Source organism: Bactrocera oleae, chromosome 6 (assembly GCF_042242935.1).
Source record: "Bactrocera oleae isolate idBacOlea1 chromosome 6, idBacOlea1, whole genome shotgun sequence".
Classification (NCBI taxonomy): domain Eukaryota; kingdom Metazoa; phylum Arthropoda; class Insecta; order Diptera; family Tephritidae; genus Bactrocera; species Bactrocera oleae.
In genome coordinates, this window is record NC_091540.1 from 10,564,966 (window position 1) to 10,709,144 (window position 144,179).

Below are 144,179 nucleotides of genomic sequence, written 5' to 3' on the forward strand. Positions count from 1 at the left end.
GATGAAGTATAACAGTTTTTCGTCTCGTCCGTTTTTCGTTACCGAATGGCTGGGTAAAAAATTCAATTAATTTCGTGCTTAAAGCTAGATGGGTAGTATAGAGCTTTTTGAAGATTTTTATACCGTTGATAGGGCTTCTTATTTTTAAGCATTGAATCCAAGTTTTATGCTGTCTATTCCTAGAATTTGTTTCTCAGCCAGCCATTGAAGCGCTTCCTTTGTGCTCACATATATTCGATGCAATATTATTTGATCCAAAATTTATTTTTCACGCTCTACTAATTTTTACTTTGGTAAATATTAAACAATTTTGTGAAAATACATTTATTTTCAAAATAATTGCGTGGCAATCGCAAAGCAAAACAGGTGCAAATAAATTAGAAAATCGCATTTACACCGTTAGCACCACACAAACCGCTTGCTTTCCCAGCACTGGTGGACAGAGACCCCGAGCACCCTGAATCAGTGCAACCGCATCGGCGGGCCAGCAAAATTTATAGTCGTTGCCATTCGACTGAGGCAGACATTGCTTTAGAAACAAACATGCCAGCTGTCTTTATTAAGTGTTGTGTGCGTACAAGAAACATTGTACAATATATAAGTAGGTGTACTTGAAACCAGGTATGAGCGCCATTAACAGACACCACTGGTTTTTCACGCGTGCAAATTTTCGCGCCATTTGCGAAATTCGCACGCATACAAGCGAGCTGTCTCAACAATTGCGCGCTACACCAAGGCAATATTTTGGTGAGACGTATAGGGAATGCGCCTAAAAGCATACAATGGCAGTAAGAAAAGTGCGTTGCACCCATTAGAACTGCCAACGACAGCTGAAATTAAACTGCACGCTCACGCTGGCACTCGAAACGCTAGCGCTTGTGGCAAAGCAAGTTTTGCAACGCCCACACCAACTAAATACCAGAGCACTAAGCCCTAGCCAAAGAAGAAACGGTGCAATCGCTAGCCCAAGCAACTGCTGGGGTCGCCGGCTGGCTGAAGTGTTGCACGTAGCAAATATTTTCCAAATTACTTAACAACTGACTACACTATGCACAACTTTGCTGCTGGAGTGCAGGTGGCAGGCGTTGGGCCCACACATTTTTTGTGCTCCGCTGTCTTCCTTTGAATTATTCGCCAGCTGTTGGGCGCTTCGGTGTCGGCTGCGTCTGGGTACGCATAATGGTGTGGCATTTGTACGCGTCGCTATTTTGATTGTTTGCAACGTTTTTGCATTTCGCACACAAGTGCGACGCGGCTGAGTGGGGTAAGTGCGAAAAACAGCAAAAACCACTTAAGAAATTTTGTACGCAATCATTTGCTCACTTCATCCGATTGTCTAGTTAGTGAAATGAAAATTATATAAATCAACGCTACGGCTTTAATAAACTAGAAAAGATGCTCTTGCGTTGAATGTGGAAACTTTACGGCAGTAAAATGTAATATTCTAAAACGCTCAGAGGAGCTCGACAATGCGAATGGAGTTTTTCAGTCATTTCGAAGTGTCATTCTAGTAAGAGTTCCAGAGCGCCGTCCCAATAGCTTTGTATATAGTACGAACCGAAGGTAGCATAAAAAATTCCATTAGTCGATCATGGTCTCTTATGCGGATAAAAAGGTTCAGGCCAACGTTTGAGTTTCAATCTAATAAGAAATCCAGAACGCCATTTCAATGGCACTGGATCTAATTCGAACCCAAGATGACATACAATTTTTGTCAGTCAATCTGAGTTTCTTATACGGATGAAAAGAAGCAGGCCAGCGATTCGATTCCATTCTAGTATGAAATCCAGAACGCCGTTTCAATGGCACTGGAGCCAGTATGAACTCAAGGTTACGTAAAAATTTCCGTCAGTCGATCGGAGTTTTTTAAACGTATGAAAATGGCCTACGTTTCGGAACCGCTTGAAACACAGCACGTTAATAGCGTAGCCTTGACTAAGTTCGTTTGACAAAGATTTCAGTCTAACTCAGAATAAAATTTAATTAAAAATTACGGTGGAATATGTCACACTTACTTACTACTTTCCGCTCCAAGGACTAGCTACACCGGATTCAGCTGAAAGCGTTGAATTTACTGATGTGAATTAGATTGGCAGATACGTACTAGGAATACTCTGCTTTAAATCGATTGAGGCGGAGACAATAACATGATCGCCTAATGGATATATGCTTAAGACGAGATCACATAAATTTCGTCGCCTAAAATCAAGCTTTCTGCAACTATCATCTACAGCTTGAACTCAAACATTATTCTTGGCAACTGTAGCGTTTTTATTGCACAAGTTTCTTCTTTGCAATGACTTGACGAAACATGCTTAATTTGCTTCCCGAACTCACGCCACCTCGTTAGCATTGTTCTCTTTATTATTCTGACATTTGCATGCGCAGCAATGACAACAATTTTACAACTATAGAAAACAACAATAATAATAGCAATAAAAACTGTTACACGCTAAACAAATTTGGTAACATAAATAATACTGTTTTTGATTATGCTGCCGGCAAGGCGCGCTAGTTGAAAGCGACAGCAAATATTTAAGGGTTGGAGGCACTTCGAAAAAAGAAGAAAGCAATATATAAAAAGACACGTATATTCACTACTATATGCACAATCAGACACATGCTTGTTGCCTTCGAAAATTTTCTAAAGCCAAATAGGCGAAGCGGCAATCACCCCATATCAACGCCAGCGCGTAGTTTCTTTTTTCAGCAGTTTTCCTACACTAATTTATTTCCTTACGAACAAAAATATATTACCCGCGCATACATGCACACATTGTAGTACGTTGCCACACGGCGGCATGTTCCATATCACCGCCCCTTTTATGATGCGTGCAAGAATGAATTTATTTTATTATTGCCGCGAATAAAATTTAAATTAAAATTTACGCTTACGCGCGAACTTGGCCGTCGACAACACCTTGCAACACTGCCGTCTCCACACCCTGCCACCTTGCTGTTGCCACTGCGACAAGCTTTTTCCTTGCCTTTGCACAAACGCCAGTCGGCCCGCCTCACAGCCTAACTACCTGCCTCGCTAACCACTTCTGCCGCACGGCTTAGTTGGCGCAGAGCAAATGAAATGATATAAATTATCCATGTGTGTGCGCACCGCAATACATTTAATTTATATCGAGTGTGAGAACGCGGTGGTAACGCTTATTCGGCAGCCGACAGTCGACAGTCGGTAGTCCACCAGGTGGGTAAATTTAAACGCGATTTGTTACGGTTAGCAGGCTCGCAATGACGCTCTGCCATCAATGGCGCAATGTATGGGCGGCAACAACAATTGCCACTGCTTTAAAAGAGCAACAACAAACAAGTTGTACAAAGAGAAAATTAGTTTTTCACCTCTTACAATGACGCCTTGGCTGTTATTATGTTGGCTGTGCGCTTTTCTTTCCTTAATTGTCTATAAATTCGTGTTGTTATTTGGTTTTCATTTGCGCAGAAGACGCTTGCTTGTGTAGACACCTCTGACGCAAGCAGCTGAAGCAGCTGAACGGTTGAAATTTGCTATTTTCGTCTAATTTATTTGATTGTAAGTGAGTTGTTTTATTTATGCGGCTCTGGCAAGCAGGCGCTGCTTAGAATTTAACGAAAGTATAGAGGCGTATCTAAACTCGTATAAGTGAGGTGAAGAGTTTAGTCAGTTTTAGCAAATTTTTAGCGTGAAAACACAGAAACAGAAATTGAAATTACTTCAGCTTTAGTAGCAGTGTTTTAAGCTCTACTCCACTCTATGAATTATACAATTGCAAGTGCAAACAGCAGCGTATTCTACGCAGCTTCAAATTCACATTACGGCAATTTTCTTACAGCCTAAACTTCCTATCGGCATTTGTTTTCGCAGCAACTGAACTTAGTGCTGCTGCACTAGGCACTATAGGCTTTCTTTAATAAACTTTCTTCACTAATGCTCAATACTTTAGAAAATCTATAACTTTCTACTTTCTTTTTATCTTCTTGGATCTCAGTGATCAGTAATGAGTGGCTGAAACTCTTTAGAGACAGCTAATTTTAAAACTTCAGTATAAGAAAACTAACAGTCGAATTATTATAATTGTAGTGGCTTTCCAGCGGGTGTTGGAAAAAGAGATCAGTTCATAGTTTCTATTTTTCCTCTCGGTGTCCAGTGTTTTCTCTTCAAATTTCTCTAAATGCATTGCATCAGTGATAATCTTCTGATCAATTTTATATTTTTTCTTGTTACTCCTCTCTGAAGCAAAAGGTTTCACAAGCTTCCGACAGCTCACACGATTGAGAGTTGTGCGAGGCTTTTCCGTGTTTTGTTTGCTTTATTCCGTTGCTTCTAGACAGTGTTGGTGATTGCTGTTTAAGAGAATACATAAATGAACCACTAGTTAAAAGGACTTGTGAATGGTTTTCAACAATAAATAATTCATATTACAAGCGTTTTGTCCTGCTATTTTAATAGCATACCAGAAATGGACGCCAGTTCCCTCTTATTCGCTGACGTGCATGTTCAACCACCTTTTGCCCGACTTATATTCTCGACAGATACGAATGAGAACGTTGTACTCTATAAATAAGCAACTCTCAAAACCAAGATAGAGAACTCTAAGTAAAAGCGCTGAGGTTTGTGTCTTGGCTAGAAAAATCAGCTGACTGAAAACTGAAAACTAAACTTGAAGATCAAGTTAGAGAACTCTAATTAAAAAAGCTTTATGTCTTGGTTAGAAGTATAGAAAAATTAGCTGACTAAAAACTAAAGGCTGTTTGAAGGCCTGGAGAACCCTAAGTAAAAATGCTGAGGTTTGTCTCTTGGCCAGAAAAAATAGAAAAATCAGCTGACTGAAAACTAAAAACTAAAACTACTCTGTAGTTGAAGTCCATACTAAATTTTCGGTATATTCTTTATATGATATAGAAAAGCAATATCTAACACTTTTTCTTTAGTGATGATTCCGGAATTAAAATTTTTTGTGAACAGCCTCTTATGGAGAGGAAGTATGTTAAACCTATATATATATATATGTATCAACTAACCTGAACTAGTGTAGTACGAAACAGATGTTGCAATATCGATAGAAATTCAAATATTTAAAGAAGCTATATTATTACTGAGGCAAAAATTGCTTTAGTGCTCTAGATCTAAAGAACTCGCTCGTTTTGCTATAAGTTGTCTTGGAACTATTGGCTATCAATGTGAAGAAGATACACGGAATCATTTGTACACTCCACACTATATCTATCTCCGCTAAACTGATATATCTTCTTTTCTTTTTCACTTACTCTCTCATGCTCTCCTACTTCTTATCACTATTTGTCATCAAACATTTTCTTTATCAGAATACCTCAATCTTTGCAACTTTTTGCCTAATTTGCTTCACGTTATTAAATCTAAATTAGTCGTAATTAGCTTAAATTTAAGTAATATTGATGAAAAACATAAACTTTAAGATTGCAGTCAATAACCGATAGGCTTTAAACGAAAAATACTCAACAACTCTCCATAAAACCAATTAAGTTTTTATGACTTGCAGTCACACCTAAAGATTTCGCCTTTGCAATTTGTAGAAAATTAAACCTTTCAAGTAATTGACAATTTTACCCTAGATGCTTATCAGTCGAAAATACTTGAAGTGCAACTAGCAGCAGCAAAGCCAAAATGCAATGGCCGGCAATGTCCGTCTGTTCGTCCGTCCACCGCACTACACAACACTATAAGTATATGGGGCAAGCATTTTCAGCCAAGCGTAACCAAGCCAAACGCCGGCCACACGCCGCTTCTGCCATGCCAACCATATAGGGCTGCCAAAGATTTCATGATGCATAATATCCCCCAGAAAATCCCACTGACAATTTTAAATTAAAATGACCAAAAATTGACCAAAAATTGCCAAAAACAAGTGACGTGGCTTATGGCCAAAGTAAAGCAGCAAAACACCAGGAAAATTGTGGCACTCTGTACTAACAGCATAGCAGCAAAGTGCCCGAGGGGAACAGCAATTGCCAATGCAACGGGGGAATGCGTATGAAAAGCATGTACGGCATGTATCTGTCAACGGACAAATGCCTGTTAATATAGCTACATACGTATATGTGCACGTGTATGTGTATATATGTGACATGCGTGCAATTTGCAACGACAACTGCGTCTGTGTGTGCGCAAACACTGTACTTGCAACTGCACTGGACACCGACAAGCAAAATACATACAAATCTGCCAATACATTTGCTGCAATTGCTGCCTTTACTGCCACTTGTCATTGCTGCAACGTCAGCAATTGGCAACAAAATCTAAATAAACATTGTCAAAAACGCCCACACACACAGCTAAACATTTCCATACGCTTAGGCGCACACCGGCTGCCACACTACACACACGCAAGGTAAGCACGAACAAGAGGCAATTTGGTGGCAGCAACTTATGCATGTGCTGGTTGAATAGCTGCCTTTTGCTGCTGCCGTCGCAGACGCCCATTTTACACGACGCATTGGGAATTGAATGTCAATGCAACTGCAGTTATGCAAGAAAAACAGCACAACGACAATACAAAGTGGAGTAAAAGACAACAACAACAACACTAGTCGCTTGGTATACAATAGCAACAGTGATGGCAGCAACAGTGGGGCAGCCATGAAACTTGTCAACTTTGCAGCTAACTGTAAAATTTGCATTGAGGTGAAGGGTAAATTAAGTTAGCGGTGAAATGGGTGCGCATGTGGGTGTGTGCGTATGAGTGTGTAGGACAGTCAAGTGGTTTAGTTGCACGGCGAAAAATCATGCTTGCAAAGCGTTATATACGCGAAGAAGCAATGAGGCAAGAGCGCATAAATATCAAGTCTCAGTTTCTCGAAAAATTAGGTAAACAGCTTTCACTTTAGTCAGGTCTTCATCTCCGTAGTCAATCTGATTCTTCTAGCCAAGAGAATGCCTGCACTAATCTTGCTTTTTTTTTTGAAAATCGTATCCCTTCTCAGTCTGATGAAAGTCCAAGTTAACTTGGCCACCAAAATGGAAGCAAATAGATTAAAGCACACTTGGTCGATTGCTCAAGTGCTACAACGCAAGATGTCAATGGAGATCCAACTCGTTCCCATTCGCATGTGAGCGCGGTAACGGTGCTCGCCTTGCTAGCTCATCGGCTTTGCAGTTCTTAGTGATTCCACTACGATCGAGCACCCAAACGAGTCTAATGATGAAATAGCTAGATGCTATTACTAGTGAGAACAGACATTTTTTGATTAGCTTTGAGCGCACAGTCAGCGAGAACAGTGCTAGTATTGTCGCTCTGCTCTCCTTCTCCAGCGACTCCTTCACAACCACATATCCCTCGTCGGTATGTGAGCAGAGAAAATGATGACTCGAGTAGTCTCTCCGACGCAGTGAGGACGTTGATCTTGGAACCACTATAAATACTAACAACTATGTTTATCCAGGAAATCAAGATAGAATAGGTGTATAACGCTTTTGAAGATTAAAAATTAAAATAGACTCTTTCGAAGCTTCGAAGAAAGAAAAGAAAGGTGTATAACGCTTTTGAAGATTAAAAATTAAAATGGATTCTTTCGAAGCTTCGAAGAGAGTTTCCTTTGATGAATTTTGAATTAAGAGCTCTTCGAATATCTGTGAGAAAAGTCTTGCCAAAATATTAAAGGTCTACTAATGAAATCACCAAAGCTCAGAAGTCTTACAACCAAAAGCTGAGAACTGCAAAATATAGAAACAAGTGCGACACTCCTGCTTTCAATTTTCAAACCAACAATTTCACAGTGTATTATCATGAAGCACCAATCTACCTTATTCCAGTCATTCCCTTAGGCAAATCACACTTGCCTTATACACCTCAGCTACAGCCTCAACTCGGCATGTAGCGCCACAGCTCCTATATCCAACGTCGATTCGTTGTCAGCGTCGACAATGTCGCCGGGGACTTTTGTCATTTACTTCATGAATATATGCATGCACTTACAAATCATGCATCTATATATATTTACATATACATATGTAGGTATGTTTATCCATGTGTGCTTGTGTTGAAAAGCATAACAAGCCAAGCGTTGTTCACCTTTACTGATTTTAGTTCAAGAGCGCCTAGAAGTCATTTGTGGCTGGTGTTTTGCGGGCGCGCAACTATACCAGCTTAGTTTTATGAAAAATACCAAACACACATACACACATGCATATATATGCAACAACAATAATGCCAGCATGTAAAAAGTGGCAGTTCGGTTGGACAATTTAGTATGACATTTTGTTATGAAAATAAAGGACGTAGGATCAGCGCTGCAAAGGCGGTCGCTACACACACACACACACATACAGAGCTATTTATGTACATGTCGCTACATGCATGTGTAGCTTTACTGGCTTAATGGAAGCTTCATCCTTTGCCAGCTTCACTTTATACTTTTATATTTTTTTCTCTCTTACAATGCTGAGGATGTGCTTGAAAATGTCTGCAGGACATAATTTTAATACACTTACATGATGTCGGTTTGTCGTTTGCCGTTTCATTTCTCATGTCAAGCCACTATAGTATATACAGACATTCTCACTATGTGGCATCACACTAGCTCAGCTCAGACTACGCTTTTATTGCAAATTAGTACGAAAGCAAAATAGTTTATTAAATGCTGCAATTTTGTTCTGTTGAAATTGCGCTTAGTTTGGTTTTGTTGACAGTTGTTGTTGTTGTTTTGCTCAGTGTATTTAAAACCTTGCAGTTACTACCTTGAAATTAGTATGCTGTAGTTAATAGTAAATGTTTTGAAATTAAAATTGAAGGTTTTCATTTAAATGGGTTGTTTGAGTTAGTTAGGTACTGCTTTAAGCTTTGTGAGAGGAAATGGTGTTCTGGCAGGTAGCTGAAGCATAGTTGTGATCTATATAGGCTAGTTTAACCCACGAAGCGATTACAGTTTACAGCTTCCAATCTTAATCGACAAACCTAATTAGTTTATCAACCCAATTTATATTTGAGAATGAGTTATGAAAATTTCGTTAATATTATATTTTTTAAAACAATTTCATCTCTTTAAAAGTCAAAAATGAGTCTAAAAATTACTACAAAGCCGACTCGTCTGCTATGAGTTACACTTAAACTTCCAACTACCAACTTTTCGTTGAAATTTTCGCGCTTTTGTAAATTTATCCTCTCGTGTAAGTGAACATTAACCATATGAGAAGTGTTTAACTTAGAGATATCAACGAACAAAATAAATCTTGACACCTAAAAGTATGTTATGCTGTTTTACAAATAAGTTTGGCCGACTGTTTCAAAGCTTTCACAGTAAATAATACTTCCAGCCTCTGGCTACTCGCATATCAATTTATTTTAAAGTTGCGGTTAGAATGTTTTTTGAAGAAACTACGTCTAATGCAGATTCAATGCATAAAAGTGATAGGTTCTAATACGTGGCTTGGAAGTAAATTGTTTTACAGTTTGGTTTTCTCTAATACTCTATAACAACAATACTAACAAATAAGCAAAACGTTAGCCTCGTCGGCAATGAAGCATGTATAATACCCTTTACAGGTGCATTTCTTGTAGCATAAAAGTGTATAAAACATCTTTATCTTGATTTTTATCGGTCAGTTAGTATGCCAGCTACATGCTATAGTGGTTCAATCTGAATTATTTGTTTGAAGATTTTACCGTTGCTTTGAAATATAAGGCATGCAAAATTTCGTGAAGACAACTCATCAAACAAAAAAGTTTTCCATACAACGATCAGTTTGTATGGCAGTTATATCCCCGGAGATCCGACAAAAGAGCCGTTTTTTGGATAGAAAAGGACGTCTGCAAAATTTCAAAACGATATCTCAAAAACTGACTGAGGCTAGACTGAGATTAGTTCGCATATAGATAGGCGGTCATGGCTAAATCGATTCAGCTCTGATAATTTTTAAATATATTCTATAGATTCTCTGACATTGCCTGCTGACTGTCACCAACTTCGTGAAAAACTTTATGGACTCCGTTCAGAGTATAAAAATACTTTATCCTATCCAAACCTTGCGAAATTTGCCTTTAATATTACGTTGCAACCTTTGCACGCTTCGCGTTCTTACAGCTTGCGGAGGAAAATAAAGACGCGCTCAAAACAATATAATATATATAAAAAAATTATTAAAAAGAACAAAGCGTTCAAAGGCAAACCGTTTAAGATTTTCGCACATTGACAATGCAGCTGACAGCAGCTGGCTACTGTCAGTCGTTGCACACCTTCCGGCCTGCTGCTGCGTCTCTTCCTTCCTTTCTTCTTTATATACAGCTTACTTCTCTCCTCTCAGCCCGTTTAGCTTGTGAGAGTGTGCCTCTGTTTAAATGCAAAGTTGAATTTTTATTATTTGTTTGCTGAAAATATTTACTTTCCTCTTTCGTGTTGCACTTTGTCAACTTTGCAGCCCTCGTCACTTAAAAACAAAAGCAGTTATTATTGAGAAACGGGCGCAACTACTTTCGTTTTGCTTTTAAATTAATGTTTTTTGCCTATCCGTCAACTGTTTTTTTCCCCAATCTGACACTTTACCTTTTTAATTCAAATTTTTGCTGCGTCAGCTGCATGCACTTCATCAAGGTTCCCATACTTGTGTGATTTTTAAAAACCCTCCACTTGAAATTTAGCAGAGGTTGCAACATATGGCGATTTGTGTTGTACTATACCCACTTGCTTGCTCAGCTCAGCTGAATACTCATCAGCTCATATAAAAAATATTATTTGTCAGGGGTTGCAATTTATGCCACAAAGTGATGGGTGAGATAATTTTTATACTCTTGCAACATGTTGCAACAGAGTATTATGCTTTTGTTCACCTATGGGATCATTGACAAGCCCACAAAACGCCATTAATCAGAAACCTATTAAGTGCTATAACTAAGCTCCAAATGATAGACAAAATTATAATATAATATAAAAACCGGCGTCTTGTCGTTTGTCAAATCTTGTCAAAATCAGAATTTGCGGACCCCAGTTCTAATTGCGAACTTTTTAACGAAAATATCGTTCAAACTGTGAGATTTGTTATTGAAACTCGGAAGAGTTGCAAAAGTTTGAAATTTTCGGTTACATCCGAACTTATCGCTTCCTTACTTGTTTAGTATAAGGAATATTTACAAGCTGTTACTTTAAGTTGGTTAAAACGGAGATTATTTTTTGAGTAATCGTGTTTTATATTATATTAGTCGCTGAGTTTTGAACCAACGAAATTTGTGTTGATGGTCATGAGCCCGAGTGCGCTTGACCATGGCAGCCAGATCTTGAAAAAGCGCATTTTCTTGCAGAGGAAGTTCGCTGATTCGAAATACTGTATAATTTACTGTATAATTTATTTGTGTTTTTTATTTAATAAATTGGTTGAGAACTACAAAGGAATTTATATATGTGAATGAAAAGATATTCTGAACGCGTTTTTCTGTATGAAGATTGAAGCATTGGAAACGATGCTCTGATATCTTTACTGAGGAATACTTTTTTCTGAGTACTAAATCTAGTAAATATAACGGAAATTTAGAGGAGATGACTCTGGACCACCGAAATACACTTAAAACGATCCGAAGTTAGACAGTCGCATATTTGTCGGCCATGATTTCAGTGAATCATATGCTTAGTTTCCATTCTCAAGAACCTCAATCTCTATTTAGAAACACACAAATTGATGAGCAGTATCTTGACTTACTGAAAACTCCGCATGTTTCGTAGACCTATGCAGTTAGGTATATTATATTAAATAAAATTTTAGTATTTAATATCAAAAGACCTCGCATGTCTAGCTAATTTCCAAGCCGCAACGTTAACGCATACACCTCCGTGCTGTGGCAACATGCAGCAGCCACTGTCTATATGTGCCCCAAATGGCTAAATGACGGCGAGTACCACTTCAAAACTCATAATGAATAGAAAATTTAATTTTGTTGCATGATTGTGGGTTGTGTGGCAGTATATATTTAGCGCCTGCCTGCCGCCAAGCAACAACAGCATCCGCAGCAGCAGCAACAAGCACCTTATGCATACTTTATGCAACACAAGGCAAGCAGATTGCAACCAAAAATGCGCAGAAAAAAAACAAAAAATTGCAGCAATGGCTGCGCTGCGGCAGAAGCAAAGATAATGGCTAGAAAATGGCGAAAGGTCGCACGGCTACAGCCGCATGCAACATTTGTATATTCTGTTTTCAACTTATTTTTTCCTATTTGCTGGCCATAGCGGTTATTTTTGTTGCATTGTTGCTGTACTGATTGCATTTATAGTATATTGCATGTGGCAAGTGTGGCAAAGCTAAATACGTTGTGCAACAAATCGACACAACACAAATGCATAGCACGGTTAGTGCAACACCTGCTGCCAGCGCTCGCGTTCTACAGCAACCAGCTTCGTTTGCAAGCTCATCTCATCTGCTTGTTGCGAAATTTACAAACACACACAAAGAGATTAGCCCGTTGCTTATTTGTTTTCTTTTTCACTTTCATTCGTGCGCCAAATGTTGCAAGTTACCGGCGCTTGCTTTTTATTGCCAACACCTCGTAAAAATGCAGTCAGCTGCAGCAGTGGCGAAGACAGCAACTATCTCTTAAATATGCAAACACACACACACATTTATATAATTTTTGTTTCATCCTTACTGCTTTTATAAATATTGCTCTCGTTTTTCTGCCGTTTGCACACACACATACACAAACATAACGGTATTATTCTATTATTTTCCTTAATCATACAAATGCTTTTATTGTTGTTGTTTAGTAGAATGTGCTTTAGCTGTTGCATTTTTTATTTGTGTTAATAACTAAGATCGTTTTCAAACGAGAGAGCGAGTCTCGTTCACACACAAATCAGGGGAGTTATTGCCAATTTCCAGGCAGTTGTGTGGCTTTGAGCGACGAGCCAATGTCTCAGCATTTAATATTACACTACTGTAGCGAAGGTTTAATTCCACTCTTGGAGCTAGAGAGTTAAATACGACTTCTTCAAAATTTCAATTTGAGGTTAGAATCGTTTTGAATAAGCGCAAGTACTCATTTTCACATAAAACCCACAAATTTTGCAATAATATTGCTTTATTTACCGTTGTGAGTCTATAAATATCTAACCGTTAGACCTTCGTATAAACAACTTCACTCCTTTTTCTCCTATTTTCATTCTGGCATTTTAGTCAGATTTCTTGATTTTATACTACAACTAAAAGAAAAATATTTCGTTTCGGTTCCGAAGCTTCTACGTTGAACCAAATATCTTAAGGATATTATGAGAAGGGTTTTGCACCAAAGAGGTGGCATTTAGAAACTGTTGCTGGGTTAGTATGTGCGCACTCCACGACTTCTCCCAGTGTATATATGATTATTAAGTGCCGTAAAGTATTATTTTTAGGGGGTATTCTAGTCTAGAGATGTGAATTTTAGGTAATTTTTAAAGAGTCGCAAAAAAAAACAATCAATTTTTTTACTATCGACTTTTTTATCAGTTATTTATTAATATAAGAAGTGTGCAAAAAAAATTTGAAAAAAAACAGTTAAAAATGTAAAAAACTGGCAACTGATGATATGAAGGTTTTCAAAAAATTGGCACTTGAATTTGACATTTGACAAAATGGCGACTGTTTGCAAAAAAAAAAATAAATATCTTTTACCATTTTTTTTATTTTCTCGTATTTTTTAAAAAAATATTAAAAATTGATTCTCTAAAAATTTCAAGTAAATCGGTTCAGTAGAACTCGATAAAGCGCGCGTATCGTATTAAAAACTCTGGTCTGGGGAGAAACGCATTTAAAGTTTTGCGTTAAGTCTTTTGTTCGTTCTTTTAGACACAGCCGAACCAGTTTGGCGGCCGTGTCAGTAAAATGTCTTTATCTCCTAAAATAATTTAAATTATCAAAAATCTTCTCGTAGACATATTCTTAAATAGTTAAACTTTGAAAATATTAAAAAAATATTTTTTTGAAATTCTACACTAGAAACCCCCGCTTAAGGTCTCCTTGAACTAAAAAGCTTGTTGGCACATGGTTCTCGATACTGTTTTTGCAGAAAACACACGTCTCACCGCAATTGCATTTGGTTTACAATAAGAAATTATAGAACTGTAATTAAATACCAATAGAACTTTGTTAACCGCTACTAATGCAACAAATTAGGTTTCTTATCGACAGTTTTTCTCCAAACATCGCTTTCTACATCCGCCCGTCTTGACTTCCTTTAACATTCCAATACTCTATTCCGCGTGCTTCTTTTTTTCCGCTGTCCAGCTGTATAGCGTTTAATTAATTTCCATCTTTACATCCGTTTTGGGCCAAGCAACGTGTAATGAAATTGAAAATTTCTGCTGGAATTCGCTGTCTCTGCTGTGCTATGCAGTTACCATACTACACAAAAACCTGCTCGCGGCATGTCTTTACCAACCCCAACGACAGCCTCACAGTTTTTTACGCTTTTCAACTATTATGCTTTGATTATTTACAACCGTAGTGCAAATGAGGAGAAACCAAATCGAGAAGTTGGAAAAAATGTAAATATTTCTTAAAAGTTTAGGTAAAAGTGGAAATGTGTAGGGCGTAGGGCGTAGGTGTCGCGGAATTTTTATCCTTTCGCATCCTGTCGTCACGTTTGCGCGCCACTCTACAACATAGTTGCATGCCTTGGCAGCTTGAAATGCTTTTTTTCCGATTTTTTTTTCTTGGCGTTGTTGTGCCGCAGGCCATGCATTTCTTAAAGGATACTCAGTCAGCCTTAATGGTGTGGCTGGTTTGCAAGGCGTTAAAGAGGGGGCGACGTGTTGTAACTTTGCTTTACTTTCCTTTCAATTACTACGTGAGAATTTTCTCATTAGCGAAATTTAATGAAATGTTTGTTTGTCGCCAATGACGCTTTGCTTCTTCCAAATGACATATCCGGTTTGCTAACGCAGCGCTTTCTTTTGCCTTACGTATGCAAGTTTTTGTTGTTTCTTCAACTATTTTTTACCAATGAATTAGCGTGAAATAATAGAAAGTGAAAAATAGAAATTTGTTGAGAGGAAATCACGAGGTTGCCTGCATAATGAGGAGCAGAATTGCAATGGCTTCGAATAGGGGTATACAGGCGAGCACTTCGAAATAATGCAGACCCAAATTTTTAGTTCTTTGGTTTTGTCTGAAGTTTTTGTAAGACTGCTAAGCATTAGCATAAAATTAGATGATCATTTGTTGCGGATAATAAGAGCCCGGAAAAAAAAATTTCGAAAAAAATACCTTGTTAATTTGAAACTACTTTACGAAGCATCCTTAAGCATTCATGACAACTAATTTTGAGCTCATCTATAAAATAAGAACAGAAAAAGTTTCAGAAGTAATTGCAGATCCTACTTTTATAAATTTTGTTAACTTTTCGAAGCGTCAGCATGATTTCGAGAATACCTAAGTTTAAGAGATGTGGCCTGAGATATTTTTATAGTTAAACTTCCAACTAGTTAAGATATGTGACCTGAGATATGGGACACTTATTTTTATAGTTAAACCTCATTCTTCCTTCGCTTCTTATAAAAAGTAGAACTGCATACCATTTTACGCCAACTTTCACATCATGAGACCACCTTTCACCTTTCTAAACTTATTTGAGCGGTAATTTTTTAGGATTCCTTTAAAGAAACTTTTTCAATTAACGCCGACCTTAATATCAATAATTGTGCCCACGACTATCTTAATATCTATCACTTTATTTATTACTGTTCTATCACTAATTTCTGTACAATTGCATATCTAACTCTTTTTATCTCTAAACGAATCTATATCTTTACCATTACTTCGATATTCTCTTTAAAACTGATTAACTTCCAGACCTCTGTCTCTTCCTTCAACTAAAACTCTCTTTCTTTGAAATTTAAGTTAAAGAGCAACTAGATCACTCTCTCTCTCCCTCCTCGGTAATTTAAGATTACATTGCTGCCGGGAAAATATTTAACGAAATTTTATTGACTCTTTTCCTTAAACTAAATCCCTCTATTTCTCACTATGAAATTTAATATTTAATTACAAACGAGAAAATATTTTCCAAAACTCATTTCGTCTCCCTTTCTCCAACTAGATCTCTCCCTTTCTGAAATTCTTATTGCCGCTCTGCCTTCAACTAGATCTCTCTCTCACTCTATGAAATTTAATATTAAATTACAAACAAAAAAATATTTTCCGAAATTCATTTTGTCTCTTCCTCCAACTATATATCTCTCTCTCCCTCTCTGAAATTTAAGGTTCAATTCTCACCAAAAAAATATTTTCCAAAAATATTTTTAGCTTCAATCAATATGAAGAGCCATGCAACCCTGTATTTTCTCATCTTTCGCACGAATCGTCGCACACAATTCCTTTGATTTTGTCATCCCGCTCTGTTTCTGCCCCTCTTACGCTCCTAAACATCCACAGCTGCTTGCAGCATACACTTGAGTGGGCACTAAACTAATGGAAGGCGGCCGGAAGGACATTATTGAAATTCATGCACGTTTTGCATATGAAATTAAAGTCAGTACCGAGCAAAAGTGCGGTGCAATCGACAATGCGCGACAACTAGCGCCAGAATATAAATGCTAAATAGGCAAAGAATGAGTGCGAATGCCAATGAAAAGGCGTGTGTGCAGCATGCCGCCGACGCAGCACACAGAAAGATATGCTATGTGGGAGACTGGTTTGGGAAAAAATGTACTACTTTTTTGGTGTAAAATTCGACTTACACTCTGTAAGACACAGCGCGGTAGCTTGTTTCGCCTGGCCAACTGCCCTCTGCCGTAATAAATACGCATGAACAGTCATTTGCTTGCGCTCTGCTTGCCAAAAGATATGCACGAATCCTGTCAAATATACCCTAAAAGTATAAATCATTTGCAGATGGCGTTATATTATGATTTCTAAGCGGGTAACCTTTAACCTGTCACAGCACGCACTCACTACTTAGCACTTTCCGTCTCTCTCTCTGTCTCTTACACACACTTGTCTAGTGTCGACAGTTCCTGTAGTGGCGCTTAAATGAGAGTATCTTGCATATGAATATTCGCTTGGCGTAAAGACAAAAAAATATGCCGAAAAAAAACGTCGAGTGTTCGCAATAAATATTTAGCAACTCGCACTCTTATAATGCGCCATTCACACTCACACCAATTTGTATATTAATATTTATTCATACGCGCTTAGTGGTTGTTGTTTTTATTGCAGATGTCACCGGGCTTGTTACTTCTTGTACTGTAGCCCCTTTGCTGTACTGCTGTAAATTTTTTGTTGTCATTTTTTTTTGTGCTGGCAATATGTGTGACCCCCTCAGCCACGTTCTAGAACTAGGTACACGAGGGCGTATACGTAACACGGTTTTTGTTTTTTTGCCGCTTCAGCCCTTACATAGTTGACAGCTCACAATACGCTTGACGTGGCACATACGCTTGTGGCATGCCCCCAAAATCTAGCTATGTGGCACAATTTGTTGTCGTTGTTGTTGCTGCTTCGCCCAACTCGCCTGCTGTGCTTACGTTACAGAAATTCTAGACTTCTTGTAAAGTGGATCGCCAGCCTGTCAACATTGGCGTTTGCTTGTCAGCGCACCGCTGCTCACGAGGTTGGTCGCTCAAACAGCAAAAGCAACAACGACAACAAGTAGCGCGGTGATCCACCCATCAGCGCTCGTTATACGACATCTCTTATACTTTCCGCTTGCTGCACACTTTTTACTTCACTGTATGTCTGTGTTTGTCTAAGCGAGCTCGCAGTATCCTCACTGTGTTTACCTTTCATGTGTCCTCCCGCACAAACAACAAATTTATGTATGAAGTGCTTAGGTCTCCGCCTACGCTTTTTGACGCTTCAAATATTTCAAACTAAATCTTCCGTATACTCCGAAATGCATTGTTGCGCAATGTTCAGCATGTGGAAACTTAAAAAAGCACTTTGGATTAGCGTGTATATTTCTTATTTTTGTTAGCTGCAAATTACGGAGATTTACAAGTTTATTCTCCATTAGCTCATATATAATATCTAATATAAGCGTTTCTCTTTTAATTTGTAGATACTATTGAATTCAAGGAACTGAAAGCTAAGCCTTCATTGCCTTCGGTATAGTTACGAACAAATGTTAAACTTAGTTGTGGCGTGTTTCATAATTTTTGAGAGCGGCATGAGTGATCGTACAAATATTTTGAATTTTGAGGTAACTAAAAATTAAAAAAAAAAATCTTGGGAAATATTTGATTTCATGAGAGATGCTGTAACCATACCACAGTGATATATTAGACTTCTATATGCACTGTCTTTAAGAAGCCCTGCACTACGCATTGAAGGTAGAGGGGAACTTTTCTATACACAGATCGAAGGTTAAGCTGCTACTGTGAAGATATTCCACTATATCCATAGCTGCCATACAAACTGGCCGATCAAACACAAGTTTTTTTATAGAAAACTTTCATCCAGTGATTGTTGCGCTATCTCCGAAGAAATTTTTCGGAATGAACAACTATAGCATATTGCTGCCATACAAACTGACCGATGAAAATATGGATATTTTTTTACCCTTTTATGCTATAAGCAATATACCTGTTAAGAATGTTATAGCTTCAGTACCGTTGAGACTCATGATTTTTATTGTAAATTGCACAATTTTTTATAAAAAAATATTCTCAAAAATAATATATTTTCATTACTTTATACTGCTTTAACTAAAACACACCCCGCCGCAGTAGATTCGCGACGCTAGCTTCTCAAAGTGCTCGCCTCTTAGCGCATATGAAATTTGTACGCATACAAATGGCAGACAGTGTGAGTGATGGCGTAAAATATCAAATGTAAAAGATAAATTTACAAGCGTAACAAGAAATATATATATATAGCTCATATGGAAATCACAAAGCACAAACACAATATGCTGCAAACATATTAGCAAATCTGCGATGCAAAGAAGCATAAATAAAAATCCTGCCGCCAAAAAACAAAAAAAAAAGGTATATATATATAATGCTTTATAACAAAAAATATGCGCCACTGACAAATGTGTAACAATATTTAGTAGCAGATTCGCTTTGCATGCCGCGCGCCGCTTACGGACACCCACACAGCAGTGCTCCCCACGGTAGTGGCACATATCTATTGCACTTCTGCCACAATTACTACAAACACAAGCACGCACACACATACCTACATGCATTGCTGAGCGCCCACTTAGCGGCTTTTACCGATTTCAAATGTATTTTGTATGTTTTTTTTTCACCTCACTTTTGTGTCAATTGTCATAGCGATTTTGTTGTTGTTGCCATTGCGCGTATGTGACAACGTTGATCATAAATAATTCATTTGTTAATCTCTGATAAAGTGCCAAGGCATGTACGTGACGCTAAAATCCGCTCACACATACACTCAAACATATATTTAAATAGTATATTGATGTATGTAGAATTATTTGCGGCGGTGTGTTGGTGTGCGTGTGCGGCTAATATGCAAAAATAGCATATAAGCAGGAAATCTCTGAAGCGAGCAGTCGAATTTCTGCCATCTAATATATTTTTTGATATTTACACACATACATATATTTGTTGTTAGTGTTTGGCGAAAGCAGTTCGGTGTGGTTGAATATTCCTTTGCGATTTGTATGTGTGTGTGTGATCCTTGTGTGCTGTAATTTTGTGCTGCATATATTTAAAAAAAAAATCATGCAAAAATATTCCAGCATCTTTCCTAATAGTCCAACTGCTGACTGCCAGTTGAGTTTTTCACGCAAGGAGATCGTTTGAAAACGCTGAACCAGTTTTCTTCCTAAGCTTTTTCAGATTTAATATGTTATTCTATGAGAGTGTTCTATGATATACTGCCTAAGCCAAGCCATTTAAGCCATAATTTAAGAAAATAGTATATATATAAATATAGTATATAAGTAATATTGCTCGGGTATATCGGCATTAAAATATTATGGTCTTAGTAATAGAGATCGAGAATATTTCGAAAATGGTATGTCGACATAAAAATATTATGATCTTACCCTAGCACCGTTAAGTGTTGATTAGAGAGTAATATAGATCTAGAATATTGCGCAACTCAGCACCCTACGCAGCTAACAAGTTACTTTAAGTCAGGAGCATTTTCTTGATTTCATTTTCAGAAAAACCATTTTGAAAAATGAGAACAAAGAACTTTGACGCTAAACCTTGGAGATACGCTAGCGCGCTAAATTCATATGTATCCATCGATGAAACCTGAGTTTAAATTTGCTACAAAGTCGAAAGATTTTTTATGCCGACTTATAGTTTAAATTTAGCTTGCCTTCCATATTTGCTTCAACAAATTTCTCTGTAACCTTCGCTTTATATCCTTCATTAGTTATGCTCTTCGTCTGTGCTTTTATTTTAATCCGTTTTGTTGTTGTATGTTAAAGCCTTATTCCGGCGAGGATAATTTGCAGACTTTATCATACGGCTTAAGTGGACATCAACGCTGTCATCAGAATGAAAAAGCACTTGACAAATCACAACAACACAAAAAACAGCGACTAGAAAGCCGGCAAACGGCGACAGCTGATCCAAGCAACGGCTGGCAATCATATCCTTAACATTTATGATGGACATAGAAAAAGAAAAGTGCATATATTCATATTATATGGTATAAGCAGACATATATATGAATATAACGCGGCTGAGTTAAAAGGCACAGCGTTTCAGTAATGCGTTATTAACGAAAACAACAACAAAATTTGCTTCAGCGCAAGTGTTTGTGTTGAAAAAGGCTGACAAAATCTGTCGCGTAATTTTATTTAAGCAGTCGTAGTATTAAAACCCTTTCAACAACACTAATCCATTTGAGGGTGACCAAGCCTTGCCAGCCAAATGGATGCAGCACAACGCGCGTTCGCATATTTCATACAAATCCAATTTAGAAGCTAAGCCTATATTTTGGGTTTATTGATTTCACTCTTACTCGCTTAAATAAGCACAAGTTGTGGCCGGGTCTGTGACGCACAGGCGTACGCGCAGCTCAGTCAGTGGGGCGCTTACGTCGGCGACAAAGCTGTGGCATGCCTTTGGGAATACCAAGCGGTTGCCGACTATACTCTAATATATAGCGGTTTGTGATTTCCGTGCCTTTGACAATTTCTAGTAGTTACTTTTTTGGTCAGCTTGAGTCGAAAGGCTGTTCAAAAATGCGCCAAATGGTGAAATTCGGTTGTGGCAAATCGTTTACTGCCTCAGTTAGTTCGTGCGCCATGAAATGCTATGGATTCGTAATATGAAAATTTAATAATCATTTTTGCAAAGCCTTACTTACGCTTATGCGCAACAACAACGCATGCGAATGTATGCAGAAAACGGCGAAAGAGACGAAGTGAAAGCGAAACGAGTGACATTGTGGAACTTCCCCCGCGCGCTGTGTGCAGGAAGCACTTTATGCACACATATTTTTCTCACTCTATTCAGGGACTGGCTGCCTTTTTGTTTCGCTTTAAATGGCTTTCCATGTGTATGAGTAGGTATGTTTATGTGCATGTTTGTAGGTGAGCATGTCATCATTGCTATCGGATTTATTTTGAATATTTAATAAAAAGAATTTAAGCGGCTTCATAGTCATGGGAATGACTGACTCGATGCGCTTGCAATAAATATAAATTGGCAATACGGTGAGCTCTGGTAATTTCTAAAAAGACCACATAATCGGAAATCTATATGAAACGAATTAAAATCCACCCTCAACCACCTGTGAAACGCAATTCAATTTGTGGTTGTGCGTGAGCGCTTTTTGTACACTTTCAAGTCATCTATAATACTATAACTTATACAATAGTGGAGTTGTATATATATAAACATTTTCAAGCTTGTTGCGCTCACACACTCGAACATTTGTAGAAACACATATATACTCTCCACTTCATCGCTTCCTATGCCACAACTTTTTTTTGCTTGAAGTCGCTTTCTGTCTGCATCATCCGCTTACTTACCCTCACCTTTGTCATGCACACATGCACCGAGGCTAAGCGCCCTTGGAAATGTTTGCATTAAGAAAGGTTCTTAATCGCCTCTTAGTGCAATATTATAACTGCAAATTTTTTGCGCTCGTCCTTCTAGGCTGCTTTGCATGCGTTTATAGCAAAAATTTTATGCCAGAAATATTGTAGGGATTAAAACTTAATTAAAATCAAACGTCTGTTGGCTGGGAAGGGTTCGGAAAACTGCTAACGGTGACATTTAAGAATTTTGCTGGCCTCTTCGGCTTTTCTACTTGCTGACTCTGGCGTATGTAGCTTTTAAGTCTTTATAATTTTAAAACATATAAATTTTTATTTTGAACTTTTTTTCGCGCAAACTTAAAAGCGACATTTTTATTTAAGTTTCTTTAATTGTTAAAAAAAACTGTGAATGCAGACGAAATGAACTAAGCTAGAGCTGCTGGTGAGCATAAAGTTAAATTTTGAAGGTTCAAATGCAACTCTGCTATAATTATTTAGAGCTACATACTTAATTATACTGCAGATCAAGCACTTAAGCTAACTCTAAGCGTGTATTGGAAATGCAGAATCTTATTTGAGCATCGGGAGACCGAATTTAAATTTATTCATTGTTTTTTTTTTTTACATAGTGTTAGCATACTTTCAGGCGAATATCTCAACAGGCTTATATTTTATTGTGCCTACCTTAGCGTGCTTTTTATATTTGGTAGACATAGTGTCAACTTTGGTCGAATATATCGACGTCAAACAAATTTTCCAATTTGATTTTAAACCTTTTACTAAAATATTTAAACCATTTTCGCTTATTTCTTTTGCCTGTCTTAAATTTGTAACAGGTTAAATTGAGTTTGCTACGAAGTTTTCAATAACCAGAAGAAAACTGCGGAGACTCTATAAAATATATATATAAAAAATAAGCATGAGTTGAGCCCATTTAGCCATATTCATCTCTCTGTCCGTCTGTCTATCTGTATATACGCGAACTAGTCCCTCAGTTTTGGAGATATCATTCTGAAATTTTGCACACAACTTTTTCTCTCCAAGCTGCTGCTTATTTGTGGTAACCGCCAATATCGCAACACTGTAGCATATAGCTGCCATACAAACTATATAATCGGAATCAAGTGCTTATATGCAAAACTTTTAAGTTTGAAGACATATTTTCACGAAATTTGGGAAGACTTATTGTCTAACGCAATCATGCAATTTTCGAAAAAATTGTACAGATCGCATCACTATACCACATAGCTGCCATACAAGCTGAACGATCGGAGTCAAGTGCTTGTATGGAAAACTTTTTCATTTAACGAGATATCTTCAAGAAATTTAGCATGCATTGTTGTCTAAAGCAAAGATGCAATCTCCGAATAAATTGTTTAGATCTTGTCACTATAGCATGTAGCTGCCATACAAGCTGCGCGTTCAGAATCAAGTTTGGGAATATTTTGTACTTTTATAACATTTTTCCTTGTTTATTATAAAAAATGTACTTGTGAAGGGTATAGCTTTATTGCAGCGGAAGTCAATCCTTTTGCTTGTACTTGTACATATTATATATTAATTTATTTTCTTTATTAAATAATTTGATTAACATTTTAATACCGTCCACTTCCGGTGTTGCTTTAATTGTAAAATCTTTATTTTTTAAGCTGTTCATAGTTTGTTTAATATTTTCGTTTTTTTTTTGTGGCTAGCAACTACGCTTTCATTTCCACACGCTTTGCGTTCACTCGCTCATTTTAATTGGACAGCTACTTGCCTCAATTTAAATTTATTCGAGTGTCGCTATATGTCGCTGTGTATGTGTATGCATTTATACATATATACAATATACAATATGTATATATTTTTTCTGCGTGATATTGCTATTTTCCGCCTCAGCTCACTTTTACATACACATTGCGGTGGCAAGTTTGTTTTTGTGCGAAAATTGCATTGAAAAGTTCGTGTACATTTATTTAATTTACTTTGCTTTAAACTTTACGAGTGCCGTAAATATAAAAAAAAAAAAATTTTAAATACAACGACAAGAAACGCAAAAATAAAGTAAATAAATGAATGAAAAATAATGCAATACACAAACAACACACAAAGTGCTCAAGCGTTCGCACGGCAGCCATTCGCCTGAAGGGGAAGTCAAGTGCGGCGCGTTGTACGTGCATTCATGCGCCATTCAGTAGTACAGTTAGCTTTTATGCCGGCCGCCATTTTTACGCCACATTCACCGCAAAATTCACAATATCATCAGCGTCGCGCCTAAAAGCAACCGTTGGCGTTATGCAACCGGTACTCTCACACATGTGTGTGTGTGTGTTAGCGCGTTAATTTGATTCTGCGTGTAGTGGCCAACGCTTTGTGCCTGTATGCGTCGCACAGTGGCGGCATTTTCGAGCGCATACGCCACATACTTAGCTTATAGCAGTCTTTTGAACTTGCCGCAGTTTGCGCAGCGCAGCGCGGCTAAGAGTAATGCAATAATAAATATTTGCATCCGCAAAATGCATGCATCCACTGCTTTAATTGGCCATCAGTGTGATGCGCCTTAGCGCAGTTTAATACAAAAAGGAAAACATTTTTGCTGAATTTTATTTTCTTTGTCGTTAAGCTTTTTAGTTTGCGCTGCTGCTGAGTATTCCACGCATTTTACCTTTTGTTTTTGTATGTATTGTATATTGTTATATAGTATGCAAACTCTTGCCTGCTAGTTTATTCAATTATTCGTCATAATAGGTCAATCTGCTCGCAGCGTGGTCTCGATAAAAATTTTGTTCAACCCCGTAGCAGCCGGTCCACAGCAAACATACATATACAGTAGCGGCCGCACACATTGCAATAAATTTTAAAATATATTGAATAATTCGATTTGCAGCCTGCCCCAAAAGCCTTTTTACACCCTAATTGCATTGCGGTTAAAACAAACACAAAACTAACGAGCAAGAATTGTGGGGAGTAATTAAAAAAATATTAAAATTATATAAAATTTTAAAAAAGCGTGCATGACATAGAAATACAAGTATATTATCACTAAATACTTATTGCTGTAATCTTGCTACTGAGTTTTTTCATTCTTCATTCGGCGGCCAGAAGACACACAATGGTTTTCGTCCACCTTTATCAGTTAGAATTTTCAGTCCTATCAGCCCAATGGGGATCACGTAATCAAAGTGTTGCCATTTTTCGTCGCTGCTCGATGCTTTTTTGAAATACGTCGCGCTCAAAACCAGCAAGTCTCCGTAACTCACTTTCATATTATATATATTTAACAACCATGTGACGAACACCGAATAGTTTAAAATAAGTTTTCATGGTTCAACATTTTCGTTCAACTTTTTTCGTGTCTAAAGCTCTAGAGAGTACATACGGCTCTCTCTCGTAGAGTTCGAAACCGTTCCGTTCATCTTTATCTGCTCTTAGATCGCAAAGAAGGAAAGTATGTTCAACCATTATAGTTTCGCTCAACTTTTTTCTGGCTTCCAGATGCAGCAGCTACACTTACCAACCGAAACTTTAGGTTTGGCCTCCTTAAACTTTAATATATTCCAGTTTCTAAACTCCATAGAAAACGCAGAGACTTAAACAATGTGTCGACTTTACAAAGCAATTACTCGTAATTTTTCTGATCTTCAAATACTATCTACTTCAAATAATAGTAACTTTTTTTTCCAAGATTTATAAATCCAAAGCATAACCTTGCTTGTGCGGTACGAAATTTCTGTCAGGCATCTTTATAACTGTAATCTGACGCAATTCAGCATAGTCAGCACAACTGTCAACTATACTGCTGCTCCGTTGAATGAACATCTCTTTCTTTGTGTTTTTTCGGCTGTTTTGCTGTCGACTTGACCCGTCTGGTTTGTGCCCTTTTGACTTTCGGCCGCTTAATGAAGCTGCTGACGTGTGCAAAGCGTCGCGTACGCGTCGGTGACTGTCACAGACCCGACTGGTTTATTTCGTTTAAATTTATTTCTCCTGTTTTTGGTTTTATGTGCAAAAACTTATTTCGTTTTTGAACTTCTAAAATTTCCCATCAATGACTAAAGTACTGCTTTGTAGTGTATACGTAATTATTTCAACCTTTTCAACGCTCATATTTTCTTTTTCGAATTCAACTCGGCTTTCAGCTACTCCTTAATGTTTCGTACTTGTTTTTTTTTTTTCTAAATTTGTCATTCGCATGCGCGCACTTAATTAATTAAATTAATGGACCGATATGCAACTTGTTGTAGGCTTTCAAAGCGACATTTTTTTGTAATTAATTTGGATACTGCGGCCTTCAAAATTTCACTTTTACTAATAGGTTTGTGTTTACGCGTCATTTGAGTAGCTTCAAAATAGAGTTTTCGTCAGTTTTTTGTTGTATAAAATTCAAAAAAAAATTAAGTGGCAGGTAGTTGGGATATACCAGAGTTTGAATGAGAAAAATTGAGAAAGAGGGACAATAAACAGAAAGATACGGAAACAATTAGAGATAGCAGTTGAGACAAAGAGAAAGATAGAAATTGAAAAAGGAATAGAGATGAATATAGAGATAAAGATAGAGATAGAGATAGCGATAGCAAAAGAAATAGAGATATATGTAGATATTGAAATGGACATAGAGTAGAGATAGAGCTAGAGAAGATATCTAAATAGAGGTAGAAATAAATATAGATATCGACATAAAAAGAGAGAGAGAGAAAGAAAAATAGAGCTAGGGAAGGCATATAGGCATTGAGTTAGGGATAAAAATACGAAAAGAATAAATGATGATACCGATACTTAATTAAATTATATGAGTTTGTGTCGATAACCCAAAAACAACAATTTTTCAAAAGTGTTTGAATCCATAATGTCAAAATCAGGCATTTGGCTTTGTATTGTTTTGTCTTTATGATTCGAAAATAAATTTTTCAAAGAGCTCAAACAATTTTCTTTGAATGATAAATTGATACGAATAATTTTTAAATCACACAAAATCATCAAAATGTAATAAATAATATTATGAATAAAACAAAAAACAGCTGATTTTGACATTTTGGATTAAAAAGCTTTTACGTAAGAGGAAGCACGCGTCGTAACGACACAACCTTATAAAATTTAAGCATGATACCGATAGAGATGGAATTGAATAGAAACGAAAATAGGCATAGAGTTAGATATAAGACAGCGAGAGAGAGGTGGAAGTGAGAGAGATTGAAACATAGATAGAAATCTTAAGAAAGATAAAAATGGAACTACATAAATGACTAGCTAACAAATTATATAAATACCAAAGAAAGACTCTTAATCAACAAAGCTCGGCCACGGCATAAAAAAGTACGCTTGATTTGTCGCACAAATGACAAAAAAGCACAATACCTACGAGAGAGAGAGAGAAGAAGAAGAAATACAACACACCAGTGAAAGTCAAAATCGCCGACTAGTTGGCGAAAGGCATAACGCATAATCATCATTTTTAACGATGTTGTCCTTCAGGACATGCACGTTTCGCACAGGCGAACGAGCCGTGAAAAGGACGTTAACGAACAATGCGAAACGATAAAAATGCAACAACAAGAAATACCAACAAAACCGACGACCAAAACAACAGCGCGTCATGTAATCAACAATCGCTCGTTGTTTTAGTTGTTGTATGGCATATTATTTTGTTGTTATGCGAATGTGAGCAGAGAAGGTGGCTCATCTCTATTTAGCTACGTAGCAGTAAATGCCAGCCAAGTGTGGCAAATGTGTGCGCAGGCCGTTGATGCTATCATGTGCCGTGCTCCAGCGGCACACTGTTGTTGTTGTCATTTTGGCTTTGACTTTGGCGTTGGCTTTATCGTCATTGTCATTTGTGCGAATGAATGAATGACTGAATGACAGCAATTATCGTAGTCAACGGAGCTGAAAACGTTGCAACCAGCAGTCGGAGCAATGGCCAACTGCTGCCACCAGCAACAAAAACGACAGCAAACAAAAATAGATGGAGCGGAAGATGCGTCGAAGGCAGAGCGCAAGCATTTAAAGGGCAAGAGAGGGTATAAGTCGCACAGCGCAACGCCATTAACGCACAGAAATTTACACCGATAAATGCCGTTATACACACATACTCATGCGCACACACAGACACACACATGCGACACATTCCCATATGTACTGCTGTACACTAAAACACACCGGCGCGCCAGTAAAGCTCATGAACAATGGCCGACCATTCATGACTGGGAACGACTGGCCGCTTGGCGCACTGATAACTCGTCATTTTTCGTCATTCGCATAGCCGGCATCGGCTGTCGTAACGGTCTGTTGGGGCACCAGCAGGATATTAAACGCAGATGCGTATACGGATTTGCATGCCGAAAAAGTGAGAAAGAAAATATCGAGCATTTAAGCGAAAAGGACTCAAAAAGCACGACAACAAAAACACTGAGTGGCGTTTAAACCAGCCGAGGGCATCAGTGTCCGCAGTGTATGGTCATAGTGCTACTGAGCACACATAGTCTGGCCACTCGCGCAGTTCCGATAGTTCGAAAAGTGCTGGAAAAAAAACTTGGAATTAGTAAAGTGGCATTGCAGAATCCCTATGCCTTAAATCGTTGCGTGCTTGTGCGTTTGAGCTGGCAATCACCAGGCTCATAATGATTAGAGCTAGCTCTCTTAGCTATAGAAGTTGCAAAAGGTCGGCATTCGGAGGGAGTAGTGCCATGCGGGGTAACCAGAGAGTCTACAAGACAGTGTGGGTTGTCAGAAAACTGTTTTTTTTGCTTTGCACTTCGGTAGACTAAAAGAATAATGGAAGAGAAATCGGTCAAATGAGAGTATCGCAACTCATGAGCGCCTAAATACAAGTGTAAATAGACCGCTGTTACGTAGTGGCCTAGACCCACTTACGCTACAAGGCACGTATTTATCTAAATATTACCTGACTTCAACAGTTTGAAATTTCTTAACCACTCAACCATAACTCGCGCCCTACCATCAATTATCAATGGCACTTACTCACCACAAAATAATTTTCTTTGCTTTTTTTTATTTTCTTACATTTCACTTTTATTTGGTTATCTGCTCGGTTGATAGCCACTCCATATCAATCAAAATGCTATCACAGTCACATAACGAAAGCAATTGTGCACAGCAACGGCGTCAATATTTTCTTACCAATTTCCAATGAAATTTACCCACACGGCAAAGCAATAATTCAGCAGCTAAAAAGTGCTATGAAAATCTAGAAATTCGGCATTGAACGTTTTGCATTGAGTGGGCAAAGCGTAGAAATGCGGCAAAGAGTGGAAGCAGCAGCAAATTGGCAAGTGCTAAAAGCTGAAAAATCGCCTTGCTATATAAGCAATGGAAATATAAAATAGAAAAAAAAAACATTATTTGCAAAATCCAAATGAAGGTTCACAGTCATCATCTAACCGCAATTAACAATCAAAAGCAAACAGGCAAACATTTAGCGCAAATCCCCAAATGTATGCTACAGTTTTATGCGTTTTTGATATGAGTGTATATAGCTGGCATTGGTTAGAGCTAAAACCTCTGTTAGGTTATGCACAGAAGAGTTGAAGAGTGAGTGAGCGGTGTGTGCACAGCAAATGGAAAGTTGAAGTGGCGCTGGCATAAAATGGAAGCAATTGCAGTCTCTGTGGGCAACTCCCAAGTGTGTGCTGTGCTCTGTTATGAATGATTGAATGACGGCCAACGAATATTTGGTTAAGGGAAATGTGCGAGTTTGTGGCATTCGAAACAGAAGGCCATTCAAATGCAGTATCGGTATTATATAATTTCTCTTGATGTTCGTTACCCAATGAAGCTAAGAGTAAAAGCCGAATTGCATTAATTTATATGAAGCAGAAATAAGTTTAGTGTTGGATTTATTTTTGGTATTTAAAAAAGAAAATAATTGTAATAAAAAAATTATATTTGGAATGCTAAATCTTTGCAGTCTAGAGACTTGTTATGTATTTCCTTGTATGGTAAAGTCCAAGAATATTTCTAATAAAATTGTTATTTTCACATATAACCGCATGGCTTTTGAGGCATCATATTTATTTTAGATAAGAAAAAAAGCAAATCGCCTAGTTAATCAGAATTTATGTAGATGTTCAACATTTATAAAACTAGCCACAAGCACTCTGTAAATCGCGCCATGATTTCCAACAAACGCTGTTGCTCTTTTGGATATTGCAACAGCTCAGCGCGTGCTTTTTTCTTTTACGCATCTCTACTCTTTGGACTGGCCGTTTTTGGCAGTGAAATATTTAATATTGTCTTCTTCACAGTCTCTTCTCAATTTGGTTCGCTATCTATCGATAATTTGTGACTCTAGTAAATTTGTGTATGTCTTGTAGTGAATAAGCGATGATCAACCATAAAAGTTTATGCTCTTGATGCCAATTGTGATACCCCAACGATGCTAGTATCGACTCAATTTTCATATTTGTTTTCACTCAGACGTGTTCTCAGTGCTAATTTTTGCCGCATGATACTTGAAGCCGAAACTATAAACGAGTATTTTTAATGTAGTGAAGACTTGAGCTGCGATCAGGTAGAAATGGAGAAAAAATGTTTAGCATAAAATAACTATAAGTAAATAAATCATTAGATTTTTAGGTTTACATGCGCTCTCTGTCCCATAACTCAGCTCACGCAAGTAAACTTATTTGTGAGAGCCTGCTTTCAGGCGTGGAATCTCATTTTTGTTAAATGGTACTGTTGGAAAAAAATCAGATAAGGTTTTAGTAAACTCTCAAAGAATGCAGCATCCTCTAATAGCACGGCAGATAAAACCTACTTTTTTTAGAATTATGAAGTTGTCACCGATGAGGTGGGGCGAATTTAACGCATATTTGGTTTATGGTTTATTTCTAAATACACAAGCATTTAAGTTATTCACTTACAAAGAATTATAATATATTTCACTTACCGCAGTGTGTCCTTCCACCTTCCTGGCTGGCTGATCGATGACAAAGCTCGAATATGATTTGCCAGAACTTATATGCACAAATATTGTCATTTACCGTGCAGATCAGCACAGGAGGATAGGGGAACTGCACACTGCAGTTTACAAACAACAACCATGTAGATAACTTAACATATGTAGTTTGTGCTTACCTGTTTATGCGAAGGGAGAATGGCAAACATATAAATCGCACAAACAAGGAAACAGAAACTGTATAGCGGGAAATGTATGTATGTAAATGGAATGCGAGACAATTCAAGAGCATATAAAGAAATTGGAATTGAAACATACAACTGTAAAATAAACATAGAAATTAAATATTATATTAGGGTGGGTCTGAATCTACAACATCCCCGCCCCCGTGAATCAACCTGATTCACCACCATCAACGTCCAGAACAGCAAGCTTTGAGACTGCGCGTCGTTTCACACCTCTGGAAGTTCGTATGTCTGCTCGTCGCACCTCTCCATCAAGCCCAGGGTACACTCGCTCTATCTTCCCTCGGCACCATTCTCGTCGTGGAACATTAGGGTCGCATATGAACACCAAGTCCCCTGCTTTCATTGGCTTCGTTCGTTGGCACCATTTTACTCGGCGAGTCAATGTAGGAAGATATTCAGTAATCCACCTGTTCCAAAAATGATCCCTCAATTGACGAGCGATGCGCCACTGCTTGCGTGATACAGAAGTTTTTTCCAAGTCGGTGTCTACTATCGGAGTGTGTGCTACATTTGCGGCTCCCAGAATGAAATCATTAGGAGTTATCGGCTGCTCCTGGTCCGCGGTGATGGGCAAATGCGTTAGTGGCCGAGAATTAACGATGTTCTCAGCTTCAATAAGAAAACTATTCAGGGTATGCTCCCTTGGTGCAACTTCTTTCAAAGTGTGACATAAAACTCGCTTGACACACTGTACCATTCTCTCCCATGCACCACCTTCCGATGGATTAAATGGTGAATTAAATACCCACTGGATATTTTTCTGTGATAATTCACTTTGTAGACGTACGCAGTCGAACACTTCTTTGAATCGCTTGGCTTCTCGGTCAGCACCAACGAAATTCTTTCCATTGTCCGACCTAATCCTTAAGGGCGTACCTCGTCGGTTCACAAAATTACGTATAGCAATGATACAAGAGTCGGTACTCAAGTCATGAGCCAGTTCTAGGTGCACAGCTCGCACAGTAAGGCACGTAAATAGTGCCACCCATCTCTTCTCAGTGCTGCGTCGAACAGTGACAGTTAGTGGCCCAAAGTAATCGAGTCCTGTGTAGCTAAACGGTCTCACATAGGGAGTGAGTCTGTCCACAGGAAGCAGTCCCATCTTTGGAGCTACCGGGGCAGCTTTATTTAAACGGCATACACCACAACTGGCAATCACATTACGCAACAAACTTCTTAGTCGCGGCACCCAATAATTGCGACGGATATCTCCAATGGTAGCTTCTAAGTTCTGGTGGTTCATGAGGCTGTGATGATGTAACACTAACAGCCTTGTAAATGCATGATTTGGCGGAAGAATAATAGGACGCCGCGCGCTAATTGGTAGCCAGCTAGCTGCGTCGATGCGTCCCTGCACTCGGAGGACACCTTCCTCGTCTATGTATGGCGAAAGTTGTAATAACGGGCTGTTGGTGGAAATTTCCTGACCGTTTTCGATGGACTGGGTTTCTGTTGTATACACTTCACGTTGTACAAGGCGGCATAAGAGGCGTTTGGCATTCTCTACTTCTTTAGCGGTTAAACCATAGCATTGGTCTAGCTGTCCGCGGCGGCGACAATTGTTGATAAAGCGTAAAATCCAGGCAACAGCTCTTACCAATCTTTTAAATGAAGAGAAATTATTAAAGTTCAAAAAATTACGACTCACGATGACTAAAGCAAATTTAGACTGTAGTTCTTCATCATGTTCATCATTTCCAACGGTTATGACATCTTCAGAGGGCCAAACTTGCTCATCCTGCTGTAGGAATGGGGGACCACGTGACCAACGCGTCACTGGACTAAAATTGATGCAATCATTTATACGAGTAGCTTCGTCGGCTACGTTGAGCTTTGTGGGCAGCCATCTCCAATTGGAAACGTTTGTAGTGGCCAATATCTCTGCTATTCTATGCTGTACGAAAGGCTTGTAACGACGGTGCTCACTTCGAATCCATTTGATAACCGTTTTGGAGTCACTCCACAGAATGCAGTCTGTGATGTCAAGAGAGTGTTCGTCGCGGATGCACTGCATGAGACGAGTGCCTAAAACAGCTGTCTGAAGTTCAAGCCGTGGCACGGTAAGAGTTTTCATTGGCGCGCATTTTGACTTAGAAGAAACGAGTGTAACATCAATTTTACCCGATGAAGTTTGCGATCGAAGATAGGCAACAGCAGCGAAGGCATCTTCACTAGCGTCGACAAATACGTGGAGCTGAAGTATTTGAGGTATACCATTTCCAAAATAAAAACGAGGTATGGCGTATTTCACAACCTCTGGTAGTTGTTTACGCCACTTCTCCCAGACAGCGTTAATGTCGTTTGGCAACGGGTCGTTCCACTGGATGTCGTGTTTCCATAACTCACGCATAAGTAGTTTGGCGCCAATGACGAAGTTGCTCAGAAATCCTAGAGGGTCGAAAATCGACATAACAATGCTTAGGAGTTCTCTTTTAGTAGGACGTCTTTCTCCATTTACCACTGCTTCACCAACGTTATGGAATTTAAAACCGAAACAATCTGACGATGACTGCCAAAACAAACCAAGTACCCGCTCTCCAACGAAACCTTCTTTATTATCAATTGGACGTGAGACATCAGTACCGTTGAGCGCGTCAACTACTTTCGATGCATTGGATATAAAATTTCGAAGCTCAAACCCAGCATCCATATGAATCGCTCGGACCTCTTGGGATATAGAAATCGCCTCCTCTTCCGAGCAGAAGCTATCAACAAAGTCATCGACATAGTGGTGGTCCAAAATCGCCTTAACCGCACGGGCAGTGGTTCTGCGATCATCTTGGTGCTCCAATGCGTTTACTTTTTTCACATAATCTGCGGCACATGGTGAACAGGCAGCACCAAACGTCATCACGCACATTTCGTAAACGTCCGGGGGTTGAGAGACGTCCCCACCACGCCAGAGAAACCGCTGTGCGCATCTATCGTCTTTTCGTATACGAACTTGGTGGAACATCTCCTTGATGTCTCCACATACGGCGATCGCGCCTTCACGAAAGTGGAATAATATCGACGGCAAAGGCCGATATTCTTGTGGACCCTTCAGGAGCTGTGAATTAAGGGAGATTCCACTTACCTCAGCAGCGGCGTCAAATACCATGCGTAGCTTTCCGGGTTTGTTTGGATTGGCTACGGCAAAGTGCGGCAAATACCAAGTCTTAGGAGTAGATATAGCTGCTTCTGCTGGTGACAATTTACGGGCATATTTCTTTCTGACGTAGGCGTTCATGATGTTCTTGTATTGAGTGGCGAAAATCGCATCTCGACGCATTCTTTGCTCTACGCTGACTAGACGTTTCAACGCCATGTTGTAGCTGTCAGGTAACCTTACGTTGTCAGTTCTCCATATGAGACCTGTTTCAAATCGTCCATCAACGCGGCATGTGGCGGACTTCAGGATAGCTCTGGCCCGAATGTCCACTTCACTCTCTATAGGGGGTGCGGCTCTGACACCGAAATTCTCGGTCTTGAAGAAGTCAGCTACCATATTGTGGAGAGACTGATCAGCTTGGCGGTTCATAAACAAACACGATGCTGTAGATGGTAACGTAGTTGAAGTTGGGCCAAACACCACCCAACCCAATTCCGTATTGGCAATAAATGGACCATGCGGGTTTACCTTCATAGTTGTCGATGGCAATCCCAAATGGCAATGATCAAGACCAATCAAGAGTCTGGGCCTGACCTGGGTATAAGATTGTACTGGAAGCCGGCTTATATGTTTAAAGTTGTGATCCAAATCGTCCTTGCTTAAACTCTGTAGAGGAAGCTGCAAGTTTGATACAGCATACACATTGCGGAGTTTATGTTGTTTCTGCATACCGGCACCACTAATAAGCAAGTCTACCACAAACGTTGACTCCTGCGCGGCATGTCCTCCAAACCACTGAACATTCAAATGCTGCTCACATCCACGCATTCCCAAGTCTCGAACAAGAGCACTGTCTATCATTGTGATAGATGAACCTTCGTCCAGGAGTGCGTAAGTGTCCACACGCCTTTGGTTTCCGTATAGGGTGACCGGCAAAATACGGAACAGGAGCTTACTATCAGTGGAACTGCAACTTAAGACTGCTGGCCCAGCATCTTTTGATGGTGGCTGGCTGTCGAGTGTATGCTGCGTTGATGTAGGCCTACGATTTGCTTCGGTATACGCAGGAGAGAAAGGCGTGGTTGATTGACTTGACGAATTTGTAGTATTCCCCACGGCTTCATGTAGGAGCTTATGATGAACTCTCCGGCAACCTTCAATTGAACATAACTTGCGACGTTGACAATTTCGTGTATTATGACCCAAATTGAGACAAGCAAAACACAAGCGATGTCGTTTCGCCTCTATCCATCTGTTTGGCACTGAATATTCTAGAAAACGCGCACACTCTGCTGGCTTATGATGCCCTTGACAAATTGGACATCTCACTGATCGTTGCTGCTGTACTGTGTGCAGAACCGGGCGGTACTTCCATTCCTTGGACGAACTATCAACACAAACCGTACAAATTATATTGGCTAATTTCGATAACCACTCACTGAAATGTTTCACTGTTGCATATGGCTGTATAAGCGCTGCGAAACTTGCCCATTCAACGCGTTTGCTCATAGGCAATTTTGATACAAGTTCGTCGAGTAATGTAGGGTTTGACAAATGTAATTCACCACCATGTGCAGATTGCAAAAAGACACAGATGTTACATACATTTGTTGCAAATGGTATGATTTTCGACATTGCATTCTCTGAAATAGGTGCGATTTCCTTTACGTGGGCCAGTTGGCTACGGATCAACTGCTCCGGGCGCCCAAATCTAAATTTCAACAACTCAATTATATTTCCGACATTGTTCGGGTGGATCAGCAGTGACTTGACTGCTTCACGCGCGTAACCCTTCAGGCTCTTCAATAACCGTTGGTTATTTTCGTAGTTGCTGTACCTATAAATCGCGGTTGACTATGTAGGGTTTGACAAATGTAATTCACCACCATGTGCAGATTGCAAAAAGACACAGATGTTACATACATTTGTTGCAAATGGTATGATTTTCGACATTGCATTCTCTGAAATAGGTGCGATTTCCTTTACGTGGGCCAGTTGGCTACGGATCAACTGCTCCGGGCGCCCAAATCTAAATTTCAACAACTCAATTATATTTCCGACATTGTTCGGGTGGATCAGCAGTGACTTGACTGCTTCACGCGCGTAACCCTTCAGGCTCTTCAATAACCGTTGGTTATTTTCGTAGTTGCTGTACCTATAAATCGCGGTTGACTCGATGAAAGCCGTATAAAATATTGACCAATCTTCCGGCTGTCCAGAAAAGTCTGGCAAATCCTGCAATTTCCTGGGCAAACTCGATGACTGAGCGGTAGTAGAACTTATATTGGCGAATGTAGGCATTGTCGTTGAATTAGACTGGATCGAAGGTGTATCCATTCCCAAATGAGTTGTACTGTACATGTGGTTTGTAGCAGCTGTACCTATTCCAAAGTTTGGCGGAGTGTAACGGGAATCGGTAGGCTGCGACAACGGTACTGTACAGTTCACTATAGCCGGCGAATGTTGTTCCGTTAATTGAACGGTTCCCAATTGTACTGTTGTCCTCGATGTTTGCGATAATGGAACCTCGGCGGCAATATTGTTGTTGGATGTATCCAAATTAGACGCTTCACCACGCGATTGGTGCTCCCTAATATCACACAAACTACTCTCTAGCATGGCAATGCGTTTCTGTAGAGCGGCAATAAGATTTTCCTGACGTGCGAAGGCAGCTGATGATCCTCGAGTGATGGCCCCGGTGGCTGTAGGAGCGGCTGGTAAATCACTGGATACATTGGCGGCGGATGTATTACTACCCTGGCTGGGTTTTGATGATGATCTAGTGGTGGCTCCGGTGGCTGTAGGAGCGGCTGGTAAATCAGTGGCTATGTTGGCGGTGGCTGATGCACTGTTACCCTGGCTAGGTTTTGACGATGCTGCAGATGATGTAGGAGCACTGCCATCCATGCCTGGCGAACTGGTTGTAGTCTGGCGGCGGGGTGACTTACGCATCGAAAATTAATTTCACAACCCAAACACGCAAACGTTTGGTCATGCGAAATAAAGAATTTGTCACCGATGAGGTGGGGCGAATTTAACGCATATTTGGTTTATGGTTTATTTCTAAATACACAAGCATTTAAGTTATTCACTTACAAAGAATTATAATATATTTCACTTACCGCAGTGTGTCCTTCCACCTTCCTGGCTGGCTGATCGATGACAAAGCTCGAATATGATTTGCCAGAACTTATATGCACAAATATTGTCATTTACCGTGCAGATCAGCACAGGAGAATAGGGGAACTGCACACTGCAGTTTACAAACAACAACCATGTAGATAACTTAACATATGTAGTTTGTGCTTACCTGTTTATGCGAAGGGAGAATGGCAAACATATAAATCGCACAAACAAGGAAACAGAAACTGTATAGCGGGAAATGTATGTATGTAAATGGAATGCGAGACAATTCAAGAGCATATAAAGAAATTGGAATTGAAACATACAACTGTAAAATAAACATAGAAATTAAATATTATATTAGGGTGGGTCTGAATCTACAACAGAAGTCAACGGTAGCTTTTAAAATATTTACGATATTCAACTTGTTTTTTCAGCGCTCATTTGCAAGCGAAAAACTTTATTTATCACCAATTTCGATATAATTACTGACTGCTTTTTATCAGTGGCATATATTAAATTTTTATATGAACCTCCTGCGAATTCCGTTCACATTTGATAAATGAATGAAATCACAATGTTAGGCCATATGAAGAAGGCACTGCCTTAAATTTACAGTTTTAACTATTTAAAAAAAAGTATGTTGCATTAAATTGTTGCAAATATATTGCATTATATTCATAGTTACTTTAAATTCAACTGGCGCACAGTGGCTGGCTCACCTAAAAATATACTAAAATATATATTTTCAATTCTATATGCTCGTATGTGCAATCGTTTGTGTGCAGCCGCGCAACATGCAACGCTTCGTTGGTTGCCTATTAAAGTGGCCACACTTCATCATCATTGCGTTGTTAATGCACCGCTGAATCGGCTGCAGCCGCCACTGCACAAACCAGCGTGCATGTGTGCTTTTGTGTGCATGTGCGTGTGTGCAACATGTGGTATTAACGTGCAGTCGGTCATCAACTACATTCAAAATGACCTGGCGATTTGACTTCGTGTACTTTGACATCACTTCTACAGCTGCGTAACCTCCATCACTACACGCGCGCAACTAAGCGTGTGTATGTGTTTGTATTAGTGTGTGCGCCAGCGTATTTGTCGCTCAGCATTTTGCTCGCTTTTTTCACTTCGCATTGCCGTCATGTGCCGACGCACCCGCTCTACACTCTATGCGGGCAGAGCGTCGCGCTAATTGTTAATGAGATGTCGCGCGCATTACTGCGCCTGAAAATATGCACCGTTCACACATGCAAATGTGTCGTTGGTTGCTCTATTTTGCGGTTACCAGACCAAGCTACCGACTCACCAACCGACCGACCCCACGTTGCAAGCGTTAATACGTTTGTTTTTTTTTGCGTTTCAGCGGTATTTTTGTTTTTGCTTATTGTTTGTTGTTGTTGCTGGCGCTGGCGCTGCCACCGCTGCTATATGGTCGGCTGGCTGCGCTCATTAAAATACATGAACGAAATATTTTTGGTTTGCCTTTGAAATGTCATTTTGAATTTCAGCATGGCTGCATGTTCCAAACTCAACTACACACACATACACTAGCGCATAATCAAAAGCACACATGCAAACATATAATTTTTCGAAATGCATATGTTTTTATCGATTCAACTGCATTTACGTATCAAAGTTGTATGCTCGGCATTTTTGGCGTTAATTTTAAATTAAACGTGTTAAATGCTACATGTGTTTTCAATGCTTTTCCGTTTTTTTTTTAATTGAGTATGTGTGCGTGTGTCGATGCTTCTGCGCTCGGCAAATTGGTTAGACAATTGGTTCAGTTGAAAAATATTTCTTACTCACTTTTTATTAGTAAAGTGATTTTGACAGCGAAACTCGAAAACACTCGAACGAGATGGGATCTTTTATGAAAAATCGTACCCGGTTTTTGTAAGTCGCAATTTTTAATACAGCTCAAAGGCAGTTTCACTCATCTATATTTTATGAAAATAATTCGTTTGTAAATTTAGTTGGTCCGTTCCGCAGCGAATAACTACTTATTACTTATAGCTTTTAAAGTAAAAGCTTAAAAGTAGTCTCCTAACCGTTCTTGTATGGCATGAGAGAAGAGTTCCCTGCTTTTAAACGAAGTGGTTGGTAGGTTGCTCTTTGCTTACCCCAACGGACATAGCTATCTATGGTGGCACTTACAAGCTTATTACCCCGTGATATAAAATTCGTTGTCCTTGTCTTGAAGATGAAGAGAAAGCTGAAGACGTTTTAAGCAACTGTTTAATATCAGTTAAATAAACACGTCACAGATTTTTATAAGCTTTATACTCAACTCCTTTCCAATATATGTAATATAGTCCCAATATGACTTGATGTAAAAACGTGTACATAATCCAGAAAGAATGCTTATACCAAATATCAAATATATAATAGATATTACCAACCCTTGTAGTTAAAAACACAGGGCATTGTCTCATATATGAGAGTCTTGCATCAGAAAAACTATTTAAAACTGTTCTCCATGTGGCATTTAGTTGCGCTCGGAGGATCTTACCGAAATTCAACTTTAAAAAAAATTAATTATGTATTGATTCCCAAGCTGTTACTTATCGACATGACCAAAGGTTCTAAACAAATCTAAAATAAATATATTTAAAGCTATGCGATTATTAAGCGCAGCAATATCTTACATTTTGACTATTTTCTCGACTGCGTTGGCCGAAAAATGTTTATATTGCGATTTCTACAACAATAATCTATGCTATGAAGGACACTAAGCACCGCAGGCAGAAGAGAGAAACTCCATACGTTAATATACTTAGAAAATAAACCACCAATAACTAAGCAACCTAAACAACTGCATCTTAGAAGGCACTGACTCAAACAAGCAAAATTCGGAGAGTAGTCTTCCAGTCCATAGGGAGTCAAGTAGTCAAATTTCTACAACTATGAATTCACTATACACACAGCAGTCGTTTATTCATTTTACAATCAACTCACAAACTCACCATATGGCACCTCACCGCAGCGCAGTGCACCTTCTGCATGCAAATCACTAAAGAACAAGCACAGCCAGTTCCCTAATCGTTAACTAACCACCAGTCGGTTTTCATTCAACTTAATGGCTTGAAAGAGAGAAATCAACTAGCAAGCATCAAAAGGTGTTGGAAGAAAGAACGACAGCTGTACTGCTTGCAGCAACAACAACAATGTTAATGGCCGACAATAAAGCAAAATAACGGTACAACCGTCCATAAACATGCAGTGCCAAAAATAAAATCGAATCGGAATGTGTGTGGAATTCGGCATGCAAGCACCTCCATCTTCCAGCAAATTGAGCGAAAGCTTAGCTGTGAAAGTAGTGATTTGGCTGAAAGTTCAATTGGTGAAGCGTTGAGGCACGCAGATTAGTGAAGTCTAGGCTAGTGATTGGTCAAGCGAAAGATTAATCACCCCTTCGTTTACCCTTAGCAAGTTCAACAGATCCTGAGTTAATAATCTTCTGTTTACCTTAATCAAGGACAACAACTCTACCGGATTTCAATGACGCTTTTGTGTACCTTTAGCAGGGACAGTAACCCTGAGGTCAATGATCTTTACTGCAGTCAATGATCCCTTTGTTTACCTTTAGAAGAGACCAAAATTTTGAGGTCAACAACCTTTGGTGAGATCAATGACCTTTTTTTTTACCATGTAGCGAAGACAAAACACCGTAGTATAATCAATGAACCTTAAAATTATTGACTTCGCTAGAGATGGACGAATTTTTGTTTTGGATCTTCTAGAAAAGCGCTAAAGTTTAGCTAAATAGTAGACCTAAGCAAGGCAACATGAAGATTTTCTAAAACAACGGCAACGCTGGTATAAATAAATTCGAAAAAATTTTTCGGAATTTTCCGAATAGTTACCGTGTCAGTTCTCAGGCGTTTGTGTTTGCTTAGAGCAAAATATTCATGAATTCTCAACCGGTTTATTATTATTTTTTTAATATACTACCCAAATACGCTCACTACAAATTGAAACAAAAATTAGGTAGGCACAAGTGAATTAGAATTATTCAAACTCGATATTCCATTGCAGTCATATAAATTTTCTAGCGTTCTCAATTTTCATTTGCCTGTGAACTAAATAAATTTTGGTACATTTGCCACGAAATAACTTCATTAGCGCATTTAGGAATGCTTCAAAGGACACAACCATTAATCCATTAAATTCATATGTGTATGTATGGTGTATCAAATCACTTTAGCACATTTCTATTTATGAACGTGTACATATGTATGTGGGCGCAACACACTCAACCACTTATGAATTTTTAAGTATGTAAATGGCTATGCGCGCCGCATACAAGCAAATCTACGGAAGTTTATAATAGACGCTCCCGAAAAAGCTACGAAGTGCATGGAGCGCATGAAGTGAGTTGAAAAAGTGAAATGCCATAAATTTTAAGTGAATGCAAAATTTATGTTTTGCCAATTTCCAGCTGTCTGTGTGGGCGCGGCTACGGCCAATGGCGGCTTGTAGCGGCTGTTGGATCTTCCGTCTGCCATAATAGAGGCTAATAACTCACACAAGTGCACGCCAAACGACCGACTGTAAAACATATGCGCAAAATACACACACATATGGAGTTGCAGCTTGCAAAAAATACAACAACAACAGCGCGTAGCAAGTAGCAGCGCCAAATGCAATTTCCTAATTTCTCGCTTGGGATGTAGCGCCTGTAACAATATCGCACCCACCTCATGCGCCACGCTGGTCCGCCTCCACCTAGCGCCTTCTAAGCACCATTCACTATACTACAGCTGAAAGCGGCGCTGCTGTGTGGCCGCGAGTATTGCAATTTGCCACATTGCCGCATTGCTGCTAGGAGCCTTCGTGTACGCTACCTCCTCGCGAATCCCTAAAACGGTCAGCAAGTTGACCAAAAATCATTGCCAAAAGCAAGTCGTTTGTTTATGCGGCTCTAACTCCCAGCCGCTTGCCTCGCTTGCACTTCAACTGATTGCGCAGACAATTTGCAACAACGCAAACGATACACATTGCAACAAAATGTACGAAAACTTGCCGCATCGGAACCGCAGCAATACGCTGGCTATATGTTGGCCGGCAGCGACTAACGAGTAGCGCCAGCAGCAGTAACGAAAACAACAAGAAATGGTATGATGGCAAAAAGCCGCCGACTTTTCAATATTAATGACCAGCATTTGGCAACAAGGCTAGCAACAAGCAACAACATAACGATATCGCACTGCAATCCGAAAGAGAATTAGAATCTGAAATGAAACAGGGCCACGGTCAAAACGTTAACGGCCACCAGTCGCTCGTGCTGTTGCAATTGCATATATATCTGTATTTATATTGATATTCTGCAGTGCAGCTAACGATACAGTAGCGCGGGTGTGCAATGCGGCAATTGCGGAATTTATGTGCGGTAATAGCGACTACTTCCTGCGCCTGCAGCGCCATTGCACTTCCAGCGCGTTGCCTTCTCTCACTGCCATTCACGCCGTTTGGCGCTTCCTCGAGAGCTCACTTCCGTGTTACTGTGCCGGCAGCTAGCAAATTTGTAGTGCCGCCTACTATTCTGATCGCCGAAGTAGTGAAAATTGTTAGGCGCACAGTGTGTAGATTTCGGCAGTTACGCTGAGTAAAAAGAAACCTAGCAAAAATTAAGAAGTTCATGGTTCAAAGCCAAGTCAGCAACACAAACCCAAACCTGGCTTTTGAACTTTGAATAAAGCAACGCTTCCACTTAAAATGCTAAAACGGGTTCAACAGAAAATCTTGCTATAGTTGAACGAACTCAGAAATGCATTTATTGTACGATTTATGATTTTAAAGCGGAACTCACCTATTTCTGAAACACATTATTTTTTTTACTTAAATCGAGCTCACTAGAAAAGATTTGGGAGAAGCGCCGAAACTAATAACCTTTTCTAACTTTTGAAAATTTTTTCACCTTCTTTTCAATTTGATCCAAACTTATTGCCAGAAGACACATTGTTACGCGACCGCGAATTTCAATGCATTTCTCAAATTTTCATTGCGCTTCACACCATAGACAATGGGGCGTGGAAAAAAAGCAAACCGCGTATGGCGCAGTCAGTTGCTGTAGGAAACCCCTACTGGCACTTATTGGTCATGGTCATATTTAAAGTGTTTCGCCGAAAATGTTGCAGCTAACGTGCCAGCGCCTAAAACTAGGCAACCAATTTCCGCAGTTTGTTGAAGTGTAGAAGCGGCCGGTGCCTGTAGTACAACTGACATGCAATGAAAGCAAAGCAAAGACGCAAGTTGCCCAAAAGCAACACATTTGTATGCGATATGCCGGGCATTTTCGTTAGATACCGAACGTCGAACATTCATTCATGCGCTATGGTTGCATGTGTGTTTGTGTGTGTTGCTGTTGCTGTTGCCCTTCCGTTTCGCGCGCTCATTCATGTACGCTGCTGGAGTCAGCGTTGCGCCGAATTGCGAAATCTATGATTGCGTGCAATTCACTGCTGGAAGTTAGTCATATTTTTGACCATTCGACCAGCGCGGCCTCAAAGTCATTGCAAGGAATTATTTTTTTGTTTGGTTTTTGTAGGTTTTTTGGTGCAGCACTTTTGGCAGAGTTGCGTTTGTTGGCGGTGACTGCGTTGTTGATTTCACCGAGCATTCCAGAAGTAAATTTTTCTCGCGTCGCACCCCCTTTGCCTACATACGCCTCTAGCCTCTGACCAGTGGGCTGATATCGAAGCGCAAATTTGTAGTCTCATTTTGTAGTTGTTGCTGAAGTAGCAATTGAAGTTGAAACTGAACTCACACTTTACTATCGGAATTGTGGGTTTTCTCGTAATGTCAATGTGCGCACATTGAAATATTACGCTCAGTCCGGCAAGTGTTTCGTAATGCTGATAAGTACGGCGCTCTTGTGGTTTTGGCAATTGGCGGTAGAGTGCTAACGTCAAGTGTATGGCGTAGTAATCAGTTGGTCGGTGGCGTGTTCTTAATATAAAAATACTTCCGCACGCTGTCTTAAATTAATATTTAATGCAAATTTTTTAAAAGAAAATTCTGCTGAAAGCTATTTGTAGGGTTGCCCAATGAAGAAAAACAATGACTAATACCATATATAAAGCGGAAATGGAAGATGACGAAATATTTTTAGTAAAATGAAGCATTAGTCGTCAACTTGCTTACGGAGAATCGCAAGAAAGCGGTTACCGCGATCAAATAACTTGTGAATAGGCAGAGCGACTTCAACTCTAAAAGTATGCAATGGGACAACAACTACAGTGAGAAGAGCGCAAATTTGGTATCATTCTCAGTTCAAGTCTCACTCGGTGCTTACAGTTGGCGTTCAACTGCGGTATGAGGAAATGACTAGGGAGTCATTGTGGATTGAATCGGTTTTTTTTAAATTATTTTAATTAACCGGAAAGTCAAAATAACAACTTGACCTTCTTTCAAAAATGACTCTGTGTATTAATTACCACAGAAAAACTAGCAATGAAACTTTGCGAAAAAACATGCTAATTGAAGAAAACCTATTTCGATCAATTTCTGAACTCATTAATCACTGCTTCTTTCCATCACCGCCATCTGAAATAATCAAATCGCTCTACTTTTACGCGCCCATTTACGGCCAACATCAGCATATTTTCACACTTTCGCATTTAATTTTGGCCTAATTTTCTAACAAATGCGCCACACCGCGACCCCTACCAGTCCCACCGGAGTCTGATAACAATTTACTGTTCGTTAACTTGCCACACCTGATGCTGTCAGTTTTTGCGCCTACCGGCGCCACACCAAGTGCGTGGCTCCACACTTTTTCTTCTCTTTGCTTCACATACATATTTTTGTTTACCTTATTTGCCAGCAACGCGTTGCACACTGGTGACACCCTTATCAACATCTCGCTCGCGTTGGCTGGCTGGCTTGTCTTCAAGAAGCTACTTGTCGCACGCTGTTCTGCTGCTGGCGCTGCATCCTGTGAGTGTGCTATGGTCGGCTTCAACGTCAGCTCTGCGTTTGTTTGCTTTGCCTTAATTGGATCATTTTCTTCGCTCTATAAGGTCTTACTCGCCCACGCAAGGCCACACACAGCCAAGCACACCTTTCGTCGTCTCTACATAAATCCAACGTGAGCGCCCGTTCGCATCCGCCTTACACCTTCTTTCACTTGTCTGTTGACGTCGGTCTTACTACTTGAAAACACTCGCTTTGACTTTGTTGCGCCTTTGCGCCTTTGCTTGCGGTACTTCCTTTTTTCGACTTTCCAGTTATTATGATTAATTTGCCTTTACACCTTCTGCTTCTGTAGTGGTGGCTGTGGCAGTAAAATTGCGGTCGGCTATGATCTTCTGCATACGCACAGACAAGCCGGCAGCGCGCCTTATTGACACAGCGTATTGTGCTGAAGTGTTGCGCTTCCAGTGGCGCTACGTCTCTTTGGGTCAGATGTGTGATAAATTAGTGCACAATTTACTAAATGATGGTAGTAAATGTCAGCTGCGTCTAAGACGCGTTAATTAATTGGCAACAACGGTAACAAGGATGCAAAAAATAAAATGAAAATGTAACAATAAAGCGTAAAGCGATAAATGTGGAATTTTGTGTGTATGTATGCGTTGTGGCAGGTGAAAGTGTGGCAAATATCCATTTGGTCTAATTTAAGCGCACTTTCACCTTGACGCTGTATGGCAGCTGGTTGCTTAGCGTGTTGAGGTGCGCCGTAATTGAACACGGTCTGGTATACCATTAACGGTAAAGTTGTGGAAATTTGCTGACAGCGTTTTATGTCTTAAGTGAGTTACAGATTTATTAATTAAATCATTTGGAAAAAACTCGTAGATGACAGTTTCTGAAATTGATTTTGAGCTAAGGCTTACCAGGCGTTTAAGAAACTGTATTGGGTTAAAAGTGTAATTAAAGGAGTTCTGATGTGAGAACTTCGGTTACATCGAAGCTATAATGCTCTTCACAAATACAAAAGATTCCTTAGAAGAACTTCATTCCGATCGTTAAGTTTGTATGACAGCAATATGCTGTAGAGATTCGATCGGAGACTCCATTTTTGCTTTAGATAATGATCCGTTTCCAAATTTATAAATATATCTCGTCAATTGGAAAAGGTTTCCAAACAAGAACTTGACTCCGATAGAGAGACTAGTTTGCGTATATACAGACAGACAGATAGACGGAGAGGCTGACAGACCGACGGATAGACGGACGGCTCATCATACCGATTATTTATGTATATATTTTATAGGGTCTCCGACGTTGGCTGGGTGTTACCAACCTCGCGGCAAACTTAATATTCCCTGTTCAGGGTATAAATATTAAACCTGACTAGAAGAATGTCTCACTTCTTAATAGCCAGCATTTGAGAGTAATACCACAGTTAAATGTTTGAACCACACAAACTCGCACCTGCACTAATGCTATATTACAAAACACCTTCTTGCACGCCAGCTAAGACAAAAATACATAAGCTAAGCAGCAACAAATAGAAGATTGGTTTGCAGCACGAACTTTCTACATGACTTCCGCTTTTAACGCAGCAAACGTGAAACGAACACGCGTCATCATAATCGCTTGTTTATATAAAGTTCTCAGCACACTGTTGCCAGTCTCCAGTTTCCATATATATGCACGTCTTGTCTTGTTATGGTTCTGCGCAATTATTTTTGACACTGTCCGACGCCATGTGATTTCGTGTGGCAGCATCTGAAACAGTTTCTTCATCACTCGTTGACTGTGACAGCTTTTTGACTTACTAGCATCGCATTGGTGTGGCGTGCAACAGTGCAATTTATGGCTTCTTGCCAACCAGTCGTTGCTGCTCGGTAGAAGCTATAAAAATGCAATCAACAATCATTTAGCAACATCATTTGTCAGAATTTAAAGCTTTGTATGTGGTGAAAACTGCTTCCAGAGAGTGGAGGTGACGTTGTTGACGTTGCTTTTCAAACCATTCGCCTTATATATATACAATTGCCGCTTACACCTTTCCAAATCAAATTTTTTCTCTATTTATGGTTGTGGCTTGTCTGTAGTGAAAGCTTTTATCTTTAACGAAGCTACTCATCATTTGCGGCCTTTTAAAAAACTCTTAATGAAAGAATTGGAAAGAATGTTGACAAAATTTATGTTATACCACAAAAATGCGAATTCCATTTGGAAAATTTATCAAATCTCATTAAAATAATCGATTGTTCGAAAGTTCTTTCCAAATAGCGTATTGAGTGAGGCTAACTGTATAAAAAAGTATGTTTATCTCAACCTCTCTCGTATTCGCCAGGACTTTGTTATAGTTTTGATGCATGCCTACCTTTAGGCGCTAGCTTTTTTATTCACTTGCATTAGTAACTGTAATTCTCATACAGTTTTTAAGTCGCATAACGAAAATTTAAATAATTTTACACCTTTGCAAGCGACAAGATATAAATAAAAAGGCGCAAATTGAAAGTTTTTGGAAAGTTAAAATAATTCTTAATAATTTAAAATAATGACTACAATGCTTGCCATCTTTTTTTTTCAAAATGTTGCACAAAGTAATGCTTCACATATTTGAATATGTATATCTGCTCTACTCTTAATATATTAGCTACAACTAATATTTAACTCCACCAATAACTTGACAGTGTTTTTAGTAATAATTTATTTCTTCAACAATTTGTTGCATCATTATTCAAAGCATTTATTTATTGCTAAATAAATTTCGTTGTAAATTTTCTTAGCTTCTTGACAATTTTGCTTATCAAATGAAGCTCACCTTGGGCTAACGCTTCGCAGAGAGTGAGAGAGAGGCAGCATAAGAGCAAGCTGCCACATTTCATTTTATCCAGCGCAGCAAATTCTTAATCCTATTGCTGTTTAAGAATGGCTCATTGCCTTAAATTGCATTAGCGCGCATTTTGCCGTCTCATTTTCTGCGCCAACAAGCCACACGCTATCGGTCCACCGTCACCCATACACACGCCCCGCACTTACTGCCCACTCTGGCGCGTCATTTATTTGCTGTTTTTTGCTTGCGCTATTTCGTTCACCTTAACTAATATCTGTTTCATGTCTTGCGACGTGATTTCGTTTATTTTTTCGCCCTCCTTCTTCTCTTTTTTCCTTATCCACTTCAATCCGCTGTCAATTCAATGGCAATGAATTTTGAACATTTTCTGCTGGCAATTTGCGTGACTCGCTCCCGTCGTCGAGCTATTATGGTCCTGTACATAAATCAATTTGTCTTTGGAAATTGGCAGTTGCAGCGTGCAACTTGCAACTTGCAACTTTTCAGCGACACGACGTTGTTTTTGTTGCTGTTGTTGTTATTTGTTATTGTTGCTGCTCATTTTTGCGCTTTTCATCTTTCATTTATTTCAATACTGAGTGTCAATTTTTTGTTGCTGCTGCCTCTTTATTGACTTGGTGTCGTATCCTTCCTGGTATGTTGTTTCTTACATATTTTTTGTTGTTGCTGCTACTTTATGCCGTAGCACGTCGCATTCGAAACATCGCATTCTACTTAGCAGTTCAACAGATGCAAATGATGTTGCAGCAAAAGCCTTGTCGCCACTATGCCATGCAGCATGCTGTTGTTGCAATAAAGGTGACAACAACATTATCAACGCCAGCTAATTAAATTGATGATGTGCAAAATTTGCCTGAAAAGAATAAGGAAAATATATATTTTATCACTGCGTGAGGTGAATTTAAATTAGTCTATATTGTTAGATAAATCAGCAGATAAATAATGAAAATAAATTGTGCGAACAGGCGGCGTATGCATCTTGTAGTTATTTAGTAGAGTTGACATCATTGCAGGACAGCTATAGTTGAAGCAAATAAAAATAAGAAAATAAAGCAGAAAAAATATGTACGAGTATAGAAAGGTGTGGACCGTGAGTTGCTTGGAAAGTATTGTAGATACTGTCTGTGAGGATTCCAATTCATCGCTAGATAGGGCTGAGCTGTAGAATATAACGACGGCATTTGTATAGCTATTCGGGTGAGGCGTGTGTGCCCAAGTCCATTACCAGCAGAAAGCACAGAATTCGTATATTGGCTGAGTGAGCATCTCGTATTTGAGCTTACCTTTAGTCTGTTTGAGAATATGTCTAAACGCTATGAACTGCATAAAAAGCCTTCCAAAACACTTCTCGAAAATCCGGTAATGAATTTCCTTAACTCTCTGAAATAGCATTTTCTCTTAACCGTGTAGGTTTTCTAGGAATAGTGCTACGAAACAGCCAAAGTTGGCTTAGTTAATGTTCATATATGATCTGGTATCAACCTTTCAAATTTTTTCCTAAATTGAGCGCCGCTGCAGCAGTTTGTTGCTTAGTTAAAAATTGTTAACTATAATAGTTTTAGCAACCGGCAACCGAATATGAATAATTTTAGATGTAAATAAATATGTTTAAAAGTTATTTTTGTACTTTGTATTGATTGCCATAGATTTTTAAGCGACAGCAGAGTTCCTGTAATTATTCTCTTACATTATACCCACGTACAATTCATCTTGAGATACATTGTTCTGTAATTTTATCTCAGTATTATAGTACTAACACAATTTTTGATTACACTAAGCAGATTCTACCTTACGCCATTCAACTTTCCGCTTTAATTTCCTCTTTGTTCGCCCAAAGAGAAATATTGCTATCGCACCGAAATTACGCTCGTAAAAGTGTTTTCGATTCACTGCCCGACTCTAGTTCAATCCGATTTGACTTTCAAAGCATATTTTTGGGTTGCCTAAGTTCATTTTTATTATTTAAGGCGTTATACCTACTTGCAAGTTAGAAAAATTTCGTTTTTGCGCATTTTTATTTGTACAGAATTTTATTCAATAAAAAAAAAATTTAATTTTCAAAATTTAGTGTAGTTTTATAAACGACAATCAATTTTGAAAAATTTTGGATTCCCTTGATCGCGTAGTCGATCCCCAAGAGAAGCTCGGAAAAAAGATGTCTGGCGATGAGAAAGTTTTTTTTGTTTCAAACTATCTGAAATGCAAAAACCAACACGAAGTGCTATTACCATAGACAAATACAGGTCTAGATCGAAGAACTAGAAAACATTTTAATGACGGCTTCCCAAAAAAAAGTCGTTTATTGTGAAAAAATTTACATTTCAAAGCGGTTTAAAAATCGAAGTTATTACTAAAACTCTTATTCCTCTAAACATTTCATGACAGATAAAGCTTTAAAGCTCGCTTCGAAATTTCAAGTTGATCGTTTCAACCGTTTCGGAAAAACTTTCCTCACCGAGTCTAAAAATAGTGTTTCAAAAAACAAAGAGCAAAAAACCTTTAATGTTTTGGAAGCCGGTAACGCTAAGTTGAAAAATTCTGACAAATGCGCTCACAGTTTCAAAACTACATGCCAAAACAAATTCCAATTTTCGGAGAATATTCTCAAATGCATATGTATATATTCGATATATATATGTATGGTTTTATATTGAATATAACCCTTTACTGCAAAGTGCTAAAAATGTTTTTTAATATACACTTAATTTTATGATAGCTATATAAAATATTATCCAATTATATAATATATATTTTTTATATTTACAGGTAAGTGCCATGGTAGAGTGTACAATACAACCCAGGTCGCGGTGCTTACCTCATTTCCTTTCTAAGTGCCATATATGAATGAATAATTTGGTAAGCGGTTTGGTATATATAGCACTTGATTTAAATTGTTTAAATGTGATCGCTCGTTCTGAATCAGCCGAATTTATTGATGTATATATGCGCGTCAGACTTCTAAGATTTTACTTTAACTTCCTGCGAGAGATGACTTTGCGCCTAAATATTTATGCTTAATGCTCAATGTGCTACATTTTTAGTCGATTTTAGGAAATATTTAGAAATTAATATCTCTTGACATAAAAATTCCATATTTTTAGAGAAGCTAATCTTTAAGTAGAATTCCGTGACTCATAATTGCATATCGAACATAACAAAATTCTTATTTTAAGAATTACATCCAAAAATTTCGCTTTATATATAATTTATAGTATGTACACGCATATATACTTGTACATATATATAAAGATATTTTTAGCTTTAAGTTGTGTTCTTCTTCATAAATGCTCAATAATCAAAAAGTATAACTAATAATCTACCTGAATTTGCCAAGCCCAGGTACATAATTTATGAATTCTAAAGGTTGGCTTAAGCTTAGTTTTAAAATATATTTCAACAACGTTATGTAATTTATTTAGATTTGCATATGTATATGAAAAAGAGCAGTAGCATCCAGTGTTTTTTAATTACATACACAAATACCATATATATATGTATGTATGTATGAGAAAAATTTAGCACTTCGTGATAGTAATCGAACGCAAAAAAATTGCCAAAAGATTACGTCAATTTCTGACTATTTATAATGAGTAGCAACAACCCTCAAATACTACAAAAACCGTCATTAGAATATACTTTACTTCACACGCAAAATCTCAAAGCTGCCACCGTTAATGTTATTGCTTATGCGTTGGGTATAAAAATATGTACTCCACCCAATACAATTATTTATTTACATTGTTCCACATTGTTATCTCTTTTTTAAACAGCAAACATTTAATTTTTTATTATCTATATGTTTTTATTTTCGCAACATCGCAGAGATTAACTCCGGCAGTCAGTTTTTTCTGCAAACGCACACAATTTGGCCAAGATATATGGGCGTATTAAAGTCGTGGGCCAACATAACAGCACATAAAAAGTTGAAGGCGTTATGACTTATGCGCGAGAAATATTTCACGCTGTGACAAAAAGCACTTTGAAGCGAATATGTCTGCTGTGTGGAAAATGCTGTTCAAAATATTTACTGTGCGGAGTGCTTAAATTAATTTATTATACTGCGCCATATTTCAGAAACGAGCAAACTCCTTTAAATTTAAATTACTTTATGACGATTTGTTGGGTAAATGTTGATAATTTGTGGTAGAAAATACCGCTTGGATTCTCAGAATTAATATTATATATGTTTGGTAGCTTGTTTACCAAAAAACTTTTAACTACACATAGTGGAAGAATAAGATGGGGGTTAGAAGAAGAAATTAAAGTTATGAGTTAAACGCAAGTTTAGTTAAGTGTTTTAGTAGAATATAATTTACAGAAGTTATAGAAATATCATGCCGCAAGTATAAGAACAATTGCAATATGCAAGCAAGGTTGCAAATAATGCATAAAAAAAATAATTGAACTAACATTTTAATCAAATTTATTTTTATTTTGTAATACCAAAAAACATAAAAAAAATTTTAATTGTATGTGGAACCGGTTTAAAAAATAAAACAAATCCCATATACCGGTTGAAAAAAAAATTAATACTACATACGAGTTAAAAAATGAAAACAAGTTCTTAATCCCAGAAACCGATTAAAAAATAAAAACGGAAAAATTTAAACTCAAGCATATAATTAAGAATTAAAAACAAAGCGTTTTAGAATTAACTTTTTTCGACGTTCATTCAAATCAAATAATTAAATTTTCTATTTTTAAGCCCAAATATCTCTTATAAAAAAATTAGTCCCCAACTTCGGATTTAAAAAAAAAATGTAAATCTAATTTTTACTCCCAAACATCTTGAATTAAAATATTAAAAATTTAAATTGTAATTTAAATTTTTTGAATTCAAAAATTCGCAATCCTATATGCCACTAAATAAGTATATACCTGCGCCGGTATATGAGTTTCCTCTGCTCTAAAATAATTTCAACATCTCTCATCTCCTTAAGCTATGCTATGTGCTTATGAATCATGCTGTCAGCGCTACTTTTAACTGGATTTCTATATTTTTTGGATGTCTCGCACAAACAAACTTTCAAATGTGAGCCTTAAGTGATCCTTAGAGAGAATATTTGTTAAGCATTTTCATTTACACTTCAATAATTCTCAACCACTTCAGCTGTTTCTTCACTTATATGCTTTCCTTTTTGTAGTGTAAAATTACCTTGACTTCTCTTCAGTTGTCGAATAAATCTTTCGCCTTTTACTAAAGATTTCCGTGGAGAGGAGTAATTAATGGGTCTAACGGAATTTTTGTTAAAGGCTCCACTTTCCTTACGAGGTATAGTTGGGCCGATTATGAATAAATTGCAAACTACAAATTAGTATTAAACTTTTACCTAATGAGTTGGCAGTTTCGATGTTTTATATTTATAAAATTATCTAATCATAAAATTAACAAGACTCTCAGTAGCACTGTTGAAGAATATGTTATTAATTACTCCATAAGCAATATATCAAATAAATTTTTCGGTAGCAATAATATATTTCAATCTTACTAACCTAAAACTATTAATTAAATAGCCACCAGCCTCTTTAAAATGAAATTTAGTACAAATGTGGCAACAATAAATTTAACACGCAAAACATTTTTCCTATCAAATTAGTTAGCGTACGGTATCTTGACCACCCGCTGAACACAATAGGGATTCTCAGATGAATGACATCTAACTAATAAACGCTTTGTTCATGGAATGCATGCGCATGCGCAAAGTAATATCTACACACAACTTGGCGTTTCATTACTGGTGTTTACCTGCTTACCACTCTAATGTCTTATTTAATGCAAGTAAATTCAAGGGTTTTGTTGCACAAACCAGCAACCAACCCGGCTGGTGGTTGTCCGCAATAATAAATCAATTTGTAATTGATTTGAATACGAAATCCAATTGAAATGGACGCTTGGCATACAAGTCCAACTGAAATGATAATGATGGCAGCGCACTTCTGTGCCTCTCTACACACAGTAGTCATATGAAATGTGTGTTTGTGAGTATAGTTTACACCACAGGGGTCTACTGATATACACCAACCGACTTTATTATGCCAGCTTGGCAGTTGAGTGACAATGAGCGGGGACAACTGAAGATGAATAATTGCATGCGGAGCTGTCAAATGTTTTGTGGAATGGTGGTTAAGCATAAGAGGACTGGGAGAGACATTTCCATATGCACACATATACGTACATGTACGTTAGAATTGAAACTCATAGTACGGAAAATTATTTAAAAAATGTTCGAGAAAAACAATTGAGGCGTGAATAATAAATTTTAATTAAACTAATTTTAGTTATACATATGTAGATTCAACGGCTCTAAAATAAATAAGAGAAAATCAGTACATTTTGGTCTACTCAAGCAGCTTATTTTAGACATTTTCAGGTTTAGTTTATACTATTCCATAATTTTTATGTATTAATTAACGGTCCAACAATATCTCGAAAGAAAAGTTGAACCTTTGACAAAAATTCCGTTAGACCCATTAATTACTCCTCTCCACGGAAATCTTTAGTAAAAGGCGAAAGATTTATTCGACAACTGAAGAGAAGTCAAGGTAATTTTAGACTACAAAATGAAAGCATTTGAGTGTAGGAATATATGAGGTAGTTGAGAATTCTAGAAGTGCAAAGAAAAATTTTAAACACATTTTATTTTATGAAGATGATGCAAGGAACACCTTTAAAAGGTTTTTTGTATAAGAAATGCATAAGAGATTAAACTCCAGGTAAAAGCAGCGCTTACAACAGAATTCATGAGCTGAGTCAGCAGCCTGTTAGCACATCTTTAAGGTACACGAGTTGAGATCACTTTATAGCACAGGAAACTCATTCTCCAGCGCAGGTAAATGTTGTGACGCATAAAGTGTTTCTTGTCATGCTTGCGGCATAAAATTTCTATGCCTGCATGTGGATTATTTTCAAGAAAGAAAACGTGCGTATTATTGCACCTTAACAGCATTTGCTTTGCAAAAGCATGAATTATACATACATATACATACAATTACTAACCTTAACTACTGATTTCTGCTAGCAGCGTGTTTTTTGTTCAATATATATTTAGTTATTTGTCCTTCCCTGTTATGTTCTAATTTTTGGCCGTTAAGATTATCGCTTCTTGGCCTTACAATTACAATCAAAACTAATTATTTTTCCTTGTCAGTTTAATATCTGATAGATTCTTCATAGCAAGATAACAAGTATGTACAGATCTTTGTTAAAAGCGAAGTGTTATGAGAGTTTACTTCAACTCTGTCACGCATCAACCCAGTATTTCAGTACGACCAGGGTATTCGGCACATATAATATTTTACCAATACTTCTTATTGCTGAGCATTCGAAGGAGTGTTTTTCTTAGTGAATATAAGGGCATTTTTGAATTTTTCGAATTATGTGGTCGTCCAATTCGAAACTGTCAATCAATTTTTACTCACCACAGTTATGCATGTTGCCCTCTGGAGTGTAAGATTATGTATGGTATATGAACTTCCTACACAATAACCTTAACATTTTCTTTTTAATAAAATGCTGTACGAATAGTTTCTAAACTACTTCTAGATTTACGATAGGTAAATAATACAATTCCCAAGGCTGCTACCTTTTCGCATTTAGCAAATAATATATAGAATAGTATAACGTAAACTCATTAATGTTTAAATCGAAATATAATAGGAAATTGATGTCGCTATAAAAGATTATTGTTTTTGTACACCAATGTATAAATGCCTGATTGTTCCACTCACAAAAGTTACGCACATTCCTGGAGATGTGTGTTGAAACTTCTTTGTTAAAGTAGACAGGTAGCCGAAGTGTGAGAAACAAGCCTCAGGTATGTCATGTATATACTTGTATATGCACATGTATGTACTGACATATACATATGTATATGTACTTGTGACATGTTTAAATATAGACCTGTTTGCATAAAATTCTGAAATAGCTACAAATACAAAAATTCTGAAATACAGAAAATAAGTTAAGTCACCAAATTTCATCATATCAGAACTAGTTCCTAACAGACTACATTACAAATTTATCTATAAATTATTGCTATTAAAAAATTCAGCATATGCCTACTGTTACCCTTTTTCCAATTACACTCACTACCATCAAACTGGCTACTAACTAGTTATTTTTTATACAGTCTTAGTTCTAGTACACTAAAGCGAAAACATTTGCATTAACACACATACATAAAAGATATATGCTAAACGGCACTAGGCGTGAAACGCATTGGAATGTAAAGTTTTATAATCAGAATGATTCACCTGATTGCCATCTGAAGTATGAGGCATCGTCATATCGTAATGTGGTTGCTAAGCGCAGGCAAACAATGCTGGCATATTAACTGCTGTTGCTTTGTTATTTATTTTTTGTATTTGTAAATCATTATTTGCTCGTTTTGTGTAATTCCGGTGGAGTCTCTAGTGAATGGGTTATTTTTAAAATTTCGCTTTCAAGTATGAAATATATTCGTAGAGTTTTTTTTCGTTATAGGCAAAGCTATCGCCGGAAACGTTTTGCATCTAACTAGCTTAGCTGTTTAATATGTTCTAAAAAAACAATCTGTGTAAGCGCTATTGTACAAAAAAAAAAATATTTTATCAAAATTTTGTTTACTTAAATCGAATTGAGAGTGCACACCCCTCCTCCTTATTTACCATGACGCAACTTCCCGAGCGAAATTGCCAATGTTGTTCTCCGTCCAAAAATTTTACCAGTTCGACTTTTAAGCTGTTGCTTAAATATACACAAAATTTGTTGTTCCAGTGTATTATAAAAATCATGAAATTTCATTTGTTTTTTCTTTATTTTTAAACAATTACTTAAAACGTAATTTTATAAATAACCACATAACGGTTAATTTACACTGAATCGCAATCTACATTAATAAGTTCTCAAAGCTATATATCATAAAAACTACGCAAGTAAACACGCAAATTTACGCGGAACTGATACTGAGACGGCAAAAATTAGGAATACATTTGTAAATAAATTTTAACTTAATAACAAATATAATTTTCTCAATTGAAACAGTGTATATATTTTGGTTAAATATATGCAATGGCATACAAATCTGTTTTCTGCAATAGAATATGTAGTTGCGTTAATATTTTTTTCTTAAAAGTTGTGAATAAATTTATTAATTTTTGCTTAAATTTTTATAAAAAACTTATTTTGAATTAACAAGTTTTTTTTCTTAAAATTTATAAGATCTTTGGTTTTACTAACATATTTGTCCGTATTTTATTTTCATTATTGTAAAAGCTGCCCTTGCAATGTAACTGTGCTCAGCAAATTTTAAAGTGTTCTCAGTTTTAAAAAGGTTTTTCTTCGAAAAAACTCTGTATATATTTTTAGCTTGCTGCAACTTCTTTTCGCTGATTTTGAACTGTTCCCAGTTTGGCAATATCTGGTTTGCAACCTTCGACTTTTATGCTATGACAAAATTTTTTTTATTATATGACAAAAATTTACTTATTTGTACAAAAAGGCCGAAAAAGACAATAACAACACTAATTACGTAAAATAATTGCGTCCCGTTTGAAGCTTTCCAACTTGAATAGTAAGCGGGAATCTGCGTTTCATCGTACTTTGCAAACTGTTCTCACTTTTTAATACCGCAAAACTGCCCACATATTATATATATAATATAATCAATATTAGGAATTGCATCGCATGAGACGCTAGCATTACACTTTAGTTTTTAAAACTGTCCCCACTTACATTATATCTGCCTTTAATTTTTCAAGTATTTACACGTTTCTTGTTCCATAATTACCACTTAGCATAATCAGCATTTTACAATATTTCAACCACTTAATTAGTAACTATCACATTTTAAGTTAAATTACTCTCCTTCCCTACTGTCACCCCTGAAAGTCACACTTTCGTGCAATACTGATCATTACTGAAGCTGCGCGTGCTACCGCCATTGCTCTCTCGATGCAGCGACGGTACGCTATCATCGACGCCAAGTCCCACCGTATACGGTGGTGGCGTCGGTACGATCTCGTTCAGCGTCGTACACGTGTCCTGCCTCGGCAGCTGCACACGCAAACACGACTGTGGCGTCTTGAATTCCTTTGTAATATAACGGGCGGTAATTAGCGCCATTGCAAAACCCAAAACACTCCCGCATAGCACATCTGACCAGTGATGCCAATTGTCCATGATGCGCGACAGCGCCGTGAACCAAGCCAACATTACCAGTGTGAACTGCAGAAAATGCCGTGTCAATTTCGAACCACGCCAGGTGATTTTGTACTGCAGATAAATAGCGATGTAAGTGAGCGCGAAGAAACTCAAGCTTGAGTGACCACTTGGAAAGGACAAACGCGCCTCCCACACGTCTCCCAACGTATAGCCGCTGCTTACACAAGTGTAATTCTCAATGTAGCGATGCCGATTCTGTGGCGACTCACAATTGCTGCCGTCGCTCAACTGTGGCTGACATACGCTGATGAAATGTGGACGCAAACGTCCAATTGTGAACTTGCCCACCTCCGTCGCTGCGAGTGTTAGTAGGCCACCGAATGTAAAGTAGAGCGCATGTTTCGCGAATTCCAAAAGCCATGCAGGCACCTTGTAGCCGAGCAGCAGCACCGTCTCACGTATGCGATCGCAACGATAGAAGAGCGTTAATTCGACTAAAAGCAGAATAATCGCCGGCACGACCAAGATAATTATAGCGAGCGTAACGGTGGTTATCGTATTCGGGCGAAAAGGATAACGTATCGTTTCATCGTCACAGAAGAAGCCGCGACGAAAAGGCTCGATGACAAACTCGCATATCAATATCGGTATGCCGAGCACAATAAAGATGATCAAATCGGTCAATATGCTGCGTAGAAACCGGCGATCGTGCGTGGTGAGTCTATTGCCTTTCATGGCGCTGTGAATTGATTGTATATACGAAATTTGCGTTTAAGTGAGCAGCACCTGTTGATTTCAGGCGTCTGGAAAGGACAACTGCTGGCTTGAGAGCTTGTTACGTACAAGTAACTTAGCTAGTTTGATTTTACTCGTTGCGCGACTTTCAGTTAACGCTATATAGCTTTGGTTGCGAAGCTTTTTAAAACACTTTAATTGTTACTGTAAACTCTGCTGCTTATTTTGTTGTTTCGTTCTTCTAATTGCTTTAATTTTTGACAAAAAAATATTTATTTGCAACTCTGTTTTTGTATTTCGTTTCGTTCGTTCACTGCGCGTAAGCTTTCCGCGTTCAGTGATGCGCGTCGTAGGATCATTTGTGACTGAGCGCGCTTGCCTTGTTTTCAACAAATTTATTTCAGAATTATAACCATTATGCGGCGACGCTCGCAGTAGTAATAAAACGCAACAATAACAATAGCGTTAATAACAAAAACTGAGCAAACTTTGACCGCAGTCAGTTAATGCTTATCTGTATGCTTACGCTACGCTCTTTGGCGCTCCACTCAACGGTAGTGTGTGTAGAACTTTTTCCAACAATACACGCACACTCAGCGAATGATCGTGAAGTTAACTTAACTGTTGGTTGATTAACCCGGATTCGTTGATTACAACCACCCGCTTAAGTTTCATTGCCTACTTATGGTAAAAATTCCCGATTGGTCTCTTTGCGAGCGTGCGCAGGGGAGCGCTTCGACCTTAAAGTACAAGCGTACTTCGTAAATTTGCTCGCACGCCTGTCGCATTGCATGACGGTTGACAAAGCGTCAGTCGCTTATATTAAACGCGTATGTGACTTTAATTTTTGACTATATGACTTGTGAGTTTTCGTGTTCGCCTCAATTGCATTCGTTAACAAATGTAGTTCGTAGATAATTCAGAGCCACCGCCAGTGGCGAAAAAACTACAACGCAACGTAAATATCGTAAAACATGTTTACTTGTAGTTATAAACATAAGCAACACGCTGAACAAGTGCTATAAAGAATATGATAAATAATAATAAAAATTGATAAAGCGAATATAACTATAATACGTGGCTAAAATAATAAAATAACACATAGATAAGTTATTTGTATAAGCGTAATGAGTAATCAGGCGGCAGTCAATCGAACTAAAATGGCAGAAGTGACTAATAACCGGCTCTAAATAGCTATTTTAATAGAAAAGCACAGCGACACTCATAGGCAGAGCGAAAACAAAACAGCAATGAAAACGAAAGCGAATGCCAAAGTCACGGTTTAACAGTAGCCGAGCAATTTTCGCACCATCATAATATCATACACCTGCTGCCACCCGCACTTGACAAACACACCCCTCTTACTTCCCACAACCACATTTTGTCGCATGTTTGAACATTACAAGTAATACGCTCTCATACCCTCGTTGGCCTCGCACAAACCCACTTTCTCGCTCTTCCGCTCTCTTTTCCGTAAATAGCGCTCTTGCGCCATTCGTTTGTTCACGTGTGCGCTATTTTTGACGCATGTTTGTTTTGATACGAAAATTTATGATAACTGATCGCCCTGATCTTCAAGGGTAGCCTCAAAAATAAATACTTCACACCTACTTGTCGTTTATGGTCATTGTTTTATGTTTGCGTAATAACTTTTATGCGCCCTCTTCAGATTTGAGATTGAGCTATAAGGTGATCTTCACGAACGCTGATGTGCGCAGAAACAATGCCAGATATAAATTTATATAACAGTGAGTGCTTGCATAACGACTTTAAAATCTGCAACATTGAAATAAAAAAATAACGTTATAATTACAAATTATGCTTTCTGTTTTTAGTGATAGCATGAAAACTTTAAGCTCTAGACACTTCTTTACCTCGAGAAAGTTTACTTAAATGTCGGGTCTTTTTCACTTTCAAAAATTTTCAAGTTGTTTCAGTGTTCTCTTTAGAAATATAAACATCACTTTCTATAAACAGCCAAATCTAAATTTTCTATTGGTGTAAGCATCTTCTTTGCGCGTTTTTTAAATTTTAATTTTTATATAGGCCGAACTTTTATTTTTTTTTTCAATATACGTAAATCGTTTATCGATTTTCCTCGTACTCGATAGGTCCACAATTTATAATATTATATTATTTCGTATATATAACCACAAAAATCGTATATCGATTAGTCATGATCTGCAACAAATACAATAATTTCAAATGTTCTCGACCAATCGGCAGATTATAGTTAATATATATATAATATTATATATATGTATAACTCTATCTTGGATCAAAAACTTTAAAAATATAATGTTTAACTGGAAGAATATCAACTCTGAAAGCATGGCAAAATTGAGTTGTGTTACTTGCTTTCTTTCTCCCTACTCAATAATTCGACTATAGGCGACCATTCCATTTAGTTTTACACTCGTAAGTTTCAAAAGCTTTCTGCTAGGTACATTTTCCGATAGGCTGAACCTCATATTATTATAGATCGGCTTGTCTGAAATGTTTCAGTTTTTCGACTTTCCAAAGTCGTTTCAACCGTATAAGTTTACATAACTAAAAATCCGACGCATAACCTTAAGTGCCGCTCTCATTTTACGCTCTCAGCGCGACACTAGCAAACAAATAATTGCGTAAAGAACTAACTGTAATATGAGTAAATGAGCGTACAATGTCAATGGGTGACTAGGCTAGAACGCTAAACAAGCGCACAAGCTAACACATATACCTACATGTGCAAACATATATACCGACATACATATATACATACAAGTATATATATATATATATGTACACATGTTGGTGTGTAAAAACATTTGTTCATAACTCGCAATCTAACTTTATTGTGCTACTGCCTTCTTTGTTAGCGCTAGCAGACCGAATGCATCTTCTACAAAAAATGGGCGTTTTGGTGCGAACGCCACAATTGTTTAACAACGAGTGCATGCTATGTTCATAGTAGGCAAATGGGGAGCGTGAGCCGTTTGGTTAATTAGATTAAAAAACTGAACTCGACCTCAAATTGAATGAATAAGTGTAGCTTTATTGAATTATTATTTGCTTCTACATACATACATACATATATAAGTATATATGTATGTTGGCATGTAAGCTGTGACGATTGAGCTTGCTGGTAGCTGCTATGTTAATGTTGCTATGAAGATGACGTTAAAAAACAAAATAACTTATTTAATTAAAGTAAGTGAAAATTAAAAAGAGGATGTATGACGCGCGGATATGCTTAAAAATGCTTTAAAAATTTAAAAACTCAACTGTAAATTTAATGATGTCAAATGGTGTTGGAAACTGCGAAAGGCGTGACAATTTCGTTGCATTGTAGATTGGCGTTAATTTTCGAAAGTGATTATAATGAGCTTATGAATTGTTTAAACTACGTTAACACTGTGCTGATAATGAGAGGTTTTGATGTGTGTAACTGAGTGTTTAACTTACGGGGGTTTACTCTGGTTGTTATGTGTTGGATAAAAAATACTAGTATAGCAAAGATCAAGTTAAAAGGTCTGTTGGCACATCATTTTTGTAGCAAACGAGCCAAAGTATACTCTTAGAACACGATTTAAACAAAGTTGTTAAGCCAATAAAAATGTCTAATAGATTGCGCTTTTGAAAAAAAATAAATATCTTCTTAAAAATTAATATCTTTTTGCAGCCGATATGTGAAATAGTTTACTCCAACGATGCAACACAATTAGCTATAGTGATCGCTATTTTCCATGTACAAAATCCAATCTGAAAATAATTGTAGCTCTTCGCAAGTCTCGCTATTTATTATCGCAATTTTCGTCACTTCATTGATTCCAAACTACCTATATTTTTGTGTGATTTCGCATACTGTACTGTTTCCAAGCGATCCAAGAGTAATCCTTAATGCAGATTTTCCTTAACAATTTTCTTATACTCTTACAATTCTCACCCCATTTATGTTAACCCCAGCTTATAACTTTTAGTGTCCGCTTTATAAAGTTACCCTGACTTCTTTTCAGTTGTCGAATAAATCTTTCGCCTTTTACTAAAGATTTCCGTGGAGAGATGTAATTAATGGGTTTACAGAAATTTTTATCAAAGGCTCAACTTTCCTTTCGAGGTATTGTTGGGCCAGTAATCAATACATAAAGCAAGAAAAATGTTGATTTCGGCTGCACCGAAGCTAGAATACCCTTCACAAATAAAAAAAGACCAATGCAAATATGCAAACTCCATGATATATACGCAGAACAATTTTATATAAGATTTGTTACGAAGTTTGTAACACTCTAAAGGAAGCGTAAGAAGCTCCACAGAATTTACATATATATAAATAATCATATACATATGTGTATATACTACCATGGGTATATGTAGCTATCACATTGTTTGATCGCTCAGTTCGTCTATGGGAAACTTTTTATTTGACAAGATATTTTCAAGAAATTTTGCATAGATAATTGTCCAAGGTAACGGTAGTGTCTACAAACATATTGTTCAGATGGGAACACTATATCATATTGCTGCCATACAAGCTGACTTATAAAATTGAGTTCTTGTAAAAAAAAGTTTTTACTTGGGAAGTGTATTATACTTTATTCGTTTTTTTGCTTTAATTTTTTTATATCATTTAGTTTAATTACTGTATATGGTGTATTATTATATTTTTCTTGTATACTTTTTCTTTGTTTTATAGCTATGTTGTCAATATTCATTTGAGGCCAAGTAATCACAGCTTTTTAACTGATTTACTGCAACACAGCTTATTAATTACACACACTTCTCACTTTTGGATTAAATTAAAGCTGCACAAGTGCTTGCAACGCAGGCGTAATACTCACACAAAAACACAAAGTAATTAACAGCGTAGAAATAATAAAAAAAATATACAAAAATTTACTTAATCTGTAGAAAATTGATACAAATATGAATGAAGTTGAATTTGCACACACTTGCCAGGCACCTGCCTCCTCGCGCTCGTTCGCTACACGCAGCAAGCTGAGCGCTGGCGCTTTTGCTGATTTTATTTTTCACGCTCAACTGCCTCGCATCGGTTTACGACTCTCTTCAATTTTTTTTTTATTGTAAATAAATTTTTTGGTAGTCTCAGTTTATTGGCGTTGCTGTTGTTTGTAGTTACAAGCGCAGCTCTTATTGCCACGCTCAAGTGCACAAAGCGGTTGGCGGCTGTAAGTACACAGCAGCTCGCCAATGAACATTTTATTGGCCAATAATTTGCTGGAAAATCGCAAATATTTTATTGCTTTCATTGTTCCCGTTGTTGTTGTTGTTGTGTTTAACTGTTTTTTTGCTTTACTGCTTCTTATTTTCCTTGGCTGGTAATTGGTGTCGCGCCGCGCTTTTTCTTAGTTTTGCGGTGTGTCTGTTATTCAATTAGTATTGAGGTGGCTAGTCTGCAGTTTTATTTTATTTAAACGACACGGCATTAATTAACGTGGAAATGAAATTATGGTTAAGTATTTTATTTTTATTTATTTTAATATTTTTAGATTTTTAAGTCGATTTGAGTTTTTGTATAAATTAAGCAGGAAAGCGCGAAAATATGACTTCCGCAAGTGCAAAAATTAATGAAAAAAAAGTTGATGAAAATTTCATAATTTATAGGTTGTTAATAAACTAACTGTTTCCTGTAAGAAACCAACCCATTTAGGGTCGTCAAAATCTTGCGTGAACTATTAGAAAACTTTGTTTTAAAACACGAAACTGCAGCGCTTTTATCGAAATCTGGTCTAAGTTGCTAAATTTTTCTTTACTAAAGTCTCTTATTTTAAATTTTAAAGGCGCTTTTGGGCTTATAACAGACTTTTCAAGAACAATTTTTTAGGTTATGTATTACTCGAAATTTGATAATAACAATATATTTTATATGTAAAAATTATATTTAAATGTGAAAAATTAATCAAATATTTTATATATATGATGTTTACAGATAGACCAGGGTAAATGATTTGAAAAAAAAAAAAAAATCATAGTAAGATGAGACCTCTCGTAAACGATAGAGATAAACATTAAAGCAAAAATTATTGACGACAGATGAAACCCATCGGAAACGAGATAAATAAAATAGCATACATAAAATAATTTACTAGCGATCTGTGATCGGGAAAAGGAAGGGTTGGGGCGTGTTTGAATTGTTAAGGGTTAGAAACGGTTTATCTCAATTTCCTGCAAAACCACGAGTTTCATAGAAAAGTGTTATATGACAATGTGGTAGATAATGAAAAGATCTATAACTTTTGTTAATATACTTTTTTTACATAACCTCAAAACCTTTTTTTACAAAACCAAATTTTTGGGCTTTTTAACTTTAACTAGGGAAATTGCTCCCTTGATCTCGAAATGGAGAGTTCTAGACGACCACTCCTTTGCTGATCACAAATATATTGGGTTCAGCTTGGACGCCTCGCGCCCAAAGCATAGAACCTACAGAAACTTCAGGAATACCAATTGGGTCCTGTATTGCAGGAAGCTTCGGTCAGCTCTCCCAACCGCGCCTGACAGGGATTCGATTCTATCTGCGGACGCGATTGAGGAGCTCGTCGAGGTTTTCAGCTCTGTTAGCAGATCTGCTCTTGAAAGCTCCTGTCCTCTGAAAACTCAGAAAAGTAGAGGGAAACCCCCTTGGTGGACTTCGGAGCTAACGGAGATCAGATCTTCGAGTAGACGACTCTTCAATAAAGCCCGTAAAAGTGGCTCTAGCGACGACTGGGCGTTGTACAAGGCCGGATTGGCCATTTACAAGTCCGACTTGAAGAAAGCCAAGAGGGCTTCGTGGAAAGCCTTCTGCGACAGTGTAGAGGGTTGTCACGAGTCCTCAAGGTTTAGACGCATTCTTGCGAAAAATCCTACTCCGGTGGGGTATCTAAGAAATGCAGATAGCGGGTGGACTACGAGTAGCGTGGAGTCGCTGAGGTTACTCTTAGATGCTCATTTTCCACGAAATCGCTTTGCTGAAGAAGTGCCACTGGGGGAGCTTCAGGAAGGCTGTACAGCCTTCTTGGACCTTCTGGGTGAGCGTCATCTTACCTGGGCGCTGAAATCTTTTAAGCCCTTCAAGTCCCCGGGTCCTGATGGCATCATTCCGGCGCAACTACAGCGAACGGTTAAGGTGTCATGTAGCTGGCTGGCCCCTATATACGCGAACTGTGTTAGATTGGGCCATGTCCCGAAGTCCTGGAGACAGGTTAAGGTTGCGTTCATTCCGAAGGCCGGTAAAAGCTCTCATGTCGGTGCAAAAGATTTTAGACCCATCAGCCTATCCTCGTTTTTGTTGAAAACGCTGGAGAGACTTATGGATCTGTACATCAGGTACAGAATACCGAGGGGTAAACTGTTACGAGCGCAGCATGCCTATATCAAGGGCAGGTCGGTCGACACTGCTTTGCATGATGTAGTGTCATGGCTGGAGACAGCGCTATTGCAAAAGGAATTTGCAGTGGGCACCTTTCTCGACATCGAGGGGGCCTTCAATAACGTTCGGCCAGAGGCAGTGGTTAAAGCCCTCGAAAAATTTAAAGTGGAATCGAACCTCAAACACCTCTTTTTTAGTCTTCTTTGCGACAGAACTGTCGTGGCGGAGTGGGGTAGTGCCAAGTCAAGTAAACGACCTACTTATAGAACTCGAGGAGCAAGGCTGTCGAGTGATAGCCTATGCTGATGATGTGGTTCTTATGGTTAAAGGTAAATTCCTGAATACCGTCTATGAGCTCACCGAAGGGTACCTAAACGTGGTATCCAACTGGGCAAACAGAAGCGGCCTAGCCGTCAACCCAAGTAAAACCGAAATGGTTTTATTCACTAAGAGGTTTAAGATCCCAAATGTGCCTCTCCCCTCCTTCGGGGGTTCACGTCTTCAACCTGTTGATAAGGTGAAATACCTAGGGCTCATCCTGGATAGAAAGCTTTGTTGGAGGCCGAACATCGAGGAGAGAGTCAAGAAGGCATCATTCGCCTTATACTGCTGCAGGGGAGCTATAGGTAAAAGGTGGGGACTCTCACGAAAGGTGGTGTTCTGGCTCTACGAAACCGTAGTCAAGCCAATACTGTTCTATGGTGTGTTCGTCTGGTGGAAGGCGCTCAAAAAGACTACTCTGGCTAAAAACCTTGAGCGAGTTCAAAAAGCGGCGCTCATCGGAATCTCCGGTGCACTGCGAACCACACCAACAATAGCTCTCAACGCTATATTAAATATAGCACCCGTGGACATTGCCGGTAGGTGCATTGCTGCGAGGTGTGCTATTAGGCTCAGAGAAGCTGGGCTTGTGAAGAGGTCCGAACAAGGACACGCCGCAATTCTCTCCTCCTTCACCTGCATTCCTGAAAATTTGGATCACTGCGTCACAGCGGCCTCTCGAGGCGGCTTTTTCTCTGCTCATATCCCGACGAGGGAGATGTGGAGGGAAGAAGCCGCTGGAGAAGAGGCGCGGTGAGTTTTTTCACGGATGGGTCGAAGCTAGGAGGGAAAGTTGGAGGGGGGTTTTCTGTAAAGAGCTCTCCGTCAATCTTTGCTTCAGGCTACCGGACCACTGTAGCGTTTTTCAGGCGGAAGTGGCCGCGATCAAGGTGGCGGTAGAAGTACTGTTACGTAGTGTAGCTTCGTTTAGAGAGGTGAGCATTCACTCTGACAGCAAAGCGGCAATACAAGCGCTGAGTGCGCGAACCGTGCATTCAAAGCTAGTCAAGGAGTGTCTGTCCTCGCTAGAATTAGCATCAGGCTACTTCAATATCAGGCTCGTTTGGGTGCCTGGTCACAGCGGAATCGCTGGGAATTGCAAGGCCGATGAGCTGGCCAGGGGGGTACCCTTGCCCCGCTCACATCGGAATGGGATCGAGTTGGTTCTCCACTAACGTCTTGCATTCTCGCTCTGGACCAATGGACCTCGCAGGAGCTCAGCAGACGCTAGTCGGCGACCAGCTCCTGCGCGACTGCGCGATCCTTCTGGCCGAGAGTGGATCGCAGGAGGTCGGGGGATCTTCTCGCCTTGAACAAAGTTCACCTCGCCGCCATGGTAGGAGTTCTCACTGGGCACTGTCCAATGGGAACTCATGCGGTGCGGCTTAGAATACCACCCGATGGCAGTTGTCAAAGCTGTATGGAGGAGGGTGAAGTGGAAACATCCCGGCACTTTCTCCTCCATTGTCCGGCTTTTGCTAGGTTGAGATTGAAACATCTCCGCAATCATACTTTTGGCGGTCCAGAAGATCTGGCCGAAACAGATATTGGCCGTCTCAACAAGTTTGTCATAGGCACAAAGCGCTTTGTCGGCATGTAAGGGTCTATTGATCCGGCTCATAGGAGTTTTGGGTACCACAACGGACTGGCGTTTAAGCTGTCCAAGTGTGATCCTTCTTAGGATCGACCCGTTAACCTAACCTAACCTAACCTAACTTTAACTTGCACAAATTTTTATTTTTTTTTCAAAAAAGGAGGAAATCTTTTTTCGACATAAAATCGAAAAGAACAATAATTTTCAATCGAAAATTTGCAAGTCAAAATTTTGCTTTTTTTTTAAATTACTAGGCTTTTGTTGCTGAAATCTCTATTTTCTGATGGTATAAAAAATATATACAAACTATGGTCAAGTTGCTCAGAAAATGCAAAAAAATATGTTTTTTCCGAACAAAATTATAATTCTATATCTAATTTTGTTGACGTAAGTGTATTAGTAAAATAATTAGTAAAATAGATTAGCTTAACTACCCATTTAAGTTTTATACTAAGTTATTTATTTATTCGTTGTTGTTCGCAATCAGACGCCTAAACTGCCGAGATTTCAATTGACTTCGAGAGCTATTCATTAAGAACTCGCTAGAAGCGACAACTGCACATCGAAAGAGACATACTGGCAACTACTACGCAAAATCAAAAAGAAAACAAAAATGAATGATACTCGTCAAGTTTCATTTGTTTATCAACACTTTGTAAAAAAATAACAAAAACAAATTCACGACTAAACCGGTAAACAGCGTCACTTGTTGCATGTAATCCAACGACAGGCGCGCGGCTATTACATACGACTCGCATGAGCAATTGCATGCGTTTTGCTAAAGCGCGCCAAAATGAGCTGTGTGCAAAGCTTGTAAGTGAGCTGTCTTCGCTTACATACAGTCACAATAAAATAATGCATTGAGAATATTAATTTTGCAACGGCGCCAAATGGCTTGAAATCAAGCATGTTTGTGTGTGTGTATGCCTGCAAAGTTGCTTACCGACTTCCGTAGCGCGGCTTGAATAATAATAAAAATAAGAAATAATAAAAAGAATTAAGGCCGCAGTTGCTTAAGTTACACCCTCATAACTCCTCAATTTCGCAGCTGTTGACATTGCACTTCCTTTTATCTGGCGTTGATTGGTGCTGTCGCTGCAATGAGTGATGCGCCGGCGCTGTACATAAATACTTGTGTCTGTGTGTGTGTTATATATGTCCGACGGCGGGGCATTCAAAAGTTCAGCAACAAGTGCTTACTAGCATTCACTTATGCATACAAGCATTTAACAGAAGTTGCCGGGCCATAATTGTACAAGCCTCGACCCCGAAAGGCGTGCGAACGCTTGTCAACACCAAGTCAGTGAGGGTCCATTAACAATATACACGTTGACTAACAAATTCTTTGTTTTTTTTGTAGTTGTTGTAAGTGATTCTGAGTTATTGTAGCAAAGTTGTTGTTTAACTGTTATTTTAATGCATTCGTAGTTCCTCTGCTAACTGGTTTTACTCACGACATACTCGGGCATGAGCAGTCGTACTTATCGACTCATCGACATTGTTAGCGATGAGCTGAGAGGGTCACATATGAAATATATATGTATGTATGTACTTGCGTGCTTGATTCTTTTGAATTTCTTGAACGTCTCAACTGATCGTTCGGTAGCTTGTGGAACGTAAGCTTTAAGTTCATATTTTATAGTAGCGTTTGTTCTTACTAACCTACGTTGCTACTTAGCAAAAAGCTTTGACGACGGAAACTCGTTGAATAAGCTTTTAACTATTTGTTTACGCTTTTCTTTGCTTACATGCTTATATATTTCGGAGCAGTTCTTTGAAGAAGCAGTGGGCTTGCAGATTATTTGGCTGAGGATATAATAGAATACACCATTACCAGCTATAAACTACACATTTCTACACAAAAAAGTACTCAAAAATTGTAATAGAATTAGAAAGGTCACGAAATATTATTTTAAAAATAAACCTTTTAATATATAATTTTTTTTTATTAATACAAAAAGTTGAAAATTCACCAAAAATTTTATATTTGGTTCCACTGTGCATTTATTTATTATCTTTCAATACTTTTAATATTATTTCCGCGTAAATAATTTTACCATGTCTGAGAAAAAGAAACTCAAAAATTTTTGTTCTTAAATTTAAACACTTGTCCCACTGTGCGTATATAAATTTTCACTATTATCTGTTGTTTTTTTTTGTCACATCTTAAAACACTGAAATAAATTTTGTCCATCAATTTTACATTTTGTCCTACTGTGCATGCAGTAACTCATTATAATCCATTATCGGTTTTGGGTAAAAGTTTTATCATATCTGAAAATTAAGAAACTAAAATTTTTTTTTGTTTAAAATTTTTATATTTCGCCCCACTGTGCATGTATTATTTCTCAATATTTTTAATTATGGTTTTAATGAAAGTGTTTTACGATGTATTAAAAATGGAACTTAAAAAATTATTGTACACAAATTGTATATCGCGTCCACTGTGCCGTAATCATTTTCCATTGCTTTTTTTGCAAAATAGTTTTGCGTTAATGAAAGCACTTAAAGCTAAATTTTTGTTCAAAAAATTGATATTTGGTCCTACTGTGCGTTGGTTAGGTTTGACTACTTCAGTTTTAGTAGGACAACAAAACACTTCCTTTCAGAATTTTTATCTAATTTTCTAGATTTGTAGCCCTAATGATCAATTTGAGAATTTTACCAGTTATTTTTGAAAATTCAAATTCGAACATTTTTGTTCGGTTTCAAATTAGAGCGTATAAATAATCGTTAATATAATACTAGAATGAAAAAAATTTAAGAATTTTGTACTTTTCCAAATTTTTATTGACTGCAAACACATACCTTTCTTATAATATAAGTTAAATATTTTACAAAATTTTGATAGCCTTTATAAATTTACGAAATAACACACATAAATGCAACATCAATAATATTTAGCAATGCGATTAACTCCGTAGTATCCGTAAATGCGCGTAGAATCGTCGCGTGGCTTGCGTTTTTTCACAGGCAAACTCTTGAAGACATCGGCCACGGTGACTATAGTAAAAGCTGCAACAAAAAAGCCCAAAACCGCACCTGCCAATAAGTCCGTCGAATGATTCTGGTGTGTATAGAAGCGCTCAATCGCGACCAGCGCGGCCAAGATCAGAAAACCGAATTGCAACAAAGTTTTTAACACCAGCAGTGCGCGCGTAGCTAAACGCGCCTGCAAATAAAACACAATGAAGCACATGGCATAAACAACAGTGGCTGTGTAACTGCTGGGAAAAGATTGCCGCGCCATGGCCAACAACTCTCCTGAGGCGGCCAATTCGTAGCACTCGTAATCCTCAATATAACCCATGGTGACATTTTGCGCATATGGCGCATCGAGGCGCTCACAAGCTAAACCACCGCCCAGCGTCTCCAGCAACTGCGGTTGGCAGACGTCAAAAAAATAAGGGCGCAAACGACCCACAAAGTTTTTAGTTGCGCGCGCAGCTATCAGCACGAGCGCCAAACCAAAGAAGTAGATGCCAACAATCTTGTAGCACTCACTCACGAAGGTCGGTATGTTTACGCCAACGAATACAAATTGCTGTACGCCAGCGCGCTTCATAGTCGTATTCGTCTCAGATTTGCGTGCAGCGCGCACCGCCGCCCACAACATCTCCACCACCAACATGATAGCAGCGGGTAAGGCGATCACCGCAATGGTAATGTGTACGCGATTAAGCAGCGAAGCGGTGTAAGGGTAGCGCAGCGATGCGTCGCTGCAGAAGAAGCCGCGCCGTGTGGTGGGCAATAGTTTAGGCAGCACAATTAGCGCGACGCAGCAGAGCGCAATTAAAATCACAACATCGACTATGAGACGCAGCAGCAGACGTGAACTCGGCGTTTTGCACATTTTGTATTGGCGGCAGTTGCGCGCGCGGCAGAGAATTAAAGCGGCGTGCGACGCGGAGCTGAAAGGCGCGCGGTGAAACGGCGCGTTCGTTCTTGATTAGTTTAATGCGCAATGTCTGCTTTGCTGATTGGATTGTTTGACTTAATTGGTTGTCGCTTTTGTTGTGTGTTCTTTCAAAGCTGCTGTTTGCTAAATAGCTGCTGTTAGTACACCTAATGTTGTTCCACTTTTTTTTTGCGTTGCGGCGTTTTAAGCTAAGTTCATTATTTCCGGTCGCTTACTTACTTGCTTTCAATTATAATTGAACAATTTTCCTTTTAAAAATGTGTTTCTACGCTTTTAAGTAATTTCTGAAAATAAGCGTCATTACACGCCTGCCAGACGCGTCGAAGCGACACCGAAGACTGAAGCAACGAACTTGTCGAAATTTGTGTGAACGCGCCGCGGCGCTGCTGTTAGCGGTTGAAGTGTTTTCGAAAACCAAATTTACATATGAATACTGCATTTGTATTTGAATACTGTTGCTCATCCTCTATAGTTTTGTAAGTGTTGTTGACAACCGATGGAAATCGAATAAATAAAAGTTCGTAAAAATATAAAAGCGGCTAACAATAAAAACAAACAATACAAATTTAATATATTCACTAAACACAACAAAAACAAAATCAATAATAGCATGCTAATATACTACTCAACCGAAAATAAATATGAGCTACAACAACAACCATGCGCGGTGCTGTAATAATAACAACAAACGCGCTCTAAGAAGCCATTACAAATACAAAGCAGTGAATCGGCTTACAACAACAAATTGTAGGTGCAATAATAATAAGTTCAAACGCCAAACATACAAAGTAAACAACAACAACAATGACTATGATAATGCTACAACAAGCCTCATTTGAAATAATCACTTGCTTATAACAACAACAACATGTATGCTAGCGACAACACCGCCTGTATCGAACACCCAAAAATTCAATCATACGAGCACAACAATAACAACCATTTAGGTTTCTCAACAATTGTATTGCTTCCAATACATACAACAATAGCGAACATTAGGTTTAAATGTCACAAGAGCAATAGCAAAAACAACAACAAGTGTAGCAAGAAAAAACGCTCCCATGAAAATAATATTCCCATGCATAAACAAACTTGTTCTGCTAATCGTAGATCGCAGCGATCGATGCTCAAGAAATTGAATCAAAGCAGCTAACCTATAAGTGAGCCAGTAGGAAAAGCAAGCTGTGTGAGTTAGAAGGCAGTTTTTCCATGGTTAAATACTCCTCCTCTTTTCACCGAACCTCAGAAGATAATGAAGTGTAAAATACTGCTTCAAACCAGCTAGATAAGAAAATTTTCGAAAAATGTGAATCCCGCTATTATTTTGTAGTTTCCGTATCGATTGCCAAAAATACACTTCTGCCTTTTAAAAATCGTTTCCAGTTTTTTCATGGCTAGAGCCGTTTTTTAACACTCCAACTAAAAGTTAACGAGTTTAATCAAAAGTAAAATAAACAATTAGCGACGTCCATTGTGGCGAAAAGGTTTTATGAATATTCATATTAACTTTTGTTAGAATTATTCACTACTTTTGTTGAGATTGTATCTAGACAATATTTATTACTGGAAGTGGCTTCTTTCAGTTACGATACTGGTTTCTTTTTAATCTTTCTAAAATATGATCTGTAGCAAACAATAAATTAAAACATATCAGAAACAGTTACCGTTTACTTGGTTTCAAACATTTTGGGTTCTCCTGCGCTTAAAGTAAACCACTAGCAAGTGTGAACTTCCCTGGATCAAAATCTCGAGTTTCTCTAAACAAATATTTTTTCTCCTATTGGGTCTGGGTCTCGTTTAAAAGGTAGCGTTCGACTTTCAAGCGCGAGTTATGCAGATCAGCGTATAAGTATAAGTATGGTATATGCTAATTAATAACTTATTTAAAATGCGCACAAAAGTCTTCAGCGGCAACAATACAGCAAAGTAAAAGAGAAACATAAGAAACAGAAATTCAAATTCAATGCATATTTCAACTAACCAACTTTGTAAATACAACCGAGACAATAAATACACACGCCCATAAATAAGCTGGGCGAAGAATGTGGTTTGGAAAGTTTATGCGACCAAAAGCCCGCTATCCAGCAAGCGGTTGCGCCACGTGCTGGCCAAACAACAAACCAGCGGCAAAGACGCAAACAAACGCGCTGAGATCAACGCTTATATGGGACGCTAGGCGCGCGAGTACTTGTAGCTGAGTGCAGGCGCTCAAATTGTTGAAGCTGATTGAGTAAATAGCGCATGCACTGGCAAAGCAAGCAGCGCAAATAATTTATTTTTGCAATTTTACCAAAATGCTGACGTTACTTTTTTGGAATTTTAGCAATCATAAAAAAGCGTTGCTTTTGGCACCTGCTCTACGTAGTATTTTGCAGTTATTTTAATTGAATGGCTCATAATTCTCAGCTTTGTTGTGCTAACTAACTGTAAGCGTCTCATTAAATCGGTTATAGCGGTTGAGCAATTTCTGAAGTCTTTCACAGCGCGCAATGACCTTTACATTGTTTGCCGTAGTTAAATAAATTAAACAATACATAAAGCAGATATTAGTGTAAAATACAGCTATTCAATTTTTTTTTTTGTTTTTTCTCCACCAAAAATTCTTTTCTGCTTTATTAGCCTGCGCGCGTTGAGAAGATGCTTTCGGCCATTAATTAACTATGATTTGGCGCTCATTTGCGGCTGCTGATTCTCACTTTGGCAGACTTCGGTTGCGCAAATAAAAATTCACAACCGCTCATTGTTAATATTTTGTATTTGACGTTTTCGTCATCATCAGCATTAAAGCAAAATTTTGTAATATTTAATTTCCCAAACCACAGCATCAGTGCCAATTCAGCTGAAAATATTGCTTATGCACAGACACCTAAGCCAAGTCGGTGATGGTGAAAGTCAAGCGGCTGTGATTTCTTCGATCAATTTCCGAAAACATGAATCAGCATTAAGCGCCACATACTTACATGCAAACATACAAACATACATAAATACATACATACATATATACATTTCTATGAATATATTTCAAAACACGAAAGAAGACGCATGTAACGTATATGTATATTTATTAAGTGCCGTTAGTCCCAGCGTTCCTCGCATTATTGATTTAAAGTTGCGGTAAAATTTGGTGAATTTTAAGCAAGGAAAATGAAAGAGTTAACGGTATTGAAGTGATGCCATAAATCTTAAAATAATTAGGCTAAAAAGATTTTCGAAAACCCGTTAGAATAAAGAAGAAATCGCTAGTATGAATTGTGTTGACTATTTTAATTACAAACTGATATGACGCTGGATTCGGTATATCTTGTTATAGATATTCACAAAAACTATTCTCTGCATGGTTGCCATATGAAAGGAAGTGCAAGTAAGCAATGTACGTCTTGCAAAGCCTTACTATAAAATACTCGAACCTATACAAAATATTATACCATTTAAAAACAAACAAAAAATGTTGAAGTAGCCACATGTTTCAAATTTCACACAATATATTTTTTCATTTCATATGAAATAAAAATCTAATAATTCAATAATAGAAATTAGAACTCTTGAACGATTTTTTATTTTTATACAGGCGTTGCCATATTTATATAATTTAATTTATAAGAAATATGTTTTATTTTCATATTTCACAGGCTGGCATTCTTTTTCAAACCATAATTAATTCAAAAATAAACTTTTGTTATTAAAAATATGGCAACCTTGTATTTGCAATAAGTTTTACAATACGCAATATTTATAAACAAGTAAAATTAATATCAAATATTTTTTTTATTTTAGCAATTTTTTCCTACCGATACTGTCAATTCAAGATCCCCCAAATATAGAACGCTTTTACGAAAGCTTGATCTCCACACCTTGTAGTTAAAAAGCAATTCAGGATAAACTTTATTATCTTAGAGTTACTGAGAGGTAGTCTGAAACCTTCAAAATGAGTATTACTCTTGTTAAAGTACTATTTGCAGATATTTAGGGACTAATAGTACATCTGGAAATGAAAAAACTATTTAAAAAAGAGCATTACATTCCGCTTCAAAAAACATATCTCATCAATTAATCAAACATTTTTTATCTAAGATATATGAATCCACCCTCACATTTCCATATCTTTGAATGGTAAGTAAATATTCACACAAATTTTTAGATAAAAGACAATCACGAAATGGATTTTCCCACACGCGTGGCCATAACTGTGTAAAAAGTTGACACAGCAAATTTTGGTAGCCTTTAGTTCTCATGAGTATGAATTTTACTGCTCGAATATCAGCGGTCGAAACTGCCCTATCCCAATAAGACGTCTTTTAAATGTACTGCGATAACTTCTCATTCGCAAATTTACATACATACGAACACTCGTTCATATAAAATCTTCCTGACTTTAACGCGCTTAAGTCACTTGAGCGCTTTTGATATCGCCCACATAAAATTCACGTCACTACGGTCCGGTGACGCGTTGGTTAAGTGAATTTTTATAAACCAAAACAATGAATCATGATGTTGGTGGTCTCAAATGAAAGCTCCGACACATTTTATTCCTATGCTGCTGAAGCTTCATACACATATTTTTAAATATATAAACTTCATGTTATTACTCTGGAAGTTTATAATTTTCATTTTCTTCAGCTTTGTGTCTGCTGCTCATCATTTCTTTACTGTCGTCTACTTTGTTAATGTATTCTAGTAATAAGCCCACTCACCGTCTACTAATTCTTATAATCTTATATAAATATGTATGGTACTTATGCATATATATATTTCTCTTCCTTGTCTTGTCTTGTCGAAGTAATATTAATTTTAATTGAAAATAATTAAAGAATTTGTACTAAAAAAATTGTGTATGCAAATTTTCAAGTGAAATTAGTATAATATATATGCTTCTTGATTAACCTTAATTACGCGCATGAGACTTGTTTGGGTTATTATATTGAAAAATTAAAAAGCGTAAAGCAGAACATTAGACACTCTCAGATTTTGTAAATATTAAATCTGAAATATTTCGGAGTATATCAAAAACACTATTTTCCAGAAACTGTGGACTTATGTACATATAGCACTCATTTTACATTATGTTTAAGAAAACGTGCCCAGTTCAGGTTTTAAAGATATCTTACTTATCTGTCTACATTTTTAATATAAAAGGAACTCGCGAGGATCCTCATCTTCGGTATATGTAAGTTAGTTTTGGTATATACAGTTATAAAACTTAAAGAGCGAAAAGTTCACGCCCACTTTTTATGATTATTATAATTTATTAAAATCATTTTATTTCTTAACTTAATATTTTTCTTCGATTTTCGCAAATTTATTGTTCGAAAACTCATTTACTAATTGAATTTTCTTTTAGGCAATATGCGCCCATTATCGATATTTCAGTTACAAAGCTCCAAAATTTTGCTTATATCATGCGAGCACCTCATTTTGTGCTATTATCAAATTAATTAGAAAATGCCATTTGCTCACATAGAAAGTTTCCTTTTAAAAAACCTATATATGCAAATATTTGTTTTTTCGACTTCCTCGCTACTTTAATGCCGTCTTTTAATTTCGTAATATTTATTTCGCCCGCTCGCATCATATGCCGCGTGACACGTGCCTTTTGCAGGCGGTTTTTCATTGCTTACTTATTTTTAGTCGTTCCAATATATATGACAATGCCAACTAAATATTTGTGGAAGTTTACGAGTATAGGTATGTGTGTGTGTTGATATTGAAACGTAAAACAGCTCGCCGTTCTTAGTCAAGCGTGAGGCAATAAAAAAGCAAATAATCAAAGCAATCATGTTTAGTTAAGCTGTGTGTGTCCATGGCGGGTACAGCAGCGCTAAAACGGCAATGAGGCTTACTTAACCATAACTGTTACATACCCATACACATACATACATACTCGTAGATGTAGCGCTTGTTCCTGGTGCTTTTGTGAGTTAATTCAATATTAACTAGCAAAACAAAAAGACTGTAGTTTGCACTTTTTTCTTTTCCATTTCTATTTATTCAATTGGTTTGCACGGGCAAAATAAAATAATTAAGTAATACAATTTAACAGTGTTGTTTTTTTCTCGTTATAATTTCCATTTATGTATGCAAAAGTGCTGAATGCGCAAATTGATTGAGTAATAACTTGAAAACACTTGTGCTGTGGGAATTGCTGCAGAAAAAAGCAGACAAATGTGGAAGCATATTTGCAATGTGCTTCAAAAAAGAGTGTAGTGCACATATCACATGCTTAATTTTTGAAAAAATTTTTTTTGGACGCAAAATAGTGTTTTTGCTCATAAAATTAGCAAACATTTAAAGTCTCCACTTGCCATAAAAAGCATCTACTATAAATAGTTGTTATGTTAAGAAAGTAACAGTAATTAAAAAACTCTCTGCCTGGCAAGTAACGAAAAGAATACAAAAATTTGTTCTCCACGTATCGAAATGTATGACTTACGACCTTGTCAATGTTGAACTTGATTGCGGCTTTTACTTTTCTTTTCTTTTTTGCACTGAAATGATAAAAACTATATATAGGTAATATTTTTGATCTGGCAATGCTCTAAGCTCTATGATGCTGTTAATTTATGTTTTTTCAAGAGTACTCAACTAGAACTTTTCCACGTCAATTTAGTATCTAACAATGATTTGAGTGGTAACCAGTTAACCAATGAGGCATTAACCAACTAAAATTTTCTTCACTTCATTTAAAGGCTCATCCGTTACCGTTCTTAAGTCTTAGAAAACTTGGTTTTTTAAAAAATATACGAGAACCTGAATGTATTGTACATTGGGTTAGAGACAAGTCACAAAAGCAAAACTATTCATCCAGAAATTATTATTTCTGGTTTATATTTTATATATGATTATATTAGATCAGATGAAGCAATCGTTGCTGATAATCCAAAAAATATGAATTTATAATTCTTTGAATTATATTACAGTAGCTTGTGTCTAATAGGTTAGAGAAGTGAGTAACAAGTTACACAGTTATGTAAGTCGATGCCATAAGGTTACAAAGGAAACTTTAAAACTTACTTGGCATTACTTTACATTTCCACGTCAACTTCTTGATACAGGTTCACGCTCATCTTTAAACGTTTCCTGTAGAAATCGAGAATGTAGTCAGATTTAATTGTGAACGTTTGTTGTAGGTTGTCATACGAGAAATCTTAACAAAATATCATCCTTGCTCATTTTGAATCTAAAGCTTGTGATTTAGCTAATTTTAGGCTCAAAATGAATAGTATTTCGTTAGCGTGTGATTGTGCTGCATACCTGCAGAGGATATTTAGAAAAATAAGCAAAATTATACGCCCTTTTGTTTCTTTGTCGTTCTCCGCTTATATTGTTATATTAACTGTAAGGATTTCTCCAAAGTAAATAGATTTTCCAAGTTACGCTACATTGTAAAATCTACAGTGAATTTGAAATAAAAACTGATGAAATCGAAATAATCGAAAACAAAAACTGGTCGGTCAAGGACATCATGCAGTGGTTTATGCTGTTTCAAAATTAACAAAAACCTGCCGAAAAACACTGTCCACTTTCAACAGAGACAAATTAGGTAATCACTCTCTTATAGCTCCAATTCGATGCACTGCAAATTGAGATTATGTGTTTTAAAATTGGAATGAGAACCTTAAAAATTGGGCGGAAAAACTAACAAAAACACTTAATTCCTAGTTAGTTTCTATTACGCACCCTGTTTATTTTTTAAATACCGAAAAATTTTACTATTATTAAAATTTAATAATTTCGAATCATTTCATTTAATTTTTGCGTAAATAATATTTTTCTTAATTTCGTACGTTGCCAAAAATTTCGCTTGTTCAAATTACTAAAAAGTGATGTAAAATTGTTTGCCCTAATTATTTCTAACAAATTAAATAACAATTTGATATTACAAAATTAAACAAAAACAAAAAAAAATTGCCGACGTAGCTACAAGTGTGGATATTAATATGCAATAAATAAAAAAACATAATTGTTTTGTGATGATATAACAATAATTGTACTTTTTATTAAAAATTATTAAAACTGTTGAAGTTCTTCAAAGCGCATTTGACGAATTTCGCTTCAAACCAATTTGTAAATATATATATGTACATACATATATATATATGAATACATAGATCCATAGATATTCATAGTCACATTGAGTTACAAATATAAACAATCTTTTGATTAAAAATAGAAATAGGTGTATAAAAGATAGTTGACAATATAAATACAAATTGAAATCATAAATATACGCTTTGAAATAATTTGATAAAGCGATAGCTGTAAATTTGTAAAAACAAGAAATAATATACTATAGCTCAATAAATATACAATTTCTTATATAATAGTATATATAGTTTTCGTACATATAAATACGTTTTTATATAAATAATTGCCATTTAACTAGCGTTTTCGATAATAGTCATGTTTTCGAAAATATTCGTACTAGATGTTCAACAAAAAAGGTTATTAGCTGCGCACTTTAACGCTTCAAACTTCTTTGGAGACTTCCTAATTTTCTTTTTTCTTGGCATTTTATGACATATTACTTTATGTTTGACTTAAATTTAGATGTGTTGAAATGATATAGACATTGGAGACTTTTTTGGAGACATTAAAAACGCTATGTGCGGACTTCTAAACAGTGCATATACAATTAGATTTTCAAATTAAGTTATTTATAACGAAATTAATTTTGCAGACTTTGTGGAGACTTTTTAAAATAAGAATTATTTAACTTCTATAATTGTATTAGTATACAATGCACTTGAAATTAAGTGATTATTTGTGATGTAACAACCGTAGACTATCGTTTAAAGCCTTTAAAGATTTTAATTAACTTTTAATTAGAGCATAAACCTACTTACAATTAAGTAGCGACGAATTTAGACAAATTTGCAGTTATTTTTTAAAACTATTATGTGAATCATACGTTTACATATGCTCCACTTAAGACAAGTATGTAAGTGATTAGTGCCAACGTTGGCAATTAGCAACAATTAGCGTTTGACTAAGCAGTTGCAGACCTCAACAAAATCATTCAACTGTGAAATTCTGCAATACATGTAGACATGCATACAATTGTTTGCAGAATTTCTCTTTGCTACACGAATTCCAATGCCACATGCGTGCATTGCGAAATTAAAATTTAAAAAAACAAAAAAAAAATACAAATAATAACAAAATTGCAATGGCTTTCACTGCAGCTCAACTGCATTTCCAGACATTTCTTAAGTTTGTTGTATTTTGAACCACCGCCACTGCTGCTGCCACATGTGTGTATGTACGTGCGTTTCAATATATGTTTACATTTCGCCGCCTCTTCCAAATGCCCGCTTTACGGCACGTAACCATAGTTGTGGTATGTCTGACCGTAGGCGGCGTGATTCGGTCCGTGGTGCTGCAGATACGGCACACTGCCAAATGTGTACGCAGGCAAGACTGGCGTCGCCGATTGCGCCGACGCAGCTGCCAAACCGGAGTGCACTAAGATTTTCGACGCCACCGCAGAAGACGTTGAGCAACGGCCCTCAAAAAACTTGGCCACATAACGTGCCACCAACCAAGCAAATAAAGAGCCCAACAATATACCCACCAACACATCGGACCAGTGGTGCCAGTGATCGTTGATGCGTGTCAACGCCACATACCAAGCCAACATTACAGCGCTGAATTGCAGTAAATGCTTGAGTAGCTTGGAGCCGCGTGTGCTCAGCGCCACTTGCAAGTAGAGCGCTATATAGATCATGGCATAAAATACGGTCGAAGAGTGTCCACTAGGGAAGGACATTGCCATTTCAGCCATCATCCTATGACTCACATCACTTTCGCATTTGTAGTCGGTGAAGTAATGACCTTGATTCTGATCGAACTCGCAGTTGGTGCCGTCGCTAAAACGCGGCTTGCAGATGCTGAAGAAGTACGGACGCAAACGACCGATCGAACGCTTTCCTATCTCTGTAGTGACTAGTGTCATTAGTAAGCCAAGCAAATAGTAGCCTATTTGTGCGTAGATATTCTTCCAACGACGCCCACAGTGACACGACTCGTTTGCGGCATCTTGTGATGCATGTTGTTTCTTGCCGCGACTATGTGATAATTGGCGAAATAGTTCGACAACAAATATGACGAAGAATGGTATGCCGAAGATTATAATACATAGCGCTACAAACCCTATAGTTTGTGTGCCGGTGAAAGGATATTGTAACGACTCGTCGCCGCAAAAGAAGCCGCGCTTTTGTGGCGGTATCCATTGTCGCAAGGCGACTTCGACGGCAACCAGTATTACAAAGAGTAGTAGATCGATGAAGCGACGTAGAGCTACCATTGCAGACATGTTGTACTGCTTTTCTGGTTTTACTCGAATATTATACTTGAATTTTAATTCTATAAGACTTTTAAACATTCACTTTGTGTTTGTAAATTTAGGTTTCGTTGTTGTTTGGGTTTTCTTTTTATTGAATACAGATTACGTAACTTTACGTAGGCGACTTTCCAGTTTATGATTAGTATTTTTGTAATTTTTAATGAAACTTGAGTTATAGTGTGAGTTATTTAAATATAATATTCATTATTTGTCATTTCTGTGACATTGTAGACTTTTGTGTAGAGTTCTGCAAATTACTTTTTCTACTTTGGTTAACTCGCTAAAGCATTTCTGGCAATATTTATGCAATTTGTTAGATTTTCGTGTGTTTTGGAGACTTTGTAGACTTTTTATTTTATATACTTCGGTTATCTTCGACGTATTTTGCGCCGAAAAGCAAGGTTTTTAGACAAACATTTGCGACATTCCCTTATCTAAACGACTTTCAAGAACTCCACTGGCGCTTAATTTATTCACAACGCGCCTGTCACCTTTTTAGCGTTACTTTCAGTGCAAATCGGCACTGTATTTGTCAGATTTATTTACTGGTTTCTCTATAAATCACACATATAATTTGTAAATTAACTGGAATTTTAAGCTAACACCGCCAACCTTATTTTTTATAAGCTATTCATTTCGTTCGCTATGCTTTTCGAATTCTACGCTTTGTCGCTTTAACGGTTATTTTAAGTGCGCGAAAAAATTAGTATGCCGCAATCGCCAACAGCTGCATTCAACTATCGTTCGCCAACTGCACAAAGCGTTCAGCTTATTGGCACTGTTACTGCTATTGCTACTGATGATATTCGCTCTCGATTTTTGCCGCGCCGCACAACACGCTCAGACCGCACTTGAAAACTGACTAACCTATCGGCATGAATGTAAATACAAATTGAATCTGGTGCCTCGAAACACCGGTTGGTGCGCAAAGCCAGCCAAGCAGCAGGTTTCGACGATACTTCATTGTTATGCTACATTATGGTTTTTGTTATTGTACGTATGTTATTGATGTTGTTGTTTTTGCTATTGTATTTGTTGGCAGCGCCTTCACTGCTGCAATTGGCATGCCAGCAAAACATTAAAGTGAAGCAATAACACCCAAACACTGCAAAAACGAAAAATCTCAGCAAAACCAAACAACCAGCCACAATAACAACAAGTTAATGTTTGTTGTTGTTACCTTTAAATGTTCACTTGTCAGCTATAGAATGCCGCGCTCCATGGCCTCAGCAACACCAAAAGCAACTCAACTCAGCTGTTCTTGCGCACCTCTACCTCAGCGCAGCTTCTTCGCTTGCCGCCGCTCTCATCGGTTTCTCCAAGCGCGCGCATTGTCAATTTGCGCACACAAGCTGTTAACCAAATATCAACCAACACGTATGCATACAAGTACACACACACACACACATTCGCTGAACAATTACCAGCCATCGCATTTGTAAAACTCAATGGGTGCCACATTTTTATGTAAAAAAGCTTGAAATGCCAATAAGAAGAAACATGTTTTATTGTAACCATACCCCTCTCTAACACCTCACTTTAATCTCTGCTCACTCCATCTGACGTTTAGCTCGGTCATCCACAGTTAACAGTTCGCTATTCCAGTCGTCGCTGTTTACCTGTTGCCAACTGTTCACACAATTTCTCTGCCAATCACCTGCGAAATGTTGTTGCTATGTGTGTGCTGGACCTTCACGGCACATCTCAGAGAGTTTTCGCAAACAAATAAAAGAATTTACAGCATTTCTACGATATATGTCAATGGTGCGCAAACCTTTGGCAGGTACTTTAAATTTTGTACCCTGAGAGAAATTTTTCGATCTTTTCACATAGACTGTTTGTGTTCTAGGTACTTCTCAAATGCTCACTGGTAATTAGTATGGGTTAAATACACAGAAAAATTGTCGGTTTGCTAGTTAACACTGAAATCATCTTAAGAGAAATTTCGTTTTATAGGTTAGTTATGTTAATAACTGATATTTTCTATCAATTAACTGTGGGCTATTCAATTTCTCTTTTGCAAATATTAAAATAAATATTTTTCAACTTGTTGATCTCCTTAAAATGACAGTTAAGACATCATACTCGTCGATTAGGATAATATAAAATCAGCAAAGAAAATATAAAATATACTCGAATTAAGTTCGGATACTAAAATTTAATAGCACAGTTTGGTTTTAAGAAAAATAGTACAAACAATATTTGATTAGAACTTATTTGGTTTTAAGAAATATTGAACAAACATATATCTATTAGAACTCTTTTGAAACTCACAAAATTTTCATTCCCTAAAAATTTATTGTGTTTTATACGACTTCTGTGATCTTGAAAATGATTTCTCAATCTCAACTGAAAACAGTAGCATTGGATATATAATTTCAGATATTCTTTTAACAAGAATTTTTTAGCCTTGACAAGAACCAAAAAAATTACATAAAGAAAACTTTGGATTTTTGATCAAAAGTTTTGAACTAACCTAATGAAAAGATGAATTTATAACTTAAAGAAAGGTCCGTTGGTTTGATATTACCGGGCTCTTAGCAAACATATTGTTTGCGTATGCCAACGACAAAAAGTTTCCGTACTGAGAACTCTTTATTGTGACACAACCGTAGAACACACTTTATTAATTAAAAACTGAACAAGTGGAAAAAAATGCTGATGGCTAATATATCTTATAAAAACTTCAGAATTTCAAGTTTTTTCATCTGTTCTTTATAATAAAAAATAGTTAAAAAATTACCGTATACTTGTAAATACCAATAGATAATGCAAATAATCATTCACGTTAAAATATGCTTATTTACCGATCAAACGCGGAATGGAAATTTATCTGGATTTTCACTTTTAAAATTTATTAATTTTTTTCCAAGTACCCAGAGTACAGTACATACAGACCTGGCTTTATATGTATATATGAACGCTTAAAAGTTTATTTACCTCTTTGTTGTTTTTACTGCTTTCGTTACTGCAATGCCGCTTTTATCAGGTAATTTATAAATAACGCGAACTTTACGAATTCTGGCATGTCGTCTGGCATGAGCATTTTCACACACACACACACAAGCACATCTGGCATATTCGTGCAATAATTGAAAAGCTTCCCCAAAGTGGGGGATATTCCGCAAATCGCCAAGTTTTGCTTGCACAATGATAACTTGCATTGCTACGGGAGACAAAAAAATTAGTTGGTGCATAATTTACCAAAAACCCAGTGGCAGAAAATGTGGGTGTAGTGGAGCGGAAAGTGGTTGAAGTGGTCGTTGTGAGTTGAACTGTCGAAGGAGAGAATTAATTTATTTAAAAAGAAAATAAAGGCAAACAATATTGTATGAAGAGCGCCAAATATTTGCCAACAAAAAATATTCATTTGTTATGTCAAAAAAATTTAGATTTTAGTGCTAATGACAGTTATTTAATTTTAAAATTTGTAATTTGTGGCTTTTGTGATTTTGTAGACTTATATGTAGAGTTACGAAAGCTACTGTTTTCACTTTGTTTAACTCACTTAAGCATTCCCGATTATATTTACTGAATTTGATAGACTTTTGTATATTTTGGAGACTTTGTAGACTTTTTAATTTTCTATGCTATGGTAAGTTTGGCAAATTTTGCACCATAAAACAAGGTTTTTACACAATAATTTATGGCATGCACTTATCAAAATATTAATTTGTTTTGTCAAAAAAAGCAAATTAATTAATTTCAAATTAATTAATATTTATTACCATTTAGTTTAAATATTCTAAAATGGTATTTTCAATACAAACAAAGAAAAAAATAGTTTTCAATAATTTAAAGTACATTAAGTACTAATAATAAATAAATACGTTATTGTTTCAATAATTTGAATTAACAAAAAACTTTTTTGTTCAAAAACAAATTGTTTAACAGTTTTATCAACCATATAAATTTTTGATCTAATTTTTCCATCAATAATTATTATTATTTTTTGTGGATATATATCCTTTGTTATATCACATTTATGTATGTTCCATTGATTTAGGCGCGTTCAATAACTATTTTCCAAAATGTACAAAAATTGTGTTTTTTAATAATCTCTAATAATTTCTCCCTTTTTTGGTGCAGTGCAATAATTTTGTAGTCAAACTGTTTTGCTACAGGCCGCTGATTGCTTATTTACATATCTTTCGGTTTACCTGTTTACAGTCCGCATAAGGCCTGTGTAGACATCAAGGCACTCGGCGTTAAGCAGTATTCAATGTTAGCGCATGCGATGGTGCATTACGAATCGGAAGTGATTCGGTAATATTTTTTTTTTAATATTTACATATATCTAACTCAAATAGAAACACAAAGTGAAATATTCATAATTATTTTCTGAAAAAAATCATCTAAGAAAAGTCCATGTAAACACACAGCTGAATGGAATTACTGCCGCTGTCCAGCAGTCATAGTAGTCATCAACGCGATAAATACCAAGTCGAAGTCAATAAAAGTCGACTGTGCTGATTAATTAGCATTTAGGTATAAGTATGCTTACTTTCGTTCACACTTTGCAGCGTGGAATTTCCATAATCTTTATTAAATGTGCATATTATTAGACTGTTCCAACGTATATCCAAGTTTCCATGTAATGGAATTGCACAATTTTTATATGTAATTTTATTCTTAAACAAAGTTATTACTACAATATTAATTTCATCACTTTTTTTTGTGAAATTTGTGTTGATACACCTCTTTCTACACACTGACGAATTTAATTGTGTAATTGCTGCGATCGAAGCTTTACTCAACAGCTAGCTGATATATTAAGAGGGGTACTACACATGCTTGCGCGATTGCATTACTAGAGCTTTCATAAAAAAATATTGAAGCTTTTGTATAAAATAATGTCTGGCAAGCTTTGATTATTTTCATTTGAAAGCTTTTTGTAATATTCAAACATCTCAGCTTTCTAACTGGTTTTTTCGTTGTATGCACCATTAGTGCTATTATTTATGAACGCAGCGGTAACAAGAATTGATAGCTAAATAAATAGTAATTGAAACAAAAGCCTTCAGATTGGTCTTTACATACATATATTTATCAAACAAATTAATGAAACGACAACGAAAATTATGATAATAATGCTGAATATATTTTTGCTGAATTCTATTGTACCCTGAGTTTTGGTATAAGCAAACATATAATATTATATATATGTATGTACATATCAGATATCAGAACAGCTTGAATAATGCTGTTAGCTCGTCTTAGTAACTCTTAAGCATACTTTGGTCGAAGAAACAATTCATATTAGCCTGATATATTTGAAAATTGATAAATTTAGCGTTGCTAGTTTAGCTTCAGTTTTTTCTCAAATAAAATGCTTGCATTTAGGAAACTAATTGTAAAGCGCATTACTCGCATTACTCGCATAATGAGTCAATATTGTTAAATTTAAACTCGATTGTTATTTTTTTTATAGTCACAAAGAATATTACTATAAATAGAATGTAAACTAAATGGTGACTAATATTAATTGGCTGATAATTATATGAGCAATTATATTGCTGTCACTAGGAGTACTAACGAAGAAGCGTTAACATATTGAAATACCTAAAAATAAGTAATAAAATTATTCTCCATGTTTTTTAACCTAGAGTTTTGTAAAACAGTTATTCACAGTTGTGCAAGAAGTATGTTGCACAGAAAGTTTTTTTAATTATTCTGTTAAATTTAAAATATTTGTGCAAAAAAGAAATTGCCATATATATGAAAATAAATTAAATTGTAAATAAAAAATTAATTTAATTTAGAAATCGTTTAGAATTTTATTAAAAATTACCATAAACTGCTCCTAAAAAATATTAAAAAGTATACATTAATTATTTATCGCAATAAATTGACGACTGTCCGCTGCTACTTGGCCTTTAACTATTTCGATATTACGGAATTGACTGCTTGATTTTGTCGTTTATCGCAACTTTACTGCCATATTCAAGTTACGACAACATCAAACTGTAATCGAATAAAAAAAAAATATCTAAGTGTTTGCAGAACACTCGTAAACAACTTGAAAATTATCGAAATAATTAATTGAAAATTTTCATAAATGGGCAAGCAGTTACACAAGCATATTTGGGAGGAAATAGGTCAATGGGCAGCACTAGCAAGATATACTCATGCATGATTTCATAGTTTTTATATTTTTATATGTATTTCTCGAGAGAAAATGTTATTGCAAAAAATTATTTTGTTCAATCAGATGATTTTTATGCATTTGCGTACATCTGATATGTATATACTTATGTATGTATGTATATATGAATATGTACAATATATGTACATATGCCTGCTTGCTCTATTAAATCAAGCAAATGCTACAAAATAAACAAACTTCATTTCAATATCTACAGTAATATCATAAGCATAACCATATACCTATTTACATTTGTTGCAAGTGCATTCATATGCGCCTATGTATGTATGTATGTATGTGTAATAATAAGCATTTTCACACAAGTAGCTCATCACCAAAAAAAAAAAAAAAAAATCACGAGAAGAATGTATATCTCATAACATTGACATTAAGAGTAAGAAAAATTAAATTGGGCTACCCTAATGGAAATTGCCGACTGAAAAAGTTAGTGCCAATATTTATGCTCTGAACAGGTTATGTCTATGAAGTTTGCCACAAAACTCGTAGCACTTAGAAGAAAACGTCGGAGACCCTATACAATATATATATATATATAGATATAATATATATATGTATATATATATATAATATATATATGTATGTATATATATATTTAAATGTATGTACAATATAATATATATAATATATAAATGATCAGTATGACAACTTAAGTCGATTTAGCCATATCCGTCAGTACATACGCGATTTAGTCACTCAGTTTTTGAGATATCGTTATGAAATTTTTCACACATTCTTTTCTCTTCAAGAAGCTGCTAATTTTTTGGAACCGGCAATATCGCACAACTATAGCATATAGCTGTCATACAAACTGAACGATTGGAATCAAGTGCTTGTATGGAAAACTTTTTCATTTGACGAGTTATCTTCACGACATGGCATAAATAATTTCCAAGACAATAACTCAATATCGGTAAAAATTGTTCAGATCGGATGACTATAGCATATAGCTGTCATACAAAATGAACGATCAAAATTAAAATAAATTTTTTTATACCAATTCGATTCAGCCAAAGTGAACGCTATTTCTTATTTATTTATTTATTTATATTTTTATTTTATAATATCAGTGTTTTATGCCTTCAGAAATATCTTTCCAATGTCGAACCTTCAAAAAATTCGTAAAGCTACTAAAAACTACGCAAAAAGTTTTCTTATTCGATTTTTTTTTTATCCAAGCATTTTGCTAATAATGAAATTCCGCAGATGGTGTTGTCAAAGAAAAGTGTATAATATTCGCTAAATTCCCATTATTAAAATATATTTACGACGCAACTGAACTAAAAGCACATTAATTTCCTACCGGGTCCCTTGAGCGCAAATAAAATACGAAGACTACAAAATGCTCGCTCGCTCTTCATTATATATACATGTACATATGTATGTATGTACATTCGATATCAGAAGCTTCGCAAAGCGATTGACAGTTGCCACTCAAGCGTCACGAATGAATAGGAAAGAAATAAATTATAAGAAGAAAAAGAAAACAAGAGGGACACCAGCATTCACCCGCTTGTTTATTGCCACTTTTGTTTCTGCTTTTCATACATACTTACAGTTATCTGACAATGGCGGCGAGATCGCTTTTATGCTACAAGCACAACAATGTGATGAGCGCTGAATGGTCAGTGGCCGCTGCTGCGCATGTGTGTGTGTGTGTGCCTAGTAAGCAGCATTTATTTGCGGCTATCTGCATACATATCTGCATGGAACTTAAAGTAATTTGCCGCAAATTGAGTGGCCTACTTTTTGTTCCAATTTTGTATGCCACCATATGCAAGCGTGTATGTGTGTCCGCCTATTGACTCAAGCTCATTAGCCGCCGGCATAGAATTATCGACAGCGTTTTACGAAATATTATGCACTTGAATGCTCATTTATTATCATCTGAGCACTTATCTTAGCCAACACATGCAAATATGCACACATACATGCATATGTACATATATATATATAGTTCCCAAGCATGGAACGAGCGCGTTCATTCGATTTTTCGTTTTTCCAACCGTTCATATCAAATGTCAGCGATTGCCAATGGCAGTGTCAGCGCGTAATGAATTGGCCATACGGCATTACTTTTGCTGTTAAACAATATAAATTAGTGGCTGCAACTTAAAGTGCCGGCTACCTTGAGAAATTTGGAAAAAAGCAACAAATAAATATTTCGACCTAAATTCGCTGGCGTCTTTGATAACGAAAACTGCATTTAATTGTAGTACACGAATAATTGCTTTGAAAGTTCTTAAGCAGCATACATACTACAGACTACTATATACATACATATATATAGTCGTACTTCCCCCTGCAACACTTGTACTTGTTTATTTACACAATTAACTGCTCGATTTCTTATTTATGTCGCCACCATCGCAGGTGAAGCATGCGCACTAATCCCTTTAGCACGACGAATACAAAAGAACGCGGACTTTGAAGTACACACATATACACACACAAATACACACATAAGCACACTAAAGCATAAGTGCGGGGCTTATCAAAAGAACAACAACTAGAAAATGCTTTGCGAGATATTAACCAACAGCACTGTCACTCTGCTTATAATACAAAAGCGTAGACAGACAAGCAGCAGCGAGCAAGAAGAGCAGCCGCACAATTGGCACTGCCGGCAGCGACGTTGCCGTCAACATCTGAGTTGTGAAAATTATTTAATTACATTTGATAATTGAATAGAATTTTAACACAATGAACTTTAATGCTGATGACTGGATGAGCGGTTGTGTATGTGTTGGCCAGCGATGAGATTGCGAAGCGTGCATTTTAGCGCAATTGAGGGGCATACGAGCAGCCAGACAGACATACAGCTACATATAAATCGACACAAATACTGCATAACAGCAATTACAATTGCCGCCGACAGAAATTCCTCACTTAAACTAAAATGATAGTCATTGCAACAACAACAATAAATAAAGGCTAAATTTCGTCGACGTTGACACAATGACAAAGACAACTCAATTGTGCGAAATTGCGTATGATTTTGAACATAAATTATATCGTAAATATGCAAGCAATTCCTGTGCCTCAGTGCCGTTGAGTGGGCTGTACACACTATGTTAAATATGTAAAGTGTAAGGAAATAAGTGTTAAATCGAAAATTAATGCGTACTTATTTCGTTTGCAAATAATTGCCGTTAGCTCATAATTCTCAACAGCTTTATGCACTCTTTAAGACGATGGTGAATGATTTTAAGTCTCTCACGGCTTCAATGCCAAGCTCGATGTGACTAGCAATTTAAGGGAAGTAATAGGCAGTGCTAGAGACAATATATATCGGGTTTTCTAATAGGGACGATATGATTTCTAACTGTCGTTTCAGCTATTTTTGATATGTCATGATTTGTAATTTTTTTATTTTTCATTGTATTCAATAATGTTTACAATGTCATCATGGAAAGATAAACGCAAGAACAACGTTTACAAATTATTCGATTTTATTAAAAAAAAAATTATTGTTCTCCAATTGCAATTTTTTTAAGAAAATTATCATTTCCGATGTGGCTCACTTTCATCTGGGCGGTGCGATAAATAATCAAAACTGTCGATTCTGATGCGAAGAAAATCCACAAATTATTCATGAACAATCATTACATTCACCTAAATTGACAGTTTTGTGTAATTTTTGGTCTAATGGAATCATCGGTGGCCCGTACTTCTGTCGAAATGAAGCTGCTGACACCGTTACTGTCTATCGGAAGCGGTATAGATCGATGCCAACTTTTTATGGCAGCAATTAGAAGAAGTTGAACTTGACAATATCTGGTTTCAACTAGGCGGAGCTACCTGCCACACAGCACATGCAACAAGCGAATTATTGCAAAAAAAGTTTGTAGATTCGATAATTTCAAGATATTGTGACATTGAGTGGCCTCCAAGAAAATGTCATTAAGCGCCTTTAGACTAATTCTTGTGCGGTTATTTGAAGTCATTGGTCTTTAGCAATAAACCAGATTCTCTTCAAGCTTTCGAAGTTCATATTGAACGTGCTATTCATGACATTCAACTTGATTTAGTGGAAAACGTACACGAATAATGGGTTCATCGAATTCGTTCCTGCAAAAGAAGTCGTGTAGGCCTTTGAATGATGTTATGTTCAGAACTTCAGATCAATTGTGCATCACACTAAATAAGAAACGTTTGAATTTTTTAACAATTAGTATTTTTTTCTTGAAAAAAATCATATCACTCTTATTGGAAAACCCTTTACATAGGTCTACTTACTAGCGCATTGATTAAACAAATTTCGCTCTCTTAATGAACCTTTTAAATTTTTTTCACTAGCTACATTTATGCTGATATGTGGTGAGATATCCACGATTCCCAAGGAAATGAGTTGGAGAGAAAGGGACGTGTGCAAAATTTCTGATCGATATCTCAAAAGCTGAGTGACTAGTTCGCGTATATATACCTATGCTAACAGACGAACAGACAGATAGACATGGCCTTAATCGATTCAGTTCGTCATGTAGATCATACATATATTTATTTGTTATAAGCTTTCTGACGTTTCATTCTGGGCATTGCAAACTTAGTGACACACTTATTATACGCTGTTCAGGGTATAAAAAGAGGTTTCCCAAAATAACTGCTGGTTATGTCAATCAGTCAAAATTCAGACAATATCAGTTAAGCGCCAGACCATAACACGGAACCCTTTCTTCCACGCTGAATACACTTAATATTTGAAATTCTATAATCTGTGACTATATATGTATATGATATTGTCCATATGTTGGAGGTCTTATATAAAACTTAGTTACCGTGACACTCTCTAGTAAGTCCAAACACAGTTAGCGCTTTCTTTAATAGTGGCTGTACTGTTTTATGTTCAGTATTATAGCAAATCTGTCTGAGTTCTGATTATAGCTTGAGACTTGGTCAGTTCGTTACTACTTTTTTTCGTATTTGTACTTTTTGTAAACCGTCAGCCTGAACATATTTTATAACTTTTATTTTCGAAATTAATTTTTCGCTCATTCAATATTCTTTTTCTTTTTATGAATGTAAATAGCTTTCTGTGTCTATGGGTAAACTAAGGTAAATTCATTGTACTGGGATTGTAAACAAATTTTATTAAATTTTTTTAAAATTTATTAAAAAATTTTTTTATTACTGCGCCAGTCGCAGCATACAGAGATCCACTGAAATCCAATTATAGGCTTTGCATTCACTCACACATTCCAGCTGTGGGCAAGACAACCAAAAAATTCGCAAATAATCAGAAAGAAAGAAAAATTACTTAAAATCGTTTTTATGCCTCCTCCTGAGCAAGGCTTTGATGCACTGCTCTGCTCCACTATGTGCACAGCCTTAGGGGTTGTCAAGCGCTGACAATTGTGGGTGCTTTTAATGTACCGAAGCGAACTTGATTATGCAATACTTTTATGATGTGACAAATCAATCAAACAGCGCTTAGCTACCGAAAGCAATAAACAGTTAGATAATTTTATATAATAACAAATATTTGCTTTCGAACTAAGTACAACAGCCTAGACCCTGAAAATTGGAAATGCCAATAAAGCGGCTATGCCTGAGGGATATTTGTGTGTGCGTGTGCCTGCCTGCTGCTCATTTACTCATTTGATTGATTGTCAATTGTCAATTGCAAAGCCACACACACACTTATGCACGCTAGCACGTACAACTGCAAGCGATAAGTCAATAGAGTGGGATCTGCCTATACTTTATAATATGTAGTTAGCTAAGTACTTAAGCACACATTTTGTATGGTATGCCATGCAACAATAACAACAACAAAAACTACAACAAATGCAATATTTGTGAAGCAAACCGTAAGTGCATTAGCAAATTTTTCGCGTATCTGCAATGAGATGGTGAAGTCAAAGTGTCACTGCACTAACGGATATGGAAGTAAGCTAACTGTACACACGAAAAATGTGAAAAAGTAATAATAAAGTACAAGTATCTGCTTATGCGCGCACTTGCCACTATTCACACGCAAGCATGTGTGTGTGTGTGTGTGCGACTGCACTTACATGTGTAGCTTAGTGTTAAGATAGTAGTCAGGCGTTGCAGCTGCTGCTGGCGTCAACTGCGCTGCTAACGTAGGCGCACGCTGCGACAGCGCGCTGTCAACTTAATGCACAAAGCGTGATTGGTTTGGTTGTGCGGCGACGCCGCTGAGTGGTTTTGAAGTGAAAAGGTCAATATTGACAGAGCGACTCACACTTGGAGATGCAAGTAAGCGTACAAATGGACTTGCAACTGCATATTTGCGTAAGTGTATGTACAAAATTTATGTAAATACATTTATGGAAATGTTGCTTTTCCTCGCTGTAGTATACGTGTTTCTGTGTGCTGCGCAATTGCAGCGCGCGCAAACGCGGAAAGTCGAACGCCAAACGCAATAGTTCACAAAACAACAACAAACATAAATAATGAGTCAAAAACTACTAGCAACAACAACAACAACCACAACTAATGTTTTATGTGGCTAAGCGGCAATAACATTTTATTTATGTACAAGCTTTCTCATGTTGTTGTTGGTTTTTGTTGTACGCGCACTTCACTTTTTTCTTGTTTTTGTGTCACTTTTTTATGCTGCAAGATTACATTGTGACATTCAATAAGTGACATATATATATAAGACACTTAAATTGAATTAGAGCTTGGAATTGCATATATATTTCTTGTACAAAACTTTAAATTACAACAAAAATTCAAAATTGGGTAAGTTCAGGTGAAAGTATTACAAAAAAAAAAAATGGCACACACATATACGCTTTAAATGTGCATTTCTTATATACACAAAGGTTATAAAAAATTTATTTTGACTTTGTTCGGTCAGTTAGTATGGCAGCTATATGCTATAGTGGTCCGATCTGAAAAATATGTCGAGTTTCGTATAGAAAAGAATATATATTATTCAGAATCTTCGACGTTTACTTTTGTGTGTTGCAAGCTGCGTGGCAAAATAAATATTCCCTGTTCAGTATATAAAAAATCTACATGGCAACTCTATGCGTTTGAAATTTCCCATATTTTATATAAAATTAAAATTTCTCAAACTGAGTTTAGGTCGCTTGGGCTATTGCGGTTGACACTTATTACTTGACAACTCATTGACACTCATTATTTATTTCAATGAAACGTGCGGATATCTACATACACACACACAATCGCAGAGACATATAAAACTGATCTTTGTGACCGCAATGTCAGCGCTTGCGGTTCTATATATCACTTGTAACGCCGCCCTTTCGTCTATTAAAAATGGTTTTATAAGCGTTATACAAAGCAAGAACTACATACATTAAAAGCAACTGAAATTAAATTAAACAACAACAACAGAAAAAACCGCTAACTCTCAAAAAATAGCATAAAATGCTTGACCAAATAATTTTCTTGCTACATAGCCTTACATATTATGCTATAACTTGTTGTTGCGCGTTTTTGTTGTTATTATATATAAATATATTTGTGTGCGTGTTGTTAGACGTAAGCACACAAGCATGATTTGCCGGACGCCTGAATGATAAAAAAATAATGTTTTTGTAAAATTTGATCGCACTTGAAAATTAAGTGATCCCTAGCGATCGTGTAGCACAAGAGAACGCGCGCGCCCTCGGTCATTTAGCAAGCAAATACAATTTAGAAATGTGTATGCATACATATATATATGTATATTTGTATGTGTTTGTGTATTATATTACTCATTACGTGAACACATTTTGTATCGCAAAACCAGAAACCTTAGAAATGATTCCTTCTAAACACACGCCGCCAGATTGCATTTAATGGCGCGTGCTGCGGTTTGTTCCTCAAGCAGCGTTAATATTATAGCAAATATTTAATGCTTTGTTAGAATTGTAAATAAGTGCACATTTTACACTGTTCGATAAGCGTATTCGTCACATGTTTTCATAAAACATTTTATTGTTTTCTTTTTACAGCAAAGAATTTCCTTAATTTCATGTTCCACTTCAGCGCGTCTTGAACTTGAAATAGTTCATTGCTTCTTAGCATTTATTGACGTATTTACTCCACTCGCTTATTTATGCGCATTTAGCAAAGCATGATATCTTTTCGAAATGTTTACGAATCCGCGCTATCGGCACGTACCGTTGTTGTAGAACACATGTTAATTTATTGTCAGCTGCTAGGGTGTCGATAAAGCGCCCAATTGACTTGGGTAGCTATGTAACTTATATTTACCCAAAACCAACTGCAGTTAATACAAATGCAAATAACTTAATATTAATACTAATATTTGTGCACTGTTCAACACAATATACCAGCTGGTATTTCGAAATTTCTTGTGTCTACAGTAGGAGCGCAGATAACACTACTCAACAAATCTGTAGAAAAAATTTGTGACTGATGTGCTAAGCGGTCTTTGAGGTATCCTGATTACGAATCTGAGTTCAAAAATTTTCGATCAAGTACAGCTATTTTTGTCAGTTTAGTAAATGGTGGTTGTTCGACCACTGCATCCCTTGACTTTCACATAAAAAATCTTACGTGTTATGAAATTCTTATAATAATTTTCGGTTTTAGCAACCCAAAATTAGCTAGTAATAGTCTCCAACATCACTGTCGCATAAGTAAACTAGTGTAATCGTCCTGCCCGAAGACATACATAAATTAATGTATGCTTATGCTTGAAACATGCGTTAGGAAGTCAACCGCTTTTCAAGGCGTTAATATGTTAAAATAATGTAGCACACTGTAGCTATGTATATGTATATAAAGAAATATCGCTCAGATAACAAGGCGTCAATTAGACCTCGCTGTCAGTTAAAGTCTAAGGCGATTTATATAGATATATTTGTTTTACCAGTGAGTATAGATATGTCTTGATATCGGTTATCTTAAACGCATCTCACTTTACAAGTGTTGCTTGCATGTACTTTTAGCCTTTGGTAGTAGGAGTACTCTTTTAGCCATTAGTAGTATACTTTTAGACAGTTATGCATTGAGAGTTCTCAGCGAGGTTTATAAAAAAATTTCTATTATAGTACGATCTGTAACGTTTAGAGTTTTCTCTACTATATCAAAGCACAGCGCTCAGAAATTCAATTGTTTGTAGTCTAACATACATTTGAGCATAGGTATTAGTTTTTTAATAAGATTTCAGAGTCAGTTGGCTAACAAACTCGTTAAGCTTACAAAGTTTCTAATCTTTTACCAGGCTCTGATTCAAGAACTTTGTTGAAAACTAACTAGAAAATATCAGAAATGTTCTGTTATGTAGTGTATGGAGTTCTGAAATCTGTAAACTTTCCATTCCATTTCATTTTCTTCCCCATCAGTTGTTGTTGCTCACTTTAGAAAGTTCTGCCGCAAGTCCGATGATTCTGCCATCAGCTTCTTTTTTAAGAATGTCGAATATTTTCATATTTACTACTTTCTGTGAAGCTGGATGCCGAAGTAAACTAGTTTTTGTACTAAACTCCTTAGTTGCTTGCGTTAACAGTTTCGACATTGCTTATAAAAAAGTAATTCGGAAAAGTTTAGTGGTTTTTAAATTAAGACTTTGAGTTATATACATATATGCATACTTTTCGTAATTCCTTTTTTTTTTTTTTAAAAATCATGTTATTTGAAAAATATATAACAATTTTAATGATCGGTTATTTATTTTGAAAAATTTAATTTTTTGATTCCGAAACCGATCTGCAGAAGGACTTCCTAAAAGATGTGTCTGGCAGTGAGAAAAAAATGTCTGCTTAAAATTATCTCAAATTCAAAAAGCCAAAAAAAATTATTTTTTACCATATATAGATGAGTACAGGTAATGATCGTAGAATCTTTTAAAATTTTCGATTTATGACAAAATTCCAAAAAAAGCCTTTTTTCTGAAAAAATTTGCTTAAAACAACGAAACTATTATACACAATTTGTTTTCTTCGATTATTGTCTGACAAATATATATAAGAAAGTAGTGTGAAAACTCGATTGATTTTCCTCACTAACTGTGAAAACAGAGCTATAATGGTAATATAATATCTTAACGTAGTCAGTTAAAACATATACGGTGGCTGAATGAATTTTCTATTTTACCAAACATGAACTGCCTTCAACAACATGAACATATATTCATTGTTGAATATCTCACAACATCTTATCAGTATACAATTAATTTCTATGGGAAGTTTTTCGAATGCCAAAGTCGAGTAGCAGACAGAGAGCCACTAAACACTGTGAGTTTACGTAAGCTTATCGGCGCAATAAAACTGAGTGCATTTCTTTACTGTTTTTAATGTGTGGAATTCAAAGTTTAATAATTAGAATTTTAGAAATTATGTATGCAAATTAACAAATGTGAAATGAAATCAAACTTATTTGTTAACTTTAATAAAATGTTAAAAAGCAGCAATTATTTATTTATGCTTTGAATTTACCTAATTACAGATTTAATATCCATTACATCATTAGTAATGATTAAAGTTCGAAATACACTCCGAACTCATAATTATTGCTGCAGAAAGCAATATACTGCAACAAATTAACAATATTGTTGCATATATCTATCAATATTTAAGTATGTGTGTCATAGTTTTTATTTGCCAAAACGCAAGCACTTCTTGTTTATCACACAGTCATTTATTCTATTAACAATACAACTGCAAATATGATATTAACTGCGTTCATTAAGCATGCAACACATTCATTAATACATAGTACATACAAGTATATAGCTTGCCACAGAGCCAACACAGCTGATAGTTTGCATTATCATATTATTATATTAGCATATATTCTGATTGAAATTAAAACAATTAAATTGTGCGGTAATCCATTGATTGCCATGCAAAGTCTTGTGGGTCAGATTGTAGGTTGTCACACACACACACACACTCACATTTAAACAGTTCTGCATGCTGCTACCATGTATGTCTGTCCGCTATACATTTTATAGATTCGTAAAAATTCACATTGTATCCGCACCTGTTTATATAACCACACGCCAATACATACACATATAAAGACATTTATGATTTTCGACGCGTAAATGTGTAAAACATAAAAATCACACATTAAAGTCGCATTAAAATTTGTACAAATTGATAAAACGTTTAGTAAAAATCGGCAATAATTTTAAAGAATACTAAAAACGCTGTTTCTATCGATTAAAATGTGTCAAAGCACTACATGGCAGGAATTTATTAAAAAGTGCTGTTTTGGTAGTTGTAATAATCATTTTTAAGAAATTAGACGAACTGATCCTCTTCGAAATCCATTGATTGTGTCTAAAATTTTTTAATATATTTCTGAATTAGTGAAAAGTTTGATTTCATCTCTAATTTTTACATAGCCTGTGGACTTATTGTATAGAAGACAAGTTTCCCTTTATCTAGCTAGTTCGTCTTCCTGTGGGATAAGAGCGGGGAATTTGATTTTCTGTTACTGCTTAAGCTTGGTTTGGTGACACAACGTCGTCAACCACAATCCTTCTGTAAAGTTGTTGTAGCTTAGAAATCTTGGTATTTCTATGCTTGAAGTATGAAGACCGCGTTGGTTTCTAAATTAAAAAAAAACGAATTTGCTTAGCATGAGCATTTGCCTCGAAGCATCTTAAATTATTTGATCGTAAGCTATTTAGAAAAATCAACAGTTTGTGGCTAATTTAGGCTTTAGGTAAAGACTCACAGTACAGAAAACAAAACTATTTAAATAATTTATATAATATTACTCTTTAAACTGGTCAAATATTCAAGAAACCTTCACTATATATATGCTATAAAAGATGTATACTTTCCGCTAGCGCAGATATTATATAATATAATATATACATATATGATTTCCATCACTTTTCAACAATTTCGTGGAACTTGTTATGAATATCTTAGCATATATAAGGTTTGCGTCTGAGATAAATATAAAGTTAGGCGGTTTTGGAACTTCAATCGTTAGATTTATTGAAGCAGATCTTTTGAATAAAGATATTTTTGTTCAAATAATTATGTATAAATACCTTTTTGAACTTGTATATCTTTATAAATACATAAAACATAGCTCGTGTACATGGCAACCCATAAAATTTAAATATTATAGCTATATCTTTTTATTACCATAAACTGGTTGAAAATTACAAATTAGTTTTCTAAATGAAAGGAAGTATGAGAAATAATACTGATATGTACTTAAAAAGGTCGCCTAAACATAACTTTCCTTCCTGCCCTCAGTCAAACTGTCAACTGCCTATAAGAGCATTGTTACTTCCTCGTGCTGATTAGGCAGGAAAAAGGTGCGCTTGTGGCCCACCCACTTCTTAACGCAACGAAATTCTCACGACTTAGATAACGCGAGGTGCGCGCCACTAGCTGCGCGTGCGAGCGCAAATGATTAAGTACGCCAGCAATTAACGTTGTCTAAGCGCAACAAATAAACATACATAAATATCAATAAACACATACTCGCAGTTACATATAATATATACATATGTATGAGCATATGTATGCACACAAAGAAACAATTATTTGAAAGTCGTGCAGAAGCGCGAGCCGTCACCACCGTCTTCAATAGCTTAAGTAAGCAACGTTAGACCGTCAGCGCAGCGCAATAGACGTCGCTTTTGCAGTCGCTACCTGCGCCGGCTTCAATTGCAGCGCGCAACGTGCTTGATAAGAATTATTCCATACATAGAAGTCAGCGTTTTGAAACTTAATAACATTAATGTGAGTGCTCACGCTGTGCACCGCGCAAAAAAAAACACAGAAATGCGAAGAAAAGGGAAGTGATTGTTTGAAGAAGAAGAAGAACAAACGACAACAGCGCTGATAAGTGTTCGATACTTACAAAGTGTTTGATTTGTTGCTGTTTTGGTTTTATAAAAAAAACGCAATTCTTTTTCACACCAAACAGTGTGCGCTTTGTTGCCGCGTTTTGAATGTTTTAAATGTGTGCAGCGACCGCAGCAGCAATGGCGGTGGCGGCGTGGTCTGAAATGTGGTTAGTCGCGGCGCTGTCAGCTACTGTGACGTAGCAGTCGCGCGCTCGTCGTCACGACGCTGTTATGAAGCGGCGCGCGGTTGCCTGCTGTGTCAGTTACTGCTCTAGTCCAACGACTAGATCGCTAGTAAAATGCTTTGACAATCAGCAGTCAGTTGCTGAGCGTGAGCACGCGCGTGCGATGATCATTTAGCGTGCGAAAAAACTTTGAAAATTGAAAATAAAAAGAACGTTGTAAGGCGTTGAAAATTGCAAACGTACTTTGTTTTTAGCGCGCGCCGGTGCAAAAAATTTAAAATAAGCGCAATAGTTGTTAAGATAGTGCACTGAACGGATAATGGTGAGAAATGTGTGGTGAAATAATATAAAGAAAGGAATTTAAATAGAAAAAGTTTAAAGAAAGGATCAAATTCGCAATTAAGCTGCGTTCACGCCATATTGAAAGTTAAAACCTTGACTTTGTCTGTTATTAAATGTGAATGAGACAAAAACAAAAAAAATTATAAAATTAAACAAAAATAGTATGCTTTTGGTCGCCGTAAAACCAAAAAAAAAATATTTAATTCGTTTTTGTTTCTTTCTTTTAAAAAACAAAATATAATTAAATATTTTTTTATTTATAAATATAAAGAATATTATCTTTAAAAAATTTTAATATAATATAACATATTTATAAATAGGAAAAATGTTTAATAAAAAGTTATAACTAATTTTATTGAAATAACTAATAAAACCAAAAGGTTGCAAACATTATAAATTTAAATTTATTCAAGTAAAAAAAAAATTAATAAAAGCACAAAACATATTTTTTTGTAATAAAAAAACTTTTTTTCAAAAAATATATATGTATGAGGTAATTCAAAATTAAAAAAAATAACATAATATTAATAATAATAAAATTGTAATTCAAAAAAAAATTTACAAGGCATGAATATAATCATATATAATGAGTAAACTATATTAGAAAATATTATAAAAAATTTAAAGTAATAAACATAAAAAAAATAAATATTTTCTTAAAGTTTACTGGGACCAATAAATTTATAAAATATTTTTTGTTTATAGAAGAGTATACATTAACTTTTTATTAAAATTTATATAAAGGTATATTTTTAATAAAAAATTTTCACAAAGCATTAATAAGTTAACTTTATTAAAAAAAATAATAATATACTTAAAATAAAAAACATACAAATGAATAAATTTTTCCCCAAACTTTACTGGGGACAATAAATTTATAAATTTTTTTTTTAATAAAAGATTATACATTAATTTTTTATTAAAAAAAATAATTTTTAGTTTGATATTTTTCTTACTAAAAATTTAATAATGTTTTAAATACTAGAAATTCACATTTATGATAATCTAATGATAGCCCACGAGAATAATATTATAATAATTATAAAAAAAATGTTTAGAAAAATTATAAATTGCATATATACTTTTATACAATTACATAAAGCATTTATATATTAACAAGTTCGATTGCAGAAAGTGACAAAAAAACACAAATAGAAAACAAAACATTCCGGAGAAACTCTAGCAAGACATAAATATTGTATATGTAATAAGCGCTAATAACTTTCAAAGAAAAATATTATGAATTGAGTGACAAAGTTCAGAAAAAGTGAACAATTGAATGAGCTTAAGCGAAATAAGTATAGAGCTGAAATAAGCAAAATATATATGTACGAGTGTGCAGAAATACTTTGCTATTCTAAACAAATCTGTGTAATATAGACAATACAACAACACAAGCTGCTAATCGCCAGCTAGAATCAGTCAAGCTTATGGAAAGTCGCAGAAAAAATTGTCAATTCATCGCTCGCAAATAAAGCAAATAGTGATAGCAAAGCCGGACCACGCAGATAAGTTTACAAAGCCGGAAGAAAAAAAAAACTAAATAAACATAAATAAAAAATTGCAATTCGCCTTTTGAAACACACGCGGTCAGCTGTCAACGAAAGGCGATGCGCAACAGCTGAGAGGAACTGTAAGCAATTCACTAACATACATATTAAAAATACAAATTGTAGCGCTTCGCACATACATCAAAAAGCACAGAGTTCAACATGCGCGCCTTTCAACGCGGCTTCTTCTGCGCGGATCTCTCGCTGCGCTATCCGTATCGCGAGTGCACAATCACCATACCGATGCTGCTGATCTACACGCTGTTACTGCCGATGCTCTTCATCAGCGTTGTTGAGATTATGCGCATCTGCAAGTGCTTTCGTCTACGCAAATACATAACGAATTTAGCGCGCAGCTTGTCAATCTTTAGTTTCGGTTTCATCGCCACCTACCTAACGACGGAGTTGGCGAAAAATGTGGTGGGGCGCTTGCGCCCGCACTTCTACACCGCGTGTCAACCGCGCTTGTCTGACGGCAGCTCCTGTGAGAGCGCATATCAGCAGCTGGTCGGCGGTGGCGTATATGTAGAGCATTACTATTGCGCGAATCGCAATTTGAGCGCGCGCCAGTTACGTGAACTGCATGTATCCTTTCCGAGCGCGCACTCATCGCTCTCATTCTACGCTATGCTATTGCTGTGCTTTTACTTACACGCAGTGTGGCGCGGACGTGGCACTACACGGGTGCTGCGTCATATACTACAATTTCTGTTATTGTTGCTCGCCTGTTACATAGCGCTAAGTCGCGTGCGTGACTATTGGCATCACTGGTCAGATGTGTTGGCCGGCGCGCTGCTCGGTATGTTGTATGCCATATTGACGGCGGTGTATGTGGGACGCATGCTGAGGCAGGGCTTCGCAGATGCAGCGACAACGCATAAGCATAAGAAGCATCAATATAAGGTGGGTGCGAAACAGCAGGTGAATCAGCTGGCGCATGCGCACCATCATCATCCGCATCAGCTGACATCGTCACAGCATCGTCTGGCGTCACATGATGCGCGCAGTGGGCGCATGTTGCTGGTGGCAGCCAGCGGTAGTGTTAGCAATTTGCAGCAGCAGCAGTTGTTGCCAACAGCGCACGAAGATCTGGAAAAGCAGCAGTTGCACGAACAAGTGGTTAAAGAGCATTTAATGGAGCGCGGCAGTATTGGCGGCGGTGATTGTGAGTGGAAGCTGCAGGCAGTTGTGTTGCCAACGTAATTTGCCAGCAAAGCGCCATGGGACTGGGAGCGCAAGCACGCGCTGGAATGAGGAAGGAGCGCTACGGTGAAGTTGACGGCGGAACAAATCTGTAAACACATCACATATCGGCAAAGCGGTGATAAGAAAAGAGAGAAACGCCACTTTAAACGGCACATAGTGCACTAAGCTAGGAGGGGGAGAAGAAAAGTCATGCAATAGTAATCTAATTCGACGTGCTCGAAAATAATGTGCGTACAAGATTAAAATAAAAAAATGGAAAAGGGTTTGTGAAGGGGTTTGGTACCCTTTAAACAAATTGGCTTACTAAATCATCAGACGGCGTTATTCAATCAAGAGGCTGCAAACTAAATCCGTTTGGGGAAAACAGCAAGCACTGTTATAAAATTTCCTACCAGTGGCACCCTACCCCCTAACACAGCAGCTCTGTGCATTAAAACACAAAAGCGGGCATATCATATGCAACACAAGCACAACAACAACAATCAATATATTTATATATAGCAATAATAGCCTTGCAGTACCTGTACGTAATTATTGGTCATGCAACTAACTAACCAAACAAAAACAAAAAAAAATTAATAGTTTTTCACCAAAAGGCAAAAATGCGCTATTGTGCAACAAAAAGTGGCAAAATTTCACAGCAACTAATGGTAATGCAACAATTGGTTAAGTGAGACAAGCGTAAATTCGACTGAGTACGGCAGCATTGGCAAGCGTGACAGCACTGTAGTGTTGGTAGCGGCCGCATGCCTTTTGGTGGCATGCCGCAACCACGCTTAGCTGCTAGTGAGTCACCAACAATAGCGCTAAAAGCGAATTTGCACGACCAAATAGATGATCACATACATATGTGTTTATGTGTATATATATGTGTGTGTGTGCACTTTCATATGCTTAGCGCTGTTGGAGTTTGTTCCCCTTTGGCTGTGTGCCGGCAACAAGACATTATGAAAATAAGTAGCAGCAATCGCTAGAGTAATAGCAACAGCAATAACAAGAGACACTGAAATAATAACAAAAACAAAAGCAATAACAAAAACAACAAACGAAAGCAATAAGGAACAAAAATAAGGCGCGCTTACAAGTGTGAATAACAACAACGATATCAGTTAAGGCAAGCAATCAAGCGGCGTCACAGCGTTCAACGATGGCGCAAATAAAAAAAGACAAGCGCCGTTTTGTAATAGTTAATATGTAAGCGTGTATGTTTGTAGAAAATATTGCAGTAATGAGGCAGCTGCCAAAGCGCAGCTATTTAGTATATATACTCACTTATACGCATACATATATTTTTGTATGTATGTATGTATGTATATGTATATGCGTAGCTTAAGTAGGTGCATTCGTGTGCGCACAGTATTATACTTTGTCTATTTTTAAGCAGCTCATTTTGCACCCACACAAACATATCTGCAACTATATGTATGTATGCACACCCACCCAGCCATCAATCAATCGCTCAATCAACGCGAACATATAAATTTAAATGAATTATATCCTCATAACTTATTTGCTAAACTACTTAAGTACCTTGACTTCCTTTAAGCGCTCACTAACTAAGTATATGAATATATATTTACATGTATGTTTGTATGTGTGCACTTTTAAGCGGATAAGCATAAATTTAGTGTGTGACAACATATTACAATAAATAAGTATGAAAGTCAAGAAAAAATTTTCTTCGGCTGCATAAATTAAAAAGTGTAGTAAAAATTGTACTTACTTTTATTTGAAAAAAAGAAAACAAGAAAATTTAAAAGAAATGTGAAAATAATAAAATTTTATGTATTTATTTATTTGTTCTTGGAACGTTAGACGTTATGGTTTGTATTCTAACATATTGTGGATGATAGCTACACAGCTCAAAATATTCAATATGTGGACACGTATGCTAAAAATGGCATAAGTTGAGTTTTGGAAATTTAAAAAAATTTTGTAAATGTTTCAGTTTTATAATTTTATATTTCTAAAATGTACCAAAATATAGTTTTGGTAATGTCAAATCCAAACAAACAGCGCAACCGTTTTTAAACGTAGAATTTTACTTAATCAGCTGTTTTATGACGTCATATGAATTAGACACGTGACAACATATAAGCATTTTTGTAGAAATATATTTGTGGTGGAAAGCTTTTCCATTTGAGAAAATATCGTCACCAAATTTGACATGGGTTATTTTACAAGGCAGCGGTATAATCTCTGCAGAAATTGTTGAGATCAGAATACTCGCCTTTTGTATGTGTGAAGGGCATTATTGCTTCGGTTCAAGCGAAATTAACGTTTTTTCTTGTTTTTGAGAGTTTTGATCTCTGGCGATTTATATAAATTGAATTCAATTTAAATATCTTCATCCATGAGCAATCACTTTGTACTATCCAAATTATTAGTTTATTTGCGTGACCACATCTAATCTTCAGTACCCCGTATAATGCTGTTTGATAGCTCCTAAATCCGCTGTACTGAGCACATCTTTTAGCTGTTGTTATTATTTCGGCTTTGGTAGAGAGCTTTAGCGAGCTCAATTCACATACAGTTATGCATATTTTCTACGTTAATATTTGATTTAAACACATAGAAAATTTCTTGGTAGATTTGGCTAAATTTTGCAATCATTCACCGAGTGAAACGTGTTTAGGCGGGATGAGCACCATTACAAAATTCGTACTTCGCTTGGTTTTTGGTTTAAATGTTGTTGAAGGCTCTGTGAGAAAACTTTTCCCGTACATCTGTTTTCACGTACTTTTTCAATTTTTATGCTGCAATGATCATGCGAAGTTGTTTCTCGTTCTGCTACTTGCTACTTAGAAGGAATGATTATTTCAGGTGTAGGACCTCAATTTCTGAAAATTGTTAGACATATTGGTTTCATTTAACTAAACAATTTTTTAAATGCTGATTATTTTTTCCGAAAAAAAGATATAGTATAACATTATGCTTTTCCATTCCAGTCTCTTGTGTTAATATATGCGTGAAATAAATTTAATTTTTAAGTCTCCGACATAAAGTTTTAGGAAATGTGGCATTTTCTACCAATTTTGTTCATTATATCTCATTTAATAGCAAAAATAAGCCCTAATCAATAGAATTTCCACATTGTATGGAACCTTTCTTTTATATGCAAGAGCTAATAATAATGTCCAGCGAAGAAATCCTAAAAATTTAAAGAGCAGCCTATTCAGCAGTATTTTTATTCTTTTTATGAACTTTTGAAACAGTATTTTTATTTTCTTTATAAACTATTGAAACATTGTTTTCTCTTAATGACAATGAGTAGCTGTAAGCGCTTTATGCTGTTCGTCATGTTTTGCAACTCGGAAACTAAACTGATTAGTTCACGGAAATTTAAACTGGTAACTTCCGATAGTAGCAATGAAAAGAGAAAATTAAAGGCAGCTTCTAAGGGAGTTTTCACCAAAAACTATTTCGCCTGAAACACAGCAGATAAACATTAGACAGATCAGCAGGAAAATAGTAGCATGCATATCACGCAAGACTGTGATTCATCACATCCTAAACCTAATTAGATAATTTCTGTAAGGCAAAAACAAAGGGAACATATTATATTGTATAATTCTGTTCGAACCGCTGATCAGAGAGTTTTTAAACTTTTAAACCGTTTTTCCTACAGGACATAAAACCAAGAAGCTACAGCGCTGACGCTCACTAAGGTATCGATTTTTTTAGATTATATATACAAAGATAAAGTTATGTGGATGTAAAGCTGTAAAAAGGTTTGTGTGCGTTTATGTACACATGAAGTGGTGCAACCGCTTGATTTGTTATTGTCTCCATGCCAACAACAAATCAGTGAATGGCCTATGTTTAAGTCGAGATCTCTTAAGCACACATACCTATATGGATATGTAAAAAGCTATAGCTATTGGATAAACATACACATACATATACTTACATGCATACATATACAAATATGCTCCTTTGTTTGCGTGAAAACCTTTTGGCAAAAAAAAGTAAGCGTTCTACTTCGCTTAGACACGTACGGAGCATCGTCTGCCATTGTATTTGATTTGCGTAAATGCATTTGTATCTGTAACTGTATGTGTGTTCGCTACACATACGCAAATATATATAATATATGTATGTGTGTGTGTGTGTGTGAGTACGCGCTATTCTCAAGAATGTGAATTTAACGAATCATGAAATACGATAATTGAAGCATGCAGTGTACCATTGTTGAATGGAATAATAAAATCACCCGGACAACAACAGCAACAACGGTGAATGGCACACAAATAGCTGGAGAATAAATTCAAGGTAGTAGTTGGAAAAGTTAGGACAACAACCAACGGAGGCGCACAAGGCGCACTAACTGATTTAGGTTGCCGACAACTTCAAATACACAAATATGAGTGAATTGCTGGTGAATGCCAGAGCACGTGCGTTGGCTGTAGGGTATGCGTGTGTGCGGGAGGTGAATTGTGCTAAGAAATTGCTGCGAAGATTTTCGGTTATAGAATTTCTGTTTTTCAAGCTGACTTCGAAAAGTTTCGGCCCACCAAACACATTGTTCGGCAGTGCTGTTGTATTGAAAGAGATTGTGTGTGCGAAAGGTTGTCAGAAAGTGTAGTGTCGGCACAGGTAGTGTTGCACTATTGAATTAGTTGTAGGTGGCAAATGTGAAATCAAATTGTATTCGCCATTTGTTGTTGTTATTGTTCGGAATTTTTTGACTAGTCGCTCTATGAAACGGTCGCAATGTTTAGCCATTTGTGCCGCACAAAGGGCACAAGTCGCGAGGGTAACGAGTTCGTAAAGTTGCGAAACTAGTTTCTAAAGTCACTTGCGAAAATTCACTTTTCTGCTTAAGTTTGTTACAAAGTGAGATTGCATAAATTAAAAAGGTGTGCAAATTGTTTGTCGAAATAGCGCAAGAGTGAGATATATCTTTGTGTTTATAGGGTGCTTTGAAAATTGCTTTGTTCTTGTGCATTTTGAGGCGCTAGCAGCTCTTTCAAATCATATTCTTGACTTTCAACTTTTTTAAAAAACTGTAAATTCTCCACTTAAAAATATTTGCGTAAATTAATAAAATTGCTTCAGACACGTTTACTTCTATTTATCGTTTTTAAATTCAGGCGCCCACTCTATTTGTCATTTATGATCCTTCTGTGTACATGCTGTAAGTTCTGCTGGCGAGTCGCTGGCTCCTGCGCCAACCACTAGCTTCTAGTTTGACTAGAAATCTTCTCTTACAAATAAAGCGTGCGTGTATTTGGTATATTTTAGCCACCAACCCCTGCTTATTGAACTATGCCTGTAGGTTCTTGTGGAGAATTCACCTAATACCTCCAATTTGACTGCTGATTTTGCTGCAGCGATTTCCACTACCATGCCGATTGGTGGTAGGTTGAGTCAACTTTAGTAACATAATTAGTTGTTAGCTGTGGAAATTCTATTTTAAATATTAGCTGTTTTAAGTTGTTTTTCGTTTATGTGGCTATTAATATTTTGTATTATTAACAAAAGTGTATAACTTTTCGGAACTTTACGTATTTCTGAGAAGCTTTATTTCAATATAAGTCTTTTCCAAAGCTTACCAAACTTTTGCCAGCTTCATGAGATTTGAGTTTCTGCCATATTAATGAACGCTTATAAATTATTAATATTAATTTCTTAATTATTAGTTGGAATTCCTTAGCACTGAATTCTAAGTAACAAGAAATCGCATCGAAAGGCATAGCCATAAGTTTTTACCGTGAAAGAAAGTCTGTGTCACAATTTTACCACCGATAACAAATACATATAAAAAATCAGCTTGTCATTCGTAAACTAAACTCACGATTTAAATAAACGGCAGGTGCCAAGGTTCACTTTGAGGGGTGACGCATGAGTCTGCTGCAGCTAAAAAATAATTCTTAAAATTTTTAAAATAATTTTATGGAATTTTAATCAGAGATAAGGCTATAAACCTGCTATAATACTGAAGAATTATCTTTCAAAATGTTTTTTTTTTTTTAGATTTATAAGCTGATACACATAGTTACAAGTAGTAAGTAGTAGTAAATATTTAGATATTTTGAATGCCTTGGCGTATATACCTAAATGCCAATAAAACCTATTGCTAAATAGCGCGTCTAAATGCTAGCAAATCAAAGTGATTAATTACGATTTGATAAGCGTTTCGTGGAAATTTTATTTCATTAGATAACGCAAATATTTAAAGAAAGCCAGAAATAACGGTTTTGTTTACTACGTTTAATTTTTTTGCCATTATTTGTACTCTTTGCTACTAATTGCTATCTCTGATCTATAAAAATTTTTCGAACGCTTACAAATAAAACACAAGCAGATAAAAGCGACGCCAATTTTATAATAATTTATTTTGCGCTTATCAGTCAAGTGATAAAATGTTAACGGCATTTCAGGTTTATAATTAGCGGTATTCACAATATAAACCTACAATAGAGAAAACGTCACTAAATAGTACGAAAGGGCATGCTACAAACAGGCTCAGCTTCAAATTTGCGCTTTCAAGCTCTAAAAATAAATTTCAACACAACCGCGCGCCTGAAAGTATGCTCCAAAGAAAGTCTTTAGTGTTGTTATAAAACATATGCACGCACTATACAATTAAAATTCGAAACCTTTAGTGGTTGACAAGCAAAATTTGATGTATGCTTATATATTTTATATAAATTTATTTATATGGCATGAATTCCTAACGAAAATGCCAAAAATACACACAAAATGATTGGCTTTACTGACTTTTGTTGCAAGAATGGATATTTGGGACGCTGAATCAACACACAAGAGCGTTTACGGAAAGTCAAATAAGTTATGTAAATATACATATATAATATACATATATAGATATACATATACTTGTATATTAGTTGGTTTTTAATAGTATGCGCACATGAAATACGCACACACCCTTACCAACTTGTGTAAGTGCTCGTGCTTTATTTTCAGCTTACGTTCTAACCTAAATTCTTAGCTATGAATTTTGAGGTGTTTCCTATGGTCTACCAGAGTCCAGCTTGTGGCACGCACCCAAGCCGATGTAGCGCACAAATTAAGAAAACCATTTTGTCAACATGTGTACGTGTACAAGTGATGAAGTTGACTTTTACCAACGAATATGAGCATAATCAGTACTAGTATGTTCCTACAAATATGCGCACATACATAAATATCTATGCACCATATACATATGTATGTGTGATTGTGTGTGTTTAGGAATTCACACACTCATTAGTGTGTGTGCGGGCTAATGAAGCTGTTGGCAAAAATGAAGTGTGTGTATTTGAATGTACAGTGTACAAAACAGTGGAAAACCAACTGGTTCGTTTTTGTGCTACAATTTAACTAGTTATAATTTTGCATCGAAAGTAATGTATTTTGGATGAGTTTGAAAAAGAAAAGAAATGCAAATAAAATAAAGTATATGTGATAAAAAAAAGTGCAGTAAAAGTAAAAAAAACATTTGTTATTCAAAATTTAATAAACTGCACTACATAGGTACATATGTATATACCATATACGTAATAATTTGTAACAGGATTTTTTTCTTTAGTTTAATCAATTTTTTACTACATCTTTAAATTCTAACAGGCTACTGTCTATGAAAAAATTTTTAAATAAATTTTGTGCACTTTCCTATACCGAAGGTTGCTACCGTATTCATACATCCTCTCATAAGTGTATGCGTGTGTGTGTTTGTAATTTCAACACTGTTGACCGTGCATATCCTCAGGAAACTACACACATAACGCACCTAAACATGCAACACGCACACCCAACAAATCAGCAGACACATTTTATATGTGCTTATGTATGTGTGTATAACGTGTTTGAGTGTGCGTGCCTGCGCCAGCATACTCCACTTACTACTCATACGCCATGCTGCCGCACGCATGCACTCTCCACACACTGCTCTTGACTGCTAATAATGAAGTGACCACATTTTGGCAAATGTGCCAAACAGTGCGGAAGCGAGCATAATTGCAGGCGACTCTCCGTACGTGCGTGTATGTGTGTCTTTAGGTGTATGTGTTTTTGTGTTGGAGGCTATGTGACGTTTAATGTACGTGCATAAATGGCAGTATACAACTTTTATAAATCCGAAAATAACCAAATACACACACATACTCATACATAGGTGTATGTATGCTCAAGTATATAATATATTATAAATAAATATTCCCATATGTTAAATATATAATAAATTGTATGTATATACACTATTTATATTATACTTATGTCAAATATGGTTTGCTTCAATGCATTTTATTCGTTTTGCTGCTAAAAAGCAGGCGCGCACACACACTCATACCTACGCGTTATAAAATTGTGCATATGTATACATGATTATGCTTCTATATTTAAGCCAAAAATTGTTTGAAATGTGTGCGCACAAACACATAGTAGCCATGCCTGCCAGGTCTTTAAAGCCAAAAGCTGTAAATTTCATTTGGTAAATTTCCAAGAATTACATATAGTAGTATATTTTTTGTTGTTGGTCAGCTGCTATTTGTAATTTTATATGGTCGTAGCGCATTTTTGCCTAATGGAAATATATTATAATTACTGAGAGTGAAAATACCAAAACTTAATAAGCGAAATGGTGAAGTTGATGGCGTGTGTGCAAATAATTCTATTCACAAATGCAGTATATTCAGCGCTTTTTAAATCATTATTTATAATTAATTTATTATTTTATATGTTATATGTTTTTTATTAATTTTAGTATTATGTGTGCATATAACTAATTAATTGTAGGGTGTTTTTTTTTAACGGTAAACACATTTTATTTGAATTAAAGCGCAGTAAAGCGAATGGAATGGCCAATGTTTTAGGCTTTATTAGTAGGATATGTAAACGGTATTAATAGAGTGCGACGTAATTTCAGCTATGTAGTCAGCGTGAATATGTTTTACGGATACTATACAACACTTTTGCCAAAATACCCGAATTTGGCTCGACATAGAACAACTATGTTAATATTGCTTTCCAACTAGTTAGTTGGATTTTATCAGCATAGATCATTGCTTTGACATATGCCTACGGAAAGCAGTTTTACCTAGTAAAATATCAAAATCCTCTTGATCAGCCAAATTCAGCGAAAGTTCTTACTAATTAAGCGTTGTTCAGTTATTTATAATGTCTCCTTAAGAAGCACATCTAGTTCGAAAACTGCTGCAACAAATGATTTAACATTTTATAGGTATAATTATAAATATTTTGAAAATATACACTAACATTTTCTAAGAAAAATATTGAACATTTTTCGAGTTCGAGTCAAAATCGCTTAAACAGATCCTGTACTGCTGCAGTGATTTCAGTCTTTTACGTGTATAAAATAAAAAAAAAAATTTATATATTTCATTGTTCGCACAAAGGCCTATGGCCAAAGACAAAACCAAAATTCACAAAATGGCGGCGCTTAAAAAACAAGTTTAGTTGTATTCTAAATATTGGTCGTTTTTGGCATGCCAAAAATGCTTTTTTAATCAAATCAAAACACTGGTAGGTTATTATATGGCGAACAATTTACCGAACATGCAAAAAAAAGTATTAGTGATCCGATTATTTGTCTGCGTGTAAAAACTCATGCAAATTTGAATAGCGTAGTTTTGAGTAAAACGCATTGAAAGATAAACTAATAGAGCGGATTGAACTGATTGAACTAATAAGCGGCTAAACCCTAGAAGGCCATAATTCAAAAGCTATTTGAGATATCGGTTTAAAATTTTAGTATGTTATTTCGGAAGCCATAACCTAACGAAAATATGAAAAAAATCTATTTTAAAAAATTTCACACTAAGTGTGGTCTTTAATTCAAATCTTTATCAAATATTACAACAAAATATGGTATTCTTTGTATAATCGAAATCCTTTCTATTTCTATTTTCAGGTAAGTGGCGCTACTTACAATAGGTCACAATAAACCGTAGATCGCGATGCATATCTATCTATCTACAATACTTACAATTTTCTCCGTGATTGATACGCACTTCATTTCTTTGATTTCTGCGAATATAACTGTTTGATAAGAATCTTAATAAATAAGGCAAGAATTATGGAAAGCAATTAGTGATATAAGCCTGCAGGTAATTTATAACAGAACATTTATTGACGTTACATTTCTTGAGTTTTCGTTCGATCCGAACAAAAATTTTGAATAAATGAATATATAAATGTTAGAAATATCATTATTTGAGCAGTCTTATGATTTACACTGTAAATAGAAACTCAAATAACAAATTTACTAAAAGATTCGAGTTTCTTCATGTAGCTAATTGGATCTATGAAAAAGCTTTTCAAGTTCTCGAGTATAATTGACCGAAAAATACGCATAGCTGAAGAATAATTTGCCAGATAAATCGAAAATAATACTTCTACAAATTTTAAGTAAATTTCGAAGAAACTTTATTGAAAATGTGGCATACATTTGGGCGAACTAGCATATTTCAAACTTTAGTCTGCTTTTAGGCGTTTTAAGTACGCAGTTTTTAATACCGAATATTGCGATATTAATTAAAAAATAAAGCGCCTAAATAGTTATTGCCTGTTTTGAAGTTAAATTAAATATTTTCAGCAAAGGTTAGTGCTTCAAGTAGTTCGCTTCTATGATGTTGCTCATTTTGCTCTTTATTTTATAATAACAATATCGGATACCATCGCTTCATAACAGTGAATTTTAGAACCGTCTACACAGATTATTCAAAAGCGAGTTATCCTTTTTCTAAGCAGTTATCCCAACATGCAGTGAATGTCAAGTCATTCAAAGCAGCCCACAAATGAACACATATAAGCGTACATACATACGCAATTATTTTGAAAATGATGCCATCAATTTCATATAGAATTGTTGGGTTCCATATAATAATTCACTTTAAAAACTAATGGTCAACCGTAAATTTAAATTGCACACAAGATTCAACCTTTTTATGATTAATCAGGCGTCGAGAACACACAAAACTTAAAGAAATCTGCCGCAGCATGTAGGCGAGGCATAATGATTTAAATGCGTAAGCGCACAACAAGCAACATAGAAGGATTTATATGGTCTGGGATTAAAGAAGCAAACATATGCTCTACACACACATACGCATGCATAAATATTTATTAAGTAGGCAGATATAAAGGGGCAAAATATGAGGCAAAAGAATTTATATGCTCGCAAAGGAACTAGAGGTTAGTGGGTGGGGTTTGATAAAAATTATTGGAAAAGCAGGGTTGCATAATTTTATAAAATATCTACACATGTGTGTTTAAACAAACATATATATGCATATAAGCATGTAAGTTAGGTATGCGCGTGTGTGCCAAACCAATTGGAAAACAACATAATTCATTGGCAGATAAATTTAATTTGCAATAAACATAAATAACTCGATTGACCGCAAGCACAAGCGAACGTAAAGCGTATAAGTGGAACGTAAGGTACAAGAGGCTGTTAGGATGCCAGCATTTTCTGAAAGAAATGTTGAGCCATTTACTTGGGGTTGATGTTTTTTCTACGTCATACTTTGGATGCTATGCTTGTTAGCACAAATATGCCTATATCGAAGTATGCAGCGGAGTAAGCTAGATGTGCTGCTATAAAAAAATGGGTTAACGTTTTTTGTGGCCTACATTTGGGAGCGTAGAGGTATCGATTTGCATAAAAATGCAGAAAACAAAAGCTGAAAATATATGAAAGGAAAGAATAATAAAGTAATAAAAGTAATAATGGCTGATAGCAAGCGGATTTTTTTAACAGAAATAAATTAAAAATATTTAAGTGAAAAAAATTTATAAAAAAAAAAAAAATTTTAATAAATGTATATTATGAAAAAAACTTTTGCATATAAATATTTTCATAGCAAAATGTATACAAAAATAAAAATAAATTTGCAGTCTTTTGCAGCTTCAAACTACCCAAAATGTCATATAAAATATTTTTTTAATACACACTATTCTTATTTTTGCTACATTTGCGCGAATAGTCTTTAAAAATTTACTCAGCTGCTTGAAAATTAATAAAAATAAGCTACTTTGTGCAAAAAAGGCAGCAAGCAGAGTAAAAACACCAAGGACATACAGGATCAGCTCGGGTTACTCATACGCCGTGCAAGCCATCAACGTTGCGCTAAAAAATTTATACATAAAAGTATAGTTTTGATTACATAATTTACATACAGAAATAAAAAGGAAGCTTCAAACATAATCTTCAGCCACATTCACGCATTACCATTGTCGACAGCTTAGTATTGCTGTTGCGCAAGTCTTGCGCCGCTGACTAGCAGCGCTGCCAAGGAAATCCTGTCAGACGCGCTTAGAACTTGTCAACATTTCTGGCGTTGCGGAGTACATACACAACGAATGTGCGGCAAAGTCATACGCTCATCTGCATGCTAAAACAGCTACGCAGCACGTATAAGTCATAGGATTGTACTTACGACACATTGAGTTTAGTTGACGGGCTACAACAGTCTGAATAGTATTTGCTTACAAGTTTGCTGCTACATACTTACTTAATGCACACACTTTTAGCTATATGCCAACTTACTGCACACGGCTTTTCCTTGCCGCTATTGGCATATGACAGCGCCTCCGTGTCGTTGTCGCTCCGCTTATGCTGTGGAGCGTCGTTTTCGCGCTGTTTCCTGTCACTTCAGCCGAAAGCGCCACTTGATTGCCTTCCAACAGTGGTATAAAAGTACAGTTATATAGATATTTCTCGTTCTGTCTTTCAGTGTTCTTGAGTGTCTATGCTGCGCTCATGCCTGACAGCTGTCATGGACACCCGATCGGTTAGTTACTTACACATACATGCGCTCGTTTCGCTGTGTACACACAATTGCCAATTCATTTCCGTTACTTTGCCATTTGGGAATGACTTTTGCGTTATGCACTTGACAGCATTTTGGTAAATCACATAAGTCCGAATATGTTTCTTGTTGGATTTAAGTGTGGACATGAAGTCGTTCGCTCACTTACTTGCTATTATATGACGATAAATTGGAGAAAAGACTTATTTTGGAAAGCAGATATAAGAAAAGCAATTCTATAAATTTAAAAAAATACTTAATTTTGAGCACACGGCTCGAAAAACTTCGTTTACTGCGACAAAAAATGCTTCCATGTAATAAAAATTCTGCTTATGAACCTAATTGTAGGCAATATATTTCCAAAAAGCCAATAACCAGAAACGTTGCCGACTTTTAGGGGAACATTGATACTGAGAAAAAAAATTTAAATAACAAAAGGGTCAACTTTATATGCTAAAAAGTATGCAACATATTTTCTTAAAAATTTAGAAACCACGAAAACAAATATTCACGATACTAAGGCGAACATTGACTGTAGAAAAAGTAACTAACGATCTTTACATACAATTTTTGGCGAGATTTGAAAGCTGAAATACAAAATTAAAAATTTTTTCTTTCTAAAACGACAGGGAAAAAATGCAAATCAAAATATACAAAAAATCATACAAAACTTTAAACCTTGCCTATAGAGCACATTTTCTATTCATTTGGAATCTATTATCTCAGCACCAAAATATATAAAATTTTTATACTTTAAAAAAGATCACACAACTGTTAAAAAAGTAAATATTTTGAACTATTACTTTAAATTCGAAAAGTTATTTCCGTAAAAATAAATTAATTAAAGTCAACTTCTTATTGTGAAGCTTATCGGCAGTTACAAATAAATGGTGCAAACGCAATTCTCAAGCACTCTTTATGCATTCACACATTTATAAAATAAAAAAAATAAAAAATTCCGTTAAATTCCTTCGTTTTGCAATTTATTTCCGTTAGCTGATAAGAGCTAATTTTCATAACATTTTAAAAAGAAAAAATATTACATCACCTACTGCCTACTCGTACATTATTATATGTATGTAAGTGGAGCCACTTGCTTTAAAATACCAGCGATAAACAGTTATAGATAAACAAGTTCAATGCTTCATGACTTCACATATCTAAATCAATTATACACACACACACACACTGAGTGCCTATAATCACTCTCCTACGATTTCAATGCATAAAAATTAGCTCTTACCTGCTGTGGTAGAAAGGTTACTCAACTTTCACAAAAGCCCTAGCGCTTTTATAATTTTTTTTAACATAAATTACTAAGCAGCCTAAAATTATGCTAAGAAAGTAGCGCAGTTCATTGGTGCATAGCTGGCAGCCACTGAAGAATGACAGTTAACGATCAATTGTGCTTACGATCGCTCTTCGCTTTGATTTAGCGAGTGCTGTTACTCGCTGTTATAGTCGCTCTGTTAAGTTGTCTGTTAGTGGTGAGACGCTGTTTATTATACCTATTTCTTTAATGAATTAATTATTGAAATTTTCATTATTTTCTGAAATCATTTCTCATTTGCCATTAATTTTTTGCTGCTTAATAATTCTGTGATTAAAATATCAAATCGCAACATTTTGTATATTCTTTTCAGCTGGCTATGCTATAGTCTGTGCATTTTTTAATGCTGTTTCAAATTCAGCTAGATACGGCAGCAAATCAGATCACATAGAATCATATCGCTTCACGCCTCACCAAATTGCATTATATGTCAACATAAGTTGATCGGAAAACAAATGAGATCACATCACATCGAACTTATGAATAATCATATCATATATTATTATATCAGAAAGCATCACATCTAATTACTGATCATGTCACTTCACAGCAGATTAATTCACTTAACATCATTTCAAATTTAATCACATCATAATCGTTTACAACACACCATTTTAAATTCAAGCATATCAGACTATTTACATCATTTCACATCTACTACATCATCATCCATTACATCTATACTAACATCATAGCACTTCAATTTTAATCACATCATTCTTTTTTACATCATAGCACTTCAAATTTAATCACATCATACCCATTTACATCAAGTGGTATCATATGATATCACCTCACTTAGGTAGGTAGGTAGGAAGGTAAAGTAGCTGTCTTTCGACCCAACTAGGCCTTTAGGAGGTCCATTGTGATACCACCGGGACTGCGATCCCCTATCACGTCACATATCTTTGCGACTAAATAACGGAAAGATCTTTCCGTTATTTTAGTAGACACTAGTATCACGTCATATGTTATAATTTCTAAGCTGGTTGGGCATATCATATGACATTATATCACCTCACAACATATGACATCACATCACTTCACATCTGACACATTATAAATAATCCACTTAGTTCGCATCACAATCAGATTAATATCAGATATGATCATAAGACTACAAATAGCATCAGTTCAAATAATATGTTGTTGTTGTTCGTTCACGTTGTAGTTGTTCGCTCACGTTGTAGTTGCTCGTTCACGTTGTAGTTGTTCGTTCAAAAGTATTATCTGCGTTAAAAATTTAAACTTTAAATAATATTTCAATATTAAAATATGTACTACTTATGTACGTTTCTTTTTCTTTCTTTATGTTTTTTTATTCTCTTTTCACACCCTCTCGAATTTCGCCTTCTTCGCAAATTTCCTGCAATTTTTCGTTTTTCTTTTATTTCCTCATTCAATTTATTGCCAACTACGGAAATACTTCCATTTACTCGATATATTTTCGCTAATTTGCAAAGCACACACGTAGCCAATGTTTATAAATTAGACTGCCGCAACGGAAATACGCTGGTGGTCGTGTTGCAAATATGGTGTCCGCATTTATGTTGGCTTGTGGTTTATTTATAAACGACGTGGTGGCAAATGGCCGACTTTCTATGCACCTGAGGCGCTAATTTATACCAACATAACTGTCTTACTTATGAGTATGCGTACTATTTATCTTTTATTTGTTTCTACTACTATAAAGTAGGTTTATTTGAAGCGCCTAAAATACCTTTTAAGGTACAAATAGTAAGTTAGACCTTTTATATCTACAGCGTGGATTGAAGGAGCAAATTTTGCGCTAACATAACCTAACTTTTTTCTTATAGCATCTGTAAGTGGTTTTATGCTTAACTGCAGTATAGCAGTCCACACTTTTTACGCTTTTTACCACATATTTCTTACTAGTAGCCATATCTGAACAGGAGTAAATTATCAGCTTCTTCCTTTAGTGCATTCGTAAGCTTAGCGACACATTGTCACCTCATTCTTCACTGTGGCGTTTCTTTGAAAAATACCCAAATGCACATTGCAACAACATGATTCATTTCGAATGTACTGCAAAGCAGCGCAGAACTTATGATTGCATAACAATAACTCATGTGGAAGATCAAAACAAGTTATCAAGAAAGCAATAAATTTTCAAAAGCGAGCGAAAAGGTGTGCAAAAGCACGTGAATGCAAAATACAGTTAAGAAAAAAGTATATATATTTTTGTTTTGATTTGATCACAAAAAAAAAAATTTTAACGAGAGTGAGTATAATAAGTTGCAAGAGACAGAGAGAGAATCGCTTCTTTCTTACGCTGTGCTGTGCTCTCTCTCTGTTCGTAGTAAGAAATCTTCAGATTTGACAGCTATAAAGAATAAACAATGGCTGGCTAGTCTTATTTGGTGACTGTTAGTATTTAATTATACTTGTCGAGTGGCGACCATTTTTCGTTTTGGGTTTCTATCGTCAGTTGATTTTGGTATGCAATACTCAAAGCGTTTACAAAATATATTTTAACGTAATTTTACAATGAAAGTTTATAATGTTTGCCTTAGAGCTTTGCTAGTACTTAAGTCAAGCTTCACACTCAATTTATAAAATTCATTTTTATATTTGTTCCAAAAATAATTGGACTTAAATTTTTGAAAACTAATCATGCGATTGATGTATCTTAGGAGAAACTTTTTTTGGCAAGCTTTTAATTACCTCCCGAGCGGGCAGAGTTATAAAGGACAGAGCAATTAAAACGAGCTGAGTTTAAGCAAATCTTTCAATTATTGTATATATAATCAAAAATATTTTTCAGCAATAAAATAATTAAATTTTGAAATTCATTTTTAATTTTGTTAGGTTAATATTTTTTAAATAATATTGAAAAACATATCTATAAAAAAAAATATTTTTTTTTGTATTTTACTAGTTTCAAGTTAATTTAAAAAATATTTTTCCTCTCATCAAAAGTTTATTTTTACGAATTCGAAAAGTTTATTTGACAAAAATTTCAACGAGAACTGGAATCTATCAAAGAGATTTGCAGAATTTTAAAAAATGCCACTGTAATTCGTGTGATTTATTTATTCCCAGTTCGTCATTTTCAAATCGCAATTTTTTTCAATTAAATATTTATGCGCACAAAGGCGAATGCGCATTTGATGCCATGGTTAAAACATATTTTAGCCGAACTGCGCCATTTGCGTTCGTATAACGAAAAAAATACCGTTGAAAATCAGTTAAAACTACTTATGTATGCAAAAAGGCCGGCAACAACAAGTTTAGCTAAGCGCCAGCAAGCGCATTAACTTAGTTGGCTGGTTTAATGAACTCCAACCCAATTTGCATAGCCAGTGACCAATTTGTTGTGACATCTCATTGGTCTGAGCGACGGGCAAAAGTGAATTTTATTAGCGTTAATTTGCCGACAGCGAATACACGAAGCATGTGCTACGAATCTAGATATGTGAATATATAGGTATATCATACATGTGTGCGTTACACTGAGATTTGCTCCACTAATAGTGTGGTGTCGTTGTATTTAGAAGCGTATATGTATTTGATACTGCGTTTAAGTCTCAAATTCTAGTTTGTATATATTGTTGTGGGCATATGGGCGTATGTGCTGCCAGACTGTTTGGTCCAAATTCAGCTGTATTTAATATGCAACACTCAAGTACCTTGTAAAGCTGAAATCAATATGGAGTATTTACAAATTCATTAAGTAGTTAAGAAGAGAAAGCGGAACTTTTCAGTTACTTATTGAATTAGATAACTGAAAGTTGAAAATATTGGGATTTTATTTTATTAGTAAATTTTATTATTTTATGCACGCGGGTTTAGCTTTTTTTACTCAAAAGCTCATTTCCTAGGCTAAGGGTTGTTAGTCGTGGTTTTGGTCTCAAGACAAAAAAAATAAAAAATAAAAAAACAGCTGGAGCGAAGTTATAATACCCTTCACAGGTGCATTTTTTTTAGCGTAAAATGGTACGCAAATATGTTTATCTTGAATTTATTGCTATAGTGGTTCGATCAGAACACTTTCAGAGATTGTAGCGAAACCTGAGATAATAATCTATGCCTATTTCGAAAAGACGCGTTGTCTAATAAAACAGTTTCCCTTGCCGCGTACTTGATTTCGATCGTTCAGTTTGTATGGCTGCTGTATGCTATATATAATTCCGACAAAGGCTGTTCCGACTAATGAGCAGCTTTTTGGTGAGAACAAAATGTGTGCTAAATTTCAGGGACATGGCTAAATCGACACAGCTTGTCGCGCTGATCATTGTTTATATACCTTGTACCTTGTAGGATATCTGACGTTTCCTTTGAGTTATTAAAAACAATTTTATAAACTTAATATATACTGTTCAAAGTATAAAAATAATCGCTAGGTTAAAAATTATTAAAATTAAATTGTTTTTCTCATTTTATCGCTTGTGGTTTGACTCTTTATAAAAAGCAGCACTTGCAAGCTAATATTCACAGAAGCAATTTTTTTCTGAGCCAGAACTATGCGAGTAATTATTAAATGAGCAAGTGTAAGAACTCACGAGGTAAAATAAATTAGTTTCGGTATTATATCTACTATGTTCCTTCTAAAGATTGCAGCTGGCACAATAATTGTATTAGAATTAGTGAACAACCTTAATTTTTTCCAATCCTCTCAAGTCAGCAGTCGGAGAAAGCATTACATAAGCAACCACAACAATAATATGTCCTGCTACACACAGAGTCCTGCTACTGTGAGTTTCTGTAAGCTAAATTATTTGGATTTTATTACAGTTTAAGCGTATACTTTATGCCATCTACTTAAGCGCCGATCTCATTTCGATATTCCAGTCCTTAATGTAGTGTTTTTTTATTAAATTCTTTCAGCCAAATCAAATTAGTTTTTAGTTCCACTGCGGCAGAAAATTGTAATACTACCAGTGCTTTTTACCAGCCCACTTCGCATACTTGGGTTAAATGTATACCGTTGTCAGCTGAAATTACTTATTTTAAAGCAATTAATTTTCGTAAATGCCCAAACCAAACTGTCACGAGGGTCAGTTAGTTTTACACTTTCGTAGCGCTCACTCTACGCTTGTCAAGCGATTTTGGCAAGCACACACATACTTGCCTATCAGCCGATGCCAAGTCACCAGTCAGGACATTTACATTGCGTTTCGTAGAATGAAAGTCTAAAGCTGTGGGTTAGAAGTATTTTTCGAGCAGCATAAAACATAGATACCAATAAACTAAACTGCAACGCACGACTGCGTATGCCGATGAGGCGGAGAGTGAGATCGAGACCTAAACCGAAACCGAGACAGGCTGACTGGCAGTGATATACGCTTTTCCCAGCTAACAAGACAAGCTTTAAAAGAGACAATGCAAGCATTTTACATGGCGATAAATGTACTTATGTTTGTGTGCTAGTAACGGCAACTCGTAATTGCACGACCTTTCAAAATTTTCGGACAGCCAAAAGAGGGTTACAAAAATTACTCATACGCAACTATGCTGCCGCTCCGCTAATAGCAAGGCATAAAAAGATTTTGAAAGCCTTTGAATGGCACCTAAATATCTACTACATATGCTGGGCCACGGCAAACCACTCGTCGCCTTTTCGTCAGCATAAAGTGGTGCGTAGTCTTATACAACAGCAATGGTGAACTGCTTTTTGCTGCTATGCTGAGCCGGTTGCATGTTGTTATTTTTGGCGTTGACCGCAATTTTTGGCCGCAGTCGCTCCGACACCAGCTGCTGCAAGCATAATCGGATATCATAGTGTCGCATGCTGCAAGGCTGTTGCAATAGCGCGCCTCAAGGAACGCAAACCACTAGACATTCTCGAGGTGGGGACATTTAGTGGACATCAAGCGTATGCGGTTGAACAGAGTTCATGACCCTCTCGCTTGGTCCATCACTTAGCGCAGAATGGTGGTGTGGCAGCAGTAAACAGTTTGAGGCTGCCAACAGCAGTGGCAGTGGCAGTGGCAGCAGGAAAGAATTGCAAAGTGATAGTCAGCTGATTGGTGCTCATGAAGGCATGTATGAATTTGGAGGCATACATTGTATTGCATGTGTGAAACTTTTGTACCTTGGCTTACTGCTTGGCTGTTTAAGTCGCTCTTAATATAAAAGCTTACCGGGAACTAACTAATTAATTTTGAATCCGCTTTATGTCTTTGACGTTTTGGCTTAAATTAAGTTTCTTTTTGAGTTGAGTTTTTGGCTGAGTTTAATCGAATCTCGAAATAGTCCTCTAATTATTTTCAGAAAGATACCTCTTTAAGGACAGAGAGAATTTGATAAACTCTGCCGTCACTTTTCTTACGGTTATCCGTCTAATATACACAAGATCCCCTCCTAATGTATTGCGCTCCTCTATAAAGCAATGAAACTTGTGCTCTCTTGTCATTGCGACCCGTCAAAGTAGCCATAATGTCACCCAGCGGCTCTCTGGTGATTGCCTGTGACGCGTCTATTTTATTGCTCCAGGTCACAGTGGCACGCATATACCAGGCACTGTTGGGCTCAGACGGAAGCTGCGGTTACTGTTGGCCAGCAATGGCTGCGCGCAATTTGACGTGTATGTTGGTCGAAATGTGATGGCGTGTAGAGCAACCAGGCAGGCGGACTGCTTGGCAGCCAGACAGGCTTGCAGCTTCAGGCCAAAAGTATCACTTGTCAGATTAATTTACGTGTTTGTTGAGGCGGCCGCAACAACAGCGTGGGTGTAGTGTAAATTCAAAATAAACAATAACAACAACATGTGCGCCTAACAAAGAAATTTTGCGACCACAGTCTCCATACACACACCCATACACACAGTGATGTGTGTCATGTGTCGTCGATGACCCAAAGGCGAAAGGCATCACTAGGACTCCAGTTGAGTTGGCGAAGCTCCGCAAACAGTTGCGTGTGTATGTTGCCACAGTTTACGGAAGGAGCGTAGCTGATTTGAGGTGCTTGGTCAGGGCACATCATTACAGTTGCTGCGTATGTGAGCAGCAGGTCCTTGCACTTTTGCTTACTTATCGCGTTATTGCACTGCTGGTTGCAAGTTGCAGCTGTAGTGGTGGCGTCTGTTTATTTACTTTTGGTGCGGCTTGTTGGTTTTCCTCTTCACTGCGGTTGTTGCTGTTGCTCTCGTTGCTGTTTGGTTCTCTTCTTTTATGTATGCAAAGCGGAAGCCAAGCTCTGCGTTGAATGCCTGTAAAAGGATGTGTTGCACTGCTTGTAAGAGTTTTGATTTTCCTGCGGAATACCTACACGTAGTATTCATATTACTTACTTTTATGCGGTGTATACAAATATGAAGAGCGTACTTGAAGCTTCTCGTTAGATATGAAATTAAGGCATATAAATTGTGTAGGTCTTCAGAGCTTAATAACGCCAGACCTTGTTCATTTTCTTTAAATAATGTCTCTATAAACTGTTCTGAAACAGGCAGGTAGAAATCTGTGATATAATCTTGGCAATGTCGCAATAATAATAATTTCTACTACTAAATATTTATACTCTGAACAGGGTTTACTAAGTTCGCCGCGAAGTTTGTAACAATCAGAAGAAAACGTCGGAGACTCTATAAAATATATTTATAAATGATCAGCATGATGAGCTGAGTCGATCGAGCCATGTCCGTCTGTATGTCCATCGGTCCGTCTGTCTGTATAGTACATATAAATTTATATATGAAAAGAATGGCTCAAAATGGAGTTCTAAAGCAACGCCAGGAAATACCGTTAATTTTTTTTATGCAATTTGTACATAAAATTCCGTAATATTTATTAAATATTAATATTTTTTATGGCAACGTCTTTATATGCTCCCGAAAAATCAATCTTCATTAATCTCATAGTTGAAAAAATATTCAATTATTTTTAAGTCACTCAAAATACTCTCCATTGCGTCTTAACAAACACATCCTCATACATATGTATAAGTATTTATGTAATGAGCACCGTTAATGCAATCTTGGTTGCTGCAAATTTTAAAGTGCACTGCAGAAACCAGAAAAAATTACAAAAAATATATGAGGAAAAAAACACTCTTAAGGATGCTTAATAAGCGATACGCATACTTATATAGTATATGCATAAATATATATGCATATATAAAGGGTGTTTCTTTTAGAAATACAAAACCTTTTTTAAATAAAATTCACAGAAAATTTACTGTCATATTCAATGATAAAACCGCATGACATTTGCTGTTTGAATGAACTCAAAAGTCTCGATTTATTTCCTTATAGCACACGCTATTAACGTCGGCACCATTTTCAGTAAGGACCAGGTATGCACTCGGCATATTAACATCACCAGTTTGTAATTTTTTTCGTAGCAAGCGAGCCGCCGAAGAGTCTCTTCAAGATTTTCTAAGTATGCTAAACAAACACATATATATTTTTGACAGCTAACATGACAGCTATAACTTTTTGTTGTTCAATATCACTAAAAGCACACCTTATATTTATAAAGAGCATGTAAGCACGGCAATCGCTCCTACGCTTGTGGTTATATTTTTCTTTTGACGCTTATTTACTGTGCTTATATCCTTGTTGTATCCCTGCCGAGTCCTCTGACACAACTTCACAAACACTCCTTTCACACATATCCATACATATGTATGTGCATATGTGTGCGTGTGCGGTTACAAATATGTGTTTTTCTTCGAGCGCCACTGTGTTTATTTTGTCAATTTGCCTGACATGCGTATGTTTTTCTCCAGTGTAGTTGTGTGCTTGCGTGTGTGTCCTTAAAAGATTTTTCAATTTGTAACCAGCTCCGTCGCGCCCGCCGCCTTCGCCACCCAATAAACACCACCAGCACTTTCCGTTAACCAACGTTTGCTGTACTTCAACATTTGCTTTGTCCACTCGACACACTATCACTGCACTCTCGGCCGCTCTTATCTCGTGCGCTCATCTGCCGTCGCTGACCGCCACCACCCTGCCCATCCTGCGTTGGCATTTTCAGCTCATCAACGAGGTTGCGTCCACGCGTCGCATTAAACTTTAAATATATGCAAATTTTTTGTTGTTACCGTTATACGCGCATGTGTGTGTGTGTAAGTAATTTCATGCGGCACTCTTCTTTGTATGTGTGCATGTGTGCGTGTAGTTGCTGTGTAGTGGTTTTGCTGTCATCCACCTCCACTATTAATGTTTTCTGATTGTGTTGTTGTTTTTTGTTAACTCTGTCTTTGTTGTTATTTACTTGCATGTGCTAATATTTATTTAAGTCCGAATTTACAAATTTCTCCCTCCTTCCACCGCAACTCCGCTTTATGTTGCTGCTCTTTGCCTTCGTATTTAATTTTTTTAATTGCATCTGATTGCTGATTGCAAAGGTCTTTGCAGCGTTGGTCGCTGGCTCGGCTTCTGTATAGCATAGGGTTCTTCATTCTCCGCCTTTTGCCGCGGTAATAGCATTTACTCATAGCGCCACACGATGCCTCAGCTTCGATAAGGATAATGGAAAATTTATTAGTTTAATTGAATTATGCAGTTCGTGGAGGTATTTGACCGTTTCGGTGGGGTGAAAGGGCCGGTCCTTAATGTGCGTGCATTGAATTTGCTTTGGTTTACGTTTGAAGCTTAAAAATGAGAATATTTGATATAATTTTAATATCAATACGGAAGCGGTAGTAGATTTGAATTAACAACCCTTAGCCATTTATTTATTTTCAAATTGCGTTGGTTATTCTCGGCCTTGAAAGCCTTTCATCTCTACCACAGCGATACTTGTAGAACTAAAGAAACCCTATTAGATTTGCGACACAAGCGCCACTAAGACTAATTTTCCCTAACAAACCTTTTTAGGTCAAATCTCGGCCAAAAATGGCTCATGGCAACTCTTAGGCAAGTAATTATTTCACTTTTTCTAAGCTGATATAATATTAGTATATATCATATACCACCCTAGAAAGATTCTCTTTAAGCTAGTAGTGCTTCAAGTCTTAAGGCCTGCTTTTACTTGGTTATTAATAAAAAAATGGAGGTTCAGACATGAAGAAAGACCGGTTCAAAATTTTAAGATTCGAATCCCGCTTTTACTTGACAATCTTCATAGAAATGAATAAGTCAGTGCTATAAACGGTCAGACTTTTTGGAGCGAATAGCACTTTCCCCACTTATCGAATCGTGAAATTATCAACAGTCAAGGCGTCTCTATCCACCTTTTACTTGGCTCCATAAGTAAACACCATTTTTGTAGAGCATTCAATTTCCTACAAAACTATGAGCTTTTCGATTTACATTGATCTTTTTCACTTAATTATAAAATTCAAAAGAAAAAAAATTGCCTTAAAATAATTAAATTTTAACCTTTAATACTTGTATGTTACCTTTAGAACGGTTAGGTTTGCGTTAATACCATAAGAGAACTTTTTGTAGAGCATTTAATTTCCTACAAAATCTATAATTTTTTTTTTTAATTTTTTCAAGTAGTTGGAAGCGAGATTGGAATTTTTCTATCTGATAATAATAAAAAAAATTTTAAATTGTAAGGCGGAGCACCTTCAAGTAACAATTAGGAGCTCATATTTGAAGGAACTTGCTTAGAGGTGTCTAAGAACCTTTCAGACTACCAAGGGATATAAAAAAATATTCGTTTTTTTGACCACGCTTATATAACGGTGAATATGTGAGATATCTTAAAGAAATTAAATTAGCATTTCTATCTAATAACAGTGGGTTCTTAAGTCTAAAACGGTTAAAAGTGGGTTCATAATTCCCCTAATTCCTATATAACTAATATAAAGATTTTCAAATATCTGCTTGACATTATAGCATATATAACAATATATACATATATATTATCAGTCGATCTGTATGGTAACATTATGAAGCTCAGAGACCACCTTTTTTTGGTAATAAAAATCTATATACATTACTTATAGTCGCAGATGTTCCACATTTTTAAAAACTGCAGACCATGCAGTGAACCTTGCTAGATAAATTGAGCCAATACTTATAATAAATAAATTAAACCAGTTATTCTTAAAATCTAGTAAATTGCTACGAATTTAGAAATATCCATCAGTGTATCAGAAGCTTGAAGTAGTAATATCAGTTGACATTTTTAAGAATCTAGATAAACAAATTATTTAGAGAACTTGTAAACAGTTTCCTTTGGACTCAGACTCTCTATTTCTCTCTCTCTCTTTCTTTCTTTCTCTCTTTCACCCTCTCTTTCTCCCTCACTCTCTCTTTCTGGGGTATAAAAATGATTTCTCTGAATCCATACGGTACTCATTTCGCAACCGAACTTCCCTACGAACAAGTTTTACAGGAAGACAACAGAACTTCACATCTCTCTGTGAAACAAACGAAGCTCTAAAACAGATTTTATAACCATAGACATCGTTAAGCTCTTACTATTTGGCAGTTTTAGACTTATTTAAAGGCAAGTAAATTAATTTCGAAGCTTTTCGCTGGGGACACATTTTAGTATCGCCTGAGAAGCCAACGCGTGATTTTCAAGCACACACTGTCTAAAAAGGGGTTCATAAACAACATGGAAATTTAATTTGCCTACCTCCTTGGCAAAAGCTAATTTTCCGTTCCACTCGCAGTAAAAGTTCGAAGTTAATTTGAGGCTATCAAACATACACTGGCCAGCCAGATGCAGCACTTGGGCGTTTAATGGGTGCAAAATGCAGCGCTGCATAGAGGGGTGACCATTAAGCAGTAGCTGTTTAGCAGTCAAAGCACATCAAATAAAATTTATAACCTGTAAATGCAAAATAAATTAACGCATTTGGCAGCGTTCGAACAGCTTGGGGTTGTCGACGGCCACCGGCAGGCGCTCGTGGTTAGAGATGTTGACCAGCGTGCAAGGGCTATGCATTTGCATATGGTTGGGGTGCTAAAGTGTACTAAAAGCAGCCGCACAACTAGCCAAGTGGTGTGTGTTTGCAGAGTTGCATTGGCTATCAACGGTTAGTGATAATTTATTTATATTTGCACAGCGCTTAGCAATGGACACTGCAATATACAATTTAATATTTTCCAAGCGCTCAAATCATACAATTGCAGTTTATAGCGCTAACTTTGCATACTATCAGGCGCTTAATGGTGCATCATGCATTTACCCATACATATGCATTGATTAATTGCAGTCGAAAAGGGTGTATCGAGTGGTGAATAACAGAGCGCGCTGTCGTAGTGAATTTTGTCCGTGAAATGCTAGTGGAAACGTGAGAGAAGTGAAAATTGCAGGAAGCGAACAACTGCACAAAGATATACCCATGGCAAATCATGCAAGATATATGAGGAAAACACTTTATTAAATTCTGTGCTTAATGCAGAAGCCGCCACACGCGTGCACACATACATCTATATATACAGAAATACAGCAATAAATATACCTGTTTGAAAAAACGGAACCCAAACCAAGCTCTCACACCTTTATTGCAACTGCAAGGCATACACACACTCACTGGCGCTGCTTACAACCCAGCGTTGCTGCTCTTTCCACAAGCCAACACACACAGAGGTGCACACGCACAGATTACCAGCTAAAATGGTCAGCTGGCGAACCTGCTTTTTGGCACTACTTGCCCTGTGCAGCGAGCAACCTGGTCGCATTTGATGTGTGTTGCTTGAACGCAGCAATTTGGCTTTTGCCATTTTCTATTTGGGGATGAGCAGCCGACCGCTTTCAACGTACTTTGCAATCGCTTTTCGTGCTCCGGGTTTCCAATACGCTTACGTCTCGTTTCTTGAATTGTGTACACTATGCACTCGAGTTCAACACCTGTAGCGTTTCGTGAGTGTATGTGTGTCCGCAGCGGGTTGTCGGAAGTGGCAACGGCGGCGTCTGCTCAGCACTGTCCATTTAGACGCACCACAGGTGACTTTTGATATGGTAGGTATGTGCATATGTGTGTATGTATTCATTTAGCTGTATATATGTGTGCCACAGCTAGCAATAACAGCAGACAGCAGCAGAAATTGACATTTACGGACCGACAGTAAATGTCCAGCAAGACACAGCAAGGCACATATACATATATGCGAAAATTTACATTTTCCAAAGTGGCTGGTTAGCATTAGGGTGCTTAATTTTGTGTCAGACCATTTATAAGTCATGCTTATGAAATAAATACAGAAATATAAATAGACTAGTGCTACTTTAGCTAATAAGAAAGTTAATTCTGTGCTAAAGAATGAACAAAATTTGTTACTCGAGACCTTTATGCTAACTCATATGGCAAACAAAATTAAATTTTTCCCACACATTTCATTCGCTCTATATGTTGTTGCTACTAAAATCTTGCACACAATTGGCGTACCCTTAAAGCAGACTACCACTTTTAAAATCGTATTCACATAGAATTTTTTATTTTGATTATGCGCTGACTCTGTCCCTCCCACTCACCCAATGTGTGTATGTGCCATTTTCGACCCATTCGTTTTTATTTATATTTTACTGGCTATTTTTTTATATTGAATATGCAACCATTTTTTAATGACAACAAAATTTATATGTACGTGGCATAAATGAAATAGGGGGTGAAGTGTGTTGAAAGTGGGTTTTAGGCTGTCGAACAAAGGCTTTTATTAGGCTGATTAAAGCGTAATGTTTCGCATGAGCTTCCGTACTTAATAACATATTATAGAAAATAGGCACACAATTGAAGGTTTCGGACATAAAATCAAAGTTGGTTAAGTAAAAATTATGAAATATAAAATCAGGTAATTAAATGATATATTTGCCAAGAATGACAACTTTTCAAAAAGTAGAGCAACTAACAATAATCTGCTTTTGTTCCCAACATTTCGACTATATTCTACTTCTTAGAAGGTCATTATGAATCTCAACTTTCATTTTGAAAAAAAATTGTCTTGTAAATGAGCGCAATCCTTCCAGATCTTTCCCCAATCACTACATACTAGTTATTTTAACGAGTGATTCAATTAGGGCTATTTTTTTTAATAGCATTTTTTTGACAGATCCAAAAGTTCCAAGCAGATCGGACCGATGAGTCCTATTTCTGGCTCAATGGGTATCTAAACAAGCAAAATTGTCACATTTCGGACAAAGAGCTACCAGAATAGTTTCAAGAGCTGCCATTTCATCTAAACAAAACAATGGTTTGTTGTGATTTGTGAGCTAGTGGAATCCTCGGTCATTATTTCTGCAAAAAAGAAGAACACTTCGATGAGCAGATAGTTTCACGTTTTGGGCCGATCGATTGGCCACCAAGATCGATATCACACCGTTGGACTTTTACTTAGGTATATGCAAAGTCTAAAGTCTATGCGGACAATCTCGCTTCTATTCAGTTCTTGGAGCAAAACATCACGCGTCTCATTCACCAGTTAGCAGTCGAAATGCTCGAACGAGTCATCGAAAATTGGACTCAAGGGTGGGACCAGTTAAGACGTAACCGCGGCAAATATTTGAAAAGGATAATCTTCGAAAAATAAATGCTAAGGAATAATCTTTCGAATGATAATAAACATTGCGCATTAACTTTGAATTCTCTGTGCTTTTTTTTTTAAGTAAGTAAGGAACTTCGATATGGATTGCAATTTAAAATCACAGAAAACTGATAAATATATCGACGATTTTTTATAAAGAATATCGTGATTTCCTACAAAAACTTACAGAAATTGGTTCGTATATTTCTCTAACACTTATACACGGATTAAAACTAAATCCATAAGACCAATTGACTATAATTAAAATGCTTTTGAAATGGAAGGGCGGTCACAAAGCCAATAGGACTGGAGTCAGTTTTCGTTTGGAATCGAACAATTCAATTTTCGAGAACAATTCACGTTTGGTTTCACCTTAAGCCCCGCTGCTTGTTTTACCTTTTATTTAGTTTTTTATAGCACTAATTCATATTGCCTAGAATTTATTTTGAAATTAAATTAAAATAGCAAATAAACATGCTTAATGAATCAAAGCACATTCATCAAATATGGTATAAATGAACTAGAATAGGCTAAATTAAATATTTATAATAAACGCACGTAGAAGTAATTCCCTATAAAAATGACTCATACAAAGCCAGCGCAACTCACTATACATTTCGCACAACAAATCAGAAAAAAAGTCTGCCAATGACCACGAATACCAATATTAATTGCCAATTTCACATAAATCGACTTTGTCGGGCATAAAACAAGTCACAAAACACCCATAAAGTGTAGACAACAATACCAAGCGGACATACGTGAACCATTTTAATTTACTGCCATATGGAAATTAGCGAAATAAAAATCGTCTGTATAGCTTATATAAAAGAGAAAACGTAAAAACGTAGAGCGCAATGCAGTGAAATAAATTGAAAATAAAGAATTCATAAAATTTATTCATAAATTCGCAAGCAGCGCAATTTCTTAGAAAACGCACCAAGCTCCGCAGACGCAACGCGGCTTGAGAATGAGACGCATGGAGCCAGAAGCTGTCAAAAAGTCAATGGAGAGTAAGAGAGCGTTTGTTAAAGGGGGCCGGAGCACTGAATTGTGTGCGATGCGTATAGCTGTGCGCTGGTTAAAGGCAACAATAACAATAGAGGCAGCTAACACAACAACAAGCGAATTAATTGCTTTTTAAGCCCACCGCCGCTGCCGTCGAAGACGATCAGCAACGAACTGGCCGCGCAACAACGGACACACTCTCTGGCTCCACAAATGCCTGCCGGCTCTTTCTTGCTTGCCGCAAGTGGAATGCCGTAAGACACGTAAAAATTTAGTGTCAAAATTGTTAATACTGACTTTGGGAATTTATTTGTTGCGCTGCAAGAATTTAATTTTGTTACTTTTTTCAGTGGTACATCGAAAGTAATACTTCCAAAGCTACATTTTGAAATCAAAAAAAATTTCAAAACAACTTGATGTGGGTACAAACGCTTTATTTAAACTTTTTTTGTTGCTTCAGAGCTCAAAATAAAAAAAAAAAATTTTTTCCCGCAATATTCCGCGCATGCGTGGACTCGAGAGCAGGAAATTAAAAATGTGATAATCGAAAAACCCGCCGCCGATGTCGAGAGTCAAAAGCCAACAACAACAACAACAACTTTAATAAGCTGCAAAAGCGCAGCTATTGCAAATAACACAAACAGCAATAACAATTACCAAACACGAAGTGCATTAGCCGTTGTGTAGCCCATTTACGCATGCGCCGTAAATCCACCCTTCCCTTCCGCGCATTATCTGCTTCCATCGCCACTTAAGCTCACTTTTATTAGCTGCAAATCTTACTGTGATGTTCTTATTTTGTTTTTGCAATTCCTATACATTCGTTATTGCGTCGGTTTTATGTGCGAAATGAGTTATGATCGCTTGCCACGCTAAAAATCATAAAAAGGTTCATTAATAATGTGAGACAACGGCAAGAATAATGAAACACGCCAACAAGTAGAACCGTTTTTTAATAATTACAAGTATGTGTACAATAACAAACAACAAAACAGAATACGTCAAAGTTGTGTGTAGTCGTAAATTGTGACCTCATCAACATCAACATTAACACTAAGCGGCTTTGTAGCCTGCGAGAGTAATAAGTACCTACATAGATTGTGAGGCATGAGTATGTGTTACTGAGTAACGTCGAGCCCATATGCACATAAGTACATACATTCGCGGATCCTTCAAAAAAACTAAGTTTACAAGAATATTAATAATAATTGAGATTTTACACTCTGGCTATGTGCCTGCGGTGAACACCTAAGGAGGAGAAAGAGCGCGACTAAGGCCAAGGATAAGATTAAGACAAATACTATTTAAAATAGTGATTATTACCGAGACCATAATAAATATAATAAAATCGCAGTAAAAATTGTAAACTAAGGTCAAAACGAAACAAAGTGAAGTATGACAAGGAGAGACATCGTGCCCGAACCTGAAATTGTAAGAAAGAGACTAAAACTACGATCCAAAGCGACTCCAAAACTACACAACGAAATCAACGATCTAAGCCAGGAGTCAAAAGAACACATACCAAAACAAAAACTAAAAGCAAGAAAACAAAGATACTAAGATACAAAACGCAAGTCATAATAGAGAGATTATGAATAAGCGCATATTAGCATATGAGTTTAGGTCTAGAACAAACACACAACAAACAAAATAAGCTCAAGATCATGATTACTAAGCCAAAACCGAAACCAAAATGCATGCCAAGAGTATGGAACATACTGAACGAGACCAGAACCAGGGCAAGGAACCAAATAATAACCAAAAAAAACAACGCTATACCGTTACAAAAACCGATATTAAACATATATTATAGTTCCGTTTAATCACAAGAGCAACGGAAAGCAACTAAGAAAGCAGTACTAGAACCTTAAAACCATAACGATTTCGAAGTATAACTTTGTGACAAATGAGGTTTCGCAGCTTATTAAAATTGCTACCGGTACTAGAGCAAATCTTCTCAACTAAGTTTAGAAAATAGTCTAAAATTTGCTCTGAAACTCATGTGTTTTAACGCTTCGGCTCTAACTACCAAAGGAGGAGTGATTCCACTGCGAATCAACTTGGACTTTATCAAAGACCGGTTTTTTTTTCGAATTTGGCCTGAATGATAGATATTAGTCGATCGCTGATAGTAAGACGCGAGGCAAAGGTTATAAAATAAAAAATAAAATAATATATATATTTTTTTTTTGTATGCTCCAATACGTTTCTTATCTGAAACAACACACAACACGTAAAGGTCAGCAGATTAACAGACAGCTAACAAACAGCACATCGGCTAGACAGTCAATGGAATCAGCAGACCGAAATGTTGACTTTTTGCTTAAAGGAAATCGGTGTGGGAAGTTTGCATTATACATCGGTAAGAAAGACGCAGCGGTTCAGCAAACGCAAATACGCCATGTAAACGCACATGTGGCATAAAGGTGTGTCCACACTACAAGCTTACATACATGAGTGTTTGTCCATACTATCAACTACACATTCCCACCAGCCAAACAATCAGCTAACCATCCGAACCGGCGTGTGCTATGTTCTGCGATTTGTTTCTCATAATTTATTGACACAAGTTGTCAGATTTCTGCTGTGCTTCCAACTACATATACTTGTATATAACATATGTATACACATGCACAAAATCTTTTTTTGGAAAAGACGCTTGCAGAACTTTTTCTTAACATTTCTTCAGCTTCTCTGCGACTTTTTTAAGTTTTTCTGCCCTTCATATACCCGTGCCTTGTACGTGTTTTTTTTTTTTGGAAGTTTTTCAAACTTTGTGCGTCTTTTGTAGCTTCATTTAGTTATACGAGTATATATATATATTTGTGTGCGTTTGCTGTGGCTGCTGTCTGGCAAGGTGTTCCCTTAGTGGCAACAAACAAGTTGTTTTCTTGTTTTTTCTTCTTGCATTGTTTTGAAGTTTTGCATGCCACTATTCATTTTTCTCTTTCCCTTATTATCCACTACATTTTCATTTCATTTATTTTATGTCCACAACTACTTTCCCGTATTTTTATGATTACTGTATTCATGTTTTTCTTTTACTCATGCTTCTCGCGTGTTTTTGCTTCGTTTTTACTGTTGTTTTATAAATTATTATGTTCCAAAAGTTTGTTGGCGTTTTACTTATCACAAGACATGTTTCGTTGCAAATCTATGGGTTTTGTGTGAGAGTGTTGTCACCATCAATGGCGACAATGTAATTCGCTTGTACTTTTTGTGTTTCCTAGTTCTTTCGCGGTACTTTATTTTTTGTTTTCTGTCCTCTTCTCAATAATATTGAATTTGATATTTTATTGGATTCATTTCTTCTTCCATTTTTTTTTTTTGGTTTGACGTGAAAACTTTGGTTATTGAATTGAATTCGCAATCGCATTGTTTTATTATGGGAATGCGTTTGAAATGTGAGGTTATACAGGGTGCTTCTATATAATATAATATTAGAAATGAGTTTTCTTATATTTGCGAAAACCAAAGAAGACTTTAGAGAAGAACTCTGGGGTATGAGATACAACTAAGCGCAATAGGTTTGAAGTTGGTCGTGATTTACGATATATAACCGGCAGAGCGAATCTTAAATTATCCAAAGACGCACGCTCGTTTTCGAAACATTTGTTTTCTAAAATCACTCAGTTATCTTCAAATTAGCAAGATTCTCTAATGCAGATTACAGTTTTCAGTGTAAAATCTGTTAAGCTTTTTTCTTTACTCACATATATAAATATGTAACTATAGCGATAACTGCTGAGTAATTCGGGTTAAATTGCTTATTCATAGTTTACTAGGAAGAAAGATGAAATAAATTTGCCCATATTAGTCCAGCCTTATGTTGATATTGTCAGTAGACTTGGAGATTTCTACGCAAGTCCTCTCATTTATTCATCTTTTTTAACTACAGAATAGTGACGACTTTTTTTTACCACGTCTTCTCTATCATTGGAGCCGTTGAAGCACCGATCCTACGCAACTTGCTTAATAGATCGACATGTAACGACGAAGCCCTTCAAGTCTATCCCTAAATCATAGGGACAGTCTTCCAATAGCTGATGAAATTAAGGTTATTCTATTCCGATATTTTCCAGCCAAATTTGACAAAAAACTCCGACAACATAAACGGTCTGTTTGTCCTTGATATATCGGCTCACTGTATTATAAGCTCCGAGCAAAATAATTATTTAACTAATAGGATGCCATGCAGCGATATTTTACAATTTTACAAAGCTTACAGTGAGTCTAGCTTATTTTAGATATACTTAGTTCATATGATTTCTAACATATTAGCAGAAGTCATCTTAAAGCTGAGTACACATCGCAGCAACAAATATATCAATAATTTTCAAAACGATAGAAAAACATATGCGATAGACGGTTTCTATTCTGACGTAGCCTCCATCCTCCATCCTCCATCTAATATCGCGTTTTCTTCTTCAAGAAATGCTGCTAATATATATATCTACTGCGTTTCACTCCACTATGTGCTTAGCCTTATTACTAAATTTACTTTGCTAGGTAGCGCACCACACTTACGACTTTAAGTGTACTTGAAGCTTGAAGCATTCGGTAATATTTTGTGTATACTCGAGGTCTAATAAATCATACACACGCTGCTACGCCACTTCCGAAATATTTGTTTACCAAGCAAAAGTAGTTAGAAAATCTGACATAATATACAAGTATGTATGTATGTATACCAATTTACATATGCGTATCACTGCATTGAACGCTGCTAGACTACCGTGCTTAGGCGTTTCAGTCTCTTTTTTTCAACCATGACCTTTGAGACTCCGCGCCAGCAGTCACACCCATCTTCATACAATTTGGATTAAATGCAGTTCAATAAAATCCGCTTTGTCTATCAATATATCGTGTCAATAATATCCTTCAAACGAACGTTGTCTACGCGCCGCGCCGCGCCGCAACAGCGCGTTGCTGTGCCGCCAGTCAAAAATACTTTCGCTCCTTTGTGCGCATCTTCATTTAATGATTGCATTTTCCATTGAAATTTTGCACAGAATTTTCCATTGAATTTTCATCAGCGCGTGTAGTGAAGTATAGTAGAAGAGCGCACAACACACACACAGCCTCACACACTTATGCATAAACACGTATATCATCAATTTACAAATAGATTATGTTGGTAAAGAAACGCAAAAAGCAGCAAAAACTACAGCAAGTGCAAAAGTCAATGCTGCCATGCAGTGCCAATGTACCGCGCGCAGGTTCAAGTGCCGTTACATAGCTACATAGATCTGTGTGGCGGCCCTGTAAACGCTTTGTCCCACTGGATAGGTTCGCATGTACAGTTATGCGAGCGCTCATAATGCTTTGTATCCCCGGAACAATGTGTGCGCGCGTAAGCACTTGTGGCGGCGTTCACATGTCTGTGGCACAATCGAGTGTCACACACAAGCACACACATTTGTGCAAATATATATACATATATATATATATATATATATATATCATTTCACCGCTTTGCCATTGAAATCAAGAATTTTTAATATGAATAATTTCAGAACGACAGCGGAATTCACGTAAATCATTCGTAGGGCGCGTCGACAAATCCCCATCATGCCCGTGTGGCGCATATATATGCTACATGCACATATGTGAATACATATCGAATGGGGGGAGTAGGATTCTGGCAGTCACTAGAGATACCCTAGCAAGCGATTCGCGTAGCTTAATATTTGCGTAAATGCTCCTACTGGCCTACGCCGTGCCACAGCAACCAAACATACATACATATGTGGCTATGAGTCAGCGTTGACATCCTCCTACCACCAGCAGGCAGCATTTCGTTGACATTATTCTTCCTCGCCAGCAGCTCTTCAAGCATTTGGCTTGGTTGTTGTTGCCTTTTTTACTTTGTTTTTTTTTTTTTTTTGCATTGGTACTCGCAGGTCGTAGGTTGTGGCCACGTGCACGAGGCCTTGCAATAATACATATGAGTGTAACCCGTCTGAGCTAGCGCGCGCTCCTTTCCCGCTTACCATCGATTTCATCACGGACTTGCTGCATGCGTGCAACCAGCGGAATTCATGCGGTGCTTGACTGCGTTTTTTGCCGCCCCCTACCAGACACACACTCGCACATACTTACATATACACAATATGTAAGTGGTAGTGCACGAGTTGATGTGCTGCTAAATATTTTTTAGGCGCAACCAACCGCGCCGCTCAGCCAAGTCTTTATGCCATTTTTCATTGCATGCGTCTTCGCTGGCTTTTGCGCCCTCTCCCAGCCGCCTTACACATGTGCTGCTTGGTGCTCTCATTGGAGTGAGGGTAACGTTTTATTGTGGCTCACGCGTCGAGACATTTCAAGTATATGAAAAATTAATTCATCTTTCTTGCGGATTTTTTTTTTTTGTTTTTGCTTTGCATACTTAATTTTGCCACCCATTCATACTCGCGCTGCTTTTTTGCCGGTGCGTAAGGAGTACCCACATTTGTATGTTCTGGCTCAGCGCTTTTGCGAAATTATTTCGCTTCCTGCTGCCAGTCTCCAGTCTCCCTAGCAGTTGTGGTGTGCTTTTACCGTTGCCACTCTTTGCTGCAGGAGGTTGGCGTTGGAGTTCTGGTAATCGATTTGTCTTTCCATATTCACAGCACAACATCAAGGTACTAAAATATTTATATATTTAATTAATTAGATCATATGTATGCGCAGCAGCTTATGCTTTAAATTTTTTAAAAATTGTAAGAAAAAGGCGCATATAGTCTTTAGAAACCACAAATTGGTTCAAGTGTTTTTTAATTTATTCATAGGCGATAAAAATGGTACTCATACCTCTAGATTTTCAATATTGACATTGACTAGCATAAACTAAACAACTCGTATCATGAATAAAGACAAGAAAAACTGCATAATTTGCATGTGTGTTCTATAATAAGGAAGTAAATCCCGAAATTTCAACTTTGGTCTACTCGCAACTTTTTAATTTAATTAGATTTGATACATTGATTCAAATTAGAAACCTTCATATGCAAGATGGTGTGTTGGAAAATTTCGGGATCCCGAAAAATTAATTTTTTAATCCCGAAAGTTGGAAATTATTACCGCTATTCGTTAATGAATACTAATTTTTAATTAAATGCAACTTGACATCTCGGGATCCCGAAGTAGTAACTGCTGTGTCCCGAAAATTCGGGATTAGGGCAGGTTTAGCTTAGGTATTCATAACACTCCTATTATTATGCATAATCACTAAATTTTTGCAACAAATTCCACCCCGCTTGGATTACTTTACTCAGTGTAGTCTCATAAGAGCGCGAACACACCAAACCACCGAAACCTCGAGCTATATTTCGAACTAAGCTTTGTGTGCTGCGTTTAATGTAGCTAAAATTATCGATGAATCAGCGCACGCTAATGGCTAAGAATATTAAATTTTTTATACGGTATATTATTATACGGTTTACAGTAATCAAATATTCAAACGCAGCGTAAGCATCGATCATTTAAGTTGGAGTAATGAGTGAAGAATAAAATCAACTCATTAAGCATTGGAGCATTGTAAGCAGCAAATAATAATTTGTATTCGAGGAAAATTACATAAAAATATGAAAGCTTGTCACACTGGAAATTATCAACCACAAACCGTTTATGGCTTTTCACATTAAATGAACGTAACTCTCATGGGTACGAGCGAAGTTTATGAGCATTACGAAAGAAGAAGATATTAAAGAACATAAATATATAAAGAATACAAATACAGAAAGAAATATTAATAACTTTATTTAAATATGCGTCTCTGTGTGTGTGTGCGTGGTAGACGCGCAATATAGCGCTTACGAAAGACAAATCACCGTAAGCCAATCGCTTCATTAACCGAAATGCGAAGGAATAAGAATGGGCTGTCATAGAATGTCATAAAACACGAAATTTTTGTTGTTATAGCAGACGTAAATGAACATTTTTTTTATTTAAAAAAAATAAATATTTTATAAACATTCTCTGGTTATAGTACCTACGAAAGATAAATAATAAAAAAATGCGCGATCAGATTTATTTATATGCAAGAAGAAACCGTTCACAGTGCAAGCGGCAAGAACCCGAGCGGCATATTAATGCTGATAAGACTAAGCAAACGCATCTTATATCTGTGTGTGGACAAAGGAAAATACCGGATAAAATAAATTTGTGTTGAATATAAGCTATACAAAACTATTTGTGTTGAAAAAAACCGGGACTAAGCCTAAATGACACATAACTTTAATGGCGTGAATAAAGCGTGGCGCGGGTGTACAGGGCGGACACTAGAAAAAAACCACAAAAAACGCATAAAAGTTTAAAGCATAGACGCTGACAAAAGGCGCACGCAAATAAACACAATAACAACACGGGTAAAACACTTTTGATGACTCGTCGCGCCAGTGAAGTTGGAAGGCATTTCCGCTTGCAACCTTGAGAGCGCGAGCGGCATGCATAGCAAGTATGCGCTGAGCATAGAAAATTTGAGAGCAATGAAATGTTTTGAAAGTGTAAACTTTTTATGGATTATATACAATAAGTTAACTAATATTAAATAAACTTGTGGATGGGCGTATGACTATTGCAATGTATAGTACAGGAACAACAACAAAACTTCAATAAAAACAAAACAAAAACTAACGCGCTGAGTAATGCGATGAAGGCTTGTTCTGAAGAGCTCGACTCCCAACAGTTGGCGCAGCGCAGCGCTCAAGAAGACGCAAGCGCCAAACGTATATCCGTATGTATGTATATATATGTCTATCGCTAATAAAAATGCATTGTAGTTAAAAATTTTTTGAATCCAACAAAGCGCATTTAATGTATGCCAAAGGCGCTTAAAAAGCAAGTACTTTAAAGTAATCGAAGACCGCTAGCCAAGCGCAGAGCTGACGTGCCACCAGAAGACCGTGGTGGCTGCCTTTCTTCGTGGCCCCCTAAGCCGATGTGAGAAACTTTATGTTCGGATTAAATTTGGATTTAAATGCCATTGACAAGAGCTACAAAAATACTACTTAATCACAATAATCATTCGTCCGCGCGAGCGCAACGACAATCACGGCCAGTATATAAAACGCAACAAAAGCGACGCCATAAAAGCAAATAAAGTGTTGGAAATCCTTGGCAATGAACATTAAACTCCATGCATAAGCCTTTGACGGCCGCTGGCTGTTGTGTAGCAAACGCCAAAGGAAAGTGTTAACCTACAGCCGTGCAGCTGGCTGGCTGGAGCGCGCACGCATGTGGGCGGTTGGCAGGCGTCGGAGCGCGAGGGCAGTGGATTAAGTGTGGAGGCAAGCGGCTTAAGCTCCATTTTATTGCTTTTTGGAGACGATATTTAAGGCTTGGATGCACCTTTTTTCATGTCTACTTCATATCAGCTGGTTTATTTATTATTGCTTTAGGTTTATTATGCTTTCAACGCCTTTGATTCGTTGGCTTTTTTAAGGTGCTAAAGACTTAAGTTCAAAAACAATAGGCAGATGTGCACATAAAGCAGAAAGTAGGAGAAAAGCAAACAAATTTAAGCTGTTCTAAGTCGCACGAGACAAGGTGGCAGGGGGTGTGTAAAGCGTTAGGAAGTAAATGCTCCCAAAAGTATTTATACGCTGAGCCGATTTGTTGAGCTCAAAGTTTTGGGAGTGACCTTTGCTTACTGGCGAGGAAAAGCTACTTAAATATGTTTTCTATACAGATGTACTGAGAATTGTGAGTAAAAGAATGAGAAGGAGAATGAGAAGAAGAAAAGGTTAAAATACTAGAATTTTTGATAGATCTGTGCGAAAAGTTGATACTTATTACATCCTCTTTAATTATTGCCGTAATTACCATTAATGTACTTTTTTCTTTAGCGAAAGATATATTATTTCGATGCTCTCGTTATCTATCCTCTCTACTAGATTTAGAGTGCCCGCAGAACCTTAAAAACTATAGGTTATTGTTTTCGAAGTGTTTTAATTTTATTAAAAATCTTTCCTACAATTTTTACCGGAGTAAGTTTAAAAGCCTGCGGTCCATTGTACATTGAGCTATTCATGGGGGAAGAGAGTTATCTGTCGATGAAGAGACGACA

The 144,179-nt window shown here is 36.6% G+C and overlaps 6 protein-coding genes and 3 non-coding genes across 11 annotated transcripts; 3 read left to right on the forward strand and 6 right to left on the reverse strand.

Annotated features, from left to right (window-relative positions):
* Window positions 1–30,973: 30,973 nt before the first annotated feature.
* LOC138857845 (uncharacterized) lies at window positions 30,974–33,066 on the reverse strand. Its single transcript, XM_070111772.1, has one exon. The coding sequence runs from the start codon at window positions 33,049–33,051 to the stop codon at window positions 31,183–31,185; it is 1,869 nt and encodes a 622-aa protein (XP_069967873.1). The 5' UTR covers window positions 33,052–33,066; the 3' UTR covers window positions 30,974–31,182.
* Window positions 33,067–33,416: 350 nt separating this feature from the next.
* On the reverse strand, window positions 33,417–37,427 carry LOC138857728 (uncharacterized). Its single transcript, XM_070111380.1, has 4 exons — window positions 37,251–37,427; window positions 36,052–37,191; window positions 33,496–35,982; window positions 33,417–33,425 (listed from the first exon to the last, which is right to left on the reverse strand). Exons 2-4 carry the CDS (start codon window positions 37,078–37,080, stop codon window positions 33,417–33,419), a joined length of 3,525 nt encoding a protein of 1,174 aa, XP_069967481.1. The 5' UTR covers window positions 37,081–37,191; window positions 37,251–37,427.
* A 15,740-nt stretch (window positions 37,428–53,167) lies between these two features.
* LOC118680600 (U5 spliceosomal RNA) lies at window positions 53,168–53,284 on the forward strand. The gene has a single exon (XR_004976181.2). It is a non-coding gene; the product is annotated as a U5 spliceosomal RNA (small nuclear RNA).
* A 1,166-nt stretch (window positions 53,285–54,450) lies between these two features.
* Window positions 54,451–54,563, reverse strand: LOC118680599 (U5 spliceosomal RNA). The gene has a single exon (XR_004976180.1). It is a non-coding gene; the product is annotated as a U5 spliceosomal RNA (small nuclear RNA).
* A 2,229-nt stretch (window positions 54,564–56,792) lies between these two features.
* On the reverse strand, window positions 56,793–59,275 carry LOC106621494 (putative phosphatidate phosphatase). The gene has a single exon (XM_014240391.3). The coding sequence runs from the start codon at window positions 58,890–58,892 to the stop codon at window positions 57,885–57,887; it is 1,008 nt and encodes a 335-aa protein (XP_014095866.1). The 5' UTR covers window positions 58,893–59,275; the 3' UTR covers window positions 56,793–57,884.
* A 3,595-nt stretch (window positions 59,276–62,870) lies between these two features.
* On the forward strand, window positions 62,871–62,988 carry LOC118680603 (U5 spliceosomal RNA). The gene has a single exon (XR_004976184.2). It is a non-coding gene; the product is annotated as a U5 spliceosomal RNA (small nuclear RNA).
* Window positions 62,989–70,947: 7,959 nt separating this feature from the next.
* Window positions 70,948–72,426, reverse strand: LOC106625423 (putative phosphatidate phosphatase). Its single transcript, XM_014245239.3, has one exon. It carries the CDS (start codon window positions 72,009–72,011, stop codon window positions 71,049–71,051), a length of 963 nt encoding a protein of 320 aa, XP_014100714.2. The 5' UTR covers window positions 72,012–72,426; the 3' UTR covers window positions 70,948–71,048.
* A 7,616-nt stretch (window positions 72,427–80,042) lies between these two features.
* Window positions 80,043–82,925, reverse strand: LOC106623665 (putative phosphatidate phosphatase). Its single transcript, XM_070111172.1, has one exon. It carries the CDS (start codon window positions 82,453–82,455, stop codon window positions 81,388–81,390), a length of 1,068 nt encoding a protein of 355 aa, XP_069967273.1. The 5' UTR covers window positions 82,456–82,925; the 3' UTR covers window positions 80,043–81,387.
* An 18,720-nt stretch (window positions 82,926–101,645) lies between these two features.
* Window positions 101,646–106,407, forward strand: laza (lazaro). 3 transcript variants are annotated; one of them, XM_070111173.1, is made up of 2 exons: window positions 101,646–101,852; window positions 102,975–106,407. In XM_070111173.1, the coding sequence occupies exon 2, from the start codon at window positions 103,585–103,587 to the stop codon at window positions 104,623–104,625; it is 1,041 nt and encodes a 346-aa protein (XP_069967274.1). In that variant the 5' UTR covers window positions 101,646–101,852; window positions 102,975–103,584; the 3' UTR covers window positions 104,626–106,407. The 3 variants fall into 3 exon arrangements, with proteins under 3 accessions (XP_069967274.1, XP_036216791.1, XP_014098737.1); XM_036360898.2 differs by having other exon boundaries at window positions 102,993–106,407; XM_014243262.3 differs by having other exon boundaries at window positions 103,004–106,407.
* The last annotated feature ends 37,772 nt before the right edge of the window (window positions 106,408–144,179 follow it).

What these genes read in the sequence shown, in the direction of transcription:
- LOC138857845 (XM_070111772.1), bottom strand. Translation starts at nt 33,051, where the DNA reads ATGCAGTGCATCCGCGACGAACACTCTCTTGACATCACAGACTGCATT.
- LOC138857728 (XM_070111380.1), bottom strand. Translation starts at nt 37,080, where the DNA reads ATGCGTAAGTCACCCCGCCGCCAGACTACAACCAGTTCGCCAGGCATG. An exon ending in TCATACCATTTGCAACAAAT is followed by an intron (nt 35,983 to 36,051) that starts GTATGTAACATC and finishes AACCCTACATAG; the next exon opens with TCAACCGCGATTTATAGGTA.
- LOC106621494 (XM_014240391.3), bottom strand. Translation starts at nt 58,892, where the DNA reads ATGAAAGGCAATAGACTCACCACGCACGATCGCCGGTTTCTACGCAGC.
- LOC106625423 (XM_014245239.3), bottom strand. Translation starts at nt 72,011, where the DNA reads ATGTGCAAAACGCCGAGTTCACGTCTGCTGCTGCGTCTCATAGTCGAT.
- LOC106623665 (XM_070111172.1), bottom strand. Translation starts at nt 82,455, where the DNA reads ATGTTTAAAAGTCTTATAGAATTAAAATTCAAGTATAATATTCGAGTA.
- laza (XM_070111173.1), top strand. Translation starts at nt 103,585, where the DNA reads ATGCGCGCCTTTCAACGCGGCTTCTTCTGCGCGGATCTCTCGCTGCGC.